The sequence below is a fragment of the Crinia signifera genome, chromosome 6 (genome assembly GCF_055691185.1).
Source record: "Crinia signifera chromosome 6, ASM5569118v1, whole genome shotgun sequence".
In the NCBI taxonomy this organism is placed as follows: domain Eukaryota; kingdom Metazoa; phylum Chordata; class Amphibia; order Anura; family Myobatrachidae; genus Crinia; species Crinia signifera.
In genome coordinates, this window is record NC_139222.1 from 94,080,756 (window position 1) to 94,224,934 (window position 144,179).

Genomic DNA, 144,179 nt, shown 5'->3' on the forward strand with positions numbered 1-144,179 from the left:
CTACCCATCTATTTAATGTACCGGTAATTGTATTAATTCTGAGGAAAACAATAGTGTACCAGTTGAAAACTTAAATGTAATAAAATAAAATGAAATACAGCTATTTTGCTTTCTGTTCCATAAAACTGTTACAAGAATACATCAATTACATAATATTTTTTACTTCTTATAGTAACAATTTCATATGGAATCTAATCCATTTTTATTTTTGTTATACCCCTTTCACACCGCAGCTATACCACGGTATATTGTCGATTTTTTTTAAAATGTGTCAGCCCGGTTCTAGGTGCAGTGTAAAAGCTCCATAGTCAAAATACCGGGTCAACAATCCCAGTAATTCAAATCGTGTTAAAAGAAGGATCCTACAAGGTTCAAATCCAATCCATTTTGCAGTGTGAAAGCCTCTGATGCAATATTTTGAACACATGACTGTGCCACAGAAGGTGATAGGCTGTCTCTCTGCCTGATGACATAATCCTGAATCAGGAAACCAGACAAATAGAATGTGAAGTAGTGGAGAAGCATTGCTGGCATATTTCTACACTACAGAGCATACAGTTATAGCAACATGGACTGATTAGGAGGTGAGGGAGTTGCTTTGAATAAGAGGGGACGCAGGCATTGACAGGCAAATCACTGGCACTGTAAAGGATATATATATATATATATATATATATATATATATATATATATATATATATATATATATATATATATATATAATCTACCATTTGTATTTGGTCCAGTACATAAGCATCTACAAACAGGCTTATTTTTTAGCTATAATACAAACATGTGAGCCATAAAAGTCCATTACAAATCACATTACACTGTTTTCTAAGGGTGAACCAGGTTTCACCTAAAGGCCCATCTTGTGCAAACCATTGCAGGCATCTAACCAAATAGTCTGACAATTAGATTTTACTTTAGTTAAACATTTAAATTTTAGGGTCCACTAGGAACTAGGCTGAGCAGTTGCCCACATCAGCTGCTTTCCACGTGCACCAGGGCACTTCTCAGTAAAACTGTATTTCCAGCAAAATCTACAGTCATTATTCATTTCGTTTTAATACATGTTTGAGGGAAGCTGACTTTTACACTAATCTCAATACCAGTTTATAGTTGTTCTTGAGAGCCTGATTAATTTGCTCCTACAGTACATGCACAAGTCACATTAATGTATGTGTATTACTAACTGAGAAGTGAATCTAAACTAGAAACCTTGATTGGATCTAGAATATTAGGTTAGTAACAATCGTACAGACATGGGGTGGCTGTCAGCAGTTGCTAGGATCACACAGATGAACCAGATGGCTTGGCTGACCACTGGGCCTGAGTTTGGGACAGTTGGGAACTCTGGGGCTTACTGGTTCTACAAATTCTTCATTCTGTGTGAGATTTGTCTCTTTAGTGCCACCTACTGGGCAAAGCGAAATATTCAGTGCCCTTCTACCTGACGGTGTAGTTTTTTTAATGCTCTTTTGATAAACGCCAATAAAAACCAAGTAATTTCTGCAGAAATGTACTTTATTTCCTTATGGATCCCTTTTTTTACATTTTGAGGCAGGTGTTAAATTATAACTCCACAGAATAAATAAAAAGTTCATGAAATACAATATAAATATGTTCATCTCATTACAAAATAATCAGAAACACAGTATGTAGCAAACACCAGGACACCAGAATTTACTCTACAGCAATATTGCACAAAATGTCAAAGAAAAATAGGAAATATCATTGTAGTCCACTCTAATAACCCAGGGGAATGGTAATTATTGAAGAGTCAGTAGTAGCTCTGTTACCATAGGAGGCATGGGCTGGAATTATATAGCATGGGCATAATCCCAGGCCTGAATAAATGAACAGTGACATGGTGATTGGAGTACAGTAATGTGGGGTTCTGCATACTGATGCCCCTGCATCATGGGATTTATTAAACATATCATTTCGGGAGAGAGTTCTGCATCTTCGGAATGATTGGTACGTTTACAGTCTTTCCCAGAATCAACAGCATAATCTGTGCATTGCTTTATATTTGCAGCATATGATCACATGCAGTAACAGAACATGGGGACATGCAAAACTTAAACCACATGATTGTAAAATTACATTACTACTTTGTGAGCCATTGGCAAAGTATACATTTTGGCACTCTGTAATGGAATATTTATGGGAGGGGCAGGGAGTTCACGGACAGAATTTTGTATTCAGTTTGGATGAAGCATTGTTCCATTCTTGTTTATGTTTATATAGATCTTTTAATTGTCACTGCATCATCATACATGGACCAGCATCTATGTCACAGTAAAAGTAAAGAGCGCAACAGCGGGTGCTTAATGTCGAAGATTAAAAACTAAAGATCAGGGTTACGCTTGCTTAAAAGTCCAGAACTAATTTAGCTTCCAGTGTAAATCAGGACATCACAGCCAAGGATAAATAGGAAATGGTGAAGAATAGTGCAAAGTGAGTGTACAAGCGGTCATATACTACTACTGACCTGGTGACGGAACCAGCAAAAGGACATGCCATATAGTGATCATTATTGGTCAGGTACAGAGGAAAGGTTGGATGCTCTGAGAACATCTAGCTTCTCTGGTAAGGTTACAGTACTGCTATTATTAAGAGCGCGCACACACTTTTTGAACATTCAAGGGCAAAATATCAATTACTTGATCATCTTTCTCACAAAGAACAGATTAACGGATATTCATAGGTGTACAGTACTTGCAGGTGCTGGCTCCCTCAGATCAAATCCAACGTTCCCTTATGTATCCCTCCATGGATGAGTAATAACAGAGTTTACCTACACTGATAGATTCCAGTCACAAGTATACAAGCAGAGTAAAGGACATCCAGCAGTGGCAGTCTTCTAGCTCTTAGTTTTTTGTAGTATAGCAAAGAGCCAACTATATCCAGTAGTACTTAAGTCAGGTGACCCTGTATCATTTGTTCCCTTTGAGGAATGATCTTAAACCATTTGATCATCTTCTAAATGCTAAAGTTCCGAAGTAAACTTCCTTTTTTTGTATCCACTTGTCAAAAAAGCAGCATCAAGCGTTCGTTCATTCTAGGTTGTTAACTTGGAGTAGTTGGGAGGAGAGAATTTTCGTCTCAGATATTTCAGCACGTAGAGGGGCAGACAGCTGACCAGTGTAATCACAGTCACTTTCCACAAGAAGGACAGAGTGGTAATGAAGTAAACATCTGTAACACATACCGAACATACATAAAAAATCAATGGTTTGTAAGAAGAGATGAATACAAAGGGGGGCATTCAATGTTGGTCACTATTTCCGCCGGGGGTATTAGCGGTCGTCACCTATTCAATGATGCCGTTTCCGACAGATCAGATCTGTTTTGTCGAAAATTGCCGTACATTTTTGAATTCACGGCCGTTTTTCGATAATCTGTACCCATTTTCCCCAACACAGCCAGTTTTTGACACTCGACAGGCAGAACATTGAATACCGCTTGTCGAGTGGAGTGAAAACGGTCCGGGATTTCCACTGTTGGGACATGCATACCGTCCAAAAGTGATAGAACTGTTTCTGTGCATAACACTGCAGGTTTTATAGATAAGGCGTAGCACAGATGGTTAACTCAAATTGACTGAAGTACTAATTAGGGCATACATGGCCCAGCATTGATATACTCATAACCTGGACTGTTGGGGTGACTTGAAAACAGACTTTGAGGAACCTCTGCTATACAAGGCTGTGTACACACCTGGTCACAACCTGTCTTATGATTGGTTAGTGCATATACACTTACCAATAATCCAATCATTACGTTGTGGCTGACAGTAAGGTATTGGTGGTCAGCGAACCTAGATGTTTTCTGATAAATCTGCAGATAAATTGGGCATTGGCTGTCCTGAAAGGCCGACGCAATATCTGTGAACTACATCGTTTCACCAGATCACAGCTTCTACTATTTTTAGGTATTACTACACATGTTAGATGAAAATATGATTCTGCTAGAAATTAAGCTAAATCAATATGCAATGTATCAGATAAGAGGAAATTGTTCCTGCTTAAATATACAGTGCAGAGGTTATTGGGGTATATTCAATGATTTTTGCGAGCTGTGACAGAGAGCAGTGCTGAGTGCTTGCTGTCACAGCTCGCACGGTCAGTATTCAACTGACCCCCCTGCACATGCCGTTTCCCCATCGCTGGGTTTTTGCAGCAATGGGGAAATGGCGTGTGCAGCTATATGCAGCGTGCTCCTTGCATTAGCTGCAAACCTCGCTGTTTGGGTGAATCCTCACTGTCCTCTGACTGTGAGGGTTCCCCTGGAACATTGAATAGGGTGAGCGGACGGTGCGGGGGTTAAAACGGGGAGGGTCGCTTGTTTTCAGCGATTCCCGCCATTTAACCCCCTCGCTGGCTGCATTGAATTAGGCACATGAATTTAGCAGACATGCTAGAGCCACACACTTATGGGTGCATGCAAATGAGGTGAAGAATTGTAAATAATAAATTTCTTGGTGGGTACTTTAACTCTCCCTGAGCTTTATAAATACCCCTCTCTGTCCCAAACCATTTCAATCTGAGCCACCAAACGCTATGCTACACACAGGTTTACAGCCTCCACCTTCTGTACCCAGTAAGAACAGAATAAGAGGAATCGATTTGCCCTGTGAAGTATCTATTGGTCATGTGTGATATGGTAAACAAACCATGCATAATAATTCCTATCTACTGTATGTTAGGTCATGAGAGGATTAGGAAGTGGTTAATGGTGTAAGACAGACAGTTCTTACCAATAAACTCGTGTAGAAAAACCAAGGAGGCAATATAACAGGAGAGACTGAGAAGCTCGCCCACGATCATCAGCCAGTGCCAAGTCTGAATGGTCAGTGCCACCATTAGAAGTTCTGTGAGGATCAGAGATGTGAAGGAGATAGCCACAATATGGACAAACTCTGATTCAAACAGAAGCAGAGCTCCGTACATGATGATGCTTCCTGGAGAAGGAAGGGGATAGTTGTTAGAGCAGCTGAACGTTAAACAGAATTCATCATTGCCTTAGATAACTTGGTGCACTCTGAGTTTAAGGAATGGGGCAGCCTCACACAGTGGGAGCTGGTCAGTATTTCTGCCTGCTGATGCCTCGCCTTCTGTGATGCTGATGATTCCATTGGCTACATCATCATGAGCATCCGCGCAAATTTCTCCTGCCTTTGATGACATCCTGCAACCCCCACTGTAGTAATGGGAGGGATAGTGTTGTGGCAGCAGGTGAGGTGTACCAAGTAGTCGGCAATCACACTAACTCCTAACCACAGCCCAAAAACATAGTTCCTTACCAAAGTCACTAATGTCCTACCAGAAGGGGTGTGGTTTAGCTCACAGAGAATGTCTATGTCCATATTATCCAAATAAATGAACAAAATTGTGAAAAACATCATTCTATTGACATTGTACCTAGACATTGTCTGTGACCCATCCTGATACCTGTTCGGAAAAAAATAATTTGTTCCACTAAACCACTCTGCCTTCTTTCAGAAATGTAGCATTGTTGGTGTAGTCAACTTCTGAATAATTACATTGATAAGTGGAATAGCCTCCCAGCAGAGGTGGTAGAGGCAAATACAGTAGTACAATTTAAACATGCTTGGTATAGGCATATTGATATCCTGCCAAAGAAATAAGGAACAAATATGGTTTGAGGTAACATGGTTTAAAAAGGGGCAAACTAGATGGGCCAAGTGGTTCTTATCTGCCGTCAAATTCTATGTTTCTATGTTTCATAAACCTCCTGTCTGCAATCTTATTCTTCCTAAGAAGCCTCAATAGACCCATGAATAAATACTGTTAAAAAAAGAAATTTCTAGCAATATTAGAATTGCTACTCTTTGTACGGTCATCGCCTGCATTACCAGCATACATATATAGCGAGAAATTACAGAGCAAATTCTGGAATATTGCCCTAAAACATACCTTGGTAAATGCTAATCAGCACCCAAATAAGGAATGTTTTGTAGGACAGCGGTCGTCCCTGGAAAGAGAGGAGAGTTGTAGGTGGTGTGAAGACACTGTATACAAGGGCAGGAGTACAGGCATTCTAAGAGCAGACATTAGCTACACACACCTTAAGAAGATCTTTGTACAGCTCAGGATACAGCATAGCCACTTCTGACTTTACATCTTTATCAAGAACTAGGGAGAACACCGGGAACATTGTGTAGATTGTAGAATATCTGCAAGAACAAAAATTATATCAGATCACACTTATTGAGTCATATAGTGCTGGGATTTCATTTAATTTATATCCTCATCCTTGCATACAAAGGAGGAACACGGAACACCTGGAGAACTTGATTTGAGCCTCATCCTTCCCCTAGCTTATAATGTGACCCTCTTACTTTTTTCATCCTGTTTGTTTTATAAAACCAGACTCTGGTTTTAGTGGTTTACATTTTGTCTGCCTTACTGTCTCCACTCTCGCCACTCCCAATGATCTTGTTTGAAAACTTAAATAAAAATCGACTGTAAAAAAATAAATATTTTCTATTTACACACCTAGGTTCGGTCTCCCTCATTTGCATAATATGCCACTGGCAATTAGGACAGTGGCTTTCCGTGAAGGAGGCTATTAAAAGGGTACATTATACAGTGGCTTGATAAATTACTCCGTTTTCTATATGACTAGTTACACAGTAATGTACATGGTTTTCTGTTGTAGTCTGTTTACTAATCAAAGCTCATTGGCCAATTTTATGTTATGTGCCTCTAAAGAACTGGTGGACAAACTAGTCCTAGAGATCTACAAACAGGTCACGTGTCCAGGCCAGCTTTGGATGTGTACAATGTATCAGTTAGAAATGAATGCAACACATGTTTGATAATGTGACAGTTAAGGCCCATACACACTGGGCAACTTTAAGCTGAAAGTCGCTCAATACAGCATGTCTGAATGGCTTTCAGCTGAAAGCCACTCAGTGTGTAAGGCCTGCCGATGAGTGGTGCCGCAACATCACCGGGAAAGCTGCTCATCTGCTGGTAATACCAGCAGATGAGCGGCTTTGAGTACGGCTTTGCATAGTGATGTGCTATGCAAAGTCGCCCGCCCCCCGCTGGGCTGGGGGAAAGCCACTTCATGTGTATGCATTGAGCGGCTTTCCCCCCCATCAATACACGTGTATGGAACTTTAGTAATGACTACACCTGTGCACCAAGCTAGTTAGTCTGGAAATGTAGCGGTGACTTATTATTGGTGTGATGTTTGTTTCGGTTAAAGTCTAATATCTTGTGTTGGGTGAGCGTACACCGTAACTGTTCTTTGTTTATCGTGTAGCGTATAGTCTGTTTTTGTACAGAAAAACAATTCTGTGCAATTGATGCATATGCCCATCAGCCCCTGCAGGACAAAGCAACATCTCATAGGTACGATTTGGCATAAAATCCTTCATTTAGACAAGAAAAAAGTGGATAGAAACAATAAATCTTTTCTTAGTTCTGTCTGACTCACAAGTTTGGCTTTTCCTGATAGAAATACCACAGCACAATAAGAGTGCGAGTTAGGGGGGTTTGGCCATCACCCATTCATTATCCTGATTACATCACACAAGCCCACAGGGGCCACAGATTCAAAGGGCTATGCTCTTTGAAAATAGTGAGCAGGGTGGAGTGGCCTTGCCGCGAACCGTGATACTGTACATGGTCAGTCAGGAAGGGCGGTATACAGAGAGTAGAAAATAGTAACTCGTTCGATGGCCTTCAGATTACTGGGCATGAAACAAGCTGTATTTACATAGAACAATTCAGTGAGGATACGTGCTACCAAAGCAGGTCCAACAGGAATGAATGCCATCTTATACATTAATGACTAAATGTGCACTGATAATATTAGACATTCAACCATTTAGGGATTAAAACCTATAAATCACTGTGAATGAATAAATAAATATGTTTGTAAAGACAAAAAATGGGTCCCTAGCTTTAGGAACCACAGTGGAGAAACAAACAATGTATATGCACAAGCGCTATTTCAGGGAATGGCATATACCCTCATACCGCAGGGATTTTTGACTGCGATTAGCCGCCGAGTTTACTCCAGGGCTAATTGAATACCCCCTTTCATTTGCGATAGAACTACTTTCTTATTCTTGCTCCTAATTGTTCAGTTCCATCTGACACACACACACACAGTCACAGAAAGCTGTACATACCCAATGATGAGGAATCCTTGGTACAGGGGAACAGAGGCAAAATAAAATACAGATGAGAAGACTGCCTGTAACGAAACCAGGTACATATGGTTACTTCTGCCCTTTTCAGCATTTTTAACGATGTCCAACCTGTTTCTAAAGATCAGCTATTAACAGTTGAATGGTCATTCTCTACCAAGCAGTTAAAAGCAGATGGTGCTTTATATTCTCAAGAGGTGCAAAAGTACATATACACCTGAGACTTAGGCCATGTGTTCTGTGGGTCTTTAACCATGTGCTGGGGTGATAATCTATGTTGTTGGGTCAGTAATTATGCCACTTGCTTCCACAGACACAAATCCTCAATACCTGACCTGTTGGGTGTTCTAGAGGGTTAGACCATTGGCTCACAAATTTGATCCCCAGGTTTTTATAAAAGGTCAAGTTTTGAGGATATCTCCGTATTCCTGGGGGTTATACAGTGCAAACCGGGTTTTCAGCTAACAGCTTTACTTTCACATGAAAATCCGATACGTCTATTTCACACAGTCTAAAAACAGCCCAGGCATTGTCTCCGGCACTTGCATTTTGCTATTACAATATACAGCATTAGCGGGTTGTACATTTACAGAATAGGCAGCAGCAGTTTATGTGAGGTCATTGCGAGAGGAGAAGTAGAAGAATGATCAGGCCTTGTACTATACTCTCATGAGAGGAAATATAGGGTGAAAGTGTATTGTGCAGTTACTACAATTCTGGAAATCCCTCTGTGGAAATTATATTCCTTTTCATTTCATACTACGAATGTTAATATTGTATTCATTCTTGTCAAGGCCAGTAGCAGATTGCATTGATAAGATTATCACTGCAGTAAAGGCTGGTTGGTTAGTCAACATTCTGCCAAGCCTCTTCTGTGTAACGCTTATACATGTATTAGATCAGTGGTTCTCAACCTCGGTCCCCAAGGACCCCCAACAGTGCATGTTTTCCAGGTCTCCACACAGAATCACAGGTGAAGTAATCAGCTCCACCTGTGGATCTTTTAAAATGTGTCAGTGAAGAACGAGTGCACCTGCCAGGTGACCTGGAAAACCTGCACTGTTGGGGTCCTTGGGAACCGAGGTTGAGAACCACTGTATTAGAGGGTAACAGCTTTTATTATACTATCATTATAATATATTTAGGAAAGTTATTTTATAAGTAATAAACAAGGATTTATGGAAAAGTGTTGATTACCGCTTCATACAAAACAAAATCATATTTTTTACATTTTCCCATAGGTGGGGGTGTCCTATCCATTTAGATTTTTGTCACAATTTACACATACACCATTCAGTTAAATATTTTTGTTGTGTTTTTTTATTTATTGGACGTATATCCATGCTTGGCCACAGGTGACTTAGGGTGTAATTCAGACCTGATCACAGGCCACATTTTTTTCAGAAATGGGCAAAACCATGCTGCACTGCGGGGGGGGGGGGGGGGGGGGGGGGGGGGGGTGTGTGTGTAAAAAAAAAAAAACGGCCAGTATTTACTCTGCACATAACCAAAATAACTCACCCAAAACAAAAAGGTGCCCATACACTTGTCCGATTTGGACCTAGAAATCATTGGATGACATCCCCTCTGACCCAATGCACGGTCCTGTGCCTATCAGGTCGCAGTGGGGAGGTCAGACGGGCTGCACATTAAATCAGTCTGAATTAGGCCCTTAATTAGTACCTCTGTCAATTGTATATAACCATCTGTGCTGAGCCATGGATATTTTTAAAACCAGGACCATTAAGGGTGCCACGAGGAACCCCAGACCTATGCTATACTTCAACAAATATTAAATTAAATTAATTTTTATTTTCTGCAAACTGCATGCAAAAGTGATCATGAGAACACAGTTTAAAAAGTATGTTTGTTGTTAGCTTTCACATACCTACAAACATCACTTAACTAAGATGAAACAATATATGTCCCTCAAACAATATAAGAATTTGTGAAGATGACTGTAATGAATGTAATTTCTAACCAGGCACATGACAGGGCGCCTAGTTAGAGTAGTTTAGTCCACCTGTTTGGTTTAGAATGTGACATGTGAGCAATCTCCTTTAGCTCAGCCCCTGCAAAGAAATGGCTGCTATCTTGTTGGGTGTGGTAATAGGGTCCGACAGTCGAGATCCCGACAGTCATTAGCCCAACGTTGGGATCCTGACTGGCCGGACTCAGACAGCATGGTGAGCGCAACAAAGCCCCTTGCGGGCTCGCTGCGCTCGCCACTCTGCAGGTATGGTGGCTCGCTACCTATTCTATTCTCCCTCTATGGGGGTCGTGGACCCTCATGGTGGAGAATAGCCGGTGGCCGTCTGGCACCCGGCTGTCAGTCTTTTGACAGTCGGGATTCCGACGTCGGGTAAATGACTGTCGGAATCCCGTCCGTCACCCATCTTGTTGTAGACAGATGCTAGAGGTCCTACTGGATCTCTAGCATCTACCAGGGGAGCACAGTGCATACAGCGCTACCAGGGAGTGCTGCATTCTGGGAGCATGTAACCCCTGGGAAAGAGCATGTACTGTAGGTAAAAAATAAGGTACTTGTTTCCTAGCACGGCCACAAATCTTATGGATCGTGTACCTTTAGTTAAGGTACACGATCCATAAGATGGACCCGATTTCCTTTGAAATCAGGTCCATTTGGCCGGCTAGGATAAAATATCGGGGGCATCGCGTCGGTCGGGACCGTTAACAATGGTCCCGACGCGACCGACGCGATGCCCGCGATTTCCCCATAGGCTTCAATGTTAAAAAATATTTTAACATTGAAATCGTGTCGGGAAAGGTAAAATATCGGGGGCATCGCGTCGGTCGGGACCATTAACAATGGTCACGACGCGATGCCCCCGATTTTTCCATCGGGTTCAATGTTAAAATATTTTTTGACATTGAAATAGTGAAAAAATGTGAAAAATGTGAAATGGGCCAATATGACCCATTTCACATTATAGATGTCCCCGTCGTCACCCCACGATAGACGCCAACCCGAAGCGTGGCGAGCGGCGGCGGTGCGCGTCCTCCGACCTTTTCATTCCCCTACTATCCACGTCGGCGTGGAGTTGAGAATAGAATAGTGTGGCGAGCGCAGCGAGCCACCGAGCCCGAAGCGTGGCGAGCGGACGCGGATACCTTCACAGTTATACGGGTCCCATCGCGGGCTTCACAGGTGTCCGTGGCGACGCGGACACCTGTGAAGTCCGCGAAGGGACGCGTTTACCTGTGAAGGTATCCGCGTCCCCTCGCGGGGCTCGCTGCGCTCGCCACACTATTCTATTCTCAACTCCACGCCGACGTGGATAGTAGGGGAATGAAAAGGTCGGAGGACGCGCACCGCCTGCGCTCGCCACGCTTCGGGTTGGCGTCTATCGTGGGGTGCAGTGTACGCCGTTAAATTTGGGGGGGGTTGGGAATATTTTTACATTGAATACAATGTAAAATCGGGTCCCAGGGACCCGATTTACATTTCATTAAAAAAAAAAATCGGGTCCAAAATCGGTCGGTCGCGACGATCGCATCGCATGCGACCAAATCGCATGCGATGCGATCGACCCGATTTTTCCGACACGACCACCCCGATGTAAATCGGTGTGGCCGTGCTAGGAAACAAGTACCAAAAATAATGATAATTCTATGTATGTTAGGGCGAGGGGGTTGCCACAGAAACTTTTTTGGGCAGGGGGTGGGCACATAATGTCTAGTTACACCACTGAGGGCCATGTTACCATACCAATATCTGATGCCAACCAGGCACACATTGAAATGGTAACCATAATGCATCTCTAACAGATCCATAGAAGGACATAATGCCAAAAGGCACTGTCAAGCCTCATACACATTCGACGATAGTAGTCAATGGTTTCACCTGGAACCAACTGGAATTCCTGGACAAAACTATATAGCGTGTATACACTGAGTGATTTTTACAAACTATTTTGTTAGTGGCCACATTTTAGTAGTATGCCGTCATTGTACATCCAGCACAATCGGGGAATATTGTCAAACTACATTGTTGTTAACTTATGGGAGCCCGCATCATTAAAGATATAATGCATTCACACTAGACCGGGCATTCCCAACCATGGTCCTCAAGGCACACTGATGGTCCAGGTTTTAGTTCTATTTATGCATGAGCACAGGTGACTTAATTAGTTTAGTTATTTTGATTTAACCACCTGTGCTAAAGCCTGATTATCACTAAACACCTTACACTGAAAACGCTGTACATACGGTGCGATTTGGGGCTATTTTCCAAGCGATCTGATTAGAGCTCTTAGAAATGGAGCCCTGATCGCTCAGTGTGTATGGTTCGCAGTGATGGGTGGTCCTGCACATCGCCCGCAGAGAAAGCCACTTCTTGCACAGGCTTTCCTGCTATAAAAAAATAGGCAAAGCCCAGCTCAGCACACAGCATCGCAGGTGTCCCTTGATGTGTGCTGAACGATCGTGCTTAAGCAAGTTGCTCATTAAGAGAGCCAGGTCACCCCGTGTGTACAGGACTAAAGGGTGCCTTGAGGACTGTGGTTGGGAATGCCTACACTAGACGATATGCAAGAAAATGTCATTATGACTGGTTGTTATCATGCATATCATTTAAAATAGTGTCCAATGATTATGCAGCTGAACAATACACCACAGCCAGAAGTAGAATCCATAAGTGTGATCAGCATCAGAAAATGGGTAAGGTCGCAGGCACAAAACAGCGGCACTTGCTTGTATTGCAGAAAAAGCTCAGCCGCTTCCAGTATGCTCACATCCAGCTCAGCGCCTGTTTGTTTATGTTTCAGATCATTGTTTGAAACAAGAATTTCCTTCTATTAAACCATATTAGTCATCACCTCAATTGTACCATTTCCTTCTGTTTACAAACCATCTATTTGTGGAGGATCTGCGCTAACTCCCAATAACACACCGGTGCCAACTGCCATTTATAAAAACATCTCTCACAATTAAATTTTTATAAAAATGTATTGTATAATTTTTTATTTTTTTTATGTGTTCTATTGAAGGATTTTCTAACCTATAGCCACACCAATGACTGTAAGATAAGAGCAATAACATGATACGAAAGACATTATTGCCAATAGCCATATAACAGTCTGAGTATGCAGTAAGTATGCAGGTCATAAAGACGCACCCGTCCAAGCATAGCAGATGTAATTCCTATTAATAGTAAGCATTGCTACCATCCACCTAAGACGGATATGTCTTTAAATATCAAATGTGGTTACATGTACTAGAATATATGTAAATGATAAGATTACTTCCTCTTTTAATTCACAAAGCTGCTTGTATTCACCCTTAGGACATACTGTACTTGTTGAAACGCGTTATCAGGCTATCTCTGACCACCCACTTGTGCCCGGGCACACCACCTGATTTTTTGAGAGCCTTCAATCCAAGCCATTCCAGGATGGTAGAAAGTGTGCATTAGGAGCAGTGGTGGCTCATACCTTTTTTGGGGACGGGGGCTGCCTCTGGCCGAGATGCAGGCACCCCCACCCACGCTGGTCCCTGCAGTGAGTTCCCAGCACTTGTGCTCTGATGACAGGCACCAGGACTGGCCCATGCGCAGTACAAACCTCTGTACTGCGCATATGGCCAGCTTCTATGGGCTGCTATGGCAGCAGCTCATAGAAGTAATCATGGTCCCCGCGCCTGTACTATACAAATGACAGGCACCAGGACCAGCACGTGTGCAGTGCCGATATAGGTACTGCGCATGCGCAAACATAGGAAGTCACTGTCAATCACAGTGAAGCCAGAGCAGTTTCAGAGACTGCATCTGGCATCACTACAGTGGCGGTTTTTACCTGGGGGTGCTGCAGCCCATAGGTAAAAACCGCCACTGATTAGGGGTATATTTACTTAGCTGGAGATTTTTAGAAGTGAAGATGTTGCCCATAGCAACCAAATTCTAAGCTATTAATTTTAGAAGGTGCTAGATAAAGATAAATAGAATCTGATTGGTTGATATTGGCAATATCTTCACTTCTAAAACCTGCACAATACATTCTTTAAGCTAAATGTAAATGAATGAGAAAAAGTTTACATCTATAAGTGAATACAAAGTACTGTAGGTCATACTAGTGATCAGTTCCAGAATTAATTTACAATTCGTAATTATTTCCGAAATAAAACTGTTAAGATGACACTTGGAATTTACCATGTGGATTTCTTGGGAGATGGGACATATACTGGGTACAGAAGTGACCAGTTATTCTACAATATTAATATGATACCTCTGAGTCAACACGGAGATGTAGGGTAATAGGAGAACTGCCATTACCCTATACTGGTCTCAAAAAGTAATGGTGCCATAATACAAGCTATACAGGCCTAAAACTAAACTCAGGCACTACAGTATATATATGCCATACCTGCATTGTGCTGATACAGAGACTCCGGTGAATAACAAACTGGCTCAGGCCGGCTGATCTCTTGTAACTGTTCCGTCCGTGCACCATCAGGAGACGGCCCAGGTGCTTAAACTGTGTGACTGAGAAATCTGCAGCCAGCGATGCTTGTTTCCCTTCCTGAAACCCAAAGGCAACATAAGATACAATCTGTTTATGGACATAATAGGGACAGTGATGTAGCTAGGTGCCACGGTGCCCGGGCATGTTTCGTGCCCCCCCATTTTACACATAATGCTCACTGTAGTAGTAGTCCTGTTGATACACATGCTTCCAATAGTGCCATATACACATAATGCCCCTTGCATATAATGTCCACTGTAGTAGCAACACATACACATAAAGCCCCCCATAGTAGCACCATTTATACACACAGTGCCCACTGTAGGTTCAGTGCTCACAGAATGCTGGAGACGAGTCTGGACACTTACTTTGCAGGAGTAGGGACAGCTGGAGGCTGAGTGACATGAAGGACCTCCGTCCTCTGCTCTAATAGGCGTCATTATAGTTGCTGCCAGTGCTTCAGGAAGATGAAGAGAGAGGACAGAGGAGGAGCCCCAGCAGCACAGGAAGGAGGGTGGATAAGAGAGTGTTGCTGAAGATAAGCCGGTGCTGCCTGACAGACAGAGCGGCTGCGGTAGCCGGCAAGAAGAGGTCAGGAGCAGAGGATGCAGAGCGTGTCTCCTGCACGGCGCCTGCTGAGCTGAGCGCCGGGACCCGCGCAATAAATTACAAGTCAAGTCAGCTCCGCCTCCGGCTGTCCACTTCTATTTTGAATTCAAGTCTCCCGCTGGACTGCGGCACTAACCAATAGGCGCTCGCAGTCCAGCTGCCACCAATGCTTCTGATTGGCTGCTGGACTGCAAGCGCTTATTGGCGAGCACCGCGGTCCAGCAGGAGAGAGGCTTGAATTAAAAATAGAGGCAGGCGGGCTGGCGGTGCACAGCTCCGGTGCCCGACTGAAGCGCTGTGACCTCAGCGCTTCAGTCAGCAGTGTCATTCTCCTGCTTCTATCGCCACCGCAATGCACTCGCCGGGCACAGCAGGGAGCGGGCGAGCAGGGCAGGGGGGAGCCGGTGGCAGGGTGCACGGCTCCCGCGCCATGTGATGATTCTGCGCCTGGAGCTTGTGCTCCACCGGCTCCACCCTAGCTACGCCTCTGAATAGGGATCCTGACAGCTTACAATACAAATTAGACTGTTTTAAAGGGCAAGAATGGAATTATGTAAATGTAGACTGTAAGCCTATACACAGAGATGACCATTCTCCATTTACCACTGCATATGGAAATCATTTATGCACAAACACAAAAACGGATACCTTGCTCCCTTGCGATTGAGCTAGATCATTGGCATGTGACACTATAATACATAAAATCTAGCCTGAAGCAATTCTGCGCTTAAACATTTTTGCTTATTTTCTCACATATTTAAAAAATTTTAAATTGACAAGAAGAGGGGAATTCAATTAGCTGGGATAGATCCCCTGGGGCTTTCTAATTAGCCCCAAACACAGAATACATCAGGGATATTTTTTATTTGCATCAGAGGGTCAAACAAACAAAAACCTATTACTTGGGTTAACTGGTACCGCGACCACATTAATGCAAGAGTCTGTGAACATTTCATTATTCTGTGTTTTAACGCCTGTTAGCGCCTGAGGCTATTCAATTTGACCGATTCTCTAAGTCGGAGACTACCTCCCTTTTTTCATTTGCAGTGATTTACCACTGGTAATTGAATACCCCTTAAAACTAGTCCACCTATGCTATCTTCTGCAAGAACTTATGGATCAAAACTTTAATTTTGTTACAGTGATGCATGTGACTAAGGTACCCTTTGGAATGGCTTATGCTGTGGATATTCCATCCCATTAATACAGAAATTCCCCAATAAAACGTAAAAAAATGACAGTGAGCAAAGCCGTACCTAGGGGTGTGCAAGAGGCGCCACTGCACAGAGCTCTGTGGTTGACATTGCTGCCCTGTAGTCCCTATACCTGGATAGAAGAGCACCCAGAGCATCTAGTGAACAACTCAGACAAACACTGCAGCCTGTGAAGCTCCCTGGAGCATCCTGAGGCTGGAGGCCCCACCCTCCTCTCCATGATGTCATGTGCTATGGAGGCGTGACCGTCAGAGCACATGTAAAGCCCTGGGATGGCACTGACCACAAGTAACCCATGTTCTATAGAATGTATTTAAAATAAAGGGAACCATCGCAATGTGATTCACATCACAATCCAGGAATGAGGACAGAGTAGTAATTGGGACTTCTACATGCATGTGCCTACAGAATGTGCTTCATTGTAGCATAACATTTATAAAACAAACATTGGAGCCTTGCATAATGCAGTGAGCAACACATGTAATATATAAATACTGTATATTCTCACCTTCCCTTCAACTCCCACCCCACAGTCTGCTTCCTGGATCATGCTCACATCGTTCCCTCCATCACCTGGAAAACAAACAGCGTTACGTTAATCACAGAGAAGCAAGCGAGCAGAGGATATCCTCAGCTATTCAGGATAATGTTCAGTATTCTTGTAGACAATCTGGTAGAACATTAACCCTTTGAGTGCCAACGTTAGTGTGAGAGATATCGGCTAAAAATGTTAGGGCCGTAGTCCGATAATATGAATCACCTTTTAGTTAGATCAGAACCAATTGCTCCATCTACAAAACAATATAATAGCTTTATGTCTAACCACAGTGGTTCCAAAACGGAAGGTCTCAGATCCCTAGGATTCTGCAGGGAGGGTGTCTTCAGCTTACCATTAAAAAGAAAATGATTGTTACAGAAAACAGGAGGTAAAAGTGTAGCATTGGCTGTATATTAACAAACACATTGGGGGAAATGTAATAGGATGAGAGAATCAGAAAGTGAGAGATTTGGTAAGAAATCTCCAGTTTTCGTAAAGCGGCAATCATTTACACTGCAAAACCAGTTTGATTCTGAAGTGTAAATGATTGCCGCTTTACAAAAACTGGAGATTTCTTACCAAATCTCTCACTTTCTGATTCTCTCATCCTATTACATTTCACCCATTGTTTCTGCCAGTTTTGTAAAAGTCTCATTTGGTCTTGGACTTTGCACTCACAAACAAACATACAGTAGGTCTAACTGAGATGACCATAGAAAAAGCAGTAATATGACATTAGTTTAACAAGGACAAATTCAGGATTCCCAGGTGGTGGTGGTGGTGGTGGTGGTGGGGTTTCTAATGTAGTTCATTCCCTACCATCCACTAGGGACTTGATGGCTAACCTTGACACTCCAGCTGTTGTTGAGCTACACATCCCAGAATGCTCTGCATCAGATTTAGCATGGGCAAATGGCAAAACTGAAGCAGAGCATGCTGGGATGTGTAGTTCAACAACAGCTAGAGTGTCAAGGTTAGCCATCAAGGCACTAGGGTGTGGCGGAAAGATAAATTAGTGCCCGAAGCATGGCAAACTCAGCGTGCCATGCGAGGGGACAGGGGTGTACGTTTTCAGTGTCCATGTCGACATTCAAGTAAAAATAAAAGTGGAAAACCCCATGTTGACCTTCAGTCATGTCGACCTAGTTGTTGTCTATCCAATGATCCACACCCAGTCTATGTAATACATCAGATACAGAGCCAGTGATCACAGTAAGCCCTCAGATGTTTTCCCTCCTGTGGGCACATCTTACAATCATAATTCCTCTGTGCTACAGAGCATTGGAGTCCTAAAGGGCAGCAGATGAACCTAGTCCTGGCAATGGACACACACAGGTTTCAGTATACATTGGATAGAGTAGGCAATACAGTAATAAATAGCACAAAAGATTGTTTATATCCATGTTCCCAAACACAGTACTTTGACACCCCTAGCAGTGTATATTTTCTAGATCTTCTAGTTATTGCACAAAAGTGTCATAAAATATTATATGCTAGAACTACAGTATCCTGGTCAGGATTTGAGACACTGGCCAGACTGTCAGAGAATGGGGGATCAACTGGAAACCCACCTGTCTCTGCCACTCAATGGCAAAATGATTTTTTTCAAATGTAAAATAGTATTCCACAGTTAAATGGCCATCACTTCGCCTCATTTCACTATGGACTGACGAAAGGCAGTGGGGTCTTAAAAGCGGATTCTGGAAATATTGGGATCACTCTGACATACTTCTACAAAACTAGTCTGCCCAGCTGTTAGTCACGGTCCGCTCTGTAAGGAAAGCATCTTCTTCCCAACAGAGCTATCTGCTGCCAGTAGGTTGCAGAAAACATGGACATATTTATCAGAACATAAACCTGAGGTAAATATGGAAAATTGGCCTTAAGGTGGCCATACATCTATAGATCGATTGTCAGATTGTCCTGGTTGGAACAAAAACCTGATAATATCTGAATGACAGTTTTTGGCAGTTTTCCAGCATTTCAAAGCAAATGGTCAACTGTCATTTGCTCTCATCCATTACCAAGATTTTGTTCCAACCAGCCCAATCTGACAATCAATCTGTAGATGTATGGCCAGCTTTACACAAATAGGCAGACAATGGCACAACATCACTCTTATAGGTCACAATGTGCCATTTAATGGTCAATTAGAAGCAAATAATAGATGGTTGCCCTTGTTGTGGTGAAATATAGAGCTTGAGATCATAGCTGCGAATCCTTATGTTTTGAGATCCCAGTAAGAATCAAATGTCCACAAACGGTGCATCCAAGAAAGAAATACATGTAGAAAAGAAATCTGTTTTATGGAACTATATTTTAGACAATTCTGTTGTTTTTATATGCTGGAATAAATGAGATTAGGAGACCTTTCCTTATATTGGCAGTATCAGTTTAATGAAAACTGGTGTGGTTAACATACACCCCTTGTGAGTTCCTGAAAATAGGTGTGGCATTGTGTATGGTAGTGTAGCCTCACAGGAGCCCTGCTGACTGCACTGAATGTGTGTGACTTTGGAGGGAACCACAATTACTTCACTTGGGGGGCATGCGCGCTGCCCTCGGCTGGCTTCCCTCATGACGCCATTGCCTTATTACCACAATACAATGTATCCTTTCAATTGCTAACATGCACTAGAAACAAATCTATAGAATCTGACTGACTGACATTGGGCAGTACCAATATCCCTAAGGCCATTTCTAGAAAGACAGCATTGCAGTGGTTGCTTTGCGTACCTACAGCGCAGGTGAGTTTTCCAGTCCGTGTCTGCAGCAGGCGCACAATCTGAGCTTTCTGCGTGGGAGCACAACGGCAGCACACCACAGCGGGACACTGGCAGGCCAGCTCCATAAACTCGTACTCATAGTATTTCAGGCACACCTGATTCACAGTAAAAAGAAAACATTTAGTGTGCAAGAATGTCTTGGTTGAGTATTACTGTAGGTTGTAGAAAGAAATAATGGGCATACACACAGAGCAATTTTGTGCTATTTTCTAAGCAATCTGACTAGATTTCTTAGAAAGTAAGCACAGATCTCTCTGTGTGGATACCCTGAGAGATTGATTATCTCCTGCTAAGTCAGTGCATGCAGTCAAAATCTAGTCAAATTGCTTAGCAAGTGACTGCAAATCTCTCTGTGTGTACAGAATGAGCGATACTGATCTCAATCTCTCATTCTGAACCACTACCAGGCCTTTTTTTGCTTAAGCAAAATTGCTTAGCACAAATCTTTGCATGTGTATAGCACATACACATGCAAAGATTTGTGCTAAGCAATTGGAGATCTGGACACAGGGAAATCACCTACCCCAAATAGCTTAGCACACATCTCTACGTGTGTATGCCCCTTTAAAGTGTATATTTACTCGAATTCAAGTCATAAAAATAAAAACAGGCAATAACAGAAATATGTGCACCTGTTACCGGAATGTATCCTACTGTATCTGCATCTAAGATACAAGCCTACATAATAAAGACATTATCACAAATTAAACTACCACTGGTACTATCCTACATACCACTGTTGAAAATGTAAAACAACTCTAACAGAATAAAAAAAGACTGGGGCTTCTAAGTGAGGAACCTAATCATTGTACATAAGAATTCATTTAAGACGGAACCTAAAGCTGTGTTAGCCCATTGTTCAGTCTGGCAACTGGCATGTGTTTGATGGCAGTTGAGCGCTGGTGAGGGCCATGCGGTGGAGCGCAGCACCCTCCCCCCTTTTGCTAGTCTGTGCCGGCATAGAGAATTGCTGATTACTGGCTCCCTGTCGCCCCCGATGTTGTCCTGGGTACATATTTTTTAGTGTGTACGCATCATTACAGCTTATTTTTCTGCCTTACGCAAATATTTTCATAAATATACTTCCCCTATTCACTCATCGTACATTTCGGGAATACCTTAAGAGTTGTACTATGCAGTCAGTTGTCCAGAAAAACAAACCGAACACTAAGGGGGATATTCAGCCATGATCCTGGCCCGGTTTCGTTTTGCTTGACGCAAATCGCCAGGCGGGATTCAATGTCTTGAATGCCGATTGGCAAAAATCAGGCGTGTCCACGTAAACGGCCATGGATTGTCGAGATCCGGCCGTGATCACGACAATTCATGGCAAAATGGGCCCAACAGCTTGAGTAAAGTTGGGTCCGTTCTGTCGATCTGCCTCTTCAATGTCGTTGGGGAAAAACAGCATTGAATAGGTGCCCGCCTTTATTTCCTCTGTTGGAAATAGCGGCGGAGATTGAATATCCCCCTAAATCTTCCAAATGTACATTTATGCATTGTGGGCACACATGCCCCTAGTGTTATTTTCCCCATATTGACAATTGCTGACCCACACAACTCGTCTGTGCTGCAACCCTAATGAGACATGAGGAAAACTATAGCAGGTGTACTTTTCAAATAATTACAAAACGAACCCAGCAATAACATGAAAAAAGTTACACTTATGTAGCAGTTTGCTGCTTACTTTCTATATCATAGATGACAAATTAACAATCAGGAGTTATAGAGTAAACAGAAAATACTGGCGATAAATTCAAACACTTCTACCAGGAACCTCAGGTAAGGGACTGTAGGTTAGGGACACTCACAGAATGAGATCTGAGACAGAGAAGGCCATGCCATTACCACAGCACCTTATATAGCTCATGGTTAAATACCTCCAAGGAGTCTCCGGATATAACCAAGGCACAGTCATGCTTTCTTCTAAATGCATTCAACTCTAAATGGGCTTCTCCCCTGTTAGTGACCTGTGAAAATAAAATTGGCTTTAACAAAGCAGCATTAGATCATTTCTTTCTAGGGCTGATGCTTGGTAAATCGCCACAAGAAAGACACAATGCAAGGCCATTCTCCTCAATCTCTATGAAGCTGTGTGTCCACTACATGGGTACTTACGGGCCGGAAGATGTGTATGTCTTGGTTTCTGGTGACTAAATGAGCATTCTTGGCTGTGCAGGTTGCAGTCTCCAGCTTATCGCCAGTTAGCATCCAGACCTGAGTACAACAAAAGCATATGAACTAAGTAAGTACATAGGCATTTTGTACTGTATTAGTAGTTTGTTTTGTTCTCTAGTTGTTGATTCCAACAATATACAAATATACAACATTCTGTTTTGTCTGGGCTGAATGAACCAAAATGTAGAGAGGTCACAGGCTAGCTGGCAAGCTGATGGCCTAACACATCAATGAAGTCCTCTGCAAGAAACTGCCGGAGGATCTATGCTACCAATCACCCTGTACCATCTTATGTTGTTGAGCTGTAACAATAAAGACTTCTTTTTTATATAGACTAGTCTGTCCAAGTGAATTGAATCCCACCAAGAGTAACCACCATCCCAGCTAGGGATGGTTTCCTCGGTTACTTTGTGCAATTTACAGCATTATAACGTAACATCTGCACAAGGATCATGTGACTAAACACACTTCAACCCCTGTGCCAGGCGTTGTTTTACTATAGAGATGTCTGAGCAGCCATAGAGCGCCTTCCACTCAGACAGGTCCCTTTGCCTGTATGACAGGTACCACTTCCGGTGTTGTTGTGATGTACTTCCAGAGCACACAGCAATGGCGTTGGGAGTATGTACCAAAATACATGAGGCACTTGAGAACATGGCTGCAATATTCCCTGGATCGAGGGCTCTCCTGGTGTGGAAAGTTCCCCCAGGTCCATCCCACCCCTCCCATACTCACTGGCACCCCAGAACTGGTTCCTCAGTGCCTACATGGTGTGGTACATCATCACTGGCCCACCATGTCACCAATCCTAGAAGGCCACGCAACAGCTCATTTACACAGTAATGTGCATCCCAACAAGGAGTCACATTTGGAGGCAGGCAGGGGAGGGTAGCCTGGAAGCCCATGAGGATTGTCACTGAAGAAGAAACCAGGGGAGGCCCTGCCATGGAAGGCTACGTGGACAGCAATATTAGCTGACCAGGTAAGCCCTTAGTTAGGCCCTTTTTGCTTGCCCCACTATACCACCACTGAACACTAGGTCAGAGCCCAGTTTCGTTTGGTTAGACAAGCTATAGGCCTAAGCAGCAATAGGGCAAAGGGCTCTTTACATCACTGTCTCACCCCACCATACAGATGGAGCCTGGCTCATCCAGATCCAGGCAGGGGCTGGCACGCATGAAACGCTTGTGCGCCCCGTGGCAACGGAGCTCCCACCTCCCCCGCCGCAGGTCCCCCTCACTGCCCCTCCCCTGCCCGTCTAACTGAAGCAGAGACTGGCCGGATGCTGCTCCTGAAGGATTGGGACGCACGCGCATCCCAGTTCAATGTAGGCCCTGTCTGCCGGTGCTCACTAGAGGGGAGGCTCTGGCAAGTGCCAAGCAAAGATGACAGGGGCTATATCTGTAGCACCACCGGTCAGCGCAAGGCTGTGGGCACTGTAATCCAGGACTAGGTCACAGGCATTGTAAGTTGGCACAGGCCAAAAGCATTGTCCTTGCTGAGCAAAAGGCACTCCATGAAAAGGTATGCTGTTAGTAAGTCCTTGCACCCCTCACAATAGGTCCCCATTAAAAAGGTAAGCTGTGGTAAGGTATCTTCTTGTGTTATCTTAACCTGTAATGTAACTGTGCAACTATTACTGTATCATGTTTATTAAATTGCTCTGTAGCTGTTGATACATACTGTAAAGGGAGTGTACATACGGTGAGATTTTGGCAGGAGATTTTGACTAGATAGTCAAAATCGCATGCAGATCACAGGTTTTTTACCTTGCGATCCCGATGCCCGCTCCCGGGACAGCACAAATCGAAACCCAGATAGACAGGGCAGCAATGACTATATAGTGCAAATCTAATGCTGATTGTATGAATTGTGTGTAAATAGTACAGAGTAAGCAAAGATTGCATAGCACTCGAATCTTAAGTCGAATAGAAAAGGGAATCTAACAGTGTGTACACACCATTAGACAAAATCGCTTAGCTAAAATCTCCAATGCATCTAGCCAAAATTGCTTATTCAAAATTGTCCATTAATCATAATCTCATCGTGTGACTGGGCCATGTGAGCATATTCTATATCTAATGACAGAATTAGTTATAGATAGATGCACAGAGAAAAAAAAGAGAGGGAGAAGTGGGTCTTGTTTTTAACATGTGGGCATTAGTACGGATTGCTGAAATGATGTGGTGTTCCTCCAGCATACAGTGGCAGATTGCCTATTTGGCCCATTAGGCCCACGGCATAGAGGGACACTTACTGATGGTGTTTCAGCAGGCTAACCCCCTGACAGCCACATCTGAGCAGGATAGAAGATGCCAAAAGGGAGAATGAAGTGTGAGCAGGGGGGCGGAACTATAGGGGACCTGGCGTGGCTTATGTCAGAGTGAGAGGTGGAGCTGGGCTGCTTCAGATCCCTGACTGCTTGTGAGGTAAATGTGTGTGTGTGTGTGTGTGTGTGCATGCATGCAGTGTGAGCAGTAGAGGGACATTGGCCAGTATTCAATGCCGGTGCGAGCGGCCGGCGAGAGGGTTAAACTACGAGGATCACAGAAAACCAGTGATCCTCGCAGTTTAACCCCCGCGCAGGCCGCTCGCACTATGCAACGTTCCGGCGGAATCCTCGCAGTCACAGAACTGCGAGGATTCCCCTAAACTGCGAGAGCCGCGGCTAGTGCAGCAAACTCGCTGTAATTAGCCTCGGCTCTCGCAGCTTTTGGAGGCACATTCGCAAATTCCCCCTCGCTCAAAAAACGGAGCGAGGGGGAATTTGCGAATGAGGGGGGTCAGTTGAATACTGACAGGGTGAGCGGTGACTGCGAGCAAAAAGTCCTGCACGCAGTCACCGCTCGCCCACGGCATTGAATATATGCCATTGTGTGGGGTGATGGGTAGTGAGCTGTGAGGAGAGCAATGTCAGTAGCAGAGAGGAAGTGATGGGTGGAGAAGTAGTCAACATCGGTGTAAGCTTCTCGGCACTCTAGGCAAAACTTCAACCAAACCCCACACTGCCACGATACCCATGTTTTAGCCCATCAATTGAAAATGTGGATGTGGCGTCTTAAAAGTTCCACAGCAGACACTTGTATTAAGTAAGTACAAAAATGATGTCTTCCTTATCCTTAATTCTGTGATCGGCAGACCAGGTGGCAACCCCCCAGATCCTGGCACCCTATGCAGCTGCCTAATGGTAGAGGCGGCCCTGGGAGTAGTTATGTACGCAGTGGGGTGTGACTTCTTAGACAATGGGCCTGATTCAGACTGCAATTATTTGCAGATGGACAAAACCATGCTGCACTGCAGGTGGGGCAGATGTAACATGTGCAAAGAGAGTTAGATTTGGGTGGGGAAATCTAAATTGCAGTGTTAAGGGCCCCATACACTACAACAATATGTCTGACCCTGAAGTTGGATACGATTTCCCTTGAACTCCCCTGGACCTTCCCGGGAGTGATTCCGTATGATTTTGTACTTTTTTTAGTGCTATTTTTGCACAAGATATATCACATAAGACATATCAAGCCACAATAAATCGCATGCGATATAGCGTATGGGCTGGATTAGGGGGGCTGGAAATGCCAATGTCAAACTTCTTGCGATACATCGCATGCACAAAAAACACTCAATTTTCCAAGCAATTCCAAGCGATTCCGATAAATCAATACTGCAGCACTAGCATTCTAGGGTCTCTGAACTAACAGGCATCGGACCACGCATCGGATTGGATGGAAAACCCACACGATTTTCCACAAACAATATATTGATCCACAAGGTCGAAATCACATGAATTGTGCAAAATCATTGTGTAAGAATAAAGCAGCCAGTATTTACCCTGTACGGAAACAAAATAACTCCCCCAAATCTAATGGTGTGTACACACGTTAGATGTGCCTTAAGATCCTATCCACGATCTGATCAGATAGGATCGTGGATAGGATCTTAAGGCACATCCGATTTGCATCCTATCTTGACTATATAGTGCAGATCTGCACTATATAGACAAGGCAGCCAAGACTTTCTGGCTTCCGATACGTGAACGAGCATCGGGATCGGATCGGGATCGCAAGGGTTAAAACCCTTGCGATCTGCATCCGATGCCGATCCGATGTTGACTATATCGTCAACATCGGAAAGGAAATCGGACTGTGTGTACACAGCATTACTCTCTCTGAACAGGTTACATACAGTGCAACATTGTTTTGTCCACCAAAAAAAAAAAGCGCAGCCTTGCTAACAGCTGTGAATCAGGCCCAATGAGTAGGTGTAGTTATATGGTTTCATTGTGCAGTTGTCTGTACCCTGCGCAATAAAGACTCCAAAGGTTTCCTGGTGATGTAGAGTTCACAAGAGATTCGGAGTAGCAAATGGTGAAACAATCACACACACTCAGCAAGATTCTATCAGGTGGAAAGAGACACAAACCTACAACAGTAATCCTTTCAAACTATGCATTAGATAACATTAGTTATGTCAGTCATACCTTCATGCCAGCATTTCGTAATGTCTCCAACGTAGGTCGGACATCAGCCTGCAACTGGTCTTCAACTCCAGTCAGACAGAGCAATTCCATCTCCATTTCCAGGCTCTCGATTACAGTGGCCACCTTCAATGACCGGTCGTGTACGCTCAGTTTTGCCTGTACATAACGCACCTGGGCAAATGGAAATGTGAGATGGGCAAGAGGTTAAAACAGGCATACATCACTCAGAAGTCTATACACATATTGTGAGAAACCGTACAAGAGCAAAAATACACAATAGTGGAAGAGCTCCAAATATCTCCCTATTGGAAAATAACCTATACGGTTATTGATAGTTCATATCCTGTATGGTTAATAATAGTCCATAACAATGAAGTACAAGTGGGTTTATCCAGAAGCTTTATTTGATTGTTTCAGATGTATGAATTTACTCCGATCAAATAAAGCTTGAGGACAAACCCAGTTGTACTTCATTGTTATGGAATATGGACCATAATTATTATTAATATGGACCATATTATTAACCATACGGGACATGGACTATCAATAACCGTATAGGTTATTTTTCAATAAGGAGATATTTGGCCCTCTTCTACGATTGTTGTGTATGTATGTATATATAATATCCAACAGCAGGAAAGCACTCAGGAGACTGTTTCAATGTGGTGAAAAAAACTTGAAAAAACTTCACTCTTTTATTTGCAAGTCAACGTTTTGTGGACCGCGTTTCGTCCCCTTCAGTCAAGTGGGAACTTTTTCAAGACGGATTGAAAAAGTTCCCACTTGACTGAAGGGGACGAAACGCGATGACGTCATACCTACCTGGAGATCCACGCAAGCAGACACTTGTTACTTCACAGCAGAAGCGCAGCTCGGTACACGCTGCTGACCATTTGCCGCCACACGCTGATCCAAACCCCCTCCTGGAGCCTGACATCGCCGTGTGTTTTTAACACCAAGCCGGCTGAAGTGCGGCGTCCCCGCTCACCGCCGGGCTCCGTTTATTCCAACAGCACCAGCGCAGCCCATACACGCTACGGGCTGATTGAGGCTCCACACCGACCTCACCTCCAGCCGCAGGTACGCAGCGCTGAAAAGCTGCTCCGCAAAACAAGAAATTCATGTGACACCAGCACAGGTATATCTGCCGCTACACCACCGCTCTCTGTATCCACCAACCAGCTGAAGTGCAGCGAATCCCCCCCCCGCTGCCGGCCATCAGCTGTCCCACCAAGCGCGTCTGATCCAAACCAGGTATCTTGGACTTCCACATATCAAAGCATCTCCTTTTCCGCCGTGGCAAGTGCAGGTAAATTCTATACCAAACCACTGGCTAGTTACACCGGCATATGCCGAGAGGAGCATCAGAGTTACCTATCAGTGAAGATACCATTGCTACAACGTAATACCTGGCAAATAAACGCTGGAGAAATTCCAACTCCAATTCCCTCCAATTAAGGGTGAGCATACATAAAATTACCTGTGTCTATATTATCATTGTTGCTACTGTCCAATTTAAATAAGACCACCAGTCCTGGACATTTGTCTCTCACTTTATTAAAAGTGATTACTCTACAAATTGACTGTAGCTTATTGAATTATTAAGTGTCTGCTGCTAACGATCCATGACCATCTCCATTTAATCGGATTTCATTACTAGGTGTATTGTTTAAAATATAACTACACCCAACTTTGAAAATGTTTTAATTTGTTGTCTGTAAATGTATTGCTATTTTTTCTATTTTTCATATAAAATAATATAAATATAAACAGTGTGTCCATCACTTCTTCATCTTATACTGCCCAAAAGTGTGTCTATTGTTTTATTCAATTATTCTAACAGCAGCGCAATTCACTCCATCACCCCCCTTCCCATTTTTTTCTGTGTGATTTAGGACAGACCCACAGGAGTGCATGCTGCAGCTGTATTAATCTGATTATACAGCTTTACTATCTAGTAGAATTTCTCTTATATTGCCTAGCGCCGGGAAGTGTGTTTTAGAGTGTTCCCAGTTTTGGGTCTCCCTACTACATACCCACCCCCCAATTGTTTTGTGGACCGCATCCACTTCTACTACTAAGTAGTACTGAGGAAGTGGACGCGGTCCACGAAACATTGACTTGCAAATAAAAGAGTGAGGTTTTATCACCACAACAGTAAACAGTCTCCTTTGTGCCTTCCTGCTGTTGGATATTGGATGTGAAGGGCATCTAACCCTGAGAGTGGCACCAGGAGCAAGGTCACTCCCTGCATAAAAGTACAGAGTGTGTGTATGTATGTATATATACACACACACACACACACACACACACATAATCATCTCTCCTGATTCTCACAAACAATGTTATGCAAAAGTGCTTGTTTAAACCACAGAATATTGTCAAAGTAAAGTGTTAGATTTTTTTATTCCCCCTTAAGTAATTTTGCATTTAGAATGGAAAATCCCATTTAAAGAAAAAAAAATACCTCACCTCAAAATCTTGATACTGTTCTTCGGTTAAAGACTTTTTGGCTACTACCAAGACCCTCAAGCCCTCTCTGGCCATATTGCCACACTGTAAAAGACATACCCAGTTTACAATATCACCTGGCACAATATGACGAATAGTACACAGTATGTGCCCCACAGTTGTAGTATACAAACAATAATGCAAGATTAGCAGTGACAGAGTGAATGATATTACACTTCCAGTTTCTACTATTGTTTAATGATTACGTTACTAGAATGTACAGAATTTTGCTGAGAAATTATATTTTCCTGCTAGTTCCAAGGCTTGGCAGCTCCAAATTTAGATAGAAAGACCTAACACTTCAGTAATCACCATGATACAGATCAGTCACCGACAGCTCTGTCGAGTAGGGAATTTCAAACAGGACGAATAGCACTAATAGTCCTTTTGTAAAACAAATCTGATGTCATTGTTCCAAGTAGTCCTACTATAACTCAGTGTTCCCTTTGCAAAATTGCTCTGTGGGGAAAATGTATGCAGCTGCCACTGCAAAAATGAAATTAAATAAGGGATATGGAAACCTCTAGAAGCATTTCTGCTTGTTCACAAGGAGTTTTCCTGGTCTTAGAGCCTAATCAAATGGTTCCCAAACTTTTTTGAATTATAGCACCCAAGAGTGTCAGAACATTTTTTGATAGTGCCCCCTAGGCCAAATGTTTCTTATTGAAAAATGTAGAAAAAAATAATCACATTAGGTAAATTGTGTTTTTATGTCATCGTTAGGTATAGTTGGGTGTGTATGCGCCTCCGACAGTGGGGATCCCAACGTCGGGATCCTGACTGCCGGTGCTCCGACAGGGGGGCAAGCGAAAAGAAGCTGCGGGTCCGGTGGCTCGCTATGCTCGCCACAGGTTCTTTTCTCCCTCTATGGTGGTCGTGGTCCCCCACAAGGGAGAATAGCCCCGGTGAGTTGGGATCCCCCCTGTCGGAGCACCGGCATTCAGTATCCCGATGTCGGGATACTGACTGTCGGGATCCCCACTGTCGAAACGTCATTCGGCACCCGGTTCAGTTATGCAGCAAGATACAAGATTCGCTTTGGTTTGTCCATATATTTTATGATTTGCAGCCACAAGAACTGGCTTTGTCATAAATAATTTTACATATTCCTGTACCACCAACCCAAGGCAACTCTGCAAATGCCCCAAGACACCCCAGGGTGTCATGACACACAGTTTTCAAACAACTGGCCTTATCTTTCCAGAGGGTGAAGTGATTGGCTGTGTTATGAGTCTGACTGTGCATTATCACATGAGGGGCATTCCAATGGCGGCCCACTTACTCACTGTGTCGTGATGGTTTTTTAAATAATAATTCCACCACATAGCAGATTCACTAAAACAAAATATTGTGTACTCTTAAAGGTTAAGCAGATTTATGGTAAAAAGCAAAGCAAAAATGACTACGTTGACTAGGTCTCCATGAAATCTTCCTTGGCAGACATTACTGTAGGGTAAATCCTCAGTTTCTGAAAGCATTATGAGGGAAATTCAGTTGTTTTGTTAGAGAGTTTAACAGGCTGGAATTACTTCCATATATTTTTTCCACTACCATCCTAAACATAAAGACCTAGGAATGGTTAGAAATTCTGGGGGAGGACATTTTCAGATTTTGTAAATCTTCACAATTTTTAAAATACACACACCTGCACATATCCTAGGGATCTGTGTACTGCTTTCCCCAAACACGCCTGCCTCAGAAAGGACGTTTATACAGACGGGTTTCTCAGTAGATTGTAAACCCGCCACATAGAAAATCAGGGAATTTGATACATCCAATAGTTAAATCCATCAATGTTCTATAGTCTGAATTCTCTGCAGGATTGCAGGAGTTTAATGCATTTACACTGGCAAACTGCAGAAAATATACACTAAAGTCCTGGGCGCATAAGTTATAGCTTCCGCGTTCACCAGAAGAGCAGGATGCCAAACACACTAACTTTTTTTTTTAAAGTGCCAATTTGACTTGGCCAAGTTCAGCCAGCATCCCACAACTCCAGACGCTATTACATATGCACCCTGATTTTTAATAACTAAAGGTGCCCACACACGCACCGATCCCGGCGGTGCGATGCTATGCGATGGGGTGCGCGCTACCGCGGCACCTCATCGCACAGTACAAAAAGTATGTGCTGCACATACTTTTTGTACTAGCTTTTTATCGCATAGCATCGCATCGCATGCACATCGTATGCACAAGGCATTCGATGCGATGCTGTGTGTGCTAGTTAAGCACAGAACGCACGCCGGGATCGATGCGTCTGTGGGCACCTTAAGATTACACAAATCACAGTACCTTGCTTCTATAAAAAAAGATTAATATCAAATGTCTCCCATTCCATTGTGTAGGAAGAAGGCAAACACTTACCTCTTCCTCCAACCAGTCGTTATACTGTACAATCCCTGCCATTACCACATCGGCCCCCTTCATGTAAAATGTTATTTCTCCTGTGGTCTCTTCCTAAAGTTAAGAGTTGGATCAAGAAAAGCGTTTAAATTATAGCCAAACATCAAAACTAATTAAATAGATTTATTAGCATTTTATAGCTATTTTCTGTCCATCTGTCTCTTAACCCTTTGAGGGCCAACGGTTGCTGTGAGAGATCCTCAAACTATCCACTAAAAATGCCAGCATCGCTCACAGCGACTGTTCCTTTTTCGGGTGCAATATTTGACTAAACTTCAATGAATTGACTTCGCTGTATTTGTATTTATTTATAGTAAAAGAACAGTCGCTGTGAGCGATGCTGGCATTTTTAGCGAATATTTTGAGGATCTCTTACAGCAACATTGGCACCCAAAGGGTTAATACTGTATGTGCGCCGTATTTTGTTTAGCCGTTTTCGGTGGGGTTATTTATTTCTAGGACGGCTCATGTTTTGCAGCCATTTCGGTCACGTATATTGTTGGTGACGGTAAAAGGGTGCCTGTTGCTTACAAAGAGCTCGATAAGCCATTTGAGGGAGGAACCAGTAACCATCAAAATGTTACTTTTCCACTAGTGACATCACTGACAATTCAGTGCCTAGTGCAGGCATGTTTAAACTGTGGCCCTCCAGCTGTTCTGATACTACACATCCCACAGCATGCCTTGCCATCGTTTTAGCATTCCCTAGTAGCAAAACTGTGGCAAGGCATGATGGGATGTGTAGTTTCACAACAGCTGGAGGGCCACAGTTTGGACATGCCTGGCCTAGTCAGTCAGTATGCTTTATTCTCACATGTCCCAGACCTCGAGGAAGGTTAAGTGTATACAGTCCTAAAGTCACCAAGATAAATTCTACACAATGGGGCTCTGGCACAGTTGAACGCATATGCCTGTGTGCGGGGTGCATTCTTTTTGCCTTTTCACACTACGCATTCTAAAAAAATAAATTTAAAAAAAGAATGCACAAATATATACGAGTGATGAGGAATCCTGCATAGTCCAGTTACATTTCAGTGACATTTATGCTAATTGCTCAAGAGGGTTGTACTAGAGTGTTCTCTCCTAGACAAAGGTTATGGACAATGTGTTAGACCAAAGCATGACGCACAGCAAAACTACACTTACGAGGGGTAACTTTTGGACATCAAGTAGCAAAAGCATGCACGCAGAACAAGCACATGACAATATGTGTACAACCCCCAAAATATACACAATTTTACTGCAGCCTGGGAGCAACACTGGCCCGATTTACATCCAGCTGTGCATCAGGCCCAGCATGCTTTATAAAATCAGAACTACTTTCAGTAGTGGGTATAGCATATATCCAGCAATTTTATTGGTGCTGCAGGATTTGTGTGCAAAATATTACACAAACTATTGTTTTCAGATAAAGTGCAAAAAGGTTATTGCTGGTGTAATGAGCCATTAAATAGCTGTTATTATTGAAGGTGTTTAATGACATGTATGTAGGAAATGGTGCACTGTCTGGCTTCCTGTGCATTAATACTGCCTAAGAAAGCCTTACTAGCCGCTCCAACATAAATAGATGTCAGCGGACCCGTGCATGAGTCACTTCCCCTGGCAAGGTTCAGCATGAGGTTAGAACTTTCTCATGTTTATGATGGATCACAACAGCACTGTGCAGTGAGTGTGCCATGCTTTCATATAAGGTATCACTTTACTAAGGATACCTCGCGTCTCATTAAGCTTTACATGTACTGTAGCGATCTATGGCTTGGGACAGGTTGCTTACATCTGCATAACGGACCACTTAAAGAGATGCCAGGGACGGCAGTCTGCAGCCGGATATAGAAGTCACAACACCAACACCTCTTCTAAACAATTCTAGTCACTATTAGTTGTTTTTATATCAATAAAATGTATTTCCACAGTATTTTACAATGATTGTGACTTAAATGGTACATGGTTCCATATTACAGAAATACAGATACAGACAGAGGGCCAGATGCACTAAGCTTCAAAAGTGATAAATTGGAGAGTGATAAACCACCAACTAATCAGCTCCTGCCTCACATTTTTCAAACACAGTCTGCGACTTGGCAGGTTGGAGCTGATTGGCTGGCTGTTTATCGCTCTCCATTTTATCACTTTTGGAGCTTAGTGCATCTGGCCCAGTGAGCTTACAATGTACAGTACAACATTTTCAAAAAAATAAAATGCCAATTTAACACCTGCTGCAGCCCATAACAGGTCTCGCTTTTTATTGGTTAGGAAATATGCCATAAAAAAGGCATAGTTATCAGTTAGTACAAATAGCAACCATATACTTGCAGCCTCATTGTTTAAACAATACTATTATAATAAACATTAGATACACTTTAACAAGGAATACATGTAGCAGGGCCAGACTGGCCTTGCCAGAAGGGCAGATGGTCTGTTGGGCTGGCCCTAATGGACCCGATGCCAGGACTCATAGCACAGCCCAGTGAGCCACGTCACATAATGAGTTCTAACTAGGAATATTACATTTAAATACATTATCCATCAATAGCAAAAATATGCCCGTTATTTAAAATACATTTTTGCTTGCATATTTTGTACACAAAGGGGGCTAATGTACAGTTCATACCTCCCAACAGTCAACCGCGGGAATGTCCTGGTTTTCTGGGCCGGCAGTGTCCCGCGGCGAGGGGGGGGTTGCTGTTGGCAGTCTCCCCTGTCGGGGAGAATAAACGCTGTGCGCATGCTGGGGGCATAGCTAGTGGCTCACAGAGCCTCTGGGTCATGCCCCCATAGCGTCAAAACGGAAGCATGGCCTCACGGGAGAGCCACGAGTATAGGCCATGCCCCCCCCCCCCCCCCCCCCGAAATTTTTGGCGCGCAACACCCTGTCCCTCCTCCATCTCCCTTAAAGTTGGGAGGTATGACAGTTAAAGGCACATTTGCAATTAATGTAAAAAAAAGGAGTAAATTGTGTAATTAAAAGAAAAATCCAAAAGGTATTGTAAGACTACATAATGGCCATTATTCTGGTTCACTCACAAAGGCAAATTCCTTTGCTTCAAAGTGAGATCTATATTGCAGTGTAAAAATAAAGCAGTCACTATTGTCCCTGTACAGAAACAACTCACCCAAATCTAATTCTCTCTGTCCATGTTACATCTGCCCCAACTGCAGAGCACATGGTTTTGTCCATTTGAGAAGGAATTTTCCTTTGCAAGTGAACCAGAATAAGAGCCACTATGTGGGGTGTACGTGCATGCCCTTATGGTGCTCTGCTCAGGTTAGCCCTAACCCTTCCTTCCCCTGTACAGTGCTCCACCCCTAAGTGCTATGAACGACCGTTGTACTGAAGAACAGCAGCACAAATAGCACATCTCTCACTTCTGTGTTGCCTATATTGCACTGAATATATTTATATAAATACATTGCTATTCTATCCCACCACAAAATAATCTGTTAAAAATGGTTTATAAGCCTCAAACTTACTCGAACAATGATCCCCATCCGCTTGCTTTCATAGGTAAATGGGAAAATCTGCAGAATGGTAAAATTCATTATCTGACCACCAGGTGTCCTCAGCTGCATTGAAGATTGATCTCTTCCGACCAGGGTTAGTCCTACGCTTTCAGTCCATTGTACCAGTGCCACCTAAGGACAGAAAAAGGTGAAATACAGAGGTCAATGCACGAATACAGAGGTCAACAATGCTGGACTGTAGCTGTGTGCCACCAGATGTAGATCTGCACTCCTGTCAACCGAGAATTTTAGTTGGTGTAACACTTTATTAAGTTGGACTGTTCTCCAAGATAATACTATTTATTAAAGTCTCCACCAATTGAAGGCATTATCTTTAATGATACATCCATTGTCCCACACAAAACTATTGGGTGATTTACAGACAGATATGACCAGTCCATTCAGCAGAGCAGGGTCTGTGCACATTTGTGTCACTCCAAATTTTACTTACAGTATGTTAAGGTCATCATATTGCGATATTATATTTTATTTATAAAGGCTCCACAGAGTATTCGCAATGCGCATACATTAATTTATTTAATCTGTGCCATTGGAGACATAACATTAGGCTATAAGATTGGTTACCCACTGACACTGCGCATATCATGAATATTTACTATTCAGGGTTGCAACTTCTATAAGGGGTGCAAATAGACAAAAAAAAAAACACAACTTCACTTGTTTGCATACGATCTCCCGTGACCTCTGCAGCAGGATTGCATAGGATATGCTGTATGCAGTTCTTTTGCATATGATGTGTTACATTCAATACCAGCCAAAGCTGCTGGATCCAATAAATCTTTATGGCAGCCCTTGTGATCTCCGTCTCGATGGGCCCAGGGCCACGCATCGGATCAGAGTCGGAGGTTAGACACTTGCGATTTGATAGTTGCCACCAGTTTCTCAGCCCGATGCATAGAAAACGGATGAGAAAAAAACCAAATTGCACTAGTGTATGGCCAGCTTTAGAAACAGACCCTTTTTTGCGATGCAAAGTGTTACTTAATATATGTGCTTATTTTGTAGAAATGGTTTTATTTTAATCTAAAAACAGTATAGCGAATATTTTTTTTTTTTTAGAACAACAAGAAAATTATTTTATCGTGATAGATTAGTACATTATCTAGATCAGGGGTTCTCAAACTCGGTCCTCAGCATCCCACACAGTTCACGTTTTCCCAGGTCACCCAGCAGGTGCACATGTGCATTTATTAGCCATTGACACATTTTAAGGTGGAGCAAATTATTTCACTTGTGATTCTGTGAGGAGATCTGCAAAACATGCACTTTGTGGGGTCCTGAGGGCCGACTTTGAGCACCTGTGATCTAGTGTAAGAATACTAGATATAAAACACCTGTAATACAGATTCAAGTTACTATCACTATTTAAACCAAAGAGGGAGAACAATGATCTGCTGTGAAAGTCTGTAATTGGTAGTGGAATAGCATCAGTGGTAGGAGGTGATAGATAGATCTAAGGGCATAGAAGTGATGTCTGAAACTAATTGTACAGATCCTTATGTGGCACCGATGTGGTTAAATTCACAGTTGGACTTCGTTTAAGGTGACCACCGCTAACTACAAGATTCAAGCAACCCGGGAAAGCATTATGAGTTCCGAATTATATACATTCCATCTAACATTGTTCGGATTAATTGGTCCTATAGATTGTACTAACTGGAAGATCTGCTTTGGACACTGGAGACTTCTTTCCTCCGATTAACAGAATGTCCTACAGTCATCAAAACTGAAAGCAGGGCAAGAGCTCTCCCCTTTTTCATGACTGAAATAAGTGATTTACTGTTATTAAATGGAGGCTTCCATGCTTCCTTCGCATGGCCATTGCCACGGTTTCCATTTTGTATAGAATATATAATTTTTTTTTTATTTAAATGCTTTTAGATTTAGAAATAATTTATTCAGGTTCTTGTTTTGCCATAGCTGTAAGAGTGAGCTATAGGTCACATTTACCTTGTAAGGTACAGATTTCTTTAACATTTGCAGAATATGCTTTTTGGATCTTCCCTTGATGAAAATGTGGTACTTGTTTCATAGCACGGCGCCCATCTCGTTGATTGTATGCCTTGAGTTTAAGGCACTTAAGGCATACAATTAACGCGATGGACCCGATTTTCTGTCAATCACCAGCTAATTTGCCGGTGAAAGACAAAATCGGGTTGATCGCGTCCATGCGACCGACGCGATTTTCCCATAGGGAACAATGTTAAATTATTTTTAAAGTTAAAAAAATCAGGTTGATCGCGGGCCATTATAATGGCCTGCGATGCGATCAACGCGATTTTACATAGGTGACAATGTGAAATGGGACAATATGGCCCATTTCACATTGAATATGGTTAAAAATTATGTTTAATGCCCCCCCCCCCCATTGTTAACGACACCCCACTATTGACGCCAACCCGAAGCATGGCGTGCGGCGGCGGTACGCGTCCTCCGACCTTTTCATACCCCTACTATCCACGTCGGCGTGGAGTTGATTTTATAAAGTGTGGCGAGCGGACGCGGATACCTGTGAAGCCCGCAAGGGGACGCGTATGCCTGTGAAGGTATCCGCGTGCGCTCGCCACCATTCAGGCTCGGTGGCTTGCTGCGCTCGCCACACTTTATAAAATCAACTCCACGCCGACGTGGATAGTAGGGGTATGAAAAGGTCGGAGGACGCGTACCGCCGCCACTCGCCACGCTTCGGGTTGGCGTCAATAGTGGGGTTAACAATGGGGGGGGGGGGGGGGCATTTCAAACATGAGGGGGGGTTTGGTATTAAAATGGGGGGTTTTGGGGCTTTTTATATTGAAATCAATGTAAAATCGGATCTCAGGAACCATTTTACATTGATTCCAATGTAAAAATCGGGTCGATCGCGTCGATCGCATAGCATGCGATTAGGTTGGCATGCGATGGACGCGATTTTTCCGACTGATGAATACAATCAAAATAGGTAGCGCCGTGCTAGGAAACAAGTACCGGAAATGTTTTTCAATGGTCAGCAACATGGAGTCGCGACCCCATGCTGAGAAGGTCAGAGCCCACTTTGGGGTCAGAACCCAGAGTTTGAGAACTGCTAGTCTAATAGATTTATTAATGTGTGCCTTCCTGAGGGACACTTATATACTGTAGATGCCACATCTGCAGGTAAGCCCATATATAAAAAATACAACTACCTGAGCCTATGAGAAAGATGCCTGCAGCAAGGGGAAATGGCCTGATATACCATACAGAGGACACCCCGAGACCAAAATGTGGCAATAAATGAATGGGTAAGGTACACAGAATAGAATGGTGTTTTGTACACAGGAGTAAAGCATGCATGTGGATCAAAAAATTAAAGCTGCAGCATTTGTGGCAATGGCTATAATGGAATGAGAGAACTCTCATTGAAACAAGGTTACACAGAAAATCTGTGAAAAATGTCAACTTTCATTTTATTTTACAATTTTTTTTTATTTTTTATTTGTAAGATCCGTTGTTGGTACATACTGTAGACAGACATGTTTAGTTCATATCCTTCCAAAAAAACCTTTATTTTTACTTTGAAGTCTCTGAAGTGTCTGTAAGATTTATTACAATAAACCCCTTCCCACTCCCCAATCAGTCATTTCAGTTTAATGCCATGTCAAAATAATCCTTTTAAATTAAAAAGGAGGCAGTTTAATCAAACAATAGTTTATATGTCTCAACTTCCTTCCTGATCCCAAAAACAATGCAGATGTTTTAATACAGGATGAAGGGACGCAATTAATACCACATGTTTCAAGCAAATGCTTTCAGAAAAATCCAGGAAACACTTCCCGTGTCCCTATAAATTTCTCACCTAATTTTTAATGCACAGCTCTCCTGGCTCCCAAATCGATGGAGTTCTCAGTATAAATAAATAATTAATCATTCGCCTCATTTCAAAGACTGGAAAGGATTAAAACCACATTTTTCAGATCTGTGGTGTGGCCTGTTTCCAAAAGTACATTTTTTTCACCCATTAAACTGATCACCAGTATTAAAGTTAATGATGACTGACCCTTAACCTCTAGAGATCAGAGCTGTAACATTTACTCAAAACTACCACTAGAGGGCACTCCTAGAGTGTAAAAAATGAACATTCAATCACAGCCTACAGTACAGACATCACTAATCCTCCTGCAACTCATTAAAAACCACCTTAGTTATTAAAAGATAAAAACGGGCATGTTATTTTACAGTTGTCGATACAGTAAACAGATTTTTTTTTTTCCGAAAAATCAAGGAAAACTGTATTCAGTATTTGTGTCAATATAGTTTTAGAGGATCAGTCTTTTTACATAAGATGATTTGTACATCACTGAAGGACACAATATTTATTTATTAAATGATATTTATCATGTTTTAGCTGTTTTAAGAATTTTTTTATATTGCATAATTTTACGCTATATAAATTTAATGGGTTTGAATAAGCTAACAGACTTTGGGCCGTATTCAATGCGGCCGGCGAAGGGGTTAAAAGGCAAGGATCGCCGAAAATAAGCGTCCTTCGCCGTTTAAGCCCCGCACCGGCCGCTCACTCAATGTTCCTGGTGACCCTCACTGTCAGATGGCGGCGAGGATTCCCCCAAACAATGAGGCTCGCTGTTAATGCAGGGAGCCCGCTGCATTTAGCCGCGAACCTCGCTGTTTTAGGGGCCGCATACGCCGTTTCCCCATCGCTGCATAAACCCAGCGATGGGGAAACTGCGTGTGCAGGGGGTCAGTTGAATACTGACCGTGCGAGCTGTGACAGCTGTTCTGTCACAGCTCGAACAACCATTGAATATACCCCAATGCCTATGTCAACAGTCAATAGGTTGATATCAAAAGGTTGGCTGTGACAAAAGGTCGACATAAGCTAAATGTTATTTAAGGTTAAAAATAAGGTTAGTGCATGAAAAGATCGACAAGTATCTTTTACGTTTTTTGGTGTCAGTGTCGACAACTGAATAGGTGGACTGCTAAACAGTGTACCGCACACCCTCACACGGCTCGCCATGCTTCAAGCCAGGAAACTCATATGGACTTTTTCACGTGTTGGCCAGTGCCATGGTGACTTTTTGCCCGTGTCAACATGTTGTTAATGTCGACCTATTGACCTAGACATTAACGGTCAGCCATGCATACACCTGAATATACCCTGTATATATGAAGGGTGTGGATTAGTGGATCAACAAAAGTTAAGGTTGACATACGTTTAGTTCGCATGTACACAAGGTCGACAGTGGGGAGGGGGGGGGGGGAATCAACACGATCGCGGTCAACACATGTGTTTTGGGTTTATTAATATTGGGCCCAATCTGGCTTATTTCATGTTATGTGACCACCATCAGCACAAATGTACACCATCATGGGCTTGATTTGCTCACCACGATTTGGGCATGGTGCCTCACTTCACTTGCCAGAGCTGACTATTTCACAAGAATAGTAAAATCAAGAAAGTTTTGAGAAAACATGTTAAAAGCTTTTAATTAGTGCTCTACTATGGCGATTATATAAATTATTGCTCTCCTATGGCGACTATATAAATTAGTGCTCTACATGGCGATTATATAAACCACCACTGCAGATGCCTTGGCCACAGCAGACTGAAAGAAATAACTGCAAGAGCTGAGTTCATTCTACAGGTCGCTGTTTACCTACCAGTTCTAGAGCGTCTTATCTACAATCTGCTTGCATCCATTTACTGTAGCAATGGACAGCTTTGCCCGGGGGGCTGTAACTGATATCTCAACAAGATGGGCTTCCAAGAGGGCTTTAACAGAGGAAACAAATTGAGGAAATCCTGCCTTCTGTTTCAGGAAATTTATTTTATACCGACTGGTAAAAATTTGAAGGCAAGAAGAGAGTCAGGGAGATCAATGTCTTCGTTAATGCAGCATGGTCATATGCCATTACTAAAGCACAGCACTGCCGCAATGGTTGAGTTATGAATAATCTGTATTTATGCTTCTTAATTCCATAAATTAGATTGGTAGGACTAAATTATACAGCTAAATACTACATGCTATAATGCATACCTTTATCATGATCCTTCCCATCGGGGTAATTCAGACCTGATCGATGGGCTTGCGAGATTTTGGAGCCCAGCGATCAGGTAAATGCTGCCACACGAGCGCACCAACCGCATTCATGTGCACGGCTGTGAATGTGGTCACAGCCATGCACGAGGGAAAAGCCGTTAAAAATCACTCACCATCGGAAGGAGGCAGCTGCTGATGTCAGCGGCTCTCCCTCACAATGACTGGGGAACACCTGCGTTTTCCGTGACCCTCCGGGAAAACGCTGCGTTTCCACCCCCAAAGCCTGCAGGGTGTCAATCATCCTGCGGCTCCCTTTGCACGATTGGCTTGCACATGTGCACAGCGTACCCTGCACATCCATGGTCATTTGATAATTGGCAGGGCTGCTTTTTCGCAGCCCTGCATTCTGATCAGAATCAGTCCCTATGTACACCACTGTTATTCTCATCCCTTCATAAAAGTATAGGAATAAATAATCCCAAAATGATTTAGCATTGCAATTGTCAAATAAACATATGATGTAAATGTCTGAGAAAATGACACATCAGTTGGGGGTTACCCAAAGCTCATCCATGTCTAAAGTTCATTAATTGATTTTTTTTTTAACTGTACAGACAAAGGGCAGTATTCAATGAGAACATTCTCCGTGCATGGCGAGAGTTTTTTTTCTCTCGCCATGCACTCGCTGTGTTTTTGCGGAGATTCTCCATGTTTGGAGATTCTCCGTCACGGGACTTTAGAGAGTATTCAATGTGACTGAGACTCGCCGCCCCTTGAGGTGACTGCCGCAGGGAGCCTGAGGATGGCGGCAGGCAGGGAGATGGAAGTCTCCCTGCCTGCCCCAGAACGTATGTGGGGGGGAGATGGGCTCCCCGGGAGCCAGGCAGCACAGGCTGCCCCCCGGGAGAGCCAACAGGGGACCGGGTATTCACTGCACCCGATCGTGCATATGTAATGATCGGGTGCAGTGAATATATGAATATCTAATGAGCGGCTCTCGGCTCCCGGCCCCCTGCTGGCTGTTATGTGTAAAAAAATATAATCTATATTTTTTTTATTAAAATATATATTCATGTGCTATAAGCACATTAATAAAAATAGCATGCCCCTTCACAGAATAAAATTCCTGATTTTTTTACACCAAAATTAAAACAAAAAAACTTTTATTTTAAAACTTCACATTCCACTTCTCCATGAAAAGATGGAGAATTGCTACACGGAGAGACACGGCGAAAATCACTTAGAAAGATGGCGAGAAGTGCACGTTGAATAGGGTTGTTCGCTTTTTAAGACCAAAATTCTCCGTCCAACGCAAGAAAAGCACAAACTCGCCATAAAACACAGCAAATTTTTCTCATTGAATACTGCCCAGAATGATAGCCACAACAGCATCACTCTCATGTACCTTTCATGTAGCTATAATTCTTAATTTTGACCACTAGAGGCAGTGTACAGTATGTATTCTGACAGTCTGGCTTTAATAAAGCATGCATGGAGTTGTTAACAAACTACTGTAGAACTAGATGTACAGTGTTAACCCTGGCAAGGAGGACATATGCCTCACTCTTGTACTACACAACACACTGGCAAGTTATTCCTTGCTAACTCTCACTGCAAGATAGGGGGGGTAATTCAGAATCCTCTGTGAATGAAATGAGGAGAAAGCTTCTCTTGGGTTTGTACATCAGATATACAGTATTTCCACAGTAAACTTTATGGGGAGTTTCAACTGGTGAATAAGCTTTTCATTGGCATACTCCCCCTCTCAGCCCGGGGTGTTCGTTAATAATGCAGTCCTGTCTCAGCAGCAAATTATCTCCATAATTGATATTAACGATTAAAAAAAACATATATAGAAAAAAAAAAAAAAACGTATGGAAGGGTATACTCGCAGTACCCCAGTCTAATACAGTTGTTTAATTCAGATAAGTGGATTTTCTGTTTCCCAGAGTGCACAATCATATCCCACCATGGGTGTCCCCCACTTACAGTGAGGTTGGTTCTCTTTACTGATGAAACATTATAGACACGATACGTTTTACGACCTCTGGCACCAGCTGCACCCAGGACAACCCTTTTTAACTTCACTTTAGCAATATACCTGCAGTGACAATATTTATTTTGCAAGGGACATCTACCACTCCAATGTGAACAGCATAGACATTTGTTTTCACACATATAGTAATGGGGTATATTGGAGTCTATAAATGAGCCACTGTGCACATTGCCTTTGTTGGAAGGGAAATATTATTTCAAAGCTTTCCGGAAATACCTCATCAGGGCTGGACGCCTGGTAGGCACGGCAGGAATCCTCAAACTGGCGCTCCGCCTCAGCCTGGTCAGTCACACCGTTAGACTCGTAAGATGGCGTTACGTTGTGGCAGAGGGCGATACCTTTAACAGCTTCATAAACACGACTGCTCATGGTCTTCCTCACTTTGGTGGTGACACCTTTCTGCGTTGGAGGGTCCTGAGCCGGCTGGAGGGAAATTGTATTAAAAACATAGTTATCAGTCTGAGTGCTATATTCTTGTTTTCAGGTTCCTACGTATGTAACAATGAACAATGTCACAAATGGATGGAATGCTGCATAGACTATCTCATCTTAAAATTAAAAACAAACCTAAAGGCATTTATATTTGAACCAATAGGGATGGTTATTCTGTGACTTTAATAAAAGGAAACAATAGGACTCAATTTTGGGGGTAAATTTACTAAAATGGGAGTTTAACTGAATATAGGATGTTGCCCATAGCAAGAAATTGGATCTATTACCTTCTACAAGGTGTTAAATATACAAGTAGGTTGCTATGGCTAATATCCCATCTTCAATTTTAGTAAAATTTACCACATGGTTGTCAAAACCGATCACAAGAACCTTAAAACAATTTCAATTAATTAGAATTCTAACTGCTCAGATTATTGTCTTCATAGCACAAACCCCACTGAAGGTATAGCACTTCAAATCCTATATGTTACATAATGTATCTACTTCAGACTAAGAAGGGTATTCAATTACCCAGATTTTTTGAAAGTTGTAAAATCAGCACTTTTTGCTGTTTTAAGGTTGAATTTACATTAACTTATTCAATAAAAAGTGCCTATTTTTCGACTGTCAAAAAAACACTTAGATAGGGGACTAACTCACCAATCCCAATGTGTTTTTGACGATACTTTATCCGGTTTCCATTATTTTTAGTCATGTTTCACCAATACAGTTTGAATTTAAAAAAAGTTGCAGTGGTGAAAAAGGTCTAAAAACCATCCGAAAATGGCCACAATTGAATAGGAAAGTCCGTTTTTTTTTCGGCTAACCAAAAAAATGGACTTAACTGAAAACACCCCAAAATTTTTTAACATTTAGCCATGTATATGGTGGCAGCATATTCCGTTGCGCTTTCAAATTGAGAATGGCCAGTTATAGAACAAGACTGAGTAATAATAGACAAATGGACAATACATGATTACTAATGCCGAGAATACATTATACTGTACAATTATCTGTGATACCTGCCGACTGACTGCCCAGATAATTATACACAGTGTATGTGTGCAACTGATCTCCAAAATGTTTCTATACTAAAATACCTTAACATGTATAGTTTGTACTAGAGAAAGGAAAGGGGGGATATGATAGAAACCAAGGGTTTTAACAAGGGTCAGGGAAAGTTTGAGGAAAAATTACTTCACAGAAAAGGTAGTGGATAAGAGGAAAAGCCTCACATCAGAGGTGGAAGAAATTAATACAGTAGAGCAGGGGTCCTCAAACTATTTTGCTCTGGGACCCCATCAGACAATAAAAAAAGTTACAGGACCCCTGCAAGTTACTGCAGAAGGTCATCACATCACATGTGTAGTCAGTAGACGGCACATGCATGGCAGCATTGTGGAGGCACAAAAGTATGTGAGGAGTCTAAAGTAACAGACAATTCAACAGATTTCAGACTCCTTGAATCACTGACTGATACTAGAATAGTCATCAGCCTGAGGGTTAGCAACATGGAGTTGTGACCCCATGCTGAGTAGGTCAGTACCCAAAGTTTGAGAACCGTTGCAGTAGAGTAATAAAGCAATGTAAACATGCTTGGGATTAAATATCCTATGGCAAGGCTCAACAAATCCCAGGCGCCAGGTCGACCAGATTCTGCTTCCTAGTGACCAGTTTTTTTTTTTTTTAAAGTTGTGAGGAAGCAGAATCTGGTAATGGGCAAATCAGCAGTGCCCGACCCCTCTTCTCCCCCTCCTGACTGACCAGCAGACCTGGTAGAAGTCAGCGGCAGTGCTGGCCTCCCCCCCTCCCCCCAACAGACCAAAGGCAGTATGTGCAGCGGTGCCAGACATCGAAGCTCAGAGTACGAACATGTTGTACACCAAGAGCTTCCAGGCTCTTGGTGCAAGTATGTCCAAAAAGATGCATTTCATCTTCTCACATATAGACTACTTTGCTGAAAACTGCTTCGATCTCAGCGAGGAGCAAGTAGACCACTTTCATCAAGGTATTCGAGTGATGTTAGAGGGGTACCGAGGCCACAGGGATGTAATGCTTGCAGACTATTGCTAGTATCTCAAAAGATATGTTCAAGGTGCAAAACATACATACAAGTCTGTGAAAGGGTCTTTTCTTCCAGAGAACTTTGTGTGCCATAAATATACTGTATTTGATTGGAATGTAAGTTGGCTTTAAAAAAAATACACAGAATTTAAAAACTATTGTGCAATTTATTTCTGAAATATTATTTTTTGTAAATTTGACAGAGCAAAAAGAAACCTGACCTGATTGAGCAAAATTAGTTCTATTTTTAATTTGCTATGCACTAACTTTTTTTTTTTAAATGCAGAACAGTGTTATCGTTCGTTTACAGGGGAGGAAGGGAATAGTTTTCATAATAGGCTGGTCACCAAGGGAAATGCTGGACGGTCGGCAGCGCATACACTGCACCATATGCATTTGTTTATGCACTCACAAACTGTCAGCTCATTCAGACATGCTGGGTGATCTGCATGTCAGAGCTGAATTACTGGTCAGTTGTTTTGAAAGTTTATTAAAAATGTATGATCAAAGTTTAGATGTTCCTTGTTTCCACATTATTATCCTCTATATCTCATAGGCTACCATAACCCTGAGAAACCTTAATAACTATTTTTTTTTATTACTATATCTGTATCTTGTCTATGATGCATAAACCCAACGTCAGTCTCCTTAATCACTGGTGCGGCCCAGTGCGTGACTAACAGACCCTCTATCAGAAATTCATAATAAAACTTGTCAGGTTATGACTATTCCTTTAGATGCACATTTTGTGAGCAAAGAGCAAATGACCCTCCGGTTTGGAACACATTGCCCATTATGGTTATGATTAATGGAAACGTAAACCAGATGCTGGAGGTGAAGCTACACTACACATTTTCATGAAATATTGGGAGACTATTTATAGTTTTTGCCTCCAAACATTTGCTCTAATTAGACAATGACTTAATTAGGCTGGTCACACAGCGGACACAGGACTTTGCTTCCTGCTCTATTAACCTCTGGCGTCAAAGGCAGAAAAAGTTTCACTTCCAGGTCAAGAGGTTACAGAATGGAAATAATAATGGAGACCATGGATGAGAAATACAGTGAAGTAAAATTCTTCTCATTACACACAATTAAATCAGCCTTTTAATTCAATTGTCAACAGCAAAATGAAACTGGGGGGTCCAAAATGTCGGTTTTGTATTAACCAGAAAATAACTCTGTCAGTAGATGTTAATCATATCAAAATCTATGATGTGTAATGCAGTGCCTTTCATGTACAAGGATAAAGTGTTTAATTATATCATCAAAGTGTGCAACTACAAATCACAGCGTGTCTTGTGTAAGACTACAATAACAACCAAGTCTCAGAGTGCCTCAGAAAGATGCTTATTGGTATGCTAATGTTGCATGATGGGCACTTTCAAAACAACTGAAGAGTTGCTTGTTTTCTAAGAGATAATGTGGAAAGAGACACCAACCAATCCGCTTCTAACTAACATTACAAAACCCCTAAAGCTGATTGGTTCGTACAGTCGCCAAGATTTGATAAATCTCCCGCCTTTTGGTCAGCCATTTCAAAATAAACTTGTACGAAAAGGCTGTATGATCCTGTTTTTACTTGTTCCAACAATTCTTTCAGCATGCATAGGAGTTAGTTGCGAAATAAAAAAAAGGCAGATTTCTTTCCAGGGGCATCCCGTTTTAAGAGGCTGAAGTGGAATCTTAGTGTTTGTTCAGAGAAAATACAAATATTTTGCGTGGAAAATACAGCCAAAAATATTTATGTTCACTGTAAGCCTAGATCTTCAAAGTGCAGCTGTTCAGGAGGCAGAATTAAGGGTATGCTATATTACAGTGCCAGGGCCTGTGTAACAGCTGGACCTCTGTGGCACCGGTTACACTCACAGATCGGTTGTTTGATTGTCATAAGAGAAAGCAGCAACTGTAGCCATTCCCATGAGTTTCTAATGACAGTCACTGGCTATCCTATCCCCACGCTATCGCCAGTGTAGTCCTAGCACAGCGTTCAAAAATGGCAACTCAAGTGAGGGTGGAGGAGAGAGGTGCTCTCATAGGCTAACTGAAGCTAGATTTGAGCCAGTTCTGTTGCCAATGTTACTTAATATTTTTGGACAAGTAAGAATGGAATGGACATTTAAAATGCAAGTATAACCATCCTTGACAAGAAAAAACATCAATCCATCTTGCGGTAAGGAAGTCTGGCTAATACCGGATAATAATACTGTGAGATTACATCCTCATAACACATACCTGTGTGTATATACTGAATATGTGGCTCTGCACCTCATCCATTGAGTCCATCCCATAGGCCACCGTCCCCAAATGAAGACGTTTAAAAACCATCTCATTCTGTGTCAGGGTCCCTAGGAGGTAAAAAAAAAAAAAGTGTCATAACAGGACATTGTTACTATTTTATTTAAAGAAATTTGATGAAATGCTTCTAACAGGAATAGTTCCCTATGCAAAAATGCAAAAAAGGGGCAGATATAGTAAACCTTAAAAAGAGATAAACACAAGGGTGATAAAGAGCTATAAACATCCAGCCAGTCAGCTCCTGTCACGTTACAGGCTGTTGTGCTGAATGGCTGGACGTTTATCACTCATCACCCTCGCCTTTCTCTCTTTTTAGGCCTTTATACATCTAGCCCATTATATTATATCCTTCAAGAAGCTGAAGGTACCAGACTTTTCCCATATTTTTAAGCAGCAATCATTTACAAAACAAACCAACCTTTGTTAAGCCGCCCCTAAGACTACTCTTTATAATAACTATAGTAATAATAATTATTTTGCACTTTTCGCCATTATAGCAAAACTTTATTTTTAAAGAAAGAAGAAACAAATTAACATAATGAGTGCACAGGACATAATGCAGCTGGGGCAAAGCCAATTCGGGTAACAAACTCTAATGGTTATATATCCTACCCATGAAAAGAACCAGGCAAGGCAGCCATTTTGGGGGAGCTACATAGGTAACCCTGGGTGGAGTAGGCAAAACAGAGGAGATAACACCAAACAGGAAAATTGAAGTGTACTAAAACTAAAAGCAGAGCTGTTAAATAAATCAACAGATACATGTATGTTTCATCCTACCCACAAGCGTTCCAGACAAGGCAGCCATCTTTGGTGCAATACAAAGGTGTGTGAGACAAGGAACTCAGACATAGGTAACTGAAATGTGTGTGATATGATATGCGCTGCATGAACAGGTCCACATGTTGTACATCCCACCCGACAAGGAAATCTTTAGAATTGGGCAGGGTTAATCTTAAATCTAATACAACTTTACTCTTTGGTCAGTATTCAATGCTCTGGATTCACCATTTTTCTGGGGGGTTTTTCCAGAAAATCGGGCTGTATTCACTCTCTGCGGTGAATCTTTTCACTGAAAATCTGATTCACCCTATTCAATGTTCACTGTTCGTCGAAAGCGAACAGTGAATGCCGGACAGTTCTCAGTTTCATACTCGCTGCAATTCACTGGTGTATTGCAATGGGTTTTTCACTGTGATTCGCCGAGAGTGTATTCAATGCTAGGGTGGAGCTTCAATCTCCCTGCCTTCCGCCGTCCCCCCAGCTCCCAGCGGCATTCGCTGGGGGGGGGGGTGTGTTTAAAATTTCAATAGGGGGAGAGGGATGGCTAGCAGCGAACGCTCCAGCCATCCGGAACCCGGCCATTGCGCAGGGAATCCTAAACAGGATTCGCTGCACAGGGTGACATTTCTCATTGAATACTTGTCTTTGTGTCCCTGACACAAAAAGTATAAATTTATATATAGTGTATTATTTAGGCTAGCAAAATTTCATCAACTGCAAGAGTTATGGTTATTGTAGTCTATAAAATCTCATCAACAATAAAAAAAAGTTAGAAAATAGTTTAGTTAAAAAAGGACACAGGTTTTTTAAATTAAATATATATTCATACTCAGCTACACGTTTAGAAATGGTTTCCTCTATAATTAAATTAGATTCCACCATCTATTCTTACAGGCCTCAGGTCCTGCTAGGTTTCCTATAATTGTTGATGTCTGCACCATTTTCTCATATGTGAGTATTCTCTATTGGTTAGGGAATCCCCACCCCCTCATCCACTTGAGAAGAAGGAACCTCAATAATCTGTTGGAGGTGAGGTGTTTAAGTCCAACATACCACAAACATTTATTGTTTCAGGTGATTATCATCCCTTGGCAGAGACAACAGACAGACATGTGACGACTGCAGTTCCTACCAGTTTTGTCTGTCAATAAGTAGGAGATTCGGCCCAACTGCTCTGGGATCGTACTGGATCGAACTACTGTTCCCGGGATCTTGGGGTCCCTGCGGATCATCCAGCTGTAGACAATTTTCCCCATATCCAGATTCACCCGCAAACTACAAAAACATAGAACGTGTGATTAGGCGACACTTACTTTATTGAACAAGGTTAAAAAACTTAGTGGAAATCTTTAAATTATTTCAGGTATTTATGCTTCTCCTGCTCATATATCACCATTCTGCAGGGAATGGCTTCTCTTCTAGCAGTCCCACAGGGCAAAACACAAACAACCAACAATAATTAAAATCAGAGATAAACAACTTCATTCTGTAGACATTAACCTGAGTACACACTGATTGATATATTGGCCAATCAATATTGATTTGGTGGGTGGGGTGTACCCCTGATAGGTCTGTGAACAATGTCATTAACAGACCTATCTACAGATATATTGGTGCAGCTGGTTGTGTGGGCTTGCTACAGGGACGGGTGGTGACTGACATCTCAACTGGGTGGAAACTAGGTATGTGCACCAGACACTTTTAGTGTTTTTGTGAAACGTGTTTTGGATCTGGATCTGTTCCAAAACACAACCCTTCAGGGTTTCGTGTTTTGGATGTTTTTTTTTTTTTTTTAAGGTCATGGGTTTGATTTCAGCCATAGCCCTAACTGTGCAGTGTTTTTATATTCAGCTTGCATGGGTTTCCTCTAGGTATTCTATTTTCCTCGAACACTCTAAAAATGTACTGGTAGGTTACTTGGCTTCCAACAAAATTAACTCAAGAATGAATGTGCCTGCGTGTACATGTGGTAGGGAATATAGATTGTAAGCTCCACTGGGGCAGGGACTGATGTGAATGTTCAAATATCCTCTGTAAAGCGCTGTGGAATATGTGTGCACTATATAAGAAACTGTTAATAAATACATAGGAGCCAGTGCTGTGGGTAATTGAACATCACAAGTAATTGTGCTGCCACTTAACATGTCTATGCATGGCAATTTTGGAAGGATAACCACAACCATTTTGAAAAGTTGTTTCCCATGTGGATGGAGGGTGAAGGGTCAGCCTGACACAGTTAAAAATCTATAGTAGTTCTCAGTTCCAGGATAAGGATCTTGTTGACTTTCCAAAGCTGTGAGGCCTGAGCCTTGCTGTGTAGCATGCAAATCCCCAACTTTTATTGAAAGATTTGACCAATTAACTGGCTTAGTGAAAAATAAAGTGAAATATAAGTTCAGGAACCAAGCAGTAAACAAAGAAAATAAAAATAGATAATATAAGAGATACAAAGAACCAAATAAAACATTGTTTGCTCTCACAGTCCCGTCACTAGAATGCTGCTCTATAAAATGACTTCTGCTAGCCTTATCTGAAGAGGATTGACAACCAACATCAAGAGGTACACTGTTAGAAGCTGGAGGTGCTGGAAAACAACATTTGAGGTACACCTAAAAATATTGATCAATATTCAAATTATTAATAAATGAAAACAACTATTACACCTCCATCATGTACACTAGATAAGCACATATGATACGATCTTGAACATGAAACATGAAAAACTAATACATTGTAACCATTATCAGCATACAGTATCAGACCTCATTCAAATACTTTTGCATGAGGTCCTGCTTATCTTACCTTATAGGAATAATATTGGAGAAGAGGAGTAGGAAACGGATGATCTGTAGATACCAGCGACCAGCAAAATGCTGAAGAGCCACCATAACTAGGGACACGACCAGCAGAGCAGTGAATAATATCTTCGTTAGACAGTTCACTTCCAAGTCAAAGAGGCCTATCTGTAGTTCAGTAGAAGAATAGACAGTAGCAAGGAGTGACTCCCAGGATTCATTTACATTGCACCCTCTTCAGATTTTCTATGCAACCAGTACCAATGTTTCAGTAAAGTGTATAGCAAGTCTATAGTAAGCATGGACACAGTATTAGTGTATAGTAAGCCTGGACATAGTATTAGTGTATAGCAAGTGTATAGTAAGCCTGGACACAGCATTAGTGTATAGTAAGTGTATAGTAAGCCAGGACATAGTATTAGTGTATAGCAAGTGTATAGTAAGCCAGGACATAGTATTAGTGTATAGCAAGTGTATAGTAAGCCAGGACATAGTATTAGTGTATAGTAAGCCAGGACATAGTATTAGTGTATAGAAAGTGTATAGTAAGCCTGGACATAGTATTAGTGTATAGTAAGCCTGGACATAGTATTAGTGTATAGCAAGTGTATAGTAAGCCTGGACACAGCATTAGTGTATAGTAAGTGTATAGTAAGCCAGGACATAGTATTAGTGTATAGCAAGTGTATATTAAGCCAGGACATAGTATTAGTGTATAGCAAGTGTATAGTAAGCCAGGACATAGTATTAGTGTATAGAAAGTGTATAGTAAGCCTGGACATAGTATTAGTGTATAGTAAGCCTGGACATAGTATTAGTGTATAGCAAGTGTATAGTAAGCCTGGACATAGTATTAGTGTATAGCAAGTGTATAGTAAGCCTGGACACAGCATTAGTGTATAGTAAGCCAGGACATTGTATTAGTGTATAGCAAGTGTATAGTAAGCCAGGACATAGTATTAGTGTATAGAAAGTGTATAGTAAGCCTGGACATAGCATTAGTGTATAGTAAGTGTATAGTAAGCCTGGACATAGTATTAGTGTATAGTAAGTGTATAGCAAGCCTGGACATAGCATCAAAGCGGCAACAGTAAGGCCACACAGCAGGTTTATGGGGTACATTTTCTTGACATGTTTAAACAAGGAATCTCCAAAGTAACTTTGAATTCAACCTCTAATTCCCAAATCTCTTCAGATCTGATAATTACCCATAACTTTTAGCACACATATATATATATATATATAAAAAACGGGTATATCATTATTCACCTCAATAGCCCATTTGTCAGTGTTTTTCAAACTCTGTGCATGTGTGCGTGTGTGCGTGTAAAATGAGACCTTTCACAGTCTTAAATGCTTGCAATCTGCTTCATTTTTTTTTATCAAACAATATTTCTCCACATATTATTGCACAACTGGCAGTTTCTGCACCACTCCTCAGATGTTCCTATGGCACATTTTCCTGTAGAACACATGGAGCATATGTTTGTCCATGAAACGGACAGAATTTTCCTTTAGTGCAAGACTCTGATTTCTGCCAAGCCACACCATAACGATGATCTCACAGCTGTGTTCCTGGCCACCCAAGCAGTGTTTCTCTAGAGGCAGTGTGCCATACTGATCCGTGACGTGGATGTGTAAGAGATACTGGGGAAATTTACTAAGAGGAGAGTTCTATTTCAGATTGGATGTTGCTACGGGCAACCAATCAGATACTTTCTATTATCTACTAAGGTGCTAACTAAATAAAGAAGCAGATTGTGAATGGTTGCCTATAGCAACATACCTTGTGAAATAGAACTCCCATCTTAGTAAATTTCCACCACTGTGTTAATATACATTTTGAATGGAATGGTGTGGAAGAACTTAAGTAAGCATAAAGAACTGCACGTAGGGGGGATATTCAGACCTGATTGCTGGGCTGCGAATTCACAGCCTAGCCAATAAACGATCGGCTGCGTATGTGTACGGATCACAGCGCGCATACGAGAGGTCATCCTGCAATAAAATCCTGCTGGTTTTTTTTTTTTTTCCAAATGCAAGCTGTTCTCAAGTTGATTGACAGGAAGCTGGCGTTTGGGGGTGGTAACCAGACATTTTCTAGGTGTCGGAGAAACCGCAGGCGTGCCCAGGTATTTTCAGGAAGGGTGTGTGACGCCAGCTCCGGACCCTATCAGCCTGTTTCCATCACACTGGCTGAGTAGGTCCTGAGTTATGCACAGACTGCACACAGTGGGAAATCATTCTCAAGCCTTTCACAGGGCAGGATTTCACTGTGGCAGGGCGGCAGCTTTCTGATCGCAGGGCTCTGCAAATTAGCATCAGGTTAGCCCTATACATCAGGTCTGTATAACCCCCATCGTTTTATAATGGCTCACCTGCACAAAGCCTCAGAGCAATATAAGCCCAATGACAGGGCCTTTTATCAAGGGGATAATTTCTTCCCACATTTTGCTGTATTCATCAACATTTTTTTTTTTTAAAAACTCAGACAGACTCAATGTGTCTGCGTACAATGTCCTTAATCACCCGCACAGTTTTGTGTCTATAGGTTTCCCTCTAGCTGCGCAGTACCTTGCTGCGAGGATTTGAGGTGTTCATCACGCTGCGCTGCTCTCGCCCAGTATACAGAACCACCCCAACCACCGTGCCTGGAAGAGAGAACACAAGTCAAAGAAACCATGGAAAACAGCATTACAACAGTTACACTGAAAGTGTTCCGTGATCAGTTCCTTTACATTTTCAGACTACTGGCACCCCCTAGTGATGCAAACCACATGGTGCTCTACATTCAGTCTTACTGCAGCAAACTGGACTTTTATTTACCATTGAATGTGCAATTGCTCAACGATCAGAGTATGCTTCTTGTGGTATGTAACAGCCAGACTACATATGCTACGTGCATGATATTCTTGGCATCAATCACTCATATGCACAGACTTGGGCAGTGGAATTCACATGTGCATCTAACGAAATACAAGTCTACTGCCCAAATTAACTTTAAAAAAAAATGACCAGGTGGAGCCTGCAGTGGAATTCACCACCTGTAAGGTCATGCCACATATAAGATTTGTAATATTTATACTCACTCAGTCAGACTTTTAGGGGCTATTCTATTAGCAGTTATGGGTATAAGGTGCTGACTTTCCAACCGTTTCTCAGAAACCTGTAGCTGCCAACATTGCACTCATACAGAAAATGTACAATTTTGGGGTAACCTATTAGTGTTATTGTGCACAGCCACTACGTGCATACTCCCCAACAGCCTTAACAGGTTTACAGACTAAAGATTTCAATGACTCCCTAGAATTTTATTTCAAACACCTGCCTAATTGGAGTGCCACAAACGTTAGTACCCACGCAAGATTAGACCATTAAGGGGGGGGTGTCGGTGATGTAATTCCAATAAATAAGTATTTCAATTTACTTATTTTGAGTTCATGTTAATTATACAGTATGCAGTATCAATGCTACATAATGTTTCTCATTGGTAACGTACCATATACTTCAAAGACAATAACACCTAACAAAGGGTGACATTCTATGGGATGCGATTTGGCTTTTTTTGCGTTAATTAGAGCAGAAAATGGCGATATCGCATATTTCCTTAAAATCGCCAATTTAATGTGATGCGTTAAGGGACTGAAATCGCATATTATGTGCGTTAAGGTATGCTGAGTAAAAGTGCGAGATTAATTCGCATTTTTATCGCATCCAGATGTTTTCCAATACAAAAGTATAGAAGTCGCTTATTTAATGCAATGCGCATTTGCACATCGCATTTTTTAGGTGCCTAATTATCGCACTTATTTCAGACCAGGGTCTGCTTGGCGAATTAGCCAGAACCCTGCACAGATCGCAAGGTTCTGTGCAGGGTTCTGCTGTAAAAAATAAAACAAAGGGTTAAAAAAAAAAAAAACGAGCGCGGGTCCCCCGCCCGAGCATAACCAGCCCCGGGCTCACTGAGCCGGTGCTGGTGACATAAAATCAGGGTCCCCGACAAATAGGGGTCCCCTTAATTTCATGAAACCAGCACCAGGCTCAAGGTCCGGCGCTGGTTCCCAAAATACGGGGGACAAAATGACTAGGGGTCCCCCGTATTTTAAGAACCAGCACCGGACACAACCAGCCAGCAGGGTAATGCCACAGCCGGGGGAAACTTATTATATAAGCTCCCGCGGCCAAAGCATTAACCCCCTGGCTGGTCAGCATGGGCAGGGGTCCTGGGGAAGTGGGACCCCCCCCCAAATGAAGGGGTCCCCCCCTCCAGGACTTACCAGCCCATGCTGATAGTCCGGGGCTGTCCCCGATGCCCCTGGGCGGTGGGCATCGGGCTGATGGCTTGTGTAAAAAAAAAGAATTAAAACTATTGTTTTATACTGGCGAACTATGAGTCCCAGCAAGCCTACCCCGCATGCTGGGACTTGGAGAACCACAAGTCCCAGCATGCGGGGCATTAAAGGGCCCGCTGGCACTTGTAGTTCAGCAGTACAAAAAATAGTTAACAAAAACACACTGACACACTGTAAAATAAAAGTTTAATACACACAAAACACACACACACTGATACTTACCTACCTTGAGCCCGTAGGTCGGTCCCTGGGTCCTGGGTCCGTCCTCCGGGGCTCCAGGGCAGAAGAGTCCGGTTCCGGGGCCTTGGTCCTGGGGTTCCGGGGCTCCTGGGCTGCAGAATCCGGGGTCCGGGATCCGAGGTAGTCCCCAGGGGTACCTAAGGAAGCAAATCCAACTCACCTGGTCCCCGGCGACGACCTCGGAATCCTCTCCGGTGACAGCGCTGCTCCCATCTGGTACCCGGCTCGCAGGACTTTGACAGGCGCAGAGATGTTTCCTCCTCGGAGTCTCTGCACAGAATGATTTCTTGGCCAATCAGGAGCCGAGAAAGTCGGCTCCTGATTGGCCAGAAATCATTCTGAATACAGAGCAGAGATGTTTCCTCCTCGGCGTCTCTAGTTAGAATGATTTCTGGCCAATCAGGAGCCGACTTTCTCGGCTCCTGATTGGCCAAGAAATCATTCTGTGCAGAAACTTATATAATAAGTTCCCCCTGCTGGCTGGTTGTGTCCGGTGCTGGTTCTTAAAATACGGGGGACCCCTAGTCATTTTGTCCCCCGTATTTTGGGAACCAGCGCCGGACCTTGAGCCTGGTGCTGGTTTCATGAAATCAAGGGGACCCCTATTTGTCGGGGACCCTGATTTTATGTCACCAGCACCGGCTCAGTGAGCCCGGGGCTGGTTATGCTCGGACGGGGGACCCCGCGCTCGTTTTTTTTTTTTGGTTACTTTGCGCTGTCCTGCAAACGTGCGATTTTCAGACATGAAAATCGCACATTTTCAGGACTAAAGACAGCGCACCACTTCGCCGAAAATCGCCCCTCTTCGCACTTTTCAGCCTCCAATGCGCATCACATTAAATATGCGCATTTTGACTGAAAAGTGCGAATTGAAAAAAGGTGATTTGCGGTGATGTGGTGCGCGAAAAAAACATGCGCATTTAGCGCAAAGCATAGAATGTCACCCAATATGTTTTTTGGGAAGAACTTTAACCATTCTATTCACTTATAGGAATCACTACTACAGGTCTGTCTCTCATTCATCAATTCTGCTCATGACATCACAATGGCCCTTATTCAGATCTGATCTAAGTACATATTTGTTCTCAAAATGGGCAAAACCATGTGCACTGCAGGAGGAGCAGATGTAACATGTATAGAGAGAGTTAGATTTGGGGGAGTTATTTTGTTTCTGTGCAGGATAAATACTGGCTGCATTATTTTTACACTGCAATTTAGATTTCAATTTCAACACACCCCACCCAAATCTAACTCTCTCTATACATGTTACATCTGCCCCACCTGCAGTGCACATGGTTTTTCCCATTTTGAGAACAAATTTGTACTGCGATCAGATCTGAATAAGGGCCAATATGACCACAGTGTCGGGGAGCCTAGTGTAAAGAGTCCATGTCCAGGATCTGCTCCATCTGTGATTCCCGAAGAAGGAACCCAGCTGCTGGAGCCTTTAATCCATTCAAGAACACAGAAGAGCTGTATCATATTAATAGTGTCTACAACAACAATGTTATGGCCAACCGTGCTTAGCCGAACCCATCTAGTTAGATGCCTAAAGATAGTCGACAGCGTCTAGATCGACAGTAATTAAGTGTTCTCAACCATAACATGACTGATCTAGAAACAGTCGATCCATCTTCCAGAAACGCACTGCAGGTGGGGCAGGTGTACAAGTCCCATACACACTAGGCAACTTTCAGATCAAAAACGCTCCGGTGTGTATGCCTCTGCGATGAGCGGTGAGTGCTGATGAGCGATCCCACATCACTGGCCATCTGCTGGTTTTACCCGCAGACTGATCCACTTTCCACAGTCTCCTACTGTGGAAAGTGGTTCACTGTCAGTGAAAATCGATGACCTGGGCGAAAATCGCTAAATATGTATGAACCTTAACATGTGCAGAGAGAGTTAGATTTGGGTGTAATGTGTTCAAACTGAAATCTAAATTGCAGTATAAAAATAAACCAGACAGTATTTACTCTGCACAGAAAATAATCCACTCAAATCTAACTCACATATGCCCCACCTACAGTGCACATGGATTTGCAAATTAAAGAAAGATTATGCTCTTGAGATCCTTACTGTATTTTGTCTTTTTACTGTACACTAATTATTTTCCTCAGTTTTGCTACACAGATTTTGGGCCAGATTCAGTAAAGCAAAAAAGAAAGTAGTTTTGTATCTGGAACAAACCATGCTGCTATGCAAGAGGAGCAAATACATTTGAATTCTTCGCCTGCAGGTAAATACTGTCTGCTTTTGCATGTAGCCCAAAGATGTTACATAGCTTTAATATTACAGCGCAATTTAGATTTCAGTTTAAACACCTCACCCAAATCTACTGGGCCTTACACACAGGCAGACGAGCGTTCTGAGCGTTCAGATTGCTCGGTCTCTATCAGCACGCCACGATGCAGAGCGCTGTGTGCTGAGAGAGGTGTCAGAATCAGTGTTCTCCGGTGAGAACACTGGCCCCGACCGATTAATAACCTGCATGCAGGTTATTAATCGCTGCCGGATTCAGACCCGTGGGGCCGCACATTTAAATTGCTGTGTGGTCTACACACACACACAGCGATTTATATACGTTTTCAGGCATTTTCTGAGCAATTTAGTTAAATCGTTCAGAAAATGCCTGAATGTCGGCCCGTGTGTATGGCCCAATACTCTCTCTATACATGTTCCATCTACTTCATTTGCAGTGCAGTATGGTTTTTCCTAATTGCATGTTGTTGTGCTTTGTTAACGAAGATGAATCAGGCCTTTAGTTCACTTATAGTGTACTGGGAGTTTAGTGTCTTGGCGTGGCAATGTCTGAGGCACACTAAATGGTGCTATAAGTCGCAATTTACGGATAGGTGTATGTGGACACATCGGCAGTGCAGGCTATTTAATGTGATCTGCTGTCATCGTTCTGGTTTCCTGATAAATGAAGGAGAGATTACTAGAGTCACAAATTTCTTTCGTTAACTATCATTTATAAAATGCCCTGGGGGGTGACTTTTCTTGTGGTGTCAGCTCCATTAGGAGAGGGAAAACACCAACCCCCGCCATCACCAACTAATTTGGGCACTCATTTTCTGAATGACAGACCCAATTATTTTCAATTAGAGAGAAACGAATGAGGGATTAAATTGTTAACATGCATTCTTAAGGCAAAAGAATGTTTCTCTGTACCTGAAGCGATTACCGTGCTAGCCCATAAAGTGTTCTCGATGCTTAAACTTTCATTTATTGGGGGATCACTGTCCTCCTATGGAGAGAGAATATGTATACAAATAAATATATATATATATATATTTCAGAGTACTAATGTATAAGAATAACCCCCTTCAAAGGGTTGACAGTGTCCAGGACAACCACTATAGGTGGACAGGCATAAGTTCAACACATGAAAAAGGTTGACATGATCGAAAGGTAGAAACAAGCAAAAGGTTGACATGGAAAAGGTAGAAAGTATGTTGTTTTCATTTTTTTTTGTGTCATTGTCGAAATAGCCACCGTATTAGTGTACAGCTGTGCTCGCCATGCTTCGGGCACAGTGCTCCGCTGTGCTTGGTACACACACACTATTATATTCTCCTACTATGCCCACTGGGATGGTGAAGTGTGAAAAAGTAAATTTAAATTAAAAAACAAATCATTAAAAATGTCTGACATGTTGCCCATGTCTAAATAATGAATGTCGACCTAATGCATGTGTCTACCAATAGTGGTCGACATTTTGACTGTTGGCCTAGACACTGTGGAACAAATGACAGCATAGCCCTCAAAGAAAGCAGTTACATTATGATAAAAACACAATAAAAAAAAGGATATAATAAAACTATATATTTTTTTAAAGCACAAAGAAAAGTATTACATTTTTTGATATTTTTCAGCTGGAATTACAATATGGTGTTGATTTTTCACCTGGGTGACAATCTGGCACAGGCAAAAAACATGTGGATCAGCAAATCCAACCATTTTTCCCTTTTTTCGCCCATTTTTTAGGCATTTTTTGCCCACGCCTTTTCGACCAATCGTCACGTTTTCTCAGCTAGCCAAAAAAACGGGACCAATTACATACCCCTCAAATTAGAAATGTTAAACTTGCATCTACTTTTATACAACATTTTAAAACACTACATTAATGATTAGTTTTACTGTAATGGTCACATATTTATATTCTCCAGGTAACTTTGATTTACAGAGTAGACATTAGCTGCTCCCACTTGCTAGTGCTGGCCATGACGAGATCGAGCCCAAATCGAAAGTGTTTGACACATCTGATTTAGGGAACCTGTGATGTATCATTTTGATCTCCGAGCGTCGTGCAGAAGAGGCTCTATCACCGCTTTGCTGTGACCAGCAGACGGCCGCTGATTGGCTAAGAAACCTCCTTCAGCCAATCAGTGGCCGTCCATTCTAATGAATGTGTTTTTTTTTTTTTTTTAAATCTCCTGCCTCCCACCTTCAGCTCCCCAGGAGTATTACACACGATTTATCGCATGTAAAAATGGCACATCATGTGAGCCAATTTTCATGTGGGAAATTGGGTCCGACTTGTCCTTAGGATAAGTTGGACAAGTGTATGCGGGCCTTAAGACACAGCAAAAACATGTGTGATATAAAAAGGAGTGGCCAAATATTCATAAAAGCATATATACAAATGACATACAATGAAAACCCCTGCATGACTTAAGTTAGAATTTACTATTCCAGTTAACATAATAGGAACATTTTGCCTTTTTATACTTATTTATTACAGGAATTATAAATAGGAATAATATTTATTTTTGATAGATTTAGTATTTTAATGTTTGAAAAGGTTTTTCATACAACATTTTCATTGAGCAAGTCCAAAAGGACAATGGACCTTATTCTGGTCCATTTGCTCCCCCCCGCGTATTCACACAGTGGAGCGACGGTGTGCACAGGGCCGGCGCCACCACTAGGCGGCGCCACCACTAGGCAGCTTTAGGCATTTGCCTAGGGCGCCGGCCACTAGAGGGTGGTAAAGAGCTGCAGGAGAGCAGGAAGAAGAAAGCTCTGCGCTGCCAAGTACGGCACCTGACCCAGGAGTTCGTACCAGCAGGGAGCAGGTGAGCCATATGCCACCCGCCCTCCCCCCCGCCCCTGCCTGCATCCCACCCGTGGAGCAGTGTTAAGCCCGCTGCCCTCCCCCCCCTGTGCTGGTCGTCACAGTAAAGTAAATCTTCGGCGGGGAAGCGCCCGCACACATCTCCCTCCCCTGGAGCTAGTTGGCAATCAGTGGCAGGCGCCGCTGCTCCCCCTTCCCTGCTAGACAGCAGCAATCTGCTGCAGGCGCCGGCTGCCCCTCCCCCCCTTGCTAGTCAGCCGCACAGAGGCGCGCGCACCCCCCCCCCCCTTGTAATCCGCAGGTGGTGCCCGCTGACAACCCCCCTCCCCCGTAAGCCTCCCCTGTGGACCGGGTCAGACAGGGCTTGCACCGGCCCTGGGTGTGCGCATAAACCATTATACCGTTTGGTGCGAGCGGCCACGGCGAATTGATTAATAATGATTATGGGCATTCCCATGAAAACGCTGGGCATTCCCATGGAACCATCAAATGATTTCCTCCCCACACGCAAGCTGCGAATCGATGTTTATGCAAAACATCCTTTCCATTGCCTGCGGGGCATTGCGGAATGGGGGAGGGCTTTCGGCCATGCGGGCGGCGTTTGGTGGACTTGCAAGGCTGCAAAATTCCCAGCCTTGCGAGTCAACCAGAATAAGGTCCATTATATGAAGCATAATCTTAGGAATAGGTTTCCCAAGTGCTAATGCAGTATAAATTGTCATGATCATTACTCCGTAGGAAGCCATACGTTCATGGTGGTGGATATTAACAAATGTCTAATGCTCCAATTGGTACACACTGACAGAAATGCAAGGACATCTTTTTTCACACAAAAACACACAAATCTGGTGGTTAAAGCAAGGCTCACCCTTGTGAATGTTCCAGCAAAATTATGGATATCAATATTGGGTTCTTCTGCATACACATAAGATCGGATCTGGAGCAAGTCCTACAAGCATAGAACATAAGTATAAGTAAGTGTAGACTGTAATGGTTTCCCTTTAGAATGCCTTCATGGCACTTATTACATTTTAATTTGTCTGCACATTTCGCATCACTAATGTATACCATAACATAAAATAACACAAAGCAGGCATTTTTGGGTACTTGTTTCCTAGAACGCCACACCGATTTTGTTTGGGTCGGAAAAATCGCGTTGATCGCATCGCATGCGACCAAATCGAGGGGACGCACATAACTTCACAGGTATACGCGTCCGCTCGGCTCGCTGCGCTCGCCAAACTTTATATTCTCAACTCCACGCCGACGTGGATAGTAGGGGTATGAAAAGGTCGAAGGACGCGTACCGCCGCCCCTCGCAAGCTCGCTGCGCTCGCCACGCTTCGGGTTGGCGTTAATCGTGGGGTGCCGTTCACAATGGGGGGCCACAAATTAATAGCCATGACGGGGGCATATACAATGAGAAATGGCCCATATTGGCCCATTTCCCATTGTTTGCTATGTAAAATGTTGTTAATCGCGTCCATCGCATCTTGTGCCATTATAATGGCACAAGACCGACGCGATCAACGCGATTGCTATATTTTAACATTGAACCCTATGGCAAAATCGCATCGGTCGCGTCGCGTGCCATGTTAGTGCATTCATCATTCCTGCAATATATATATATGGCTAAAAACGCCAGCATCACTCTCATTTGTTATATAAATTCAAATTAAAAATGTTGTGTAAAAAAAAGATAATATTTCCTGTATGAGGTAAACATTACAGGTCATTCAGATTAATAAAGAGGTTTGCTTGGCAATTTTCACACCTATTTTGACAAATTTGCTTGGCACTCAAAGGGTTAACATTATTCCATTCCGAAGAACAAATCTGTTTCACAGAACTGAATTGCCAATTCTATCCGGCAAATGTTGATCATTGCAGCTTCAGAAACCGCTGGAGAGCGCCTCTGAGTTTTGTTCCTCTAGAGCAGCATATATGTGCTGCTGTCAGAGATGCCTGCAGCCCAACTGCCATCATCATCACTATCAGGCAGTGCAGGCAGCTTTTCCACAGCCTTGTCCATGCTCCATATGACGTGGGGCGACGCCTAGGTCATGCACACAACATTGCCATCCCATTCGCCAAGTATCAACAGATTTGGGCCAGTGTTTTTTTAGCCAATTTTAGGAATGACTGTTGGATGGGAGGCAGGCAACACATGGAATTACTATGGGTGACGGTGTGCCATTATTATGAGGGACAATGTCTGTGGTGAAATTACTGGGGGGTGGTAGAATTAATTTGGTGGACAATGTGTTGCCATTACTATAGGGGACAGTTAGTGTGTGGTATAATTACTGTGGGGGGACAACATGTGGAATTGCTGTGAGGGGACCAGTGTATTGTTTAATTCCCCATGGGAGCTAATGTGTGTGTGTGGTTTTTCCATGGGGGACTGATGGGGTGCCTTGGCAATTTTAAAATCTTGTTTCGTGTGACGCAAATTTTATAAGGTTGTAAATCCCTAGTCTAGAGTATAAAAGATAGCTATTTTTAAACATTACTATTTTTCAGAATGCAAAAAATTGATGCTCAGAGTGAAAAAGCAACAAATCATCATCATCATCAAGCATGGCAACAGATTTATTTACAGGAGGAACATCTGTAGAGAATTGCTTCACATTATATGTAATGAAGAGAGGCCAATACTTGAAGGTTCCCCTACCAAGACGTGAAACACTAGACAAATACTGGAAGGGGTGGCAAAGATAAACATCTCCCCATAGCCGCAATGTATGCAGTTATTCTGGTCTCTGTCCTTAGTGTAATCTGAAAAAGATGAAACATCTGGACAGCCCCGGGACATGGACTTATTGCTGACAGATGAAGTAAAGCGAACCACCGATGCTCCATTTAAGTTGCACCCATGGTTAGCATAATATGGGGTTAATGGGTCGGTGCATGAGTAAATAAATCCAGGGATTTTTGAGCAATAAGTATTAATCTGTCAGAGGAGCACTGACTGAGCAGTAATGAATGAGGAAGACACCGCTGTATTCTGATAGTATGAAACAAGTACAGAATGTTTATTACAGCAGCAGACTGCCATTACTACAGTAGTTCCCTGCAAATAGACTATGGAGTTATCTCAAAGCTTTTCATTCTTCTGCTGGGGTTTTATAAACGGTATTTTTTAAATGGAAAAATTATTGCTGCAGTTTACCTAGATGTATGTGTGAGCATATACCACAAACTAATTTAATGTAGTATTATAGTTAAAAAGGTTAAGGGATCCCCCTAAGCCAGGTAAATTGTACAATCTGCCTGTCAGTGTCCCACGGCTGCAAGGCATTTTCTCTACAGTGTGTGTGTACATATTTATTTATTAAATATTTTGTTTTACAACACATTAGGGACATACACATGTAGAGATGTGTACTAAGCGATTTATTTAGGGTAGGAGATTTCCCTGTGTCCAGATCACCCATGGGGAACACATAGGGCATACACACAGAGCGAATTTGTGTTCTTTTCTAAGCAATCTGACTAGATTGCTTAGAAAGTAAGCACAGATCTCTCTGTGTGAATGCCCGGAGCGATTACGATGCGCGGTCCTGCATGTCGCTATCGCATGCAGGGGTGTACACACGGAGCAAATTTGTGCTATTTTCTAAGTAATATGACTAGATTGCTTAGAAAGTAAGCACAGATCTCTGTGTGTATGCTACAAGAGATTAAATATCTCTTGCTAACTAAGTCAGTGCATGCAGTCAAAATCTAGTCAGATTGCTTAGCAAATTACTGCAAATCTCTCTATGTGTACAGAATGAGAGATACTGATCGCAATCTCTCATTCTGAACCACTACCCTGACTTTTTTTGCTTAAGCAAAATTGCTTAGCACAAATCTCTGCGTGTGTGTGTGCTCTCCATGGGAGATCTTGACACCAGCAAAATTGCTTAGCACAGATCTCATACATGTGTATGCCCCTTAATACACATGCAGTGATTTTGCTAAGCAAATTTGCTTAAGCAAAACAAAAGGCCAGGTAGTGGTTCAGAATGAGAGATCTCAATCACTATCTCTCATTCTGTACACACAGAGAGATTTGCAGTCACTTGCTAAGCAATTTGACTAGATTTTAACTGCATGTGCTTACTTTCTAAGCAATCTAGTCAGATTGTTTAGATCTCCCTTGAAAGGTTTAACCAAAAAATAAATAAATAAATAAACAAAACCCGCCACACCTTTACAGACCCAGCGGTCCTGCACAGTGTGGTAGACTTACAGCCATATAGATTTATATTTATAATCTACAGAATAAATTATTATACTGCAGAAAAACTCCTGGAGAAAAAGCTATGTGGATATTAACCCTTTGAGTGTCAACGTTGCTGTGAGAGATCCTCAAAACATCTGCTAAAAATGCTCACAGCGACTATTCTTTTTTGGGGAGCAATATGTAACTAATCTTCACTTAATTGACTTGGCTGTATTTGTATTTATTTATACTTCAAGAACAGTCGCTGTGAGCGAGGTTGGTATTTTTAGCAGATATTTTGAGGATCTCTCACAGCAACATGCCATGTGATAAATACAATCATTACTTACCGCTGCTGTGGGAAGTCTCTGAGTACAGGACACAGGCAGGCGCAGCTTCCAGTCCGTCTCTCCATCCAGCTGATCAGTGCGCAGAAAGCAGGAACCTAGCAGTAGGTGACACAAGTTACTTTTCATGCTTCATTGAGACCTTATTCCCATCACCTACTGGACGTCACCTACTGCTTTGAGCTATTGCAACCGAAACATGAAGTACTGGGCTTAATTCAGCACGGATTGCTTAGTAGAGAAAGAGTGATCAAAAAGTTACCGCCCAGATAGAAAGAATAAATGTTCACTGCAAAATTGTGTATGCATTGCAAATAGCGATGTATTTGCAGATCCATTCACACACACAAAGTTTTTCCATGTGCTCCAGTCTAATGCCTCGGTTAAGAAATCCGGCTTGAAGTGGTCATCATTTACATCATTTTATTAGTTTTTATCTAGATAACTTGGGATTTACATTCCTTTTCATCACTTTAACTTCTCAAAAACAAGTGTCTTATACAATAAAACAACACTATATATAGTGACAACAGTCACTGTATACATAAATGTAACAAAAAAATAGGGATAAAATACCGCAGTGAGCGTGTTACCATTTTTTTCTGATGTCCTTAGGAATATCATATCAGCTGGTATTCTCTGATTCTATAAAAAATAAAAACATAAACGGTTAGTTTACAAAACTTTTCACAAAGTTTCCATATAGGAAAATGAACAAAGGTACAATAAAAACATACATAGTATTAAGTGCACCAGTCACACACACGGGCTAATTTTAAATGTCTGCACATGCAGTTCCCATGAAAACGCTGGGCATTCCCATGGTAATTTGGCAATGCCGTGGGTGCGGGGGGCGGGCAGCTGACATCAGTGGATCTAAGATACCAGGGTGTGTACACACAGTGAGATTCTTTTGCTATACGACTAATGGTGTGTACACACGGTCATCGGCCGTGCTATTCGTTCTCGATCAGATCGCATCGGGATCAAAACCCACAGCAAGCCAGAAGACACGCCAGCAATTTTTACTATATAGTACAGATATGTACTATATAGGTAATGCAGCCCTGTCTATCTGGCTTTGATTTGTGCTGTGCAGGAGCACACATACGGATCGTAAGGTTAAAAAAAACCTGTGCAATCTGCATGCAATCCAGATGCGATTTTTACTATATAGTCAAAATTGTATGCTGAATTGTACCGTGTGTACACACCATAACATTTGATTGCTATGCAATCTTTGCTAACTCACGTGCTATTTACATACAATTCATACTATCTACATTCAATCTGCACTATACAGTCATTGCTGCACTGTCTATTTGGCTTTCCGATTTCAGCTGAACAGGAGCACGCATCGGCAACTAATCGGGATACAAAGCTTAAAAACATGTTCTATCTCCATTCGATGTCTATGCGATGTACCATGTGTACACAGCATTAGATCTGCCTGCACTGTTCAAATCATTCGATAGTCAGTCGACCATCAAATGGTTTCCTCCCCGCATACGCGGTGCATGTGCAGTGGCATTTAAAGTAGGACTTTGCGTGTGAACCAGAATAACCTCCACCGTGCCTCCATTGAGCCTCTGTGTGGGCTGATCATTACTGGACTGCAAGCTATCAATTTACCAGGAGCAAGTGATCACTCTGAGGGCCTCCACCATATGGAAAATGAGTGAGGCACATTAATAAATCACTTAAATTATCCACAGTTACTATTAGAGCCTGTTTATTTTTCATGTAATTAGGTGTAAACACGATTCTCTCTCAGCGCCCAATTTAGGAGAAATGGGTCACAATATGGCCTATTGTGGATTGAGTTGAAAAATAAAATTTTGCAGAAAACGTATTGTACACATGGTCTTTTTAACTTATACAGTATATTCCCAGGTGTCGGTATAGAATAAAACGAATACTGTAATTACCATGTATGAAAGCCATCCTTCTGCCCTGCATATTGCCCTGCTATCATGTAGATAGCAGCACCGATAGATAGCAGTGCCCATGTCATTCAGCCCACGACCCAAGTATAATACAGGAGGGGAGGGAGCAGTATTAGCGCACGTAAAGGGCAGTGATACTTTCCTTTGCGTGAGTGATAGGAATTGGTTTGATGGGGCGTAACAGGGGAGTGGGTGGCTCAAACGCAGGTGTGTTACCACCAGTTTCATGCCAAGTCACAGACTGCAATCACATAAGCAAAACCAACGATTTCAGCATCTCCGTGTTGGTGGACATTCTGAGTGACCATAGGGTTATGCCACACTCAGACAAATCCTCTTATATGCGTCTGATGCTGCTTCATTGTACGCAATCACTGCTGCATACACATCTGCAGCAGCGGTGGCAGTAGTGCCCATCTCTAAACCAGGCCCACACATGGGAGTTCTGTGATTTACCTCACTATATCAGAGCTTCACAAAATACCTTATACTTTAATTCTTAAACCAAAAAGGATTAACAAACATTATAATTTATGTACCATCATATATAAAATTGTTCCTCAGCCATACTGCATTAATTGGGTGTGGTATAGGGGTCCGACAGTCGAGACCCCGACAGTCATTATCCCGACTGGCCGGACCCAGACAGCATGGTGAGCGCAACTAAGCCCCTTGCGGGCTCGCTGCTCTCGCCACGCTGCGGGCACGGTGGCTCATTATGCTCACCACCTATTCTATTCTCCCTCTATGGGGGTCGTGGACCCCCACGAGGGAAAATAGCTGATGGCCGTCGGGAACCCGGCTGTCAGTGTTTTGACAGTCGGGATCCCAACATCGGGTGAATGCCTGTCGGGACCCCGTCCAGCACCCGCATTAATTAGTGCTAATGTAGGTGAATGAATGTGTAAAAACCTACCAGTGGTCAACCATTTCTAAAACCAACCCCCCCTCCCCCACCCCAAAGGGGCAAGTAGAGTCTGCTCTCCAGGCTTCTCCTGGAAAGGAGACTCAAAAGGTACAGTAGTAGTCACATCTGATCTGTATCAGCAAGGTAAGTGCATGTATTCCCAACTGCAATTTAATGATGTTTAACTTTAAAGCAGAGACCCATGTAGCTGGTTTACAAGCGTTAATATTTTGATCGAAGTATGAGAATATATCAAGCTTTTATTTAACTAGACACACACACACACACACACCTGCAGTGTTAAGGACAAGAGGTTACGCAATCAAGAAACATACCTTTTCTACAATAACGAGGTCTCCTACTTGTATGCTAGAGCTGCGGACCTTCACAGTACCTGAAACAAAAGAATTGAAGAGTACAATGCAAATTTATATAGTAATTTGTATTCATACAATGCAAAACCAAAACCTGTGTAACAATGCATGGAAAGATACTTTATATTATTATTTAAAAAAAAAAAAGGGTGACGTGATTATTTCCATGGCAAAAAATAAACAAAGTCTATATTGTCTGTGCATATATGCTTATTTCCCTGCTATGCGCATACACAGATATATGTTGCCACTAGACAATGTGGTCATCCTACATTTTGAAGATATGTGGCTATTTACAGTAATGACAATATAACAAAGTATCACCCGCGCAAGTACATACATTCACAGCCCAAAATAAATGGGTGGGGGGGGGGGGGGTGTTGGTTGGCAGCCTATGTGACTTCTTTACAAAAGCTGCCCTGTTCTCAAAAACTAACTGGCCCAGGTACCCTCCTCGGATTTACCTTTCAGCAATCCATCTGTACAAGCATAGCAAACAGGCGGCAGTCCAGTCATGAAAGCAGACATTAGACAATGACGCTTATTACAACGTAGGTTTGCTATGTTTTTATATCATTTTATACATAAAAACAAACAAAAACATGTTATAGAAAAAAAATGACTACAGTACTGCAAGTGGGATAAATATCCTTTCCTTATCCCCTTATTTGGACTGTAACTCTTAGGGTCTTTGAATAGCCCCACCTTTCTTTGTGGGAATTGTTCCGCTAGTCCTTGGTGTCAGGGAGAGGTAGTAATATAGGGAGTGCATTTGGGCCAAATTTATCAAGTTTCACCAGTTACAGAATGGTACGGTTAGCGCTATTTTCACACAGCTGTCCCTTTTGTAACCTTATGCCCTGTCTCTCACTGGAAACCTCCATACTCTTGCCCATTTCAATATGATTAAGAAGTCAATTCATATTGGGGACATATTTGGTCCATGATAAATCAGGGGGAGATTCATGAAAGCGTTTGACGTCACTGATGTGTGCGCCATTTGTGGAAGCTGTGGGTGACACCAAATTATGTGTCTTGTGTGTGTGAGTTATGCCTTTACTCTTCTGTTCAGGTTACACAGCAGTTCCTTGCACTAAAGGGACAACCAGTATCAGGCCAAAAGGGTCAATGATGACCATCTACTGATCCCAGTGGAAGTCACCTACAGCCAGTGAGTTGGGTTCCCCACTTCCTCCCAGAGGTTCAGCGCATCCCCTTCATTCACAGGATTGTTCCTATACACACACATTGTATACAAAAAATGTAAATAGCTTGTGACAGATCTAGAATTTTCCTTATCCATCGTTACAGAAATTAGCAAAGTAGGAAGGCCACTAAATGCAATCTGTATTGTACTGCAGGGCATCACATTTGGGTCTTAAAACATGAGAATTTGCCACGCGTCTACCCACAGCAGTGGTCACAAATGAAAACTAGGTGTATTTTCGTAGTATTCGACAATGTTCTGCTTTATGAATGGCCACTAGGAAGGACTGCATGATCAAGGGATAGCCGCCTGCAATATATTCTCCACCCTCAGCATACCAATAACAGGCCACACCCCTAACAGGGAAGCACATCGAGCGCAGAACGCTTGTTAAGAGAGCTGGTTGGTTGATTATGAGCCGCCTCGCACCTCTCCAATCCATTCTTAACGCTGCTGCTAGGCTCATCTTCCTCTCCCGCCGCTCTACCTCCGCCTCCCCCCTCTGTCTATCTCTTCACTGGCTCCCCATTCCTTTCCGAGTTCTCTTTAAACTCCTCACCACCACCTACAAGGCTCTCTCCTCCTCCACAGCTCCCTACCTCTCTTCACTGATCTCTATCCACACTCCCTCCCGTCCTCTTCGCTCCATCGCTGACCGCCGACTGACCTCTCACCTTATCACCTCCTCCCACTCCCGTGTCCAAGATTTCTCTCGCGCTGCCCCCCTGCACTGGAACAACCTCCCGCCACCCATCAGGCTATCTGATTCCCTTACCTCCTTCAAGCGCTCCCTCAAAACCCACTTTTTTCGACTAGCCTATCCCTCCTCCTAACCTCTTTTGATCCTCCTATCCTGCCTCCGTTCCCCTCCGTTCCTACTTATCCTATTGTATTTTGTTCGTCCACCCACCTATTTTTAGTATGTTAACTCTTATGAGCAGGGCCCTCCTTCCTCACGTACTCACCCTACCTCTTTACCTCACCTGTCCTCCTGTCCTGTTCTTCCCTTCCTCTACTTCATCTTCATTCTCCTTGACAATTTTGACACCTACTTGCACCTACCTGAACTGATGCTGATTTTAGTTCTACCAGCTATACCCCTATTTATACTGTATCTTTCAACAAACCCTGTACGTTACCTTGTAATTTGTTTTTTTTGTTTGCTATGTACGGCGCTGCGGACACTTTGCGGCGCCTTATAAATAAACGTACTACTACTACCTCATTATACAAAACAGACTACCGCCAGGAGAGCTCGGGAGTATTTAGCAGGATGTGCAGCCATTTAAAGCTGATCTCCTTATGAAATACCAGTAATAACATAGGTCTGTGATCACTTGGACACCGCTCTATTCCTTTCTGTGAATCATATTTTATTTTAATGAATGCCTTGGATATAATACCTGCTAGTCTATGCTCATTGGTCACTTCTTAAACAAAATAAAAAGAAAAAAGTGCAAATACAATTCTACAGGTCATAATATCCATTAGCCAGGTTAGGTTAGGTTAGGATAGAAGTGTGATCCTGCATTCATTTCCCCATCAATGACTCATCCAAGTAAATGATCCTGACCAGTGCCAGTGACATCAGCAGCTATACAGGAACAGGATTACACAGGTCTGGCAATTCTGGTCAGGATGACTAAAGAATAATATTGTGACTGCAAGATCCTTGAGTTGCATATTGATTTTTCATTGCTCCTACTGTATGATGGAAGCACGTCATTTGTCATTAGGTTATTTGTGCTCTGTCTTTATTAGCAATGTCTGGCTTATATGAATTAAAGTTGGTCTATTTTACATGTCGCTTACCAGCCAGTTAGTGGCTCACATGCCCCCAGGAGAGTAAATAAAACCACAAGCTCTCTCCACAATTACTGCCTCAGACCCTATAACCAGTGTTATAAGTGAATAGTTGGTGAGCAGGTCCTTATGAGTGTCTATAAGTTGTTCTTATACAATGGGGCAAATATGCAAAGCAGGGGTTACTGAGGCAAACCTGGCACCTGTGTGAGGGGTATTGTACAGCTGCTATCTTAGGGAATAGTAGTTTCCTCATAAATAGAGAAAAAAACTGATAGATAGCGCTAAGAAAATTTGGACAAATCTTACATAAAATGGACTTCTGGGTTCAAAAGAGATCGTTGTTAGCATCCGTAACCTGGCGGGAAATGTTACCGCTGGAGGTGCGTTAGAAATAGCAGCATGTGGCCTCCACAGCAAGTAAGTGGATAAGTCCACATTTTGTAAGTGTTATCCCAAAAGGCAATGCGTAAGGGAGTAAGTTCCCCATTGGAAGTGGGGGATCAAAGCTGGTTTCCATTAGATAGTGGTAAGAGTCCTCTGATGTTTCCAAAAAGAGTGCTTCAGACGCGTTTCATTGTGTAACAAACAACTTTATCAAAGGTTTCAATACAATGGGGCAAATACAAAGTTCTTTGCAAATGAATTCATATTTTATCATCTGGTATGTGTAAGGGAACACTAGTGAAGATTTACTCTCCCATTATTGAAAGTCTTGCTCTGCTGCCGAGCGTAAATCTCTTCAGAGAGTTGTAATGATGGCCAGTATAATATCTGGGGTTGCTTTACCAAGCATCAATTACGTATATGAAAAAAAGGCTCCTCTCAAAAGTATCCCCCGCATCCTAGTGGAGAGCTGTTCTCCTTATTACCAACAAATAGGAGATATCGCTCCGTTTTGTGTAAGACTTGTCGTTTTAGAGAGTTTCTTCCCACGGACAATTTAGTTGGGAATATTAGTTGTAAATTTGGTGGGGAAATACTGTTCTGTTCTGTATTCATGATGGGTTTTTTTCAATCTTGTTTTGTTTATGTTGTATGGTTTACATTTGAATTTCGTTAACGGTTTATATTTTATGTAGGCATTTGATGATAAATATATTATTATTCTTCAATAGGAGGCTCTATAAAGCTGCACAAATAAAAATCTGATTTACGCCTGTACTGTGCAGCACTACACAAATAGCCAATGTGCCAGGCTTATGTCAACCATATTGTACAGGGAAGCGGTCATCTATTAGAATGAACTTAGGTCTACAGTCATTAGGTCGACCCCACTAGGTCGACTGGCAGGAAGGTCGACCTGACTTAAGGTCGACATGGGCCAAGGTCGACATGACTTAAGGTCGAATTTGCATAAAGGTCGACATGAGGAAGGTCGACATGGGGTTTTTCACTGTTTTTTGAGCCGACATATGCCGACAGGCGGTATTTCATGCCCTACCATCCATTAGGGCGTGGAGGAGGTTATTAAAGCTGTGGCGAGCGAAGCGAGCCACCGTGCCCGAAGCATTGCGAGCGAAGCGAGGGTCCGATTCTCATTGCCAACTGTGTCCATGTCGACATTCGGATAAAAAAACAGTGAAAACCCCATGTCGACCTTATGACCAGTCGACCTTCCTCATGTCGACCTTTATGCAAATTCGACCTTAAGTCATGTCGACCTTGGCCCATGTCGACCTTAAGTCAGGTCGACCTTCCTGCCAGTCGACCTAGTGGGGTCGACCTAATGACTGTAGACCTAAGTTCATTCTGACAGATGTACCGATTCCATTGTACATACCCTCCTACGCACTTGCACTAGGCACAAGAATAAGAACTTTTTGTTAGTGAAAAAAAGATTTACTATTAAGTATGATGTATAAAAATAAAAAAGCAGATAATCACTTATGAACAAAAGTAGCAAACATTTTAAATTCTTCCACACAAAACACAAATAAACAGATATGTCCCCACATATCTACATTCCATGCGATACAAGTGACATTATACAAAACGTGTGAGCTCTGTGTGATTCTGTAGCACCAGGCATCTGTTTTGCGACTTGTTCCGTTACATAAAATCTTATTTGCAAAACAGGCATGGCACATAGGCAGCTTCTGCGGATTAAAATAATATGGAAATATCTAAAACATAAAAAAATCGGCAAAGCCCCGCTCAGCACGAATGCTCAGCACACAGCATTGCAGTGTGCCGAGCAGGTGTCCCGCTATGTGCTGAGCATTCGCGCTGCAGAAAAGCGGTGTCGCCGCGGGTGTATGGTGCTTTACAGTGTTTTCCAGTTTTTTGATGCATCCTGCAATATGGCATACACCAGGTATGGGGAACCTTTGGCCCTCCAGCTGCAACAGTTTAGAATGGCCAAATAGCAAAACTGTAGCAGGGCATGCTGGGATGTGTAGTTCAATTACACCTGGAGGGTCAAAGGTTCCCATCCCTAGCATACACAAAGACCATAGAGGAGTAGAGCTCCAGTTGTCGCTTTATGTGCAGTCAGTAAGTACAGGCTCAGTGCTCTCACTTGGGGACAGACAAACAGCAGCAGACATTAAAGACAAAGTACCAGACTGACCTCTCGTCGTGAGCTTGCTGTAGATCTGAGAGTTGACTTCTTTATCACGTATGAAACATCTTATCTCCTCCACAGCTTCACGTATGATGGTGACAGTCAGAACGAATCCCTGCAGAATATAAAAATATGGTCAAGCAATCCAAACCAGAACACCACAGCCTTTGACACGTGTATGCAATGCTTTGGTTAAAACTATAATGGACACCGTATGCATTTCGGCTATCCCTATGCCATTTGCTGTGCCTGAATAGTTACACCAACAGTAGCGGCATTCATGTACAAACTATCCAGGAGCCGGCAGGATATTATTTACAGTCAACAGGCATGGACCACAGAAAAATAAATTGCGGTTCCCAGAAATAAGGATCACTGAAAAAAACAAAAACATGTTTTTGTGGATTTGGGAAAAGTAAAAAAAAAAAAAATGGGATTAAGATGAAGCAATTTATATCTGAGAAGGACATATGCAGTTATAAAAAAAAAAAAAAAAAAAAAAAAAAAATTGAACATAACCTACTCACCAAAGGAACCCAAAATGTGTAGAGAGGTCCAAGCCGCATTTCAGGCACAAATTGAGAACAAGCCAGCAGCAAGAAGTACAGGTTGAAGAAGTATTTGAACTGATTAAAAAGTATCTAAAAATAAAGAGGTATATTTGTTTATTAACAAAGTCCTAATCTTTTATACAGTTACTCCAAACGCTGCTCCCTACCACTCAGATGGAACTGCATTACCTCCCGGATAACGACCCACAATGTAAAAGGACTACAGCAAACATTATTAAAAGTTGTATCCAGTTGATAGATGTTAGTAGGTGGACAGCAAAAGGTCGACATTCAAAAGGTCTACAGCAGGCATGTCCAACCTGCGGTCCTCCAACTGTTGTGAAACTACACATCCCAGCATGCCTTGCCATTGTATTGCTATTAGGGAATGATAAAACTATTGCAAGGCATGCTGGGATGTGTAGTTTCACAACAGCTGGAGGTTGGACATGCCTGATCTACAGAGTCAAAATGTTGACAGTATTTTTCCACAATTTTTTGGACTTTTTTCATACTTCACCATCCATGTCAGTGTACAGTAGAGGGAGAATGTAAGCATTACACTAATTGATGGTCTATGTCGACATTGGCCCCAAAAAAGTGAAAACCTCATGTCAACCTTTTGATTGCTGCCCTTTTGAATATCGAGTTTATGATTGTCAACATTTTACCTTCTTGGCCTTCTGACTGTTCAACTAGACCCTGTAGATAATACATGTCCTCCAGCTGTTGTGAAACTACACATCCCAGCATGCCTTGCCATCATTTTAGCAGCCCTAATAGCAAAACTGTGGCAAGGCATGCTGGGATGTGTAGCCTCACAGCAGCTGGAGGGCTGCAGGTTGGACGTGCCTGCTTTAGATCTATCAATCCACAACCATTAAAAGTTGCCACAGTGTAGAATGTGTAGTTCTATCTGCAGAGTGTTATAAATATAAGAAATCTGGCACTACAAACTCATGGGGAGTGAATTATATGTAGACCTGAAACATATATTTAAAAAAATTACAACTAAGATATATTAATCTTTGTTGTATCTCTATATACACACACACATGCTCAATAACAATAGTTATTAATAAGAATGCCATAGATGACAAGGATACCTTTACACACACACACACACACACACACACACACACTTTTTAAGCGGTGTTAGTAATACATCTTGACAGCTGTCATTAGAAAATAGCATTTGCAGATATAATGCACGGATATAACACAGGATTAGCACTTTTTAGTAGACGCGCTCAATGAATTAGGAGCGCATTGAGAACTCCTTAGAAATTCCTAGCAGACATTGATGATTAATAATTGATCTCAAACCCCGCACGTGTCTGCTGTTCATGTTCCTGCTGTTAAAAATGGATCCCTCTTAAACAATTGGGAGCATAACAGAGGAAACCGCATAAAATGATCAATTGTGCGCGCAGCTGTCCCTCCTTCCCAGGTTGTTAATGAAGGACACTGTGCCCCCAGGACACTGCCGTGCCACTTGCAGTGCATTGGGAGAGCAGCAGCAGGAAGTTATTTGCATAAGAGAAAAGCTGATATTTTTAAACAAGGTTGCTTGATGTGACCACAAAACACAGCAACCCAGAAGTGTCAGCAACTCATACTGCTACATAAAACCTAGAGGTCTAAAGACAAAACATAGCACTGCTGCCACAGATGGCCTTGTTGCCTCCGGCAGTTTAATTATATCACATCGGGAGCCTGCTGTGGGGTCACAGTTCAGCTAATAAATGAGTACTTTGACCTGTAGTTATAGAACATTTAATTTACCACTAGATTTTTCAAGGGAGCATTGTAATCTTAGAACTACACTGATAACGTTACGAATATTTTGAACACACTCCTCAAAACATCAAATTTTTACATATAGTTGCAAAATATAATTTGATGATCAGTTCCATGGGGGTTCTATGACGTCTGTGCAACACGTGTTCTGTGACTCCATGCGTTCTAGCTGTATGGAGATTTAGGCCAGGGAGCAGCATGGCATTATATATAATTGGCAGTAATATTTGTGCTACAGTAAGCATAAAGCAGTCTGATTCAGTCATGGTTATTTCCTGGCTTGGGACACAGTGTATAATGAATCGTGTAAGATAATGGAATATAGTCTTACCCCTGGCAGGAATGTGAAGAAGTTGTATTTTTGATTGTTGATAACATTTCGCGGATACCTCTGTTCTCTTTTCTCAGGATGTCCCAGCCATACAGTCCGTGGTCTTAGTTCCCTTCGGCCGCAACACCCCAGACACGCGCAGCACCTAAAGTTACAACAAGAAGTTGCTAAATAACATGTTGTGTATATACCTTGCTGTAGCTCACCTTCATAGATCACCTATGCTCAGTCTACGGCAAGCTAAGGGCCTGATTCGGCAGGTATTGCATATGATAAGCTGCTGGCATCAGCTTAGCATATGCGATCCACAGCAACGCAAATGCAGGAGGAGGCGCATACCACCTCCTGAATGCATTTACAATGCGATCGCAGTTTAAGAGGAAGTCACAATGCCCCTCTGTGACAGCAACCCGAGGAGGTCGAACCTAACTTAGGCTGCCTGTCATTGCCTGGTAACTCCTGGAAAAAGGGGGAGACACGCCTGTGTCTGTCATTTGGGCACAGGTGATTGCATTTTTACTATGCGATTGCAGGACTCATCCTGCATGGGGAGACTGCGATACAGAACATATAAGGGATCTGTACTGAATTAAGCCCAAAGCACGGTAATCATATCTGGTATGTAATTGGTCCAGGTAGATAAATTAAATAAACCCTACCCACATATCTCTACCATAAAAAGGGTATCCCAGAGTAGGCTGTAAATCAATTAAATCTATTCCTGCACATCTACAGAAATTAATAATGTCTTTCAGTTCAGTGTGGTTGATGTGATGTGTAACTGCAGGCCCAAAAAATTAGGTATATTTTTAATTACATAAAAAAACAGATTTTTGCGCTTTCTCTTAAAAGTTATACTTCTCTGAAACTAAGTTATAAGCAATGTTGCAGCAAAGCATAATTCAAACAATTACAATAAACCAGTGTAACAGCCTAGAACGCTATGTTACTGCCTGCATCATACAGAAATACAAAAGTGGTTTATGGGCAGAATGGATTCCGGTCGATAAAACCGGATTTGCTTTCAGGGTTCGACACAGCCTGCCAAATAACTATTTGCTGTAGGTCCTCAGCCTCTCAGGACCCCAAACCGTTCATGTTTTCCAGGTCACCTCGCCGAATTACAAGTGGAATAATGATATCCACCTGTGGGCCTTTTAAAAACGTGTCAATAAATAATGAATGTACATGTGTATCTGCTAGGTGACCTTAAAAACGTGACCTGTTTGAGGATGAAGTTTGAGCATACCTCTCCAGGAGAGGCAGGAAGCTTTTTCCTGGACTTTCCTCTTAAGTAACGATTGCCATCACCTGTGATGAAACGCATTTCCAATCAACCTGTTCAAAACAGGTGATGTCAACCATAAATTAAGAGGGAAGTCCAAAAACAGAGCATTGTGTCCCTCCTGGAATGGGCCACATTGGGAGGTATTGGTTTGAGAACCCATGATGTAGAGCAGCTATTCCAACCCGTGGTCCTTAAAGAAAACTACAGGTTTCTGTAATAACCACGCATAAGCAAAGATTATTAAATCAAAATAACTGAGGTACTAATTAACTCACTTATGCCTAAGTAAGGATATCACTAAAAGTTGGACTGTTAAGCTGGGTACATGCCTATAGATTTATCTGTCCAATCTATGTGGTGGGAACAAAAACCTAGTAATTATATGGGGGCATATGAGAACCAAAGACCATAGTCATTGGTTAAATCCATTTGATTTGACAAATTTGTCCAAACAATCATTTCTGTCCATTTCCCACCAGACCGATTAAACAGATAAATCTTCAGGTGTGTACCCAGCTATAGGGGGTTATTCTGGTTGACTCGCAGCGCTGCGTGTAATTTTTCGCCTGCCCTTCACAGGCCGAAATCAGCGAATGGATGTTTTACATAAAAATCCATTCGCAGCCTATGGGGAAACACCCACATCTTTTGATGGTCACCAACCACCAAATGATGTGAAGGTACACGCAAAACTAAGGCACTCTAAGGTGTCTTAGTTTTGCATGTATTCCTAAGGAGAAAATGGCGGCCAGCTGACAGTCTGGTGATGTCAGCTGGCCACCCTCGGCACCCACGTCACAGGGTGATTCCATGGGGACGTCCATGCGTTCCCATATGCGTGACCCCGGCCGCAATGGTGGGTGCAAGCGCCCGTCAAACACTCTGTTCTCTGTGGCCGCTCGCACCCTGCGCATGTGCAGTACAAAAACATTGCTCACAATTGTGAATTTGCAACAGTTGGACCATGGTTGGGAATGCCTGATGTACAGAAACTTCTACGGCCACTATGGGGGTATTCAATTTGTGCAGATATCAATGCAATCGGAAATCTATTACTAGACCTTTAGAAAGACACTTATTAGCCTACATTGTGGGAATGCCCGGAGACGCACACATTTCAGATCATGCACACTTATCCAGTGACGTGGAAAGGGATGGAGGCTTAATTATACAATTTACAACAAACTAACTCCTTGCGGTCCCCATCCCTGCTGCGCTATGGCACCAATCATGTATTGCAACACTCCTGTACTCTCCACTGGGACCTTGCCTGTGAGTACTCCAGGAGAGGATGCCTAAAAAAGTAGCCAAGCATGCTAACACCTGTACAACTCCAGCTGCTCATGGAACACTCCTTGTACTTCCTAAAGTACTACACCATCTGATCCTCTTGCCACTTGCATGTATTTAACGCAAAAATATGCATCCCTCCCAAAGCTTCTTGACACTTCCTAAAATGTATGACCTAGATCTTCCTCAGGCCCTCAGTGAAGCACATTAGGATGCCAGCTTGGAGCTATAGGCACCTACAATCTTAAGCGGAGTACAAACTTGATGACAAACAATGCAATGTCATCAACGATTTTCCTGGACAAATTATATAAGGGTATATTCAATGCCGTTTAGGCGCACTAGGATGGTGAGCAGTGCCTATTGATCGCCGTCATAGCCTGCCCTCAGTATTCAACCCACCCCCCTTCACTCACTGTTTCCACCTCGCTGTTTCTAAAAAGCTTAGTGGAAATGGCGAGTGCGCCCATCAAAACGGTGAGGCTCGCTGCATTTGACGCGAACCTCGCCATTCCGGGGAATTGGCAAGGATTTCCTCAGGACATTGCATACAGCAAGTGGCTGCCGATGATGGCTTTTCCTCACAAAAAAAATCCATCCTCGCCGTACAAACCCCCCCCCCGCGCCGGGACCATAGAATATACCCCTTCTCAGTGCATACATACTGATCGATTTGACTAACAATATTGTTAGTGACCGCATTCAAGTAGCATGCCATTGTTGAAAATATCGTCAAACTGAGCTACATGTACAGACAAAGGACATCACTAATGACTAATGACGGGAGCACGGATCATTAACGTTATTAGAAGATATGCAGGAAAATGTCATTAGGACTGGTCATCATCAAGCATATTAAGAATGTAAGCTTTAACGAGCAGGGCCCTCTCTCCTCATGTGCTTTTCTTAGAATATATATCTGCCACTGTTATAATTGCGTCGGTGTCCGCTGCTGCAACGGTCTTTTTTTATTTACCATGTACTTGTCCTAATTTGCATTTGTACTGTAAATCAACATTTCCTTGTTTTGTTCTTTTTCTCATCTATGTATTGTCAGGCGCTGCGGAACCCTTGTGGCGCCATATAAATAAACAATAATAATATTGTTTAAATATGATAAATCTAATGTGTATGCAGCCTAATTCACATTTCAGTGGGACACAATGAAGTATGTAACCGCCATGTAAATATAAGAACAAAAAAGTCTAACACACATTTAGCCACTGAAACCTCACTCATTGCCATTACCCTATTATACAGCCATTGGGTCACCAGCAAGTTGTTTCACAGTCATTAGGTTGACATGTGTCTAGAACGACATGCATGAAGGTCCACATGAGTCTAGGTCAAAATCGGTCAAAAGTTAAGTCAACAGTCAAAAGGTCGACATGGGGTTTTTCACAGTTTTTTTGAGCCGACAGGCAGTATTTCATGCCCTACATCCACTAAGGTGAGGTGGGAGAATAAAATAGTGTGACGAGCATTGCGAGCCACCGAGCCCCATTCAATGCGAGCGCAGTGAGCCATGCGAAGGGACGCGGTGCACTTTAACCTGTGTCCATGTCGACTGTGTCGACATTTGGGTAAAAAAAACAGTGAAAACCCCATGTCGACCTTTTCACTGTCAACTTAACAGATGTCGACCTAATGACCCTGTCGACCTAACCAGAGGCGTAACTAGAAATTTATGGGCCCCATAGCAAGATTTTGCTATGGGCCCCCCACCAGACAGGATGTCAGGGACTAAGAGGGGGGAATAAAGGGGGGATAAGGAGGCGAGAGAAGGAATTAAGAAGATGGTGTGTCAGATTGAGAGAAGTAAGGGCAGGCTGTCACTTGCAGGGAAAGGGGGTCACAGGCACACACACATAAGAGTGGGGGTGCAGGCTATCACTTCCTGGGGGGGGGGGGGGGCAGCAGGTACGTGCTGCTTGGAGAGGGGGACAGGCTGTCACAGGGTGGGGGGAGGGGTGGATAGGCAGGCGCAGGTGGGGGAGAGGGGCAGGCTGTCACAGGGGTAGTAGGAATATTTAGGTGAAATGGGAAGCAGGCACAAAGTTTTTTAAATTGATCATGTAATCTCCCCTTTCCCTCATCCCTTGTTACCTGATCTCAGATAGTGTGGACTGCACTGGCCCAGGTGTGAGCACGGTCCGGATGAACAGCTGCCTGCCCGGCTCTCCGCTGTGCTGCTGCGGCGGGTAGTGATGACTGTGAGAACATTTCTCCGCTCTCACTCAGATGTCCCTACAGGAGCCGCCGGGTGCCTGCTTGTAACAATCTCAGCGAGCGCCCGGCAAATGGATGGGGCAGGCGCAGCACCCTCTAGTCTGGCACTCGAAGCAGCCTGCCCTATTAGGACGCCAGCAGCACAGCACCCGTGACCGTCCTCAATGCATTCCGAGCCAGGAAGTGCCGAGTCCTTAACTCAGCACAGCGCCGCCCTACATTATTTTAAAAAAATATTCAAAAGGTAGCAGCCAGTGCTGTAACTATAGAGGATGCAGGGGACTGCCTGCTGGTCCTCGGGCCCCATAGCAGCTGCATCCCTGCACCCTCTATAGTTACGCCACTGGACCTAACCCATGTCGACCTAATGACTGTCTAACAACTTGCTGGTGACCAACTGATCCACACCCTTTACACCTACAGTAGTGCTCAAGTCTTTTGATAAATAATTTTCAATACATAACTTTATTGTTCTCCACTGTCAACAAATGTTATTATTTTATAAACTTATTAAAAAATAAGAAAAATCGTTCAATTATTCTGTTCGAATAATATAAAAATAAACAATACCATGAACTCATAAGTGTTTTGACAGTACAAAATAACAACACACAATTGGTTATTTCAAGACAACTCTAGTACATTGTTGCAAAATCCTTTGCATATACCATCGCATGAGATTGTAAATTCAACAACATTCAGTAAATGTTCCCAGTGTATATTTGTCCATTTCCTTTGTAAAGCACATACAACTCTTGGGTCCTTACACAGTGCACACCTTTCTAGCCCTTCCTACTAGTGCTTAATGTAATGTAGATTGGGACGATGACTTGGCCAATACTGCACATTGATTTTCTTACTGTAGAAGTAGTCTCGATTTTGGAATGAGGTTTTCAGTGCAAGTTCTTTTTCACAAACAGTATCAGATTTCTCCAAAAACAACCGATCCATGATGCCCTCTACACCGTGGGGCACTGACTACCTTGCTAGAAGCGCCCCCCCCAATCATGACATGTCTGCCATGAGCAACATCCCATCGTCAATAGAACTCCCATCTTAGTAAATAGACCCCTAAGTACATTGCATTGTACCACTGATTTGGGGTGTCACTCGCTGCTGTGGTGCTTCTAGCACAGTTTGGTCTGTAGTTCAGCGCTGATTTGCAGGCCAAACCTGCGCTTTACAAGCACCACAGCAGAGAGCTACACCCCAGGCACATGTTTTGAAAGATGCAGGGTGCTAGAATGAATACTTTGGTATATTGTATTCCTTTAAGGTACATAAGACTAAATCATTGATTCCATCACACCTTGGACCAACTTGGCAAAAGCAGCTCTCCTTCTCCAATTCTTGAAAATGATGAGGTGTAATAATATTCAGATACTGATCTGTGCATCTGTGTTTTTGACCTATTACCCTACATACTGACTGGTTTGATCAGCGCAGTTTCTTTTTCTCTTTCATTAGTATACTTTTTTGTCCTTTCCTTGCCAATCGGAGAATGCCGCACCTTAATCTGTGATTAATGAAAATAATGTTCACTAAGGATGTAATTTACAAACAGATGTGAAAAGAGTTTTGATCCATCCTGGTGGGTAATTTTCTGCTAAAAAAAATTCTTGTACTGAGGTGAAATATGCCTACCTAGGAGATTGCACAACTGTTGCAGTCTCTATGCAGGAAAACTAGTCTTTCAAAAGACTTGCATTTACTGAATCCACTTCCTTCCCAACACTCCACGGAGACAGCACAGAATAATAAGGCAGTGAATTATTTAATCATCCCTAATGTCTAAAAGGCCAAACTCATTTCTAATACTTCTAGATCTCCCTCTCATCCAACTTATCAAACTGCTCTCTCAGTGTGTGTTGCTCTGAATCCACCTCCTCTTATTGATTGAGTAAAGTATGAATATTTTATTCAAGAAGCTGTGTCAGGAACATTGCGAATGAATGCTCATATGTTAAAAAGGCCCATATTGCAGAGATGGTGGATGACAGAAATGCTAGAAGGCCTCACGTGATCATATCTGTACTATACATCGCCTATCTATATTAATGGAATACAGTATCTTCATTTCCCTCAGAAAATTAATTACCCCCAGATACACTGTGGAATGGTCAGCAACAAAGCAGACAACCCTGAGTTGCATAGGAACATTTATGATTATGTTACATCCTCATTTTAAACTGGGTACACACTGAGCGACATGCTGTCTGGCTGGGCGGATAAGACAAGCATATCACCTATATGGCTCAGTGTGTACCGCTGATATGCGCACTCCTGCAGTAGCATGTGATGACACCAGGCTTAGTTTGCTGTAAACCATGTCCTCGAACAGTTCACGTTTTCCAGACCACCTAGCTGGTGCACAGGTGTAGTCATTACTAATGGTCACCTTATCAAATGTGCTGCATTCATTCCTAACGGCACATTCTACACATCCACAGGTGGTCTGGAAAACATGAGGACTGCTTTGACCACCCCTGATCTAGTATGCACACAGCTTTAGATGTTCTCCTCTAAGAGCGTAAAATAAACAACCTCTTACACCAATAAGCATCTGCTCATGAACCAGAAAAGTACGCAATAAATTCTCAATTACCCCAAAAACATTAATCCAAAAGTATGTATTCACACAGTGGAAGAAAAATCAGAAAACTTGGATAAAGCTCATCAGGGCTGTAATCAGGAGTGTGCAAGCGGTGGCCCTGCTCAGGCTGCAAGGCAGAAGGGACAGCACTGTCTCGCCTGGGTTGGTATGTGCATTTGACTTGCAGGGTCCCTGGAGTTTTGCCAGAGAGCTGTCCATTGTGCCATAAGGACATGCTCAGTTCTTAGTAATTCTTTACCTAGCCCGCTCTTTGGGGCAGATGTATCAAGCCTTAGCAAGAGATAAATGTAAGGGTGATAAGGAGAGATAAATGTCCAGCCAATCAGCTCCTTACTGACTTTTTTCAAACACAGCCTGTAACATGGCAATTAGCAGGTGATTGGCTGGACGTTTATCTCTCCTTATCACCCTCGCATTTATCTCTTTTTAAGGCTTCATACATCTGCCACTTTGTCACACATGTGAGGGCAGACCACCCAAGGCACAATACTGCCCTGCTACAGTGTAATCATGTTCAAGCCTTTGAAATTCAGTTTCTGTTCTACATATCCTCAGATCTCAGCACCTTTCAGTTAAATATTCTTACTTAATACTTTACAAAAGACTCTAGCTCACAGACAATGTCTAGGTCGACAATGACAAAAGATTGACAGTGAAACAGTTGACACATGAAAAGATCCAAATAAGTTTTATTATATTTTTCCCCTCGTCAATGAGCACACTTGAGCACGTGGACACCCAATTAGTGTACTGCGTCCCCTCACATGATTTGCCGCATTCGCCAGGCTTCCAGACAGCTGTTTTACCGCTCGAGTCCACATGGATGATAAAGTTTGAAAAAGTAAATAGAAAAGAAAATGGGTGGGGATAATTGTGAAAAACTCATGTCAACCTTTTTATGTGTCGACGCGAGTTCGTCAACATTTGGGACAATTCTATTCAGAACAATGGGGCACAAAACAGTATCACCGCCCTAGTTTTGTTGGATTTCTGCTCTGGAGGGGTGAGAGCAGAAATCCAATAGTCGGCGGTAGCAGCGCTCTGCTTAAAATAGCTGCGGGGGCCCCTCCTGCCACTATTCACATGGTTCTGAATAGTACTGACCCCATTGTGCATTTCCACCATTTGGTCTTGACATTGTCGGTCAACCATCTGGATCCCTAGCAAAAGTGAAAGTTTATACTGACTGTAATCCCTTCTGCAGTGAGCACTTCACTTACTGGAAGAAAGCATAAGATCCCAGCTGTATTTACTGTACTAAGAAGAAAAGAAACTGCTCATTTTTCTTTTTTAATATGATAGATATGTAAATAGGTAAAGGTGTGATACAAGTAGTAGCATGGAGAATTGTTACAGGAGTTGGTATGATCAGCAATAGTAGTGTTGAATGTCTGAATGTTTGTCTGAGTAATGGCGCCTGCACACGGTGATATGTGTGCTAGCTGCGATTTGAGCCATACAATTTGTGCTATACAATTTGGACTGTACACTGGGTATGATTTGAACTACACCCAATTTTTGAATACAATACAAGTCAATTACAGGGTACTTGCGATCTAGTTTAAAAAATAACTGCCTGCACATAGTTTAAATGGCACCGTGTTCAATAAAGTAATTTAAACTAGATGCAATGCAAATTAAACTACGGGATCGCACACGATAATCACACCATGTCTGGGCACCTTAAAAGTAGAGCAGTAGTGACGAGTCAATAACAGAACAGACATGACTTTCCACTGTCTTCTACAGTATGCCAAATAATTCAGTTCATGCTTTGTTCCACTGTAACCTCACCCCATTATCACTTCTCAGCAGCTGCTTGCAGAACTACGCAATGCGCAGCATCTCTATGCAGCACCAAGACAGTCCTGGAAAGTTTATACAGTGAGTTGGCAGTTACCGAGTCAACACGTCTTAAGATCTCCTGTCATGCAGAGATCCTTGTGAGCCATTCAAAAGGTTTTTTGAAGGAATAAATTAAACTTATATTCTGGTTTAGAACAATCTAAGCCACTATTTTTCAACTAATGTGCCTTGAGCGGTTCTCAATTGTGCCATCAGATCTAGAGATACCCAAACCAGTTTACAGCCACCACCAGTTCAACTGTTATTTACTGGTCTCTTCTTTTCATGTAAAGGGCAGATGTATTTTATTTTGGTTACCTGTGGGGACCAGTGTGATTTTTTCTATATGGGGGCTATTAGGTTTGTTTTTTTTCCTGTGGTGGCCAATGTGTTTTGCTCTGTGGGTATCTCATGGTGTGCCTTGGCAATTTTAAATGTTATTTAGTGTGCCGCAAGGTAAAAAGGTTAAAAATCAATTATCTAAGCTATTCTATTAAGTATTGGTGCCCCTGTGTGTTTGCTAAGACGTTCCCTGAAGTCCCTAGCACCTGCTGGAGATGCAATGGTACGGTGGGTTCCCTGCTCCAAATTTGGTGGAACTGCAGCTTTTTGGGGGCCGGATTCATTATGGATAACATATGCAGCATCTTAGTTACTGCATGGCTATAATAATAATAATAATAATAATAAAGTACTTATATAGCACTATTTCTCCAATAGCACTCAAGGCGCTTAACAGATAGAAATAATGCATAACAGTACAAAAACAATGAAGTACAGAAAAGCTTTTCATAAATAATACTTCAGGGAATGAAGGAAATGCTTGAGTAAAAAAGGAAAGTCTTGAGTCAGTTTTTGAAGCATTCTAGAGTGGGGGCCTCTCGAACTGTGCAGGGAAGTGAGTTCCATAAACTCGGAGCTGCATGGCTAAAAGCTCAACCCCCAGATGAATTACGGGAGATTCTAGGTACTGCTAAAAGTCCTTCATATACAGTAATCGGGTGGGAAAGTAGGGAATCAGAAGCTGCTTCAGGTACTTTGGGCCTGGGTCATGTTGGGCTTTGGAACTCAGTAAGTTGATCTTGAATATAATTTGCTATTTTATGGGTAGCCAGTGAAGGGAGTAGAGAATGGAAGTTATGTGGCTAGAACGGGGCTGGTTCTTTTGCTGGTAGACCAAGGTAGAGGGCATCGCAGAAATCCAAAATAGATGATACAAATGCATGTATAACTTTTGGCAGTATATATACACACTGTATACTAGTGTTCTCCCCAGGCTTACATTTTTGGGCAGTCCATCTGGAAAGCGACACCCTGGACTTTGAGTGCCCTCACACTTGGCACCTTCATCAATTAGACCTTGCTGCGGTCGAATACTGATTCTGGACAAACCGCCTGATGGGAAGATCATGTGAGTGTGACATGAGTGTCACATGATCTTCCCATTGACACTGCAACCGGAATCCATGTCCACCTACAACAAGGTCGAATTGCCAAGTTCCTTGTGTCAGGGAACAGGCTGCAAGGTCAGTGGGAGACAGAGGGCGGGTGCGTGGCCTATCACAGTGCAGGGTTGCTGAATAAAAGCCAGTGTGTGCTGTGCAGGTAGGAACGGTCACCTGAATGAGCAGTAGTGAACAAAATGTCACCGTTTCTCTGTGTATACAATGAGAGCTGGGGAAAAAAAAAAAAGTGTGGTGCCAGAGAATTATGGCAGCATCTTAGCATTTTCAGGGGGCATTATTTATTGTGGGCGCGGCTTATCATTCTGTGGTACCAACAAGTGGGAGCATTGTATGGCAGGGCAGTAATTGTGTCCGTGACAGAATAATTGTGCAGTATTTGGGTATCTAATAGGATTTAAACTATTATTATGACTACTATGGCTACTATTTGATGCCATCTGGCTGTAAAAAAAATTCTGGGGAGAACACTGACTAAGCAACACTGATTCTTTCTTCAGCTGTATTGTTACCAATGGAGTCCCCTCAGCAATAATCACAGTGGTAGATGATTCCTGCTCAGCAGCTGACATCAGTACATTCTGCCAAGTGGGGACAACAGCTGTATCATCCATACACACAATGGGTGCAGCAGATGATCCAAAACTTGGCCCTTCAGAACCTGTACACAAGGACAGCAAGCAGACTGAGCATGAAGGATAAAGGGCAAAGACAGTGACAGTTCAAAATGTCTTGGTATGCTGAAGCATTAAGGATGCCCTTCACTGGAAATCAGGGGACTAGTACAAACCCTAAAAAAACATCTCCATACCATTATCCATCCTTCACAATAATTCACTGTTGGCGTAACGCAGTCAGTCAGAATCCGCCAAAATAAGACTCACCCACCTGACTGCCAAACAGAGAAGTGCAATTTCTCACTTTACAGAACGTTTCCAATGTCCCACAGTCCAGCATGAGTGTGCTTTATACTACTCTATTCCACGCTTGGCATTGGACTTGGTGATTCAGGTTTGCATGCAGCTACTCGACTATGGAAACCAATTCCATAAGCTCCCTCCAAACAGTTGTTGTGCTTACATTAATGCCAGTGGAATTTCGTAACTCTTCAGAGCGTTGGCAATGTTTACGCACAATGTCTTTTAGCAGTTGTTGACCCCTCTTTGTGATTTTACATGTTGTAAAAATGCTTCCACTTCTAATAACAACATCACTCCCAGTTGATCATGGAATATACAGCATTGATGAAATAGCAGGAACCATCTTACTGCAAAGGTGGCACACTATCTCAATACCATGCTTGAGGTCACTGAGATCTTCAGAATGACCCACTTTGTATCACAAATGCTTACTAATGGAGACTGAATGGCTATGTGCCTTGTTTTATACACCTGTGGCAACGGGTCTGATTGAAACACCTGAATTCAATATTTAACAGGTGTGGCCAGACACTTTTGTCCATATAGATCAGTGGTTCTCAAACTCGGTCCTCAGGACCCCACACACAGTTCACAGTTTTCTGGGTCAGCCAGCAGGTGCACTCATTACTCATGGAGACACATTTTAAAAGATCCACAGGTGGAGCTAATTTTATAATTTGTGATTCTGTGAGGAAACCTTTAAAACATGCACTGCGTGGGGTCCTGAGGACTGAGTTTGAGAACCTGTGATATAGTGTATACTGTATGTAAAACCAAAACAAAAAGAGAGATATATTGGGTACTCATAACAATATTCAATAAAACAAAAACAGAAACTGTGAAAGCCACACTCCTCTCCGCTTCACACTGCCAGATTACAGTAATCCCTATTCTAAAGGTGCCCATACACGGTGCGATGATCACACCCGTTATGGCAATGGTCAGGAAACCCGGTCCTCATTACCCCATGCATTGAATGTTTTGCAGGTATCCTCACAGAATCACAAGTGAAATAATTAACTCCACCTGTGGACCTTATAAAATGTGTCTGTGAGTAATTAGTGCACCTGTGAACCTGCTGGGTTTCCAGCAAAACATGCACTGTGTGGGGTATTGAGGACCAAGTTCCCTGACCACTGCGTTATGGGCTGGGCTGCATCGCAATGCATGCAATTTGCGTGCGTGGGATGCGATCCGAGGGCAGTACAAAAAGTATGTGCAGCACATACTTTTTGTACTGTGCGATGAGATGCCCGTGGGAGCACAGTGCTATCACCCGTGTATGTACACCACGCTTTTTCTAATACCAATAAAAGCCCTTCCAACTTTACATTGCACGGATATATCCAGCCCCACAATAGAATGCCAATAAAATTAAAATAAAACAATCTAGCAGTATCCGTACATATGCATATCTGTTTTGCCATCACCTGTGGTGAACCTGGTTCATTGATGAGAAAGGTGTTCAACAGAGGTGATGGTAACATTAAGCAGAAAGTCCAGGAAGAGAGCATTGTGCCTTCTCGGCTCCAAACTTTACATATGAAGATTTATTAGTGTTTCTTGGAATGTTTCGCGATGTAGACCATGCACCAATTTCTTTGCAAAGTCTCTAATGTATTTATATCCTAATCAAGGACACTTTTCCATTCCCTAGTACTCCTCAGACATAAATTTGTGCGCATAAGACAGAATAGCTGTCCCTGACCCTCCCACCAAAAATACTTTATTAGCAATGTACTTCAGAGTCCTCAGCTCCAGCTTTGACAAAACAGCAACCAGAACTTAAGCAGAGTCAATTTCCACATAACACGATCTTCGCTGTACAGAGATGGGGTGCCACTGAGCATGAGAAGAAGAGGGGCATATATAGGCTATAAACTCTGAACTTCATGAAAAGGAAAGTGGGAGGTCCAAGTGCAAGTGGGAACATATTGTGAGAAACAGGGTTTCAATACTGACAGAATTCTTCTTAAGTGGGGTTATGGAGGTAATTTTGGGTCTGTGTTTAGTCTCATAAAATAGATCATGGTAATGTGCACCCTGTCACACATCACTACTCAACTCAAGAGTAATAAACATGTAAGAATCTTAATAATTTCTTCTGCGAGGTGACTAAAAAGTGCATCAGTATAGATTGGAGCGTCCCGGATACACATTTGTAATGGAGACTGTGGGCTTTATTTATGAAGCGTCAGGTTATGACATTCTGCATTTCTCATCGTGTTTACGCATGAAATGTAAAAAGGGCAATATTTCACCATTCATGGCTTGCTAGTAAAAGCATTTCCTATTTACATAAAAGTGACTTTTATGGGGGGAATTCAATTGTTTGTAAGCAACCAATGGGCAATATTCAATAATTTTTTTTGATGGATACAAATGCAGCGCATACATCTCACCTACAGAAGCAGAAACCTACTCAGGCTTTTGGGCATCCAAGCACAAGGCAACGAGTACCTTTCAGGGGTTTAAGCTGCTTTACGCATCTAAATCCAGCATTTGTCCGATATATGAGCGATAAGTAATGGACGCCTTTGACACTGTAGCCCATCAGTAAAACAATTGAATTTGGGCACCCAATTGAATTTGCCCATATATTTTTTTAATTCACAGTGGCTGTTATATATTATTTTAGAAATATAACACTTTTGGTGTTATAATGCTATCCAACAGTTAAATTCATAAGCCAGTTAGCCATTATGTTGCAAACTACATATGTCGCCACACTCCACTTAGATTACCTCTCCCACCCACATCCAAGGACACTCCCTCGATCTCGTCTTCTTTCGCTCTTGTTCCCTTACTGACTACACTATCTCGGCTTTTCCTCTTTCTGACCATCACCTCATCTCCTTCTCCCTCACTGCTTCCCCCTCTCCCACCCCCCCTCCCAAGCGCATTGTCTCACGGCATATCGTCAACACACTTGATCTTGCTGCCTTCTCAAACACGCTGTGTCCTCTACTCGCCCCAATCGCCCTCATGTCCTGCCCGAACCTCGCCGCCTCCCTCTATAATGACACCCTATCTTCGGCATTGGACTCTGCCTGCCCTCCCTCCTCTATCCCCCTTCGATGCTCCAACCCCCAACCGTGGCACTCGCCTATCACCCGATTCCTTAAAAAGTGCTCTCGCACTGCTGAGCGCTTCTGGAAGAAATCACGCTCCCTTGCGGATTATCTCCATTTCAAATTAATTCTTTCCTCCTTCAGCTCTGCCCTTGCTCTGGCCAAGGAATCCTACTTTAAGTCCCTCATCCTTTCCCAATCATCCAATCCCCGCAGGCTCTTCGCCACCTTCAACTCCTTGCTCTCCCCCCTCCTCCAGCTCTTCCGTCCTCCATCGTAGCCGCTGATTTTGCTACCTACTTTTCAACCAAAATCATCTCTCTCAGGACTGCCATCACTGCTGCCATGACCTCACCCTCTCCCTCCCCCCCTCCTTCCAACCCCTGTACTCATTTTACCCCACCACTGCTGCTGCAGTCCACTCTATCCTTCAATCCGCTTCTCCCTCCACCTGCCCGCTCGATCCTATCCCCTCCAATATTATCCGTCGTCTCAGTCCGTCAGTCTGCTCTCACCTGGCTCACCTCTTTAATCTTTCCCTATCCTCTGGGATCTTCCCTTCCTCCTTCAAACACGCTCTTGTCTCCCCAATTCTCAAAAAAACAAATCTGGACCCCAACTCTCCATCCAACAACAGGCCCATCTCCCTCCTCCCTTTTGCCTCCAAGCTCCTAGAACGTCTGACCTATAATCGTCTCCTAAGCCACCTTACTGCTAACTCCATTCTAGACCCCCTCCAATCCGGGTTCCGCCCTTTACATTCCACTGAAACTGCCCTGACCAAAGTCACTAACGATCTACTATTGGCTAAATCCAAAGGCCTCTTCTCTATCCTCATCCAGCTTGATCTGTCGGCTGCCTTTGACACTGTTGACCACCCTCTCCTGCTCAACACCCTCCGCTCCTTTGGCATCACTGGCACGGTCTTCTCCTGGTTCACCTCATACCTCTCCGATCGCTCCTTCTCCGTCTCCACTCCGAGCTCCTCCTCTCCTACTACCCCGCAGCCAGTCGGTGTTCCCCAAGGGTCAGTCCTTGGTCCTCTCCTCTTCTCCCTCTACACCACCTCTCTGGGCACCCTCATCAGCTCCTATGGTTTTCATTACCACCTTTATGCTGATGATACCCTAATCTATCTCTCCTCCCCCGACTTATCCCCATCACTCCTGACCAAGGTCTCCGAATGCCTCACGGCCATCTCAGCCTGGATGACCCAACGCTTCCTGAAACTAAACACGACTAAAACTGAACTTCTAATCTTCCATCCCCTCTTCTCCCACTATCTCCATCAGCATTGGTGAAACCGAGATCACGTCCACCGACCAAACGCGCTGCCTCTGTGTCATCATTGACTCCTCCCTCTCTTTCACCCCCCACATTCGTGCTCTCTCACAGTCTTGCCGCTTTCACCTACGCAACATCTCATGCATCAGACCATTCCTCTCCTCTGACGTGACCAAAATTCTCATTCACTCTCTTGTCATCTCCCGCCTTGACTACTGCAACATCCTTCTCTCTGGGCTACCTCTCACCCACCTCGCACCTCTCCAATCCATTCTTAACGATGCTGCTAGGCTCATCTTCCTCTCCCGCCGCTCTACCTCCGCCTCCCCCCTCTGTCTATCTCTTCACTGGCTCCCCATTCCTTTCCGGGTTCTCTTTAAACTCCTCACCACCACCTACAAGGCTCTCTCCTCCTCCACCGCTCCTTACCTCTCTTCACTGATCTCTATCCACACTCCCTCCCATCCTCTTCGCTCCATCGCTGACCGCCGACTGACCTCTCACCTAATCACCTCCTCCCACTCCCGTGTCCAAGACTTCTCTCGCGCTGCCCCCCTGCACTGGAACAACCTCCCGCCACCCATCAGGCTTTCTGATTCCCTTACCTCCTTCAAGCGCTCCCTCAAAACCCACTTTTTTCGACTAGCCTATCCCTCCTCCTAACCTCTTTTGATCCTCCTATCCTGCCTCCGTTCCCCTCCATTCCTACTTATCCTATTGTTTTTCGTTCGTCCACCCACCTATTTTTAGTATGTTAACTCTTATGAGTAGGGTCCTCCTTCCTCACCCTACCTCTTTACCTCACCTGTGCTCCTGTCCTGTTCTTCCCTTCCTCTACTTCATCTTCAGTCTCCTCGACAATTTTGACACCTACTTCTGAACTGATGCTGATTTTAGTTCTACCAGCTATACCACTATTTATACTGTATTTTTCAACATACCCTGTACGTTACCTTGTAATTTGTTTTTTGTTTGCTATGTACGGCGCTGCGGACACTTTGCGGCGCCTTATAAATAAACGTACTACTACTACTAGATATACGTATAAGACTCCATAGCAATGCTAATGTATTATTCTGCAAAGGAAAAGACAAAAGAAATTACATGAAGTTGTAAATTACATGAAGATGGTAATTACGCAACATACTTTTGTATATTGTGATAGAGAATACTAAATAAAACAATAAGGGGAGCTGTGTCATGGAATCCTAACGAAATGACAACAATCTCTCAACTTTAGTTTACACAAGCGACTGAAATAGTTACTAGTTCCGTCAGGTAAGGCAACAACTGTCCTGTTAAGAGGAGGTCACATGACCATAAGCAGCCGTCATCACTGGAAGATCAGGGTAGAGAGAGAGACACACACCTTCAGGACTACATGCCCTTTAAGATCCTTGCACGCCTTACACAAACACAGCTCTGACTTCAGCTGTTATGAGGAAATAGGTAAATAGGTAAGACAGTAAAATAAACAAATACATGTAAATTTGCAGACTGTCTATACTTCATCTAAATAACCATTACACTTTATAAAAACAAATATTATTACATTATTAGAAAACTGGGAACAATATGTTTCAAGGGAAGAAGTGGTTAATGTCAATATGCGGTCGAGATATTAGTTTTGTCATTTTTAAAAGTAGTAACACGGACTGAGCTCTAACAACACATGGCGATAGGGAAGTTACTGCATCAGAGTAATGTCACCAAGGGTTGCCGAAAACATCAAGGTGAACGGTCAGTAAGTTTACCAATGGGGAGTTTTATCACAATGCTAAACCACAAACATGCACTGGCACCTAAACCAGGATATGCATAACCCAGCCTTTACATCTACAGCAGGTAAGGGCAAGGCTTAATTTGTGCTGGAAAGCACAGGAACACATTACCAGCATTTCTTTTTTTAATACAGCATATGCCATAAGTTTGAGTTATCCTTCTTTGGTATTTAAGGGCCACCTGTATCGTTATTGAGAAATTAAGCGCCATAAACAGACAAACGTACCACGCTCCACCATGTCGCACGTGCAACATGCGAGGCAAAAAGCAAACCAACACCATTACCACACTCATGTGTCTAATTCGCACATGTGGCTCACAGAAAAGCATTAGCTGACGCATGGAGCAGCATTGGAATTTTGCACAGCGGGTGCGACTTGGTGCATCAAACGGGCACTTGCAGCCATATCACAGCAATGGTGAATGCAGTAAGGGCATGTTGCCTGCTAAAAGGAGATTTAACCTCTACTTGTGGAACCTTGTTTGGTACTCTTTACCTAGCACGGCGCCCATCGCGGTCATTGAATGCACTAAAAAATTGGGTGCGACGCGACCGACGCGATGCCCGCGATTTCCCATAGGGAACAATGTTAAATTTCTCAATTGACCCGATTTTACTGTTCAATGCCTCAATTGACACGATTTTTCCATAGGAAACAATGTTAAATGGCCCACAGAGGCCAAATAGCCACCCTGAAGTGTGAAATGGCCCCCACAATTGTTAACGCCACCCCACGATCAACGTGAACCCGAAGCGTGGCGAGCGCAGCGGTATGCGTCCTACGACCTTTTCATACCCCCACTATCCACGTCGGCGTGGAGTTGAGAATAGAATAGTGTGGCGAGCGCAGCGAGCCACCGAAGCGAGCCCCGCGAGGGGACGCGAATACCTGTGAAGCCCGCGAAGGGACGCGTTTACCTGTGAAGGTATCCGCGTCCGCTCGCCACGCTTCGGGCTCGGTGGCTCGCTGCGCTCGCCACACTATTCTATTCTCAACTCCACGCCGACGTGGATAGTGGGGGTATGAAAAGGTCGTAGGACGCGTACCGCCGCCGCTCGCCACGCTTTGGGTTCACGTTGATCGTGGGGTGGCGTTAACAATTGTGGGGGCCATTTCACACTTCAGGGTGGCTATTTGGCCTCTGTGGGCCATTTAACATTGTTTCCTATGGAAAAATCGTGTCAATTGAGGCATTGAACAGTAAAATCGGGTCAATTGAGAAATTTAACATTGTCCCCTATGGGAAATCGCGGGCATCGCGTCGGTCGCGTCGCACCTGATTTTTAGTGCATTCAATGCCCGCGATTTTTTTACCTGCGATTGAATAAATAACAAGCCTAGTCATTAACAAATGCTGTATATAATCGTTAGGTGGACACAGTACAGGTCGGCATACATTGGGCTCAATATGGGCTAGGTTGACACCTGAAATAGGTTGAAAATGTTGGAAGGACAACACAAGCATTAGGTCGACAGTGTCTAGGTTAACATGTCGACCCAATGTCCCATACCCATTTAATACAATGGCATGGGATAAGGGATGAAGTGATATTAACTTTCCTTTCCTAAAGCGTACTGGAAAAATGGGTATCCGAATGTCTGATAGACAATGTCTAGGTCAATAGGCAAGTAGGTCAACATGGTCAAAATGTTGGCACAAGTGAATGGTCAGCATGGCTACAGTCGACACATGAAAAGGTTGTGGACTTCTACTGGGAATGGTAAAGTCTACCAAACAAATGTCAACCTTTTGGGGTCAACTAAAACATTTTAGACCTAATATACCACCACCAACAAAATACCAGTTAGAATAAAAGAGCAAACCCCAGACCATGCATGGCATGGTTTCTTTATGTCCACAATGTGTCTTAAAACCCAGCCAGGACACAGGAAATACTGTACATTCCAATGACCGGAAGACAGGATGCTGATGGTGAGAGTACAGATGCCAGCAGCTCGACGGGGGAATCCCAACAAGGGTCCAGTCAGTATGCTTACCTTCCCCTCCTGCCTCCTCCTTACCCTCCCAGAGGCAGTGTTAAGGTCATGGACATCATACAATTGCGATTCTGAGATTAAGCAAGGAGCCAGTGCGGGGCAGGTGCTGGGTGTCTCTGTGCTAGGTGAGGTGGTATGTTGCGCATGTAAGTCAGGCCCAGGTTATCGCTTATATATAAGCAGTGTTTCTAGTGTCAGCAACTAATATTATGTAAAAGCAGAACTACTACTGTGGGCATTATTTGTAATTGGCACTAATGTAAGTGGCAGAACATGAATAGGGGGCACTGGACAGCATGCACTAAAGTGAAATTGCGGTAAAAAACTCCGGCTTCTGGGTTTTTACCACATTTTCACATGCAATAAAGCACCCCCGCTGGGGTACCGCTGCGGGGGGTTTCCCCAGAAAAATGGCAATGCCCTATAAAAGCCTATGGGCTTCCATCCGCAGCGCTGTATGAGGGATCTGTCACAGATCCCTCCCAGCATGCCCCGTAGCCAGCACCTTGCGCAGAGGAACTTCCCGTGTCAGAGCCAGAAGTCCACTGATGGAGCCGCATCGCAAAGGACAGCTCTTATCGCAAGAGCTGTCCTTTGCATTAATAATCACTAATGTTGGTGCATATGCCATTACAAATGTGGTAGCCGGTGATGTGCAGCTGATGTTAGAGGATCCTGCCCATTATGTGCTGTGTAAGGTGTATAAGATTGTTCGATTGTATAGCATCATTTAAATGGGGTCCTACTGTGTGGCACACACTGTCTCTTTGTAAAGTATGGGAGGCTGTATATTTATAGTTCGCAGGGGAGCGCCATACTACACCCTAGCACCGATCCTGTACATCAGGCATATCCAAACTACGGCTTTCCGGCTGTTGTGAAACTACACATCCCAGCATGCCTTGCAATCATTTAAGCTTTCCCTAATAGCAACACTGTGGCAAGGCATGATGGGACTTGTAGTTTCACAACAGCTGGAGGGCCATAATTTGAACACGCCTGCTGTTTATACACACACCCAACCACAGATTCTTCAGTACAGGTGAAACAACAATAACACGATTACACTAATATTTATCCAATTTAAATAACAAATAGAACATGAGGAGATTAGGTTTCCCTCTCTGGCTGATGAGCTGAGGAGATGCTAACAATTTGCAGTAACAGTGGCACCCCTGTGTGAGGAGTACCTATGCTGAGGTGACATAATAAGGAAACAATACCTGCAACACAATGCCAACACACTTCACTGGGAGTATCCACAGGCAGGGGCCAGTAGATGTTTATACTTCTAGAACAATGTACACATACACATTAAATGACGTTTTTGTTTTCGTACCACCGCCCTATGCCTGTGCTCTGCCCTACTGCACAATGTAACACGCAGCAGCACAGGCTGCTGTATGTATATATACCAGTAGCCAGAATGGCATGTGTGGGGGGGGGGAGGGCATGACATGTATGTGCATGCAGACAGCCATTACCATAGGAGAGCCAGACACCGTGCTGCAAGGTGTCTGTCTCCCCGGCACTGGGCACTGGCCGGCTGACACTGTCACCGCCACACCTGCTGGCTGTGCGCTGCGGCTGCTCCTGGGCACCCGGGCACCGGGGCCGGGGTAGGTCCGGGCCTACTCACCCTCTCTTGTGTTTCCCGTCCATTCTCTTCTTCTGCCTGACAGGTTGCAAGGGGATGTTATCCGTCATCTTGGCCGCTCTAGGGCTGTGGGTGTTTCTGGGAATGCAGGGGGAAGGTGGAGCCTGGCTTCTCTCTTCACTTTCCTACTACTGCTCTCCAGGCTCCACCACCAGTCTGTGTGTGACACAAGGAACTGCTGCTGCTGCTGCTGGGGCTGTATAGCTGGGCTGGGAGATTGCACATACAATGCATTGGGCTGCACCTACATTAACCCCTCAATGGCCCCCTGACACCTCTAATGCTGGTGCAGGAAGAGCAGTGTAACACAGCAATGACAATGAGTTGCTTGACCTAAATACAGATGTGATGTGTATATATGTAGAACTTCCTGCAAAATGTATCACAACAATAACTAGTAATGTGTGAATAGTGTACCTGCATCTTGTTTCTCTTTGTGGGTGGCACTATAAGCCTCAGCAAGGCAGCACCTCAAAGGTGCAGCAGTATGTACAGGATACGGTCGCTGGGTTGACACTATGAAGGTCGACATACATTAAGTTGATCACTAAAGGTCGACAGGGTTTAGGTTGACTCATGAAAAAGGTCAACATGGCTAAGGTCAACACATGCATTAGGTTGACAATGGGAAGGTCGGCAGTCAAACGGTTGACATGAGGTTTTTGCGTTTTCTTTTAACCAAAATGTGCCGACAGGAGGTATTTCATACCCTGCCATCCACTATGGCAGTGGTTCCCAACCTGGGGTACTAGTACCCCTGGGGGTACTCTGCAGACCAGTTGGGGGTACTTGAAAATAATATTGGTAATGGCGGACGATGAAAAGGTCTTTTGATGGCTGAAGAAGTCCCATTGCCAGGGAGACAAACCATGTTGTGTCATATGCCTGACCAGCAATCCACTGGGAGCTTCCCATGCTGCCCTCAGACATCGGCAATCATCTGCCCAGCACTGACAAAGGTGGAGGAAACAGCGGCATTAATCCTACCGGTGTTAGCGGGAATCCTGGAGATAATACACAACCAGTGTCTAGACATAGAAGGGCATGATTCCTTGCTGTATACTACTCCTCCGCTCCTCCTTAATATAAGGACATGCATGCACATCCCACTAAGTACTGTCCATATTTCAAAATGAGAGGAGGGGGTACTTATCAATGAAAAGCCTAATCAAGGGTACGGGAGAGAAAAAAGGTTGGGAACCACTGATCTATACCGTAACCGTGTTTCACTGACCTGCTGTAGCACGGAACACAGCGCTCAGCTTTTCTATCTTTTATAAACCCCCCCCCCCAAATTCCAGGGAAAGTAGCCTACCGGAATCTGGGGGTGGGCTTATAGAAGACAGGCAAGCTGAGCGCGGTGTCCTATGCTGCGGCAAGGTCAGCAAAGCACAGTGGTGCTGCTGTTCACTGGGTATGACAGCCAGCACATATATTAAACTAGCTCAATGGTTGCCAAACTTACTTGAATCACTGTACCCTAGAGTATCAGCACTTTTTTTATGGCACCCCTAGGATAAAAGCTGTTTTTATTGACAAATTTGGGAAAAATATTAAATGAAGTAAATGTTGCCTACCTGTCATTATTTAGTTCTGAGTGGTTGACAGTTGTGCATCTGTTTGTCCACATGTTTTATCATTGGCAGCCACTAGCGCTGGTTTTGCCAATAGTTTTAACCATAAATAATTAGATTTGGAACTTGACCACCAACCTACTGTAAGACGACACCCCTGCAGGAGTCAGGTGGCACCCAAGGGAACCACTGTTGGGAATCGCTGCACTAGCTGAAGTAGCCAGCGTTGCCTGGGTTTAAATATTCAGGTTATTAAGTTACCAACAATATTTTTAAAAAGAAAGAGAGCGCAAAACCGAAATCTGAATATTTGTTATAGGTTTATTAACCAGTAAAAAAAAAATTAAATATGCATTTGTAAATATATACAATAAAATACATTATTTATTTTATTTAACAGAGTCACACTCTTAAATAGATGGGCACCAGTGAGTAATAAATGTATTTTATTGTATATATTTACAAATGCATATTTGAATTGTTTTTTACTGGTTAATAAATCTATAACAAATATTCAGATTTTGATTTTGCACTCTCTGTCCTTTTAAAAATATTTCTGCAAGTAATCTATTCCAATTACTTCTGGGAGCTGCACTACCAAATCTTCGGTGTGATCATTATAATACATGTAATAATTCATTTATTTGGTGTTATTGTTTTAATTTTGGTACTAATTGACATATCGGAACTGCGCCTGATTTTTTGGTATTATAAGTCATCAACAAGTTAGATGTAACTGTCAACATTTTATAAATAATTAGCAGCTCTTCCAACACACCCATGAGGTGGCTGCACTGTGTCGTTTTTTTTTAATGGGGTTTCGCCAGTAGCCCTAATCCCCAGGTGCTGTATGTGATGATCTCAGGTGTTGAATCTCTGTTCCAGGATAATGTGGTGCAGCAGAGGGTGTGTAAGGGGGAGGGGCTTCAATGCTCATCTCTCAGGTGTGGAATGTCTGCACCTAGATGAGCTCAGCCTTGCGACTTCAATGCTCATCTCTCAGGTGTGGAATGTGTGCACCTAGATGAGCTCAGCCTTGCGACTTCAATGCTCATCTCTCAGGTGTAGAATGTCTGCACCAAGATAAGCTCAGTCTTGCGACTTCAATGCTCATCTCTCAGGTGTGGAATGTCTGCACCTAGATGAGCTCAGCCTATCCCACGGACAAATCTGATCTAGTATAGGAGCTGGGAATATGTCATTCCCCAGGAGCCCCAATGATTAATGTCTGTCTCAGCCTGTGGGCCTGCTACACCCTCTGTAGTGAGGAAAGAAGTGCTGCTGCGTCTTCTGAATATATTGCGCACTGACCCTCTAATGCTGCTGACGAAGCCTCGCCAGCCTGAGCGTGGGGTCTTTTCTTTTAGAATGTCATTTAAACTTTCCTTCACTTGATGGAGTTCTCTAAGTTCAGCTTCTTTCTTTTTTATTTCCTCCTCCACTTCTCTTTTGAGCTGTAATGCGTCCATCATGTCGTCATTTGGAGTCTCTTGTATGTTTTCCTCCAGCTGTCCGCTCCTTTCTCTGTCACTCCTATCATCGCCAGTCACGTCCGTGCTGACAGTATGAGGCAGTAGACTTTCTGTGAGCGTCCACATGGCACTGTAGTTATGTGCCTCTTCTATCCAGCCTAAATAACGATCATAGCTCCATGCTTTTGGTGCACCAACCATCTCGATCTCTGTAGAGCCATCCCTGATAGTCACCATTAGTTGGTCCTCTTGTAGATCTCCTGGGTGAATTATTTCACCATCATCACATACTCGCTTTGAAACTGAATACACCAAGTCGATCTTTTGGTCATCCAAACATAAGGTACTGTATACCGCTACGTTGCAGGGTATTTCCGCCATGGTTTGAGAAGATAATAAGACAAAATCTGTCAGAGCTGCTTCTATGTCCAGTGACTCTGCAACAATAATGCTCTCTGTGCAGTGCGCTGCTTTTTTTTTACCCTCCAAGCTCCATCGTGACATCACTAGCTATTGTGACATCACTAGCTATTGTGACATCACAAGCTAATGTGAGATCACTCTACCAGTGCCTTGCTGACAGTTTGTCCCTCTTTATATAGTTAATGAAGTTTACGTTGTTTAACACTAAAAGTTATAGAATAAAGGTTTAATTTGATTTATATTTGATCTTTTCATATCTTGGCCCTTATTCTGATCGGTGCGGATATTCCCGCATTGTTACGGAGCGGTCCGCACGCCACGGTGTTCTGCCGCGTGCGGCCATCGTCCGTAGAAACGCCCACGGGTCCTCCGCATTCGGACGGACTCACTCTTTAAGAACAGGGCGTGTTTACGGACGACATACAAACCATGCGTGTGCGGGAGAAACACTCCGATTCTGCACGGTATTACAGAGTATTACAGAGTATGCTCGGGAATACCGCATCCGAACGGGAGCCAAGCGGTGCTACCGCACGTAAGCGGAGTATTTACGCCAAACAACCCACTATTATGTATCTTCTGCAATACATCACATGACCCACTTATTCAATTACCTATCCTCATAAAAAACTTCTTATTTGGAATTGGAATCAATTAGATGCCAATATATCCTTACAAGCATGCCTAACACATGCATTGCACACATTAACCCTTACAGCAATTGAAGCAGCAATGGTTTCAATTAAAGCACTGACAAGCGTCGGCGTCCTATTAGTGAGTAATGAGTAAAGGAGTCGATTCTATTGGGTTCAGGTGTTAATGCTTGTAGTCATTAGGCGTACGTTCGCCTACCGCATGAACGAGTGGTGTCCGCAAAGCAATAGTACACTTGTGGACACCGCACATTTCTTCCCTTTTTGATCGCGTGCATTCGGAGTGGTATCCGAATGTACGCCCCCCAACATAAGTGTACTCCCCCGTGTCCGCCCATGTTTCCGCCCCGTTTTGCCCACTTTGAAACTACGCCCATGTGTCATTCTGCATGACGCCCATAATACGCCCATATTTCCCGACTGATTGCGGGGAACAGTTTTGTACGGGATTTGGCCGAACAGGTACGGAGTCAAGGCGTGGCACATGCGCGTTGCGTTCTCCACGCATGCGCAGACGCCGTAAAGACGCGATCCGAAAGTATGCGGTAAAGTACGCGTCAATCAGAATAAGGGCCCTTGTTATTTGGATCTCCATTACTGCAACAGTATATCTCATAATTTTATCCTTATGAATAAAAAGTAAAATTTTTCAATAAAATAATAAAACTAATGTCATATAGAAAATAAGATTTTGGAGGAGTGGATGTAGGAAAGGTGTTATTATGTATGTAGTAGTCAGGGGCGCCAACAGGCGCCCCTGACTACTACATGTTGTTGTTTTTTTGCATCTATCCATTTTAATATTCGATGGCCAGGTGCAGGGGCTACCTGGGGGTGGGGCTAGTGCGGCATGACCCAGGAAACTTGTCTATTGCCCCAAGGGGCTGGGAGGGTTACCCAACCTTCGGGAGCCTCCCGGGTGTTCCTGGAGTGTATGCAAGAATGGCTAACGGAGGGAGATGCATTCGGTGCAGAGGCAGCAGGTGGGTCATGAGCTTACAGGGGAAGGTGTTCTAGGAGCAGCGGCGGCTGCTGTCCCTGATTTGGAGTACCGACCACACATTGCATGGGGGAGCCAGTTAGCATATGTACATGTAATGTTGTATGTTTTATATATATATATATATATATATATATGCTGACAACCATACCCAGTGATCCGCAGCACCGTGTTTTTCAAGGTTTCCGGTCAGTGGATAGACAATGTCTAGGTCAACGGTCACTAGGTTGACCACTAATGGTTCGACAGTGACTAGATGGACACCTTGGACAGTGACTAGTGACTTATGGTCGACATGAGGTTTTCATGATTTTTTTCAGAAAAAAGGTGGATTTTCATACTTTACTATCCAAGTGGGCATAAAGTGAGAATATAATAGTATGGCGAGCAAAGAGGTACATATACGGTCTCCATGTCGATGTATTATTAGATAGACACCAAAAAAATCATGTAACCCTTATACAGTACCAGCCTTTTAACTATTGACCTTGCCTATGTCTACCATAAGCTTGTGTCGACCTAGTGACTACCAACCTAGACATTGTCTATCATCTATACCAGTGGTTCCCAACCTGTGGTACTAGTACCCCTGGGGGTACTCTGCAGACCAGTTGGGGGTACTTGAAAATAATATTGGTAATGGCGGACAATGAAAAGGTCTTTTGATGGCTGAAGAAGTCCCATTGCCAGGGAGACAAACCATGTTGTGTCATATGCCTGACCAGCAATCCACTGGGAGCTTCCCATGCTGCCCTCAGACATCAGCAATCATCTGCCCAGCACTGACAAAGGTGGAGGAAGCAGCGATATTAATCCTACCGGTGTTAGCGGGAATTCTGGAGATAATACACAACCAGTGTCTAGACATAAAAGGGCATGATTCCTTGCTGTATACTACTCCTCCGCTCCTCCTTAATATAAGGACATGCATAGGATCCGCATACCGCTAAGTACTGTCCATATTTCAAAATGAGAGGAGGGGGTACTTATCAATGAAAAGCCTAATCAAGGGTACGGGAGAGAAAAAAGGTTGGGAACCACTGATCTATACCGTAACCGTGTTTCACTGACCTGCTGTAGCACGGAACACAGTGCTCAGCTTGTCTATCTTTTACAAACCCCCCCCCCCCCCAAATTCCAGGGAAAGTAGCCTACTGGAATCTGGGGGTGGGCTTATAGAAGACAGGCAAGCTGAGAGCGGTGTCCTATGCTGCGGCAAGGTCAGCGAAGCACAGCGGTGCTGCTGTTCACTGGGTATGACAGCCAGCACATATATTAAACTAGCTCAATGGTTGCCAAACTTACTTGAATCACTGTACCCTAGAGTATCAGCACTTTTTTTATGGCACCCCTAGGATAAAAGCTGTTTTTATTGACAAATTTGGGAAAAATATTAAATGAAGTAAATGTTGCCTACCTGTCATTATTTAGTTCTGAGTGGTTGACAGTTGTGCATCTGTTTGTCCACATGTTTTAACATTGGCAGCCACTAGCGCTGGTTTTGCCAATAGTTTTAACCATAAATAATTAGATTTGGAACTTGACCACCAACCTACTGTAAGACGACACCCCTGCAGGAGTCAGGTGGCACCCAAGGGAACCACTGTTGGGAATCGCTGCACTAGCTGAAGTAGCCAGCGTTGCCTGGGTTTAAATATTCAGGTTATTAAGTTACCAACAATATTTTTAAAAAGAAAGAGAGCGCAAAACCGAAATCTGAATATTTGTTATAGGTTTATTAACCAGTAAAAAAAAAATTAAATATGCATTTGTAAATATATACAATAAAATACATTATTTATTTTATTTAACAGAGTCACACTCTTAAATAGATGGGCACCAGTGAGTAATAAATGTATTTTATTGTATATATTTACAAATGCATATTTGAATTTTTTTTTACTGGTTAATAAACCGATAACAAATATTCAGATTTTGGTTTTGCACTCTCTGTCCTTTTAAAAATATTTCTGCAAGTAATCTATTCCAATTACTTCTGGGAGCTGCACTACCAAATCTTCGGAGTGATCATTATAATACATGTAATAATTCATTTATTTGGTGTTATTGTTTTAATTTTGGTACTAATTGACATATCGGAACTGCGCCTGATTTTTTGGTATTATAAGTCATCAACAAGTTAGATGTAACTGTCAACATTTTATAAATTATTAGCAGCTCTTCCAACACACCCATGAGGTGGCTGCACTGTGTCGTTTTTTTTTAATGGGGTTTCGCCAGTAGCCCTAATCCCCAGGTGCTGTATGTGATGATCTCAGGTGTTGAATCTCTGTTCCAGGATAATGTGGTGCAGCAGAGGGTGTGTAAGGGGGAGGGGCTTCAATGCTCATCTCTCAGGTGTGGAATGTCTGCACCTAGATGAGCTCAGCCTTGCGACTTCAATGCTCATCTCTCAGGTGTGGAATGTGTGCACCTAGATGAGCTCAGCCTTGCGACTTCAATGCTCATCTCTCAGGTGTAGAATGTCCGCACCAAGATAAGCTCAGTCTTGCGACTTCAATGCTCATCTCTCAGGTGTGGAATGTCTGCACCTAGATGAGCTCAGCCTATCCCACGGACAAATCTGATCTAGTATAGGAGCTGGGAATATGTCATTCCCCAGGAGCCCCAATGATTAATGTCTGTCTCAGCCTGTGGGCCTGCTACACCCTCTGTAGTGAGGAAAGAAGTGCTGCTGCGTCTTCTGAATATATTGCGCACTGACCCTCTAATGCTGCTGACGAAGCCTCGCCAGCCTGAGCGTGGGGTCTTTTCTTTTAGAATGTCATTTAAACTTTCCTTCACTTGATGGAGTTCTCTAAGTTCAGCTTCTTTCTTTTTTATTTCCTCCTCCACTTCTCTTTTGAGCTGTAATGCGTCCATCATGTCGTCATTTGGAGTCTCTTGTATGTTTTCCTCCAGCTGTCCGCTCCTTTCTCTGTCACTCCTATCATCGCCAGTCACGTCCGTGCTGACAGTATGAGGCAGTAGACTTTCTGTGAGCGTCCACATGGCACTATAGTTATGTGCCTCTTCTATCCAGCCTAAATAACAATCATAGCTCCATGCTTTTGGAGCACCAACCATCTCGATCTCTGTAGAGCCATCCCTGATAGTCACCATCAGTTGGTCCTCTTGTAGATCTCCTGGGTGAATTATTTCACCATCATCACATACTCGCTTTGAAACTGAATACACCAAGTCGATCTTTTGGTCATCCAAACATAAGGTACTGTATACCGCTACGTTGCAGGGTATTTCCGCCATGGTTTGAGAAGATAATAAGACAAAATCTGTCAGAGCTGCTTCTATGTCCAGTGACTCTGCAACAATAATGCTCTCTGTGCAGTGCGCTGCGCTGCTTTTTTTTTACCCTCCAAGCTCCATCGTGACATCACTAGCTATTGTGACATCACTAGCTATTGTGACATCACAAGCTAATGTGAGATCACTCTACCAGTGCCTTGCTGACAGTTTGTCCCTCTTTATATAGTTAATGAAGTTTACGTTGTTTAACACTAAAAGTTATAGAATAAAGGTTTAATTTGATTTATATTTGATCTTTTCATATCTTTAACAATGGAAGAGAAAAAAAAAGGTGAATCAGTTTGACTGGGATGCACTCCTGTTCCACAGTAATAAAATATTATTTTTACCTATAAAAGGTGTATACTTTATTTGTTGACGTATTTGATTATTTTTAGAAGTTTTATTTATTAAACTTTATTAAGAGCTAGTAGGTCATCATTCTGTAATGGTGCTGGATAATACAGTTTGTCAATGATATGAGACCTTAAGGTAAGTAGCGAAAATATTAAAACAAGATATAGATTTAACCCCTTCCTGACAGAGCCAGTTTTTGCGTTCCTGACAGAGCCCTTTTTTTCAAATCTGACATGTCTCACTTAAGTGGGGATAACTTTTTTTTGCTTTTACTTATCCCAATGATTGTTTTTTCGTGACACATTGTACTTCAAATTAGTGGTAAATTTGGGTCGATACAGTCTGTGTTTTTTTGTGAAAAATACCAAAATATCGTGAAAAAATGGAAAATTTAGCGATTTGCAAAATGTTAAATTTTCTGCTTGTGAGACAAATAATCTTACCACTCAAAATAGTGAATAACTAACATAGACCATATGTCTACTTTATGTTGACATCATTATTTCAACTTCCTTTTAATTTTTTGGGACACTAGGAGGCTTACAATATGAATAGCAAATTCTCAAATTTTCAAGAAAATTTCAAACACTGATTTTTTTAGGGACCAGTTCAGTTCTGATGTGACTTTGAGGGACTTGTATGTGAGACACCCCCATAAATGATGCCATTTCAAAAACTGCACCCCTCACAGTATTCAAAACAGCATTTTGGAAGTTTGTTAACCCTTTAGGTGTTTCACAGGAATTAAAACAAAGTGTAGGTGAAATTTCAAAATTTCTTTTTTTTTGCAGATTTGCAATTTTAATACATTTTTCTAAGGAACACAGTACATTTTACTAGAGAAATGTGACTAAAAATTGATTCCCCCAATTCTTTTGTTTTCATAAATATCCTATATGTGGCCCTAGTGTGCACGGTGACCAAACCACAGGCTTCATAATAGAAGGAGCACCTACTTGATTTTGGAGCCTCCTTTTTATGAGATTTTTTTTTAGGCACCATGTAGGTTTCTAGGCACCATAAGTGCTAAAAGTTAGGAACCTCCCCCACAAGTCACCCCATTTTGCAATCTACACCCCTCAGGGAATTCATCTAGGGGTATAGTGTACATTTCAAACCCCCAGGGGTTTCACCAATTGTGGTACAACTGGGCAGTGAAAATGAAAAATTATTTTTTTTACACAAAAATGCAGTTCTGGCTCAAAATTTGTCATTTTCAGAAGGTATGAAGGAGACAAAGCACCCCAAAATCTGTGCCCCAATTTCTCCCGAGTACGGCAATGCCTCACATGTGACCAAAAAATACCAGTTGGGTGCATGGCAGGACTCAGAAGGGAAGGAGTGATTTTTGGATTTTGCAGCTCAGATTCTGGTGGAATTTTGGTGGGTGCTATGTTGCACCAATACAGTGGAACCCCCCCACAAGTCACCCCATTTTGCAAAGTACACCCCTCAGGGAATTCATCTAGGGGTATAGTGTACATTTCAAACCCCCAGGGGTTTCACCAATTTTGATACAAGTGGGCAGTGAAAATGAAAAATTACATTTTTTTACACAAAAATGCAGTTCTGGCTCAAAATTTTTCATTTTCAGAAGGTATGAAGGAGAAAAAGCACCCCAAAATATGTGCCCCAATTTCTCCCGAGTACGGAAATGCCTCACATGTGACCAAAAAATACCAGTTGGGTGCATGGCAGGACTCAGAACGGAAGGAGTAATTTTTGGATTTTGCGGCTCAGATTCTGGTGGAATTTTGGTGGGTGCTATGTCGCATTAGCAAGACCCCCCAAGCACCAATACAGTGGAACCCCCCCACAAGTCACCCCATTTTGAAAACTACACCCCTCAGGGAATTCATCTAGGGGTATAGTGTACATTTCAAACCCCCAGGGGTTTCACCAATTTTGATACAAGTGGGCAGTGAAAATGAAAAATTACATTTTTTACACAAAAATGCAGTTCTGGCTCGAAATTTTTCATTTTCAGAAGGTATGAAGGAGAAAAAGCACCCCAAAATCTGTGCCCCAATTTCTCCCGAGTACGGCAATGCCTCACATGTGACCAAAAAATACCAGTTGGGTGCATGGCAGGACTCAGAACGGAAGGAGTGATTTTTGGATTTTGCAGCTCAGATTCTGGTGGAATTTTGGTGGGTGCTATGTCGCATTAGCAAGACCCCCCAAGCACCAATACAGTGGAACCCCCCCACAAGTCACCCCATTTTGAAAACTACACCCCTCAGGGAATTCATCTAGGGGTATAGTGTACATTTCAAACCCCCAGGGGTTTCACCAATTTTGATACAAGTGGGCAGTGAAAATGAAAAATTACATTTTTTTACACAAAAATGCAGTTCTGGCTCAAAATTTTTCATTTTCAGAAGGTATGAAGGAGAAAAAGCACCCCAAAATCTGTGCCCCAATTTCTCCCGAGTACGGCAATGCCTCACATGTGACCAAAAAATACCAGTTGGGTGCATGGCAGGACTCAGAACGGAAGGAGTGATTTTTGGATTTTGCAGCACAGATTTTGGTGGAATGAATGGTGGGTGCTATGTTGCACCAATACAGTGGAACCCCCCCACAAGTCACCCCATTTTGCAAAGTACACCCCTCAGGGAATTCATCTAGGGGTATAGTGTACATTTCAAACCCCCAGGGGTTTCACCAATTTTGATACAAGTGGGCAGTGAAAATGAAAAATTACATTTTTTTACACAAAAATGCAGTTCTGGCTCAAAATTTTTCATTTTCAGAAGGTATGAAGGAGACAAAGCACCCCAAAATCTGTGCCCCAATTTCTCCCGAGTACGGCAATGCCTCACATGTGACCAAAAAATACCATTTGGGTGCATGGCAGGACTCAGAAGGTAAGGAGTGATTTTTGGATTTTGCAGCTCAGATTCTGGTGGAATTTTGGTGGGTGCTATGTCGCATTAGCAAGACCCCCCAAGCACCAATACAGTGGAACCCCCCCACAAGTGACCCCATTTTGCAAACTACACCCCTCAGGGAATTCATCTAGGGGTATAGTGTACATTTCAAACCCCCAGGGGTTTCACCAATTTTGATACAAGTGGGCAGTGAAAATGAAAAATTACATTTTTTTACACAAAAATGCAGTTCTGGCTCAAAATTTTTCATTTTCAGAAGGTATGAAGGAGAAAAAGCACCCCAAAATCTGTGCCCCAATTTCTCCCGAGTACGGCAATGCCTCACATGTGACAAAAAAATACCAGTTGGGTGCATGGCAGGACTCAGAACGGAAGGAGTGATTTTTGGATTTTGCAGCACAGATTTTGGTGGAATGAATGGTGGGTGCTATGTTGCACCAATACAGTGGAACCCCCCCACAAGTCACCCCATTTTGCAAAGTACACCCCTCAGGGAATTCATCTAGGGGTATAGTGTACATTTCAAACCCCCAGGGGTTTCACCAATTTTGATACAAGTGGGCAGTGAAAATGAAAAATTACATTTTTTTACACAAAAATGCAGTTCTGGCTCAAAATTTTTCATTTTCAGAAGGTATGAAGGAGACAAAGCACCCCAAAATCTGTGCCCCAATTTCTCCCGAGTACGGCAATGCCTCACATGTGACCAAAAAATACCATTTGGGTGCATGGCAGGACTCAGAAGGGAAGGAGTGATTTTTGGATTTTGCAGCTCAGATTCTGGTGGAATTTTGGTGGGTGCTATGTCGCATTAGCAAGACCCCCCAAGCACCAATACAGTGGAACCCCCCCACAAGTCACCCCATTTTGCAAACTACACCCCTCAGGGAATTCATCTAGGGGTATAGTGTACATTTCAAACCCCCAGGGGTTTCACCAATTTTGATACAAGTGGGCAGTGAAAATGAAAAATTACATTTTTTACACAAAAATGCAGTTCTGGCTCAAAATTTTTCATTTTCAGAAGGTATGAAGGAGAAAAAGCACCCCAAAATCTGTGCCCCAATTTCTTCCGAGTACGGCAATGCCTCACATGTGACCAAAAAATACCAGTTGGGTGCATGGCAGGACTCAGAACGGAAGGAGTGATTTTTGGATTTTGCAGCACAGATTTTGGTGGAATGAATGGTGGGTGCTATGTTGCACCAATACAGTGGAACCCCCCCACAAGTCACCCCATTTTGCAAAGTACACCCCTCAGGGAATTCATCTAGGGGTATAGTGTACATTTCAAACCCCCAGGGGTTTCACCAATTTTGATACAAGTGGGCAGTGAAAATGAAAAATTACATTTTTTTACACAAAAATGCAGTTCTGGCTCAAAATTTTTCATTTTCAGAAGGTATGAAGGAGAAAAAGCACCCCAAAATCTGTGCCCCAATTTCTCCTGAGTACGGCAATGCCTCACATGTGACCAAAAAATACCATTTGGGTGCATGGCAGGACTCAGAAGGGAAGGAGTGATTTTTGGATTTTGCAGCTCAGATTCTGGTGGAATTTTGGTGGGTGCTATGTCGCATTAGCAAGACCCCCCAAGCACCAATACAGTGGAACCCCCCCACAAGTCACCCCATTTTGCAAACTACACCCCTCAGGGAATTCATCTAGGGGTATAGTGTACATTTCAAACCCCCAGGGGTTTCACCAATTTTGATACAAGTGGGCAGTGAACATGAAAAATTACATTTTTTACACAAAAATGCAGTTCTGGCTCAAAATTTTTCATTTTCAGAAGGTATGAAGGAGAAAAAGCACCCCAAAATCTGTGCCCCAATTTCTCCCGAGTACGGCAATGCCTCACATGTGACCAAAAAATACCAGTTGGGTGCATGGCAGGACTCAGAAGGGAAGGAGTGATTTTTGGATTTTGCGGCTCAGATTCTGGTGGAATGAATGGTGGGTGCTATGTTGCACCAATACAGTGGAACCCCCCCACAAGTCAGCCCATTTTGCAAACTACACCCCTCAGGGAATTCATCTAGGGGTATAGTGTACATTTCAAACCCCCAGGGGTTTCACCAATTTTGATACAAGTGGGCAGTGAAAATGAAAAATTACATTTTTTTACACAAAAATGCAGTTCTGGCTCAAAATTTTTCATTTTCAGAAGGAATGAAGGAGACAAAGCACCCCAAAATCTGTGCCCCAATTTCTCCCGAGTACGGCAATGCCTCATGTGTGACCAAAAAGTGGCAGGACTCAGAAGGGAAGGAGTGATATTTGGATTTTGCAGCACAAATTCTGGTGGAATGATGGTGGGTGCTATGTCGCATTAGCAAGACCCCCAAAGCACCAATACAGTGGAACCCCCCCACAAGTGACCCCATTTTGCAAACTACACCCCTCAGGGAATTCATCTAGGGGTATAGTGTACATTTCAAACCCCCAGGGGTTTCACCAATTTTGATAAAACTGGGCAGTGAACATGAAAAATTACATTTTTTTACACAAAAATGCAGTTCTGGCTCAAAATTTTTCATTTTCACAAGGAATGAAGGAGACAAAGCACCCCAAAATCTGTGCCCCAATTTCTCCCGAGTACGGCAATGCCTCACATGTGACCAAAAAATACCAGTTGGGTGCATGGCAGGACTCAGAAGGGAAGGAGTGATTTTTGGATTTTGCGGCTCAGATTCTGGTGGAATGAATGGTGGGTGCTATGTGGCATTAGCAAGACCCCCGAAGCACGGTGAAATTATGAACCTAATATTCCATAGATGTGTGGTATATTTTAAAACACTCCTTTATACATAGGCCGGGTTTGTCGGGGCAAGTGTCACACTGGAAAATAGTTTGCTTTCTTATTCCCTTTTTATAGCAAACTTTGCACCTTTTTTGTGTCCTGCCCTTTTTTCCAGTGGAGGGGATTTCATCAGGAAAATGCTGCCCTGGTACAATACGGGGGCCAGTACTAGAAGTACTGGGGCCCTCTGCCTGCTGGTTCCCAAATATTAGTGCATAAATGTCCCCCTCTGGCCGGTAGAACGGAATAGCACGTAAGCGTTATACAGTGCCATCTGGATGATATACACGGCCACCTTCTTGTACCAGATTTTTGTTTTCCGCAGGGCACTGTACGGCTTCAGTACCTGATCTGAAAGATCCACTCCGCCCATGTAATCCAGGATACAATTAGGTTTTGAGGTGTGGGTACTGGTACCTCGTACAGGGACGGAGGTGGTACTGTCTCCGTGAATTGTTGTCAGTATAAGGACATCCCTCTTGTCCTTATATTTGACCAACAACATATTTTCGTTGCATATTCCCCTGCTTTCACCCCTTCTCATTACTTGGGCAATGTGCGTTTTTGGGAGGCCTCTTTGGTTCTTGCGCACAGTACCGCAAGCTGCTGTACCTCTTGAACCAAGGGCCTTAAACAGGGGGATGCTAGTGTAAAAGTTATCCACATAGAGGTGATAACCTTTATCCAGGAAGGGGTGCACTAAATCCCAGACAATTTTCCCACTAACACCTACGAGGGAGGGGGGGCATTCTGGCGGTTCAATTCTTGAATCCTTCCCTTCATAAACCCTAAACCTGTGGGTGTACCCTGAGGTGCTTTCACACAGTTTATACATTTTTATGCCATACCTTGCCCTCTTACTGGGAAGGTACTGGCGGAATTTAACCCTTCCTTTAAAATGTATAAGGGACTCGTCGATACAAATAAATTTTTCAGGGATGTACACCTCTTCAAATTTGGCACTGAAATGATCAATGACCGGCCTGACTTTGAATAGCCGGTCAAAGGTGGGATCATCTCTGGGTGGGCACTGTGCATTATCGGTGTAATGTATAAATTTAAGAATTGTCTCAAATCGAGTCCGGGTCATGGCCATACGGTAAAATGGAGTACTGTACAGAACATCTGTACTCCAATATTGCCTAATTTCTGGCTTTTTTACTATGCCCATATGAAACACCAGACCCCAAAACGTCATCATCTCTACTGCATCTACAGGGGTCCACCTAGCAAATGATGACGTGGGGTTTTGAGCAATAAACTGCTGGGCATATAAATTAGTTTGGTCCACCATTAAATTTACAAAATCATCAGAGAAAAATAATTTGAAAAAGTCAATTTCTCTGAGACCTGTGGAATCAAATTGGATTCCTGGCATGGCCAAAAACTCAGGAACCTGGGGCTCAAAATTGTCTGGTGGTGGGGTCCATACGAGATCAATTGTTGGGGGGGGGGGTCTCAGCTGCTCTACGGGGGCGTCTTTGAGGGGGTCCCTCATCATCAGAGGAGGAAGAGGAGCTTAAGGCGAATCCTTCAAATTCCCCGCTTGCATCACTGGCTGTGTCAGAGTCAGAAGCAAGCAGGGCATATGCCTCCTCCGCTGAATACATTCTTCTGGATGACTGTGATGACATTTGGGAGGACATTTGGGAGGACATTTGGGATGCCATTTTTATTTTTGTGTTACTGGTAGTGAAATGTTTCAACACGTGTATAGTGTAGGGGGGGGGGTACAAACTTTATTTCAACCCGGGGGATATGTAGTGTGTATGTAGTGCAGAAAAAAAAAAAATACTTTATACCAATAAAAAAAAAAAAAAAATGAAGGGGTTAAAAATAAAAAATTGAAGGGGTTAAAAAAAAAAAAAAAAAAAAGGTCCTGCGTCAAAAATTGAGCACAGATGTTGGTCAGTAACGTCTGTCACTGAACAGCGCTCAAAGGCAACAGGAATTTGATCAAAAAAAAAATAAAATAGATCAACCCTGTGCCGAAAAAGCTGATCAGTGATGTACGTCACTGATCAGCGCACAGTGGCCACAGGACACCCACAAAATCACAGTGTGTGTAAAAAAAAAATTAAAAAAAGACCCCACAGCACTCACAAAAAAAAAAAAAGGTGATCAGTGATGCGACACTGATTACCAGTGAGGTGCAGCAGGTGCACAACCTTTGGTGCAACTGACAGGTATATATATATAAAAAAAAAAAAACCTCTGCACCCCCAAAAAAGTTGCTGATCACCTCAGATATAGTGATCAGCACAAAAGGCGGGGGCAGCAGACACAAAATTTAGCACTCTCTGTCACTCTCTATCACTCTCTGTCACTATCTCTCACTATCTCTCACTATCTCTCACTATCTCTCACTATCTATCACTCTAGGACACTAAAAAACCTGCACCCCCAAAAAGGGGGGGTAGCAGACACAAAATATACACTCTCTATCACTCTCTGTCACTATCTCTCTCTATCTCTCTCTATCTCTCACTATCTATCACTATCTATCACTATCTATCACTCTATGACACTACAGCAGCAGCACTGACAGGTATATCTATATATAAAAAAAAACCTGCGCCCCCAAAAAGTTGCTGATCAGTTAATTTATACTGATCAGCACAAAAGGAGGGGGCAGCAGTCAGTTATATCAAAAATATATAGCACAATCTGTCACTATCTCTCTCTATCTCTCTCTCTCTATCTCTCTCTATCTCTCTATAACTATCACACTGCAGCAGCACAAAATATAGCACTCTGTCACTAGGCCTCTCTATCTCTCTCTCTCTCTCTCTATCTCTCTCTATCTCTCTATCTCTCTCTCTCTATCTATAACTATATCACACTGCAGCAGCACAAAATATAGCACTCTCTGACACTATCTCTCTCTCTATCTCTCTCTATCTCTCTCTATCTCTCTCTATCTCTCTCTATCTTTCTATCTAGCTATTACACTGCAGCAGCACAATTTCACAGCACAGGAAGGCACAAGTAGCAACAGGATCCAGGAAGCATCCAGCACACTACTAGGCAGATCAAGCAGTGATCAAGCAGCGATGAAGCAGTGATCAGGTAAGTATGGAGCAAGGTTCTGGTCAGTATATGGCGGCAGGTGGCACGGTGACCGCACTGCACGCTATTCCAGACCGGAATGGCGTCTGCAGTGCAGTCACCGTTAGTTTAAACCCCCCTCCATGGCTGTGATTGGTCCGTCGGTCCGACGAACCAATCACGGCCTTTGGGGGCGGGCGGGGTGCGGTGGGGTGACACCAGTGTCACCCTTACACCCCGCGGTGATTGGTGCTGTACTTTACAGCACCAATCACCTCCGATCCCGTGTCACCGGCGAACGTTATTCGCCGGTGACACAGGAAAACGCTGTAATTGGCTGTTCACACTGAACAGCCAATCACAGCGATCGCCGACGGGGGGGCGGCATCGCAGCCCCCCCTGGGCATGCACGGACATGTCTGCTGTCAGGGACAGCAGACATGTTGAAACTGTCACCGCGTCTATAGACGCGGTGACAGTTTAAATCCATGACGTACATTTACGCCATGTGTCGGGAAGTGCTTCCCGACCATGACGTAAATGTACGTCAAATGTCGGGAAGGGGTTAAAGAGAAAAAGAAATTTTAAAGATTAAAAATCACTCTGTGAATATTGTAGCTTGAGTATACTTGTCTAGTTACTGCTTAAATTCCACAGTGTGATAGTGGATTAATGCAGTGCCTGTGTAGGGTGTTTGATTAACACGGTGATATTCTCACTGTCTGTTGTCTAATCAAAGCAATGTGTTGCCCTCTGTGTATATATTCCTCAAATGGGGTTGATTCTGCCCACGATAGTTCTATCTGAACCACTGCATATGGTGCAGATGTATAATCCGTGCGGACAGATTTGTCCTACACTTGTACTAGTGCTCACAATCTGTCAGGCAGAGTCACTGGTAATTGTCAAAGGGTGTGCACTCAATTAGTGCCGTGCACACTGTGCGATCTTCCAATTGGATCTATGCTGATCCTATAAGGTGCTCTACATACAATTCATGTGGCACATATACGTGGGTCGTACACACTGTGCAATCTTCCGATTGGATCTGTAATGATCCTGTACTTCTGAGCTTAAATGGCTGATGTGCTTTATGGTGCACCACATACAGTTCATGTGGCACGTATACATAGGTAGGAACAGTATTGATGGTATGTTGTGCACAGTTTAATGAATCACGTGTTCACATACATGCATTACTTTATTGGGCAAGATCACTGGTAGGCTGCCAGTACGAATGTGTGATCGCTGGATGTCATACACACTATGCAATCCTCAAGTTGGATCTACACTAGCATTGTGTTTTTGTGCTAAAATAGCTACTGCATTTTGCAATGCGCTGTTGACAAGTTAATATATCACATATACATCAATGAAAGCAAGTGCCAGTGGTGTACTGCACACAGTGAGTCACTGTTAACTGCCAAGATGGGTCTTCAATCACTGATTGCCATACACACTGTGCAATCCTAAGATTGGATCAACACTCGCACTGTGCTTCTATGTTTTGATAACTCATACGCTTTCTGATGCGCTATTAACGAGTTCTGATATCACATATACAAGAGTGAAAGCCAATACCAGTGACGTATTTGACAGGCTTAAATGGATTATATGTGCACAGCAAAACAGTTCTCTAACAGGCACAGTTACTGGTAGATGTCGCAATAAATGTGCAAACACTGATTGCCCTACACACTGTGCAACCCTAAGATTGTATCCCCACTAGTGTTGCGCTTCTGTGTTTTAAATAACCAATGCGCTATTAAGGGTTAGTATAACATATATATGTGAATGGAACCTGTGTCAGATCGTATACACTAGATTCTATGCCAGGATCTCCTTCACTGTTGACAGTGATCACTGAGTGTACACGTGCTGCTAGCGCTGTCAGAACATGACACTATGCGCTGCTGTACACGAGTAATGATTGTGGCTATACGCCAGTGTGGGCAAGGACGCTCACTCTCCTATTAATGCCTGTTGCCAGGGATGTAATCCCCTTGGCCGGCGTGTGCTGCTGCGCCTCAGCGCTACTCGCACAGGAGCTGCTGAGCTAACTAAACAGAGGTATTTTTACATGAGACAAACAGACATTACATAATTTAACAGGCTAAATTGCTACAATTTCACAGAGGAGGGCTGCCAATGCGCATTTCACTAAGTAGCTTTTTCAAGGCTATCACCTAAGGTGATAGCCTTGAAAAAGCTACTTAGTGAAATGCGCATTGGCAGCCCTCCTCTGTGAAATTGTAGCAATTTAGCCTGTTAAATTATGTAATGTCTGTTTGTCTCATGTAAAAATACCTCTGTTTAGTTAGCTCAGCAGCTCCTGTGCGAGTAGCGCTGAGGCGCAGCAGCACACGCCGGCCAAGGGGATTACATCCCTGGCAACAGGCATTAATAGGAGAGTGAGCGTCCTTGCCCACACTGGCGTATAGCCACAATCATTACTCGTGTACAGCAGCGCATAGTGTCATGTTCTGACAGCGCTAGCAGCACGTGTACACTCAGTGATCACTGTCAACAGTGAAGGAGATCCTGGCATAGAATCTAGTGTATACGATCTGACACAGGTTCCATTCACATATATATGTTATACTAACCCTTAATAGCGCATTGGTTATTTAAAACACAGAAGCGCAACACTAGTGGGGATACAATCTTAGGGTTGCACAGTGTGTAGGGCAATCAGTGTTTGCACATTTATTGCGACATCTACCAGTAACTGTGCCTGTTAGAGAACTGTTTTGCTGTGCACATATAATCCATTTAAGCCTGTCAAATACGTCACTGGTATTGGCTTTCACTCTTGTATATGTGATATCAGAACTCGTTAATAGCGCATCAGAAAGCGTATGAGTTATCAAAACATAGAAGCACAGTGCGAGTGTTGATCCAATCTTAGGATTGCACAGTGTGTATGGCAATCAGTGATTGAAGACCCATCTTGGCAGTTAACAGTGACTCACTGTGTGCAGTACACCACTGGCACTTGCTTTCATTGATGTATATGTGATATATTAACTTGTCAACAGCGCATTGCAAAATGCAGTAGCTATTTTAGCACAAAAACACAATGCTAGTGTAGATCCAACTTGAGGATTGCATAGTGTGTATGACATCCAGCGATCACACATTCGTACTGGCAGCCTACCAGTGATCTTGCCCAATAAAGTAATGCATGTATGTGAACACGTGATTCATTAAACTGTGCACAACATACCATCAATACTGTTCCTACCTATGTATACGTGCCACATGAACTGTATGTGGTGCACCATAAAGCACATCAGCCATTTAAGCTCAGAAGTACAGGATCATTACAGATCCAATCGGAAGATTGCACAGTGTGTACGACCCACGTATATGTGCCACATGAATTGTATGTAGAGCACCTTATAGGATCAGCATAGATCCAATTGGAAGATCGCACAGTGTGCACGGCACTAATTGAGTGCACACCCTTTGACAATTACCAGTGACTCTGCCTGACAGATTGTGAGCACTAGTACAAGTGTAGGACAAATCTGTCCGCACGGATTATACATCTGCACCATATGCAGTGGTTCAGATAGAACTATCGTGGGCAGAATCAACCCCATTTGAGGAATATATACACAGAGGGCAACACATTGCTTTGATTAGACAACAGACAGTGAGAATATCACCGTGTTAATCAAACACCCTACACAGGCAATGGATCACTGTCAATAGTAAAGGAGATCCTGGCATAGAATCTAGTGTATACGATCTGACACAAGTTCCATTCACATATATATGTTATACTAACCCTTAATAGCGCATTGGTTATTTAAAACACAGAAGCGCAACACTAGTGGGGATACAATCTGAGGATTGCACAGTGTGTAGGGCAATCAGTGTTTGCACATTTATTGCGACAGCTACCAGTAACTGTGCCCGTTAGAGAACTGTTTTGCTGTGCACATATAATCCATTTAAGCCTGTCAAATACGTCACTGGTATTGGCTTTCACTCTTGTATATGTGATATCAGAACTCGTTAATAAGCGCATCAGAAAGCGTATGAGTTATCAAAACATAGAAGCACAGTGCGAGTGTTGATCCAATCTTAGGATTGCACAGTGTGTATGGCAATCAGTGATTGAAGATCCATCTTGGCAGTTAACAGTGACTCACTGTGTGCAGTACACCACTGGCATTTGCTTTCATTGATGTATATGTGATATATTAACTTGTTAACAGCGCATTACAAAATGCAGTAGCTATTTTAGCACAAAAACACAATGCTAGTGTAGATCCAACCTGAGGATTGCATAGTGTGTATGACATCCAGCGATCACACATTCGTACTGGCAGCCTACCAGTGATCTTGCCCAATAAAGAAATGCATGTATGTGAACACGTGATTCATTAAACTGTGCACAACATACCATCAGTACTGTTCCTACCTATGTATACGTGCCACATGAACTGTATGTAGTGCACCATAAAGCATATCAGCCATTTAAGCTCAGAAGCACAGGATCATTACAGATCCAATCGGAAGATTGCACAGTGTGTACGACCCACGTATATGTGCCACATGAATTGTATGTAGAGCACCTTATAGGATCAGCATAGATCCAATTGGAAGTTCGCACAGTGTGCACGGCACTAATTGAGTGCACACCCTTTGACAATTACCAGTGACTCTGCCTGACAGATTGTGAGCACTAGTACTAGTGTAGGACAAACCTGTCCGCACGGATTATACATCTGCACCATATGCAGTGGTTCAGATAGAACTATCGTGGGCAGAATCAACCCCATTTGAGGAATATATACGCAGAGGGCAACACATTGCTTTGATTAGACAACAGACAGTGAGAATATCACCGTGTTAATCAAACACCCTACACAGGCACTGCATTAATCCACTATCACACTGTGGAATTTAAGCAGTAACTAGACAAGTATACTCAAGCTACAATATTCACAGAGTGATTTTTAATCTTTAAAATTTCTTTTTCTCTTTAAATCTATATCTTGTTTTAATATTTTCGCTACTTACCTTAAGGTCTCATATCATTGACAAACTGTATTATCCAGCACCATTACAGAATGATGACCTACTAGCTCTTAATAAAGTTTAATAAATAAAACTTCTAAAAATAATCAAATACGTCAACAAATAAAGTATACACCTTTTATAGGTAAAAATAATATTTTATTACTGTGGAACAGGAGTGCATCCCAGTCAAACTGATTCACCTTTTTTTTCTCTTCCATTGTTATTGCTCATTTTTGAATCAGGGGATCAGCACCCTAAATTGCCAGGAAAGATATTTATAAAAATTTCCAGCGAATATAAGCACAATTATTCCACGATACCATACATTGCTTCAAAAGCACCTTATGGTGCGGGTCTCTCCACTTCTTCTCATCTTTTCATATCTTGTTATTTGGATCTCCATTACTGCAACAGTATATCTCATAATTTTATCCTTATGAATAAAAAGTAAAATTTTTCAATAAAATAATAAAACTAATGTCATATAGAAAATAAGATTTTGGAGGAGTGGATGTAGGAAAGGTGTTATTATGTATGTAGTAGTCAGGGGCACCAACAGGCGCCCCTGACTACTACATGTTGTTGTTTTTTTGCATCTATCCATTTTAATATTCGATGGCCAGGTGCAGGGGCTACCTGGGGGTGGGGCCTGTGCGGCATGACCCAGGAAACTTGTCTATTGCCCTAAGGGGCTGGGAGGGCTACCCAACCTTCGGGAGCCTCCCGGTTGTTCCTGGAGTGTATGCAAGAATGGCTAATGGAAAGGAGATGCATTCGGTGCAGAGGCAGCAGGTGGGTCATGAGCTTACAGGGGAAGGTGTTCTAGGAGCAGCGGCGGCTGATGTCCCTGATTTGGAGTACCGACCACACATTGCATGGGGGAGCCAGTTAGCATATGTACATGTAATGTTGTATGTTTTATATATATATATATATATATATATATATATGTGCTGACAACCATACCCAGTGATCCGCAGCACCGTGTTTTTCAAGGTATCCGGTCAGTGGATAGACAATGTCTAGGTCAACGGTCACTAGGTTGACCACTAATGGTTCGACAGTGACTAGATGGACACCTTGGACAGTGACTAGTGACTTATGGTCGACATGAGGTTTTCATGATTTTTTTCAGAAAAAAGGTGGATTTTCATACTTTACTATCCAAGTGGGCATAAAGTGGGAATATAATAGTATGGCGAGCAAAGAGGTACATATACGGTCTCCATGTCGATGTATTATTACATAGACACCAAAAAAATCATGTAACCCTTATACAGTACCAGCCTTTTAACTATTGACCTTGCCTATGTCTACCATAAGCTTGTGTCGACCTAGTGACTACCAACCTAGACATTGTCTATCATCTATACCAGTGGTTCCCAACCTGGGGTACTAGTACCCCTGGGGGTACTCTGCAGACCAGTTGGGGGTACTTGAAAATAATATTGGTAATGGCGGACAATGAAAAGGTCTTTTGATAGCTGAAGAAGTCCCATTGCCAGGGAGACAAACCATGTTGTGTCATATGCCTGACCAGCAATCCACTGGGAGCTTCCCATGCTGCCCTCAGACATCAGCAATCATCTGCCCAGCACTGACAAAGGTGGAGGAAGCAGCGATATTAATCCTACCGGTGTTAGCGGGAATTCTGGAGATAATACACAACCAGTGTCTAGACATAAAAGGGCATGATTCCTTGCTGTATACTACTCCTCCGCTCCTCCTTAATATAAGGACATGCATAGGATCCGCATACCGCTAAGTACTGTCCATATTTCAAAATGAGAGGAGGGGGTACTTATCAATGAAAAGCCTAATCAAGGGTACGGGAGAGAAAAAAGGTTGGGAACCACTGATCTATACCGTAACCGTGTTTCACTGACCTGCTGTAGCACGGAACACAGTGCTCAGCTTGTCTATCTTTTATAACCCCCCCCCCCCCCAAATTCCAGGGAAAGTAGCCTACTGGAATCTGGGGGTGGGCTTATAGAAGACAGGCAAGCTGAGAGCGGTGTCCTATGCTGCGGCAAGGTCAGCGAAGCACAGCGGTGCTGCTGTTCACTGGGTATGACAGCCAGCACATATATTAAACTAGCTCAATGGTTGCCAAACTTACTTGAATCACTGTACCCTAGAGTATCAGCACTTTTTTTATGGCACCCCTAGGATAAAAGCTGTTTTTATTGACAAATTTGGGAAAAATATTAAATGAAGTAAATGTTGCCTACCTGTCATTATTTAGTTCTGAGTGGTTGACAGTTGTGCATCTGTTTGTCCACATGTTTTAACATTGGCAGCCACTAGCGCTGGTTTTGCCAATAGTTTTAACCATAAATAATTAGATTTGGAACTTGACCACCAACCTACTGTAAGACGACACCCCTGCAGGAGTCAGGTGGCACCCAAGGGAACCACTGTTGGGAATCACTGCACTAGCTGAAGTAGCCAGCGTTGCCTGGGTTTAAATATTCAGGTTATTAAGTTACCAACAATATTTTTAAAAAGAAAGAGAGCGCAAAACCGAAATCTGAATATTTGTTATAGGTTTATTAACCAGTAAAAAAAAAATATATATATGCATTTCTAAATATATACAATAAAATACATTATTTATTTTATTTAACAGAGTCACACTCTTAAATAGATGGGCACCAGTGAGTAATAAATGTATTTTATTGTATATATTTACAAATGCATATTTGAATTGTTTTTTACTGGTTAATAAATCTATAACAAATATTCAGATTTTGATTTTGCACTCTCTGTCCTTTTAAAAATATTTCTGCAAGTAATCTATTCCAATTACTTCTGGGAGCTGCACTACCAAATCTTCGGTGTGATCATTATAATACATGTAATAATTCATTTATTTGGTGTTATTGTTTTAATTTTGGTACTAATTGACATATCGGAACTGCGCCTGATTTTTTGGTATTATAAGTCATCAACAAGTTAGATGTAACTGTCAACATTTTATAAATAATTAGCAGCTCTTCCAACACACCCATGAGGTGGCTGCACTGTGTCGTTTTTTTTTAATGGGGTTTCGCCAGTAGCCCTAATCCCCAGGTGCTGTATGTGATGATCTCAGGTGTTGAATCTCTGTTCCAGGATAATGTGGTGCAGCAGAGGGTGTGTAAGGGGGAGGGGCTTCAATGCTCATCTCTCAGGTGTGGAATGTCTGCACCTAGATGAGCTCAGCCTTGCGACTTCAATGCTCATCTCTCAGGTGTGGAATGTGTGCACCTAGATGAGCTCAGCCTTGCGACTTCAATGCTCATCTCTCAGGTGTAGAATGTCCGCACCAAGATAAGCTCAGTCTTGCGACTTCAATGCTCATCTCTCAGGTGTGGAATGTCTGCACCTAGATGAGCTCAGCCTATCCCACGGACAAATCTGATCTAGTATAGGAGCTGGGAATATGTCATTCCCCAGGAGCCCCAATGATTAATGTCTGTCTCAGCCTGTGGGCCTGCTACACCCTCTGTAGTGAGGAAAGAAGTGCTGCTGCGTCTTCTGAATATATTGCGCACTGACCCTCTAATGCTGCTGACGAAGCCTCGCCAGCCTGAGCGTGGGGTCTTTTCTTTTAGAATGTCATTTAAACTTTCCTTCACTTGATGGAGTTCTCTAAGTTCAGCTTCTTTCTTTTTTATTTCCTCCTCCACTTCTCTTTTGAGCTGTAATGCGTCCATCATGTCGTCATTTGGAGTCTCTTGTATGTTTTCCTCCAGCTGTCCGCTCCTTTCTCTGTCACTCCTATCATCGCCAGTCACGTCCGTGCTGACAGTATGAGGCAGTAGACTTTCTGTGAGCGTCCACATGGCACTGTAGTTATGTGCCTCTTCTATCCAGCCTAAATAACGATCATAGCTCCATGCTTTTGGAGCACCAACCATCTCGATCTCTGTAGAGCCATCCCTGATAGTCACCATCAGTTGGTCCTCTTGTAGATCTCCTGGGTGAATTATTTCACCATCATCACATACTCGCTTTGAAACTGAATACACCAAGTCGATCTTTTGGTCATCCAAACATAAGGTACTGTATACCGCTACGTTGCAGGGTATTTCCGCCATGGTTTGAGAAGATAATAAGACAAAATCTGTCAGAGCTGCTTCTATGTCCAGTGACTCTGCAACAATAATGCTCTCTGTGCAGTGCGCTGCTTTTTTTTTACCCTCCAAGCTCCATCGTGACATCACTAGCTATTGTGACATCACTAGCTATTGTGACATCACAAGCTAATGTGAGATCACTCTACCAGTGCCTTGCTGACAGTTTGTCCCTCTTTATATAGTTAATGAAGTTTACGTTGTTTAACACTAAAAGTTATAGAATAAAGGTTTAATTTGATTTATATTTGATCTTTTCATATCTTGTTATTTGGATCTCCATTACTGCAACAGTATATCTCATAATTTTATCCTTATGAATAAAAAGTAAAATTTTTCAATAAAATAATAAAACTAATGTCATATAGAAAATAAGATTTTGGAGGAGTGGATGTAGGAAAGGTGTTATTATGTATGTAGTAGTCAGGGGCGCCAACAGGCGCCCCTGACTACTACATGTTGTTGTTTTTTTGCATCTATCCATTTTAATATTCGATGGCCAGGTGCAGGGGCTACCTGGGGGTGGGGCTAGTGCGGCATGACCCAGGAAACTTGTCTATTGCCCCAAGGGGCTGGGAGGGTTACCCAACCTTCGGGAGCCTCCCGGGTGTTCCTGGAGTGTATGCAAGAATGGCTAATGGAGGGAGATGCATTCGGTGCAGAGGCAGCAGGTGGGTCATGAGCTTACAGGGGAAGGTGTTCTAGGAGCAGCGGCGGCTGCTGTCCCTGATTTGGAGTACCGACCACACATTGCATGGGGGAGCCAGTTAGCATATGTACATGTAATGTTGTATGTTATATATATATATATATATATATATATATATATATATATATATATATATATGCTGACAACCATACCCAGTGATCCGCAGCACCGTGTTTTTCAAGGTTTCCGGTCAGTGGATAGACAATGTCTAGGTCAACGGTCACTAGGTTGACCACTAATGGTTCGACAGTGACTAGATGGACACCTTGGACAGTGACTAGTGACTTATGGTCGACATGAGGTTTTCATGATTTTTTTCAGAAAAAAGGTGGATTTTCATACTTTACTATCCAAGTGGGCATAAAGTGAGAATATAATCGTATGGCGAGCAAAGAGGTACATATACGGTCTCCATGTCGATGTATTATTAGATAGACACCAAAAAAATCATGTAACCCTTATACAGTACCAGCCTTTTAACTATTGACCTTGCCTATGTCTACCATAAGCTTGTGTCGACCTAGTGACTACCAACCTAGACATTGTCTATCATCTATACCAGTGGTTCCCAACCTGTGGTACTAGTACCCCTGGGGGTACTCTGCAGACCAGTTGGGGGTACTTGAAAATAATATTGGTAATGGCGGACAATGAAAAGGTCTTTTGATGGCTGAAGAAGTCCCATTGTCAGGGAGACAAACCATGTTGTGTCATATGCCTGACCAGCAATCCACTGGGAGCTTCCCATGCTGCCCTCAGACATCAGCAATCATCTGCCCAGCACTGACAAAGGTGGAGGAAGCAGCGATATTAATCCTACCGGTGTTAGCGGGAATTCTGGAGATAATACACAACCAGTGTCTAGACATAAAAGGGCATGATTCCTTGCTGTATACTACTCCTCCGCTCCTCCTTAATATAAGGACATGCATAGGATCCGCATACCGCTAAGTACTGTCCATATTTCAAAATGAGAGGAGGGGGTACTTATCAATGAAAAGCCTAATCAAGGGTACGGGAGAGAAAAAAGGTTGGGAACCACTGATCTATACCGTAACCGTGTTTCACTGACCTGCTGTAGCACGGAACACAGTGCTCAGCTTGTCTATCTTTTATAAACCCCCCCCCCCCCCAAATTCCAGGGAAAGTAGTCTACTGGAATCTGGGGGTGGGCTTATAGAAGACAGGCAAGCTGAGAGCGGTGTCCTATGCTGCGGCAAGGTCAGCGAAGCACAGCGGTGCTGCTGTTCACTGGGTATGACAGCCAGCACATATATTAAACTAGCTCAATGGTTGCCAAACTTACTTGAATCACTGTACCCTAGAGTATCAGCACTTTTTTTATGGCACCCCTAGGATAAAAGCTGTTTTTATTGACAAATTTGGGAAAAATATTAAATGAAGTAAATGTTGCCTACCTGTCATTATTTAGTTCTGAGTGGTTGACAGTTGTGCATCTGTTTGTCCACATGTTTTAACATTGGCAGCCACTAGCGCTGGTTTTGCCAATAGTTTTAACCATAAATAATTAGATTTGGAACTTGACCACCAACCTACTGTAAGACGACACCCCTGCAGGAGTCAGGTGGCACCCAAGGGAACCACTGTTGGGAATCACTGCACTAGCTGAAGTAGCCAGCGTTGCCTGGGTTTAAATATTCAGGTTCTTAAGTTACCAACAATATTTTTAAAAAGAAAGAGAGCGCAAAACCGAAATCTGAATATTTGTTATAGGTTTATTAACCAGTAAAAAAAAAAAAAATATATGCATTTCTAAATGTATACAATAAAATACATTATTTTATTTAACAGAGTCACACTCTTAAATAGATGGGCACCAGTGAGTAATAAATGTATTTTATTGTATATATTTACAAATGCATATTTGAATTGTTTTTTACTGGTTAATAAATCTATAACAAATATTCAGATTTTGATTTTGCACTCTCTGTCCTTTTAAAAATATTTCTGCAAGTAATCTATTCCAATTACTTCTGGGAGCTGCACTACCAAATCTTCGGTGTGATCATTATAATACATGTAATAATTCATTTATTTGGTGTTATTGTTTTAATTTTGGTACTAATTGACATATCGGAACTGCGCCTGATTTTTTGGTATTATAAGTCATCAACAAGTTAGATGTAACTGTCAACATTTTATAAATAATTAGCAGCTCTTCCAACACACCCATGAGGTGGCTGCACTGTGTCGTTTTTTTTTAATGGGGTTTCGCCAGTAGCCCTAATCCCCAGGTGCTGTATGTGATGATCTCAGGTGTTGAATCTCTGTTCCAGGATAATGTGGTGCAGCAGAGGGTGTGTAAGGGGGAGGGGCTTCAATGCTCATCTCTCAGGTGTGGAATGTGTGCACCTAGATGAGCTCAGCCTTGCGACTTCAATGCTCATCTCTCAGGTGTGGAATGTGTGCACCTAGATGAGCTCAGCCTTGCGACTTCAATGCTCATCTCTCAGGTGTAGAATGTCCGCACCAAGATAAGCTCAGTCTTGCGACTTCAATGCTCATCTCTCAGGTGTGGAATGTCTGCACCTAGATGAGCTCAGCCTATCCCACGGACAAATCTGATCTAGTATAGGAGCTGGGAATATGTCATTCCCCAGGAGCCCCAATGATTAATGTCTGTCTCAGCCTGTGGGCCTGCTACACCCTCTGTAGTGAGGAAAGAAGTGCTGCTGCGTCTTCTGAATATATTGCGCACTGACCCTCTAATGCTGCTGACGAAGCCTCGCCAGCCTGAGCGTGGGGTCTTTTCTTTTAGAATGTCATTTAAACTTTCCTTCACTTGATGGAGTTCTCTAAGTTCAGCTTCTTTCTTTTTTATTTCCTCCTCCACTTCTCTTTTGAGCTGTAATGCGTCCATCATGTCGTCATTTGGAGTCTCTTGTATGTTTTCCTCCAGCTGTCCGCTCCTTTCTCTGTCACTCTTATCATCGCCAGTCACGTCCGTGCTGACAGTATGAGGCAGTAGACTTTCTGTGAGCGTCCACATGGCACTGTAGTTATGTGCCTCTTCTATCCAGCCTAAATAACGATCATAGCTCCATGCTTTTGGAGCACCAACCATCTCGATCTCTGTAGAGCCATCCCTGATAGTCACCATCAGTTGGTCCTCTTGTAGATCTCCTGGGTGAATTATTTCACCATCATCACATACTCGCTTTGAAACTGAATACACCAAGTCGATCTTTTGGTCATCCAAACATAAGGTACTGTATACCGCTACGTTGCAGGGTATTTCCGCCATGGTTTGAGAAGATAATAAGACAAAATCTGTCAGAGCTGCTTCTATGTCCAGTGACTCTGCAACAATAATGCTCTCTGTGCAGTGCGCTGCTTTTTTTTTACCCTCCAAGCTCCATCGTGACATCACTAGCTATTGTGACATCACTAGCTATTGTGACATCACAAGCTAATGTGAGATCACTCTACCAGTGCCTTGCTGACAGTTTGTCCCTCTTTATATAGTTAATGAAGTTTACGTTGTTTAACACTAAAAGTTATAGAATAAAGGTTTAATTTGATTTATATTTGATCTTTTCATATCTTGTTATTTGGATCTCCATTACTGCAACAGTATATCTCATAATTTTATCCTTATGAATAAAAAGTAAAATTTTTCAATAAAATAATAAAACTAATGTCATATAGAAAATAAGATTTTGGAGGAGTGGATGTAGGAAAGGTGTTATTATGTATGTAGTAGTCAGGGGCGCCAACAGGCGCCCCTGACTACTACATGTTGTTGTTTTTTTGCATCTATCCATTTTAATATTCGATGGCCAGGTGCAGGGGCTACCTGGGGGTGGGGCTAGTGCGGCATGACCCAGGAAACTTGTCTATTGCCCCAAGGGGCTGGGAGGGTTACCCAACCTTCGGGAGCCTCCCGGGTGTTCCTGGAGTGTATGCAAGAATGGCTAATGGAGGGAGATGCATTCGGTGCAGAGGCAGCAGGTGGGTCATGAGCTTACAGGGGAAGGTGTTCTAGGAGCAGCGGCGGCTGCTGTCCCTGATTTGGAGTACCGACCACACATTGCATGGGGGAGCCAGTTAGCATATGTACATGTAATGTTGTATGTTTTATATATATATATATATATATATATATATATATATATATATATGCTGTCAACCATACCCAGTGATCCGCAGCACCGTGTTTTTCAAGGTTTCCGGTCAGTGGATAGACAATGTCTAGGTCAACGGTCACTAGGTTGACCACTAATGGTTCGACAGTGACTAGATGGACACCTTGGACAGTGACTAGTGACTTATGGTCGACATGAGGTTTTCATGATTTTTTTCAGAAAAAAGGTGGATTTTCATACTTTACTATCCAAGTGGGCATAAAGTGAGAATATAATAGTATGGCGAGCAAAGAGGTACATATACGGTCTCCATGTCGATGTATTATTAGATAGACACCAAAAAAATCATGTAACCCTTATACAGTACCAGCCTTTTAACTATTGACCTTGCCTATGTCTACCATAAGCTTGTGTCGACCTAGTGACTACCAACCTAGACATTGTCTATCATCTATACCAGTGGTTCCCAACCTGTGGTACTAGTACCCCTGGGGGTACTCTGCAGACCAGTTGGGGGTACTTGAAAATAATATTGGTAATGGCGGACAATGAAAAGGTCTTTTGATGGCTGAAGAAGTCCCATTGCCAGGGAGACAAACCATGTTGTGTCATATGCCTGACCAGCAATCCACTGGGAGCTTCCCATGCTGCCCTCAGACATCAGCAATCATCTGCCCAGCACTGACAAAGGTGGAGGAAGCAGCGATATTAATCCTACCGGTGTTAGCGGGAATTCTGGAGATAATACACAACCAGTGTCTAGACATAAAAGGGCATGATTCCTTGCTGTATACTACTCCTCCGCTCCTCCTTAATATAAGGACATGCATAGGATCCGCATACCGCTAAGTACTGTCCATATTTTAAAATGAGAGGAGGGGGTACTTATCAATGAAAAGCCTAATCAAGGGTACGGGAGAGAAAAAAGGTTGGGAACCACTGATCTATACCGTAACCGTGTTTCACTGACCTGCTGTAGCACGGAACACAGTGCTCAGCTTGTCTATCTTTTATAAACCCCCCCCCCCCCAAATTCCAGGGAAAGTAGCCTACTGGAATCTGGGGGTGGGCTTATAGAAGACAGGCAAGCTGAGAGCGGTGTCCTATGCTGCGGCAAGGTCAGCGAAGCACAGCGGTGCTGCTGTTCACTGGGTATGACAGCCAGCACATATATTAAACTAGCTCAATGGTTGCCAAACTTACTTGAATCACTGTACCCTAGAGTATCAGCACTTTTTTTATGGCACCCCTAGGATAAAAGCTGTTTTTATTGACAAATTTTGGAAAAATATTAAATGAAGTAAATGTTGCCTACCTGTCATTATTTAGTTCTGAGTGGTTGACAGTTGTGCATCTGTTTGTCCACATGTTTTAACATTGGCAGCCACTAGCGCTGGTTTTGCCAATAGTTTTAACCATAAATAATTAGATTTGGAACTTGACCACCAACCTACTGTAAGACGACACCCCTGCAGGAGTCAGGTGGCACCCAAGGGAACCACTGTTGGGAATCACTGCACTAGCTGAAGTAGCCAGCGTTGCCTGGGTTTAAATATTCAGGTTATTAAGTTACCAACAATATTTTTAAAAAGAAAGAGAGCGCAAAACCGAAATCTGAATATTTGTTATAGGTTTATTAACCAGTAAAAAAAAAAAAAATATATGCATTTCTAAATATATACAATAAAATACATTATTTTATTTAACAGAGTCACACTCTTAAATAGATGGGCACCAGTGAGTAATAAATGTATTTTATTGTATATATTTACAAATGCATATTTGAATTGTTTTTTACTGGTTAATAAATCTATAACACATATTCAGATTTTGATTTTGCACTCTCTGTCCTTTTAAAAATATTTCTGCAAGTAATCTATTCCAATTACTTCTGGGAGCTGCACTACCAAATCTTCGGTGTGATCATTATAATACATGTAATAATTCATTTATTTGGTGTTATTGTTTTAATTTTGGTACTAATTGACATATCGGAACTGCGCCTGATTTTTTGGTATTATAAGTCATCAACAAGTTAGATGTAACTGTCAACATTTTATAAATAATTAGCAGCTCTTCCAACACACCCATGAGGTGGCTGCACTGTGTCGTTTTTTTTTAATGGGGTTTCGCCAGTAGCCCTAATCCCCAGGTGCTGTATGTGATGATCTCAGGTGTTGAATCTCTGTTCCAGGATAATGTGGTGCAGCAGAGGGTGTGTAAGGGGGAGGGGCTTCAATGCTCATCTCTCAGGTGTGGAATGTCTGCACCTAGATGAGCTCAGCCTTGCGACTTCAATGCTCATCTCTCAGGTGTGGAATGTGTGCACCTAGATGAGCTCAGCCTTGCGACTTCAATGCTCATCTCTCAGGTGTAGAATGTCCGCACCAAGATAAGCTCAGTCTTGCGACTTCAATGCTCATCTCTCAGGTGTGGAATGTCTGCACCTAGATGAGCTCAGCCTATCCCACGGACAAATCTGATTTAGTATAGGAGCTGGGAATATGTCATTCCCCAGGAGCCCCAATGATTAATGTCTGTCTCAGCCTGTGGGCCTGCTACACCCTCTGTAGTGAGGAAAGAAGTGCTGCTGCGTCTTCTGAATATATTGCGCACTGACCCTCTAATGCTGCTGACGAAGCCTCGCCAGCCTGAGCGTGGGGTCTTTTCTTTTAGAATGTCATTTAAACTTTCCTTCACTTGATGGAGTTCTCTAAGTTCAGCTTCTTTCTTTTTTATTTCCTCCTCCACTTCTCTTTTGAGCTGTAATGCGTCCATCATGTCGTCATTTGGAGTCTCTTGTATGTTTTCCTCCAGCTGTCCGCTCCTTTCTCTGTCACTCCTATCATCGCCAGTCACGTCCGTGCTGACAGTATGAGGCAGTAGACTTTCTGTGAGCGTCCACATGGCACTGTAGTTATGTGCCTCTTCTATCCAGCCTAAATAACGATCATAGCTCCATGCTTTTGGAGCACCAACCATCTCGATCTCTGTAGAGCCATCCCTGATAGTCACCATCAGTTGGTCCTCTTGTAGATCTCCTGGGTGAATTATTTCACCATCATCACATACTCGCTTTGAAACTGAATACACCAAGTCGATCTTTTGGTCATCCAAACATAAGGTACTGTATACCGCTACGTTGCAGGGTATTTCCGCCATGGTTTGAGAAGATAATAAGACAAAATCTGTCAGAGCTGCTTCTATGTCCAGTGACTCTGCAACAATAATGCTCTCTGTGCAGTGCGCTGCTTTTTTTTTACCCTCCAAGCTCCATCGTGACATCACTAGCTATTGTGACATCACTAGCTATTGTGACATCACAAGCTAATGTGAGATCACTCTACCAGTGCCTTGCTGACAGTTTGTCCCTCTTTATATAGTTAATGAAGTTTACGTTGTTTAACACTAAAAGTTATAGAATAAAGGTTTAATTTGATTTATATTTGATCTTTTCATATCTTGTTATTTGGATCTCCATTACTGCAACAGTATATCTCATAATTTTATCCTTATGAATAAAAAGTAAAATTTTTCAATAAAATAATAAAACTAATGTCATATAGAAAATAAGATTTTGGAGGAGTGGATGTAGGAAAGGTGTTATTATGTATGTAGTAGTCAGGGGCGCCAACAGGCGCCCCTGACTACTACATGTTGTTGTTTTTTTGCATCTATCCATTTTAATATTCGATGGCCAGGTGCAGGGGCTACCTGGGGGTGGGGCTAGTGCGGCATGACCCAGGAAACTTGTCTATTGCCCCAAGGGGCTGGGAGGGTTACCCAACCTTCGGGAGCCTCCCGGGTGTTCCTGGAGTGTATGCAAGAATGGCTAATGGAGGGAGATGCATTCGGTGCAGAGGCAGCAGGTGGGTCATGAGCTTACAGGGGAAGGTGTTCTAGGAGCAGCGGCGGCTGCTGTCCCTGATTTGGAGTACCGACCACACATTGCATGGGGGAGCCAGTTAGCATATGTACATGTAATGTTGTATGTTTTATATATATATATATATATATATATATATGCTGACAACCATACCCAGTGATCCGCAGCACCGTGTTTTTCAAGGTTTCCGGTCAGTGGATAGACAATGTCTAGGTCAACGGTCACTAGGTTGACCACTAATGGTTCGACAGTGACTAGATGGACACCTTGGACAGTGACTAGTGACTTATGGTCGACATGAGGTTTTCATGATTTTTTTCAGAAAAAAGGTGGATTTTCATACTTTACTATCCAAGTGGGCATAAAGTGAGAATATAATAGTATGGCGAGCAAAGAGGTACATATACGGTCTCCATGTCGATGTATTATTAGATAGACACCAAAAAAATCATGTAACCCTTATACAGTACCAGCCTTTTAACTATTGACCTTGCCTATGTCTACCATAAGCTTGTGTCGACCTAGTGACTACCAACCTAGACATTGTCTATCATCTATACCAGTGGTTCCCAACCTGTGGTACTAGTACCCCTGGGGGTACTCTGCAGACCAGTTGGGGGTACTTGAAAATAATATTGGTAATGGCGGACAATGAAAAGGTCTTTTGATGGCTGAAGAAGTCCCATTGCCAGGGAGACAAACCATGTTGTGTCATATGCCTGACCAGCAATCCACTGGGAGCTTCCCATGCTGCCCTCAGACATCAGCAATCATCTGCCCAGCACTGACAAAGGTGGAGGAAGCAGCGATATTAATCCTACCGGTGTTAGCGGGAATTCTGGAGATAATACACAACCAGTGTCTAGACATAAAAGGGCATGATTCCTTGCTGTATACTACTCCTCCGCTCCTCCTTAATATAAGGACATGCATAGGATCCGCATACCGCTAAGTACTGTCCATATTTCAAAATGAGAGGAGGGGGTACTTATCAATGAAAAGCCTAATCAAGGGTACGGGAGAGAAAAAAGGTTGGGAACCACTGATCTATACCGTAACCGTGTTTCACTGACCTGCTGTAGCACGGAACACAGTGCTCAGCATGTCTATCTTTTATAAACCCCCCCCCCCCAAATTCCAGGGAAAGTAGCCTACTGGAATCTGGGGGTGGGCTTATAGAAGACAGGCAAGCTGAGAGCGGTGTCCTATGCTGCGGCAAGGTCAGCGAAGCACAGCGGTGCTGCTGTTCACTGGGTATGACAGCCAGCACATATATTAAACTAGCTCAATGGTTGCCAAACTTACTTGAATCACTGTACCCTAGAGTATCAGCACTTTTTTTATGGCACCCCTAGGATAAAAGCTGTTTTTATTGACAAATTTGGGAAAAATATTAAATGAAGTAAATGTTGCCTACCTGTCATTATTTAGTTCTGAGTGGTTGACAGTTGTGCATCTGTTTGTCCACATGTTTTAACATTGGCAGCCACTAGCGCTGGTTTTGCCAATAGTTTTAACCATAAATAATTAGATTTGGAACTTGACCACCAACCTACTGTAAGACGACACCCCTGCAGGAGTCAGGTGGCACCCAAGGGAACCACTGTTGGGAATCACTGCACTAGCTGAAGTAGCCAGCGTTGCCTGGGTTTAAATATTCAGGTTATTAAGTTACCAACAATATTTTTAAAAAGAAAGAGAGCGCAAAACCGAAATCTGAATATTTGTTATAGGTTTATTAACCAGTAAAAAAAAAAAAAATATATGCATTTCTAAATATATACAATAAAATACATTATTTATTTTATTTAACAGAGTCACACTCTTAAATAGATGGGCACCAGTGAGTAATAAATGTATTTTATTGTATATATTTACAAATGCATATTTGAATTGTTATTTACTGGTTAATAAATCTATAACAAATATTCAGATTTTGATTTTGCACTCTCTGTCCTTTTAAAAATATTTCTGCAAGTAATCTATTCCAATTACTTCTGGGAGCTGCACTACCAAATCTTCGGTGTGATCATTATAATACATGTAATAATTCATTTATTTGGTGTTATTGTTTTAATTTTGGTACTAATTGACATATCGGAACTGCGCCTGATTTTTTGGTATTATAAGTCATCAACAAGTTAGATGTAACTGTCAACATTTTATAAATAATTAGCAGCTCTTCCAACACACCCATGAGGTGGCTGCACTGTGTCGTTTTTTTTAATGGGGTTTCGCCAGTAGCCCTAATCCCCAGGTGCTGTATGTGATGATCTCAGGTGTTGAATCTCTGTTCCAGGATAATGTGGTGCAGCAGAGGGTGTGTAAGGGGGAGGGGCTGCAATGCTCATCTCTCAGGTGTGGAATGTCTGCACCTAGATGAGCTCAGCCTTGCGACTTCAATGCTCATCTCTCAGGTGTGGAATGTGTGCACCTAGATGAGCTCAGCCTTGCGACTTCAATGCTCATCTCTCAGGTGTAGAATGTCCGCACCAAGATAAGCTCAGTCTTGCGACTTCAATGCTCATCTCTCAGGTGTGGAATGTCTGCACCTAGATGAGCTCAGCCTATCCCACGGACAAATCTGATCTAGTATAGGAGCTGGGAATATGTCATTCCCCAGGAGCCCCAATGATTAATGTCTGTCTCAGCCTGTGGGCCTGCTACACCCTCTGTAGTGAGGAAAGAAGTGCTGCTGCGTCTTCTGAATATATTGCGCACTGACCCTCTAATGCTGCTGACGAAGCCTCGCCAGCCTGAGCGTGGGGTCTTTTCTTTTAGAATGTCATTTAAACTTTCCTTCACTTGATGGAGTTCTCTAAGTTCAGCTTCTTTCTTTTTTATTTCCTCCTCCACTTCTCTTTTGAGCTGTAATGCGTCCATCATGTCGTCATTTGGAGTCTCTTGTATGTTTTCCTCCAGCTGTCCGCTCCTTTCTCTGTCACTCCTATCATCGCCAGTCACGTCCGTGCTGACAGTATGAGGCAGTAGACTTTCTGTGAGCGTCCACATGGCACTGTAGTTATGTGCCTCTTCTATCCAGCCTAAATAACGATCATAGCTCCATGCTTTTGGAGCACCAACCATCTCGATCTCTGTAGAGCCATCCCTGATAGTCACCATCAGTTGGTCCTCTTGTAGATCTCCTGGGTGAATTATTTCACCATCATCACATACTCGCTTTGAAACTGAATACACCAAGTCGATCTTTTGGTCATCCAAACATAAGGTACTGTATACCGCTACGTTGCAGGGTATTTCCGCCATGGTTTGAGAAGATAATAAGACAAAATCTGTCAGAGCTGCTTCTATGTCCAGTGACTCTGCAACAATAATGCTCTCTGTGCAGTGCGCTGCTTTTTTTTTTACCCTCCAAGCTCCATCGTGACATCACTAGCTATTGTGACATCACTAGCTAATGTGAGATCACTCTACCAGTGCCTTGCTGACAGTTTGTCCCTCTTTATATAGTTAATGAAGTTTACGTTGTTTAACACTAAAAGTTATAGAATAAAGGTTTAATTTGATTTATATTTGATCTTTTCATATCTTGTTATTTGGATCTCCATTACTGCAACAGTATATCTCATAATTTTATCCTTATGAATAAAAAGTACAATTTTTCAATAAAATAATAAAACTAATGTCATATAGAAAATAAGATTTTGGAGGAGTGGATGTAGGAAAGGTGTTATTATGTATGTAGTAGTCAGGGGCGCCAACAGGCGCCCCTGACTACTACATGTTGTTGTTTTTTTGCATCTATCCATTTTAATATTCGATGGCCAGGTGCAGGGGCTACCTGGGGGTGGGGCTAGTGCGGCATGACCCAGGAAACTTGTCTATTGCCCCAAGGGGCTGGGAGGGTTACCCAACCTTCGGGAGCCTCCCGGGTGTTCCTGGAGTGTATGCAAGAATGGCTAATGGAGGGAGATGCATTCGGTGCAGAGGCAGCAGGTGGGTCATGAGCTTACAGGGGAAGGTGTTCTAGGAGCAGCGGCGGCTGCTGTCCCTGATTTGGAGTACCGACCACACATTGCATGGGGGAGCCAGTTAGCATATGTACATGTAATGTTGTATGTTTTATATATATATATATATATATATATATATATATATATATATATATATATATCCTCCTTGTCGGCGGCGGCACTCAGGGACTCAAAACGCAATCTTTAGTGAAACATTTTAATGGATCCATTAAAATGTTTCACTAAAGATTGCGTTTTGAGTCCCTGAGTGCCGCCGCCGACAAGGAGGATATAGGAGTGGAGCACCCACTACGGAAGGCACCAGGGCAAGACACCCCTAGCAAGGGGCAACAGAGTGCCGGGAGATCGAGAATATATATATATATATATATATATATATATATATATATATATATATATATGCTGACAACCATACCCAGTGATCCGCAGCACCGTGTTTTTCTTTTTTTTTTCCAAAATGTTTTTATTAGGAGTCGGCACATTAAACATGTTACATAGAAAACAGACCACTTTGAGACATCAAATATCTGTACAATAATGGTTGTAATAGTTCGACAATATCTGATACATGTGAAGTGATATTAAACGGTATTGAAGTTGTATTGTCTCTGAGTTTTCTTAGTTATCTCTATGACAGAGAGGTAATACAAGGGCAAAGTGTTATATTGACTTAATAATTTTTTATATATATTCTACACAACAAAATTCTGTAGAAGATTACAGTGGATGCCCAAAAGTGCCAAAATTTTCTTACAGTATAGCATGAAACAAACATTTTTATATTTATTTTGAACTATAACTCGAATAGTTAACAGAACTAAACAAAGTAAAAAGGGAGAGAAATAACATGTCACCTTCAATCTACGTCCGGGAGCCATCGATCCATCCACAAAAAATCCATCCAGTATAGATCAGATAAAATATAGGGAGTGGTATAGTAATTGTTTAAGGGGGAATAGGGTCGTTATTAGCTAGTAGTTGGTAAGAATACCATGTAGTGTGTTGGAAACAGTTACGTATTGCTATTTTAGTTTGGGGGGGTAGAGTTTGTATAAATTTTTCCCAGCAGCGGAAGAGGGAAAGCGTAAGTTTTTCTTTGTGTAGGGTTGTCTCAAGCCAGTCCATGGTGAATAGGAATAAAAGTCTCGTCGTGGCCATATCCACAGTGGGCGCAGCCGTGTGAATCCACTGCTGCAGTATAGCTTTTCTACCCACTGCAGACAGGAGCACCACAAGCTTCTTAGTATATTTAGGGATTTGGGGCTGGTCAGCTAAACAGCCAAAGATTGCCCAAGGTATGGTACATTGAAAGGAAATATTTAATGTCGTTGTACTATAAGAGCAGAGATCTTTCCAGAATTTCTGGATGTGTTGGCATCCCCAGAAGCAATGCATAACATCTGCATTTTCTGTAAGGCATTTTGGGCATTTAGAATCTGTTGAGATACCCATGATATGTCGTTTTTTGGGCGACAGGTATGCTCTATGGAGCATCTTATATGCCATTTCTTGATATGTACTTGCTGGGATTAATTTTAGATTAAGTTGAAAAGATTTTACGATTGCCTCTGGGGAGTATGAGGGAATTTGTGTTGACCACTTGACTATCTCTGGGATTTCTGTTTCTGGATCAAGTTCAGTGCGAATGCGGGAGTAAATAATAGAAGTAGAATAGAGTGTGGTGCGGTGTAGGGAATCAAGGGGATTTGTGAAGTCTTGAGCATGTAATTTAGGTAGTATAGAGCGAAGGTAGTGAGATGCTTGGAAATATGCGAATCTATGCCTGGGTTGTAAATCGTATTTCTGCGAAGCCTCTGCAAATTTGAGTGGTATGTTGGAGCTATCCAGTAGATTCCGCAAAACTACAATTCCTGCACGTTTCCATTCTGTAAAAGGGGATTGGGCTAGCCCTCGTTGGAAGTCTAAATTGCCTACCAAGGGTAGGAATAAGGAGTAGTGATGTTGTAGTTTTAAAGATTTTCGAATCGCCTGCCAAGCCCGCACAGTCGAAAGTATGAGTACATTGTCTTGTGTTAGAGTTTCCAAGAAGGAAGGTTTAGCATGTAAGAGATATAACAAAGTGTACGGTGGGCATAGTTGTGAGTCCAATGTTACATCTGTGTAAATACTAGATGTCCTAATCCAGTCTAAAGCATAGCGCGCGAGACAAGCTAGGTTGTATTGTTTGATATCTGGTAGATTAACGCCTCCTCTAGAAGGCGCTTGTGTCATTTTTTTGTAGCTGATTCTCGGGCGTTTCCTATGCCAGATAAAGCGTGAAATAGCAGTTCTTAGAGATGCCAGATCTGGTTTAGTTATTAAAAGAGGGGTCATTTGTAAGATATATAACAGTTTGGGAAAACTTGCCATTTTGACCAAATTGCAGCAGCCCAGCAGATTGAGTGGTAAGTCCTGCCAGAGAGTGAGTTCCGTTTGTATTTTATGTAAAACTGGAGTGATATTGTGAGAGTATAGGTCTCGAGGGCGCAAGGTGAGATCTATTCCAAGGAAGGTAATTTTAGTTGTAGCCCATTTGAAAGGGAGAGAGGTGTTCATATGTGTTTTCACTTTGTCAAATATGGCCAAAGTTTCTGATTTATCAAAGTTGATTGTGAATCCAGCGAAAGAGGAGAAACTGTTAATAGTAGATATTAGTGTGGGGATGTCTCGATTTGGGTTGGATAAAAAGACCAGCAGGTCGTCCGCAAAAGCTATGACTCTTAGTTCTCTGTTGCCTACTAAAATGCCAGCATAGTTTTGCAGTTGGGTGATCACTCTAAGAAAAGGTTCTAGTGCCAGATTAAAAAGTAGCGGAGAGAGGGGGCATCCTTGCCTCGTACCTCTCTCCAGCTGGAAAGGGGACGAGAGCATATTATTAACCAGTACTTGTGCAGTGGGGGTATTGTATAGGGTCGAGACAAGTCTACAGAATACGTTTCCAAAGCCTTGGTATTGTAGTACTCTGGTCAGATGGGGCCAGGCTACTTTATCAAACGCCTTTTCTGCGTCTAAATTAACAATAATATTGTCTTCTTCGTGGTGGGAGTATGTATGTGAGATTGCGGCAATAGCTGCTCGGACTCCCTGCACTGATTGTCTGCCTTTGATAAAGCCCAGCTGTGTTGGTGAGATCAATCGTGCCAGGCATTGCTGCAATCTGTTAGCCATGAGTTTGGTCAGGATCTTGAGGTCTTGATTTAGGAGCGAGATGGGACGGTATGAGTTTGTTAGGGAGGGGTCCTTGCCAGGTTTTGCGATTACAATAATTTTTGCTTCATTAAATCTAACAGGTGTTGTCCCCGTAGAGAGGATGTGGTTGTATAAATTAGTCAGTGTAGGTACTAATTCTGCACTAAGCATTTTATAGAACTCTGGGCCGTACCCATCAGGGCCGGGGCTTTTGCCATTAGGGAGTGTTTTAATGGTGGCTGTGAGTTCCGTCTCAGTTATTGGGTTGTCTAAAAGGTCTTTTTCTTCTTGGGTTAGCGTTGGCAAATTAGCTTTTTGTAGGAAGGAAGAGCCTTCCAACTCGTTGTCAGCCTCAGCAGTATATAAATTCTTATAGTAATGCATAAATTCTTCGCATATTTCTGTGGGATTAGTAATAATTTTGTTGGAGTTGTTAATGGCGTTGACCCAGGTTTTAGACTGTTGTCCTTTGGCGAGATTTGCCAACAATCTGCCTGATTTGTTGCCCCATCGATGAAATTTGTTTTTTTGGTAATTATATTGCGTTTGGGCCTGTTCTGTGAGAAAGGTGTCATAAAGTCTTTTTGCTGTGATATAAGCTTCTCTATGATTGGGATCGTCATGCAACTTGTAGGTTCTATAAGCCTCTGTAAGTGAGGAACTTAGAGCACATAATTGTTTTGAGAATTTCTTACGTTTAGAGTTTACATAGGATATTATATGGCCTCTAAGGACAGCCTTGAGCACCGTGTTTTTCAAGGTTTCCGGTCAGTGGATAGACAATGTCTAGGTCAACGGTCACTAGGTTGACCACTAATGGTTCGACAGTGACTAGATGGACACCTTGGACAGTGACTAGTGACTTATGGTCGACATGAGGTTTTCATGATTTTTTTCAGAAAAAAGGTGGATTTTCATACTTTACTATCCAAGTGGGCATAAAGTGAGAATATAATAGTATGGCGAGCAAAGAGGTACATATACGGTCTCCATGTCGATGTATTATTAGATAGACACCAAAAAAATCATGTAACCCTTATACAGTACCAGCCTTTTAACTATTGACCTTGCCTATGTCTACCATAAGCTTGTGTCGACCTAGTGACTGCCAACCTAGACATTGTCTATCATCTAGGGCATCTAGGAGAATATAAAAGTGTGTGCCGAGTGCAGCGAGGCACCGTGCCCGAAGCATGGCGTGTGCAGCGCACCATGCGAGGGGACGCTGTACACTGATATGGTGTCCATGTCGACTTACGTCAAAATTTTGGAAAAACACATTAATGTCGGCCTTTTGACTGTCAACATTCCCATTGTTGATCCAATGCTTGTGTAGACCTTCCAACAGTGTCGACCTTAGCCACGTCACCTAGTTCACGTGTAGATCTAAGCTCTGTTGACCTTTAGTGGCCAACCTAACGTATGTCAACCTTCATCGTGTCGACCCTATGACTCATACCCATATATACTAGGGATGGACATCAGAACACAATGTTTTGTTTTGATGGTAGTATTTTTACCATTTGAAGGCAGTGTTCCAATGTTTGCGAATGACCCACCCTAGTTTCATCCCCCCAGTCAGCAATGCGGCAGATGTTTGCTCACAAATCGTATGAATTATTTTTCTATCTAATTCTTTTGCATCAGAATATTCGGAGGCAGATGCCGAGTCGTCATGTGATGGTGGGATTCTGATGTCAGCTGGAGATTTGGGTAGTTTTTATCAGTGATGTGGAGACAAGACAAGCAGGGAGGCACTGCTTCTACTGTTCTAGATGTTTTACTGCAGTTTTTTCTTTGAAAATTATTAGAATAATATAGACAAGGTCTATATAATATGTTTTGTATATTTCATATACTTTATGTAGTAACAACTTTGGCTTATACTGGTGTATGACAGAAAAGGCTCTGCCTCACCTCGCTGGGCATCACTTCTCATTAGGTAGGTTATGCAGTGTAGTATATCTCCCAATCAGGAATCCTGTGCGGGCCCGAAAAGGGCCTGTTTTTGGCACTGTGGGGGCATCGCCAGCTCTATGTGAGTGACTGTTCATGCCCCCTGTTGCTTGCCCAGCTTAGTGTCAGTTAAGCCAGTTGCAGTCCATGAGACTGCACTGACTTTTCTGTGACTGACAGGTAGACCTTCCAATAGGAAGTCACTGCCAGTTAAACACTGTCGGATACATTGCGCCGCAAGTTCCAGCTGTCCCGGGCACAAGCGTAGCAGCAGCCACCCTGCTAAATGTAAGTAGGAGCTGCAGCTGGAACTTAGCCTGAGGCCTGTGTGCCTATAGATATATATTCATTGACTAATATTTTTAGTTTAGTCATATGTGTGTGTGTGTGTGTGTGTATATATATATATATATATATATATATATATATAGATAGATAGATAGATAGATAGATAGATAGATAGATAGATACAGAAGTACCAACACACTCGCCATTCCTAAGAATGGGGTGCAAACAGCACCCACTTCCCAGGATGGGGTGTAGTGGCCTGTGACCACACACTCTAGTAAATACAAACACAGTTGTTAGTGTAGGACTTGCAGTGAAATGGGGTCCCTTGGCGATGGGCTGCAAGCTTAAATGCATTGATCAATTCATGAACTAAAACTTATTTGAATGTTAAGGTGAGTTAGTTTGTTGTAGTGAGTGCTGGGCCCCCTGTGTTTGTTTATATATATAAATAGTAGAATTCGATATTAATCGTCGCTGATATAGTAAAGACAAACTCCTGCAAATGCCATCCTTCTTTATCATAGAGGGGTAAATGGAGCACTTAAGCACTTTTAAAATAGTGCCTGCAGCACCTTTGGTTGTGAACACAGGCTGCACCTGGAGTCCAAGAGGTGAATTGAATCAATATGGAGAGGGATGAGAAAGGGTGCTTCATAGTGCATTAAAAGAATACATTTATTGGATAAGCCAGAACAAGAACTTTGAGGAACAAGGTGAATACAACTCGTACCAAATTCTACTTGCCAGTCCCTGTAAGAGATAGAGGTCCTCTGTAGAGAAAGGCTTATAATTTGCTGCTATTGATCTCGGATTAACAGATATCCATCCTGTATATTGGGTAAGATATCA

The 144,179-nt window shown here is 42.8% G+C and overlaps 1 protein-coding gene across 1 annotated transcript; it reads right to left on the reverse strand.

The window, feature by feature from the left end:
• Positions 1 to 1,509: 1,509 nt before the first annotated feature.
• ATP9A (ATPase phospholipid transporting 9A) lies at positions 1,510 to 98,716 on the reverse strand. The gene is made up of 28 exons (XM_083146502.1): positions 98,499 to 98,716; positions 77,074 to 77,218; positions 74,919 to 75,032; positions 74,398 to 74,506; positions 68,777 to 68,835; positions 66,182 to 66,233; positions 65,592 to 65,686; positions 61,900 to 61,980; positions 59,126 to 59,201; positions 53,934 to 54,010; positions 51,367 to 51,527; positions 49,697 to 49,839; positions 47,719 to 47,831; positions 43,204 to 43,410; positions 34,864 to 35,025; positions 31,354 to 31,446; positions 28,948 to 29,031; positions 26,476 to 26,646; positions 21,939 to 22,037; positions 21,701 to 21,790; positions 19,771 to 19,915; positions 17,005 to 17,069; positions 14,575 to 14,730; positions 8,177 to 8,241; positions 6,097 to 6,205; positions 5,946 to 6,003; positions 4,766 to 4,969; positions 1,510 to 3,204 (listed from the first exon to the last, which is right to left on the reverse strand). Exons 1-28 carry the CDS (start codon positions 98,564 to 98,566, stop codon positions 3,068 to 3,070), a joined length of 3,138 nt encoding a protein of 1,045 aa, XP_083002628.1. The 5' UTR covers positions 98,567 to 98,716; the 3' UTR covers positions 1,510 to 3,067.
• Between the last annotated feature and the right edge of the window lie 45,463 nt (positions 98,717 to 144,179).

Excerpts from the sequence above, each read along its gene's own strand:
- ATP9A (XM_083146502.1), bottom strand. The coding sequence starts at position 98,566 with ATGACGGATAACATCCCCTTGCAACCTGTCAGGCAGAAGAAGAGAATG. Across the intron at positions 75,033-77,073 it reads TCTTCACATTCCTGCCAGGG|ATACTTTTTAATCAGTTCAA; the intron begins GTAAGACTATAT and ends CTTTATTTTTAG. Across the intron at positions 66,234-68,776 it reads ACCTCGTTATTGTAGAAAAG|AATCAGAGAATACCAGCTGA; the intron begins GTATGTTTCTTG and ends TATTTTTTATAG.